Source organism: Sander lucioperca, chromosome 5, assembly GCF_008315115.2.
Source record: "Sander lucioperca isolate FBNREF2018 chromosome 5, SLUC_FBN_1.2, whole genome shotgun sequence".
Classification (NCBI taxonomy): domain Eukaryota; kingdom Metazoa; phylum Chordata; class Actinopteri; order Perciformes; family Percidae; genus Sander; species Sander lucioperca.
The window spans coordinates 9,941,461-10,085,639 of record NC_050177.1 but is presented as its reverse complement, the minus strand read 5'-3'; the positions used below and the strand labels follow the sequence as shown (position 1 = coordinate 10,085,639).

Below are 144,179 nucleotides of genomic sequence, written 5' to 3'. Positions count from 1 at the left end.
GCTACCTCCAACTGCTCCGCAATCACTTTAAACAAGTCACTCTGCGATGACATATGGCAGCCAGGCATGTCTGATGTCACACAATGCTGCTGTCGCCGTGACGATACTCCAGCTTGATAATTTACAGCTGGTGTATAAGAAGAGGTGGAGAGGCTACACACACACACTTTTCATTCAAAGTGTTTTATTGCTGTGATGAGGTGTCTCACCAAACAAGATTTATAGTAACCCAACCCCGCAGAAATATCTGCTTGGTGAAGGTTGTTGTTGTTATCGTTGTAACTGTTTTTAATAAGAAGTATGTTTACATGCACAGCAGTTTTGATTCATATGCTGGTTTTGATCATGTTCAAGATAAGACGTTTACAAGGAACCTGAGAAACCTTGTTATTCATATCTCTTGATCTTGGTTTGATGATATTTCAACATTCTGTCTTTTCTATACCGACTGAGTTACCTACGCAGTTTAGGATGAGCCCACTTTGGTTTCTGGGTGTTGGATATGGCTGCTGCATATACCGTTCCGCCAGATCACCAGTTAAATGGAAGATGAGGGCAACAACACAGATTACCTTTCATATTACTGATGTCTGGCTCCATTTCAGTGTGTAAATCATCACTACGGCTGCAACTAGCTATTGTTTTCATCATCAGTTGATCTGCCCATTACATTTTTCCAGAACTTGATTTCTATCGGAGTACCGCAGCTAGCATATCCAGGCTTTTCATGCCAGGATATGATTTTACATGCGCAAAACATAACCAGAATACTCCCAAAACCTGATCAAACCTGGAATGCTAGTGTGCTAATGTTAACCCAGTCTTTGGCTTATACAGCTGTTCATCAAATCACCTGGACATTTTTTTTGATTGTTACCTGGACCACACTGGCATTAATGCTCCTGCCTGGTTGGTGATGTATTGTTACAAATTCTGATAATGAGAAGACTGTAGGGCTTAACTCTGGCTGGTGTACCAGTGCTGATGAGAATGACTGGAGCACTCGTGTTTGGTGAGCCCCACCCTTCTTTATCAACTCTCTCTCCTCCTGCAGTCTGAGAGGAAGCATCTGCCTGCCCCTGTGCCTCCCCACTCCTCGCCACACATGCTCTCTCCCTCTCTCCACAGCCCACACTGCTATCGCTGCGGCTGCTAGCTATCCAGCTCGCTCCGATGTCAGAGCCTTTAATCTCTCTTGCATAAAGGCCATGCAAAGGGAATTTATGTTAGCCTGCCACGGGAAGAAAAGGAGAAGCGGAGAATCGTTTGAGCAGGTTGACAGATAAGGCTCTTGTGCTTTCTGTGTGGTGCTTTTTAAGCCATGTTAAGCTGCTTAATTAGACATAATCTACAGACCCCAGACTGAGGCGGAACTAAATGAAGTTAAAAGACTCAAATCCCATCCTACCATCACACTCTCCCCTACTCCACACCATCACTTGCGCCTGTCGGTCTCATCACTACGGTCTCCTCTCTGCTGCCTACCATCACGCTCTCTCCTCCTCGCAGCACACTCTGCCCTCTCTTCCTCCTTGCCATCCCACTCTTTCCTTTTAACGCCATTAGTGCCTTGCAACGCACCCAGGCGTCCTTTAAACATGTTATGACAATTTTGCTGTATGATTGTTCCTGTAGAGCAGTGAAATGTATGTTCCTGCTTAGCACCAGAACCAGTGAAACTGCATGTTGAACCTCAGAAATAGACGTTATTATACGGACATCAGTATTCGGTGCATGGGTATAATAAACATTTTGCAAAACATGCTGAACTGTACCCATAGTGTACTCTGTCTGCCTATAATCTTGGTGCTAATGAGCATTTAGGGGCATGTTGTCTGAGCAGAGAAAAGCCTTCAGAAAATCCTTTACTCAAAATTATACTTTTTGAGAAAGGTGAGATCTTTTAAATGACTGATTCAACATTTTGCCAATTGTGCAGATTTGCCGTCTTGCGAGAGTTAGATCCATACCAGTTATATATCTGTTCTTAAACTTCTTGCCTAACTCTCAGGGGAAAAAAGGGAATACGCAAAATGTCAAACTATTCCTTTAACGCCTGTGCTTTATATTCTGCACTCTGTTGGCTGGTTTCTCTTCATGTCACAGTTAGTTCTCTTTCGATGTAGCTTTACAGGTCAAGTTCCTCATGGCAACGAAAAGTAAAAAATGAAAGAAGTAGTTTATGGTTTATTAGAACTGTAGCTTGGGAGACTAAAACTCAGAAATATCATTTTGTTACATACATACATACATACATACATACATACATACATACATACATACATACATACAATAGCAGTGGGAAATAGTACATGTTAAAGACATTTTTGGAAAACACCTCTTGCCTTGTCCATTTGCCTTATGGATCCAGTGTTAGCTTGATAGAGAAGTCGACCTACACTTCTGTGATAAAGTTCCTCAACAGCAAGGCACAAAAAACAAAAACAAAATACAGTAATGAGGGCTTTTTCTGAGGTTAGGCACTAATTGCTTCTGTGTTAGAAATCAAAAGGTTGAAGCCAGACTGAGAACCCGGGGGGAAGTGGTGAATGTTACAACAAGTTACTTGGCAGAGTCTGCTGTCTTTTAGCACATTTCCATCTCTGCAGCAGTTCTGCTTCCACAGTCTTCCCTGTCCGTGTTCTTAAGCCTTCCCTCTTCCTCTTGCAGTAAGAAGAGGATGTGTTTCTCATGTCAGTAACACACTTCCCTTCCCTAATCCCACCATGGGACAAATCTGTGCCCTGGCCATGTGTATGAATAATTTTATCTTGTAGGTGGATGAGTGATTCCAACGTTTTGCTAGCTTATAGTGCACTTTGTTCATACACCAGCCCTTGATGTGGCCCCCCTGTTGTTGCTGTGGCATGTTTAAACACCTGTCCTATCTCTGCATCTTGCAGGACCGGCTTCTTTGTTGTGTTTTGAGTTTGCTGAACAGCAGTTATTTTCCTTCGCGGAGGAGCTGGCTGGCACGCTAGCTTGTAAACGCTCATCCTCTATCCAGGAGGAGATTGCAGCTGACCATTGTTGGGTTTCATCAGCATCATGAATGCGCTGCCTCACTGGGGATGGCCTGTCGGAGAATTTTCTTCTTCCCATTATCCTTCTGCCTCTCCCTCATGCCCTCCTTTAGCCCTCCTTCTCAACTCATCGTTACCTTGGTGGTTACGGCCTTTTGTACTGTCAAACTCATTCTCTTCACGCGTGTATGTCCATGAGGCAAATGTAAACACAGACCAAACCTTTGGAATCAAAATTACCTTTAGCGCTCATCAGCTGCCAAAACTAGGTAACATTGTCTTGTGCACATTTATTCTCTTCAACCTTTCTCTGCCAATGCTGCCCAGTATCATGCCGGTGTTGAGTGGATGTGAGGGCTGCTGCATTCTGGTCTTGCTTGATTAGCCAGTGTGTGATGCTGTGGGCAGCTTTGTTTTGTTGCTGAATGGGCTGTTCCACTGAGAGCGCAGGGGACGACGAGGAGCAGTGAAGGAAGGAGGGGATGGAGTGGAAAAGGAAAAGCAGGAGGATGCTGGAAAAAGAAAAGATAAAAGCTAAAGGAGAACGATATAAAAGTAGAGGCGGGGAGTAGATAAATGAGACGAGAGAAAAGGCTGGAGCAGAAATGGTAAGAGGACGGCCGTGCAGAGGCAAAAAGAAAGGACCTCTCCTCCTGTGGAGACGGAAGATAACTGTGTGTTTAGAAATGCTGAGGTGGACAGAAGCCATATCTTCCACCAACACAGCACCTGCTACTCAGCCTGCCCCCTCCCATTAATTGACCGACTTTCATGTGTGTGCGTGCGTGCGTGCGTGCGTGTGTGAGTGTGTGCGCGCTATTATTCATACAGTTAGTGTACCATTTTTGTTTCAGCCTACAAGATAGCAGCCTGAGATTTTGTGCTTGAAAACTTGAGTTAATACTCAGATAAGACAAATCCCTGAATCCCTGGACTGCACCACTTTAATACATGCATGCATTAATGGCTTTTCTTGTAAAATATGGAAGGCTGTCTGTGCAGTAGTTTCGCTATGTGTCTGCACGTGCATACAGTTTCAGAATTGTTTGCCAAATACAGCTTTTCTGTCAACCTCTAGGAGCAGGAGCAAAGTTCTTTTAGAAAATCTTTTAGCCCGATTTTAGAAAGATTTCAAACTGATTGCGATTTTTCTGACCGATTATTGCGATTTTCATAGCTGTTTTAACTAATAATTAATGTTCCTTCATTGACAGGACAAGCTGCTTCACAACTTTGAATTCTTTTAAGGTGAATTCACATTTAAAGATTTCCAAAAGGTTTTAATTTCTGTCATTTATACTCGACAACTACCTGCGAGCTACATATCTAAATTGACGTGAGGCATTTACTAATATCTTATGTAGAAAAAGACGTAGCTAGGACGCTACTCTCAGTAGGTAGGAGCATGTTGGCCTTCTGTGTTCTCCTGGGCCAGGAGACTGATATTGTTTAAATGGAAAGACCCTATTTCACCAACATATAGTCATTGGATCAGGGCAGTCATGTTCCATCTTAAACTAGCTAAGATTAGATGTACTGTCAGAGCTTCTACTTGGAAATCTCACACTATTTAGCAGCCTTTTTTAACATTGTTGAGGATATGGAAGCTGACAATTTCTCTATCATTTCAATTTATTTGTGTTACTTATTTTCCTTTTAATCGATGTCTGACTATATATAATGGATATATGTGTATGTCTGGTATGCGGAGAGGGGTAAAGTTGTTGTTCTTTTCTTTTTCTGGTGGACTTGTTTGGACCTGTGATATAATGTGAAAAGCAAGAAGCAAGAAAAAAGACAGAGAAGAATGTGCTACTCTGTTGGTCTTCTGAATAGTAAAACAAAGATTGCCCCTCTTTTTTTATTTTTTTATTTATTTATTTAATTTTTTTTATTATACAGAGTGGTCTTTCTTCTTCGACAAAACAATTCATGGCCAAGCGCAAATAGTACAGTACATTCTGTTGTTTTGACAACTCATTCAATTAACAATAATGGGCTACAGCGGAATAATTTGCTGGTGACAGTTGTCTTTGTAGCCTGTGAAATAGCTGGCTTAAACTTTTACTTGCTTGTTAGGACGCTGTTAATTATGTAAGTTAGAATTAAAATTGTGGCTCTTGCTACATGAAAATCTTTCAATTTTTGATTTTGATATAAAATCAATTAATCATTCAGCCCTACCATATTGTCTCTATATGTCCAGGGTGCGATTTGTGAAAAAAGCAGAGGGGGGATGTTTTTTGATCATACAAGACAAAACATGCAAGAGTTGAATCCACAATACCATGGATAGTGCCACTTGATCAGGCATTCCAAAACCCTTACTTATGAACTTTAATATTTAATGGTATAATCTCAAAATAGCACAATGTGGTGTCAACATAAAACACAGTGCCTTCAAGCCCGAGAGCAGTGTTCACTTCGCAGCAAAAACAAAATACTTTCACGCAGAAAACGTTCGTTTCTTCTTCAGGAGTGTTTTAATCCAAGATTATTTTTTATTACATGGTGACAGTGGATAGACAGGAAAGGGGGAGAGAGATGGGGGATGAGACGCAGCAAAGAGCAGCAGGTCAGATTCGAACCCGCGCCGCTGCAAAGGACTCAGCCTACATGGGGCGCACGCTCTTTCTGGGTGAGCTAGAGGCCGCCCCCAAACCACGATCTTTTTCCTAAACTTATTGTTTTGGTGCCTAAACTTAACTGTCATCGCCGCATGACTCACTATTTCGGGCTAAAAAACTCCATGGCCCCTGAAAGGAGCGTCATCTGGCGTTGCCTGTAGCCGACTCACAGTCACCTGATGGCGGCTAAACAACTGCCGCTGGTAGCTGGCGTCTCGGAGCTCTGTAGCGGCTAAATACAACCAGCAACTGCTGCTCGGATTTTATCGTTCTATCGCACTATAGCCCATATAGGTATATAATATATGGTCTATTGGTAGCATTGATCACTTTGAGGGGGGGATACATTTTGTCCCTACTGGGGATAAAAATAATTCAGCAGAGGCAGGGATAGATAGACCAGAAAGGGGGAAATCCCACGCATCCCCCACCTGCAAATCGCACTCTGTATATGTCCATAGATGAAAGGGAACAGGCGTCAGGCCAGCTCATACAAATACTTGTATCCATGAGCCCAGAATACTCTTCAGCACCCTCAGTACTGCTTTAAACACAAATCCTCACCTGCTCTCCTCACCTAGGCCATCCTATCCCCTGTCTGCTGCCCGCCCGATGACCAGTGTTTATTCGGGTGTAGGCAGATGGAGGATGATGATGAGAGAGCCCAGAAAATGTGGGTTATTTTTTCATCTAAGTGTGAAAAAGAATGACTTTTGTGCTGTCCAAACCTTTCTCCCAGAGATGGTTTTTTTTGTGTGAGTGTGTGTGTGTAATTCTGTATGCCTGTGCCAGCGTGTGTGTTATGTTTTCTGGAAGCAGATTGCGTTGTAGATGGAATAAAACCCACTGTGAGTGTTGACAGTATTGGCTTGTTAGCACTGATGGTGGTGGATTAATGCTAAGTAGTAGTACTGTGGGCTAGACTGGGAAGGCAAATCTGCCGTGATTTCTTGTACCGGATGTGCCTGAATTCTGCAAATCTCTTTTGATAAATTCAAGGCTGTATACTAAAATGAAAATATGACAACGATAAGCCCCATTGAGCTCCTTCTTTACCATCTCTGAGCCTTACTTACTCTTTCAGTGCCTTTCTCTTCTCACTTTCTCGTATTCCTCTGTCCTATAAGTGATTCCTCTTTTCTGCCTCCTCTATTTTTCCTTGTCCTAGAAACCCTCTTGCTTCCCTTATTGGTATCTCTATATGTTTCCAATCCTCCCTTTTTAACAAATGGTCTGTTTAAAAGACGATTGGAAGAACACACACATGCACACATTCATTCACACACAAGCGAAAGACTGAAATAAAGAAGCCCCTTATCTCTCCTACCAGAGACACTTTGTTCATGTGCTCACATGCAAATGAATAATATATGTGGATACAGGCGCGTACACACACTCGCACATAACACAAGTAACCAACCGATTGGTTGTGTGTGTGTGTGTGTGTGTGTGTGTGTGTGTGTGTGTGTTCTGCTGACTGCTGTCACTGTGGAGGGATGTAGAGTCTCCACGGGCATGGTGATGAATGGGAGTGTTGTCACCAGTCAGGTCCAGCTGCCTTTGTGCTGTCTTTATGTTGCCTGTTCTCCTATTATACCACAAACCCTGCATGTGTGGCGTGTCCGAGCGTAGGACATTTGAGTGATGTGTATAAGCCATGTGTTGAGTTCCTCATCTTTGTCTGAAACATGTCATGCACCTGTGTGGATGTCACACGAGACACATCCCCTGCATCAGATGAAATAGCTTCACTTGCATGGATAATTATGTGTGTGTGTGTGTCTCTCTCTCTCTCTCTTTGGCTTGCAGTCGGAAAGAGAGGGTGTCTCCTGTGCCAGCGTGTAGATATGTCAGTGTGTGAGCAGTGGGCTCCGAGAAAATGCTGTCAAAGCAGAAGCAGAATAATTTGCCTACGGACACATTCATGATACTGTGACGTGTGCGCATAAATTTGCCTTCCAGTAGACTTGGCTGTATGGTTTACAGATAAGAGTGTAATACCAGAAAACCCATACTGAGTGTGGAGGTCTATTTTTTCCTTCTGTTCTATACATGGATATTTGGTCCCACTGGTATTTCTTTTAGAAGACACGCAGAGTATGCACACTACACACACCACTTTACACACTTGTATGAGAAAAGCTGTAAAGAATTTTTGCTGTCCTCTGTGCTTTATGCAGATAAATCAGGTTGTGATTTGTGTTCAGTGGGCGTGGAAGCAGGTCGGTCTGGGATGCAATAAAAAAATGTCGAGCCTTGAGGGAGTACTGTGGCCCTATTTTGACCAAATACTTAAGTATGGTGGCAGATGTGACTACTTGATAACTTCCATAGAGCATGTACTATACCCAATTTTACACATATTTACTTTAACATTATACGAATGGTTTTCTCTCAAATTGTGCTCCAGGAATATTTTGTAAAGGCTAACTGTGAATTTTAATCCTTAACTATGCAATATGGAATGTATGAGCTTAAAATAAACATATCATGTTTTGTAACATTATGGATTCCGAAAACTAAAAAATAAATAAAAGAACAGTTGGACACAATTACCATGGCTAACCAACGAACACTCAGAGGGACAAACATGGAATGATATGCTTTGGTTGTTGGTTGGGTTTGACTGATCCCAAAATCTTTGCTTTATTGGCCACAGTTTGGACAGTCAAATCTGGGATTGCACCATCTTGGCTTATGTTTACTCTGTCTCAGCAGTAAAGTGATGTGGTCAGAGCTGTTCCATTCTGCATCTGAGGAAATAAATACAGTTGTCTGTAACACCACTGACAACATTTTATATGGAAGATTACCCATATGTGGACAGCTCCAAAGGAAACTGGTAATGTGCTCTGGTTTCTAGGAGAGCCAATAGAGATGCATCACTTGTGGTGTCTCAGGGCGATACTGGGAATGTTTCAAATGATGCTGTGTAGAGTTGAAGTCCAGTTTATTGAAACTCCTTATCGATGTAGACTCATGCCCTATAGAGGTATTTTTTTACAGAGTTTGCCAGCCACTTTCTCCAAAGCAGGCACTTTCTGGCGAGCAGACCTTGAAAATGTAGTTTTGTGAAACCAAGGATGCAGAGCCTCTAATCTGTGGCAGGTTAAGTGCTATGACGCAGACTTTTCTGCTCTTTGGTCATGTGACACATGATGTAGCCTATATAAAGTCATCTGTGCCACAGCCTACATACTAAACTGTCTCTGGAAATCAGGTGGGCCTTAATTGTGTATCATTATATAATTTTTTCACCTTTGTCTTAACCACCACTGTGGCAAAGATGCTAAAAGCCTGTTGAACAACACTGAAGAGGCACTGCACCACTGCATTCCTACAATACCAAATCCAAAGATTTTGTGTGCTCCCCGTGCTCCGGGTTCTTCAACATGCTGTTAATGTCCTTGGATTTGAATATGCTGGTGTCCTTGTGTAGCAGGCGGAGGATAGCTTGTTACATTTGCATGTCTTACACGATTTCATTTGAATGAAGCGTGTGTAAATGCTCCATATCTACTGTATATGACACATTATTACAGTACAGGATACCTGTCGTTTTCCTCATTACCATGTTAATTTCCAAGGATGATGCTGCGAGAAGGTGAGAGAGAAGAGTAACACCAAACTAACTGATTTAGCAACACAGGTGATAACAAAATTACAGCAAGGCTTTATGTTATTGTTGGACACACACACACACACACACACACACACACACACACACACACTCACCTCCATGTGCTTATTCAGGGATCTAAATGGGAATCTGACTGGAGGTAAACATGTCATTGTGTAGACCAGCCCAGCAAACAGACAGCCTGACAGGCCAGTTAATGGGGAGATGAAGGGATAGGGTTTAATAGGCAGCGCAGAAAGAATAGTAGATTTATTTAAACAGGGCAATATTTACAAGTCTGGACAATGTCAGATTGTGTTTAAATTGGCCTCGCCATTCCTCGCCGTGTCATTTATCTTTAAATTCTTCTTATTTAATTCTGCTCATTCATTACCATACTCCCCTGATTGTGCCAAGACTTTGATTTAGCGTCTATCATATGTTGTTTCTACTGAAGCAAGAGCCTCACTTGAAAACCTAAACATCAGAGTGGATTGTGGGATGGGAGCCAGGAGCAGTCTGCTGCTACTGCCACTGAAGGATTTTAAAGGTTATTGTATCCTATGAGCTGATAATTAAATCAATTTTGTTTCTAACTAGAAAAGTTGGTTAAATGAATATTTTCTCTGTAATAAAGTTGTGAATAGCTGTAATAGCAGGTTTCAGTGTGTGACTCAGCTTGCCACTTTCCCTTTCTTTCACTTCCAAGGGCCTTTTTTAAAGCTTTCTCTTCCTCTCAACCCTTTTATACCGCCATGGCAGCAAGTCTCCAGAGTGCAATAGGAACAAGGCTTTATCTGGCTTAATTCGTTTATTCCTTTCTATCTAGTCTTTCTTTTCCCTATCTCCTCCTCCCAGTAGATTTTATCATGTTAGGATGTTTGGTTGTGCCCCCCTACTATGTAAGTTGGCTTTATGAATGAGCCCATTCGAAGTCATTTGGTCACTGTGCCTGTTGAGGCTTTGCACACGTCACTCACACACACACTTCCTTTTATCTCTTGATATATATACAAAAAAACTTGTTGACTGGCTCGCACTTCCTCCCCCTCCACCCTTCTGCTCAAATCCCCATGGAGACAGGAGAGAGAGAATAAGAAGCAAAGTGAGCCGGAGAGATTGTGAGAGAGAGAGAGATAAAGACAAAAGAAAGAACCTTAAGTCCCCTGATGTGTTCTGAGTGGACGCTGGCGAAATAATCCCTCTTTACTTTCACACGACAATCACAGTAATGACCTTAGTCTGCGCTCATCAACAGACAGACCTGCATCTTCAGGGGGACAGGTGGGGTGTGTAGGACTGTGTGAGTGGCCCCCTCCATTGTCTGAGATCTAGGATTAGAAAGGCTTAAAGATGGTACGCCTAGCTGGGTGTGCGCATTCGTGTGTCTTTGTGAGGATCACGTTATCTATGATGACGTCAGCACTTAAAGAGACTGGTATTGTATCTGAAACACTCTTAAGCGCAGGGGCTGCAGTAATATTGGCCCTGTGCTGTGAATTGGAAGTTTTGGAGACCGAAACATCTTTTTTTTTTTTTATTTCTGCAAGTCATGATAGTCTCACAGGGCCATAACAGCTCTTTAACCCTCTGAGGTCTAAGCCATTTTTTCCCATATTTGGTTTGCCTGGTCTCCTCGTGAATTAATGCTTGTATAACCTTAACCCTGTTATGCACAATCAAGTTGATGTGATTGCACGAGCCAGCTGTCAGTCAAAGTGCCCTTTTCAAAGATGGCAGCCGGCTAACACGAAAACATCGTTTTTTGGTACAAAAAGATGACTAAACACAGTAAATAGCTGTTCAATCGTGGCTTTATCGCTCTGGAATTATTGTGCAAAGTATCAGAAAAGTCCCCGTCTTCCCAGCCCGATTTCTAAGCTTTTGGAAGGGCTACGAAGACACAGAAGACCTCTTTAGAAAGGGCTAGCGTTCTGCTAACAAGCTAAACCTACGGTGAGACGATCAGTCCAAAGCTCGCGAAGCAAACGGAACATACACAAGTTGATTTTTGGATTCATAATTAGGATTTATTTATGTTACAAAGACACTGTAATTCCATGATGGATTAAAAAAGCTTCTGGATGGGCTACAATTGTCAGAGGACCTCGTTAAAACGGCACATTTCTATGCTTCTAAACAAACAAAAGTAAGTTTCTACACTGTATTGATCTGGAGATATTAAATAAGACATATAAAGTACGTGTTTCTCCTGTCACAGGCGACAGCACCAACCTTTTAAACAGGTTTTTTGTCCATATTTTTTGTTGAAAAAGACTTTACTTTAACCCCCATATTTAGCTTTTATGAGCAATATATAGATACGTAATAAATAGTTTAGAGCAGATATTATTTGTAATTGTTCAGCAGATATCAATTAATTTTCTCCCATGATGCATCTATTTCTTTTGTATAAACAGTAAATGAATGATTCACAGTATAATATACCTGTCATCATATTTAAGGTAAATCATTTATGTTTATACACCACATATTTGATAATGTGTTTTTTATGTTACCAGAATATGTAAGTTTAGTTTAATGCTTGTATCTATGTTTTTTAGAGAAAGGGTAGTAGAGGCAGGGATTATTGTTTTGCCTTGCTCTGTCCTCTGTTGTCAGAGAGAATTTGGAAACATATCAGCAAATCTGATTGGCCAGTGCACTCATACGAGAACCCTGGGATATGAGGTAGTGAGGAGCAACAGTGCCAATCAGAGTGAAGAGATGGGATGGATGGAAAGGAAGGGAATAGTGCAAAGGAGACTTGGCATTAACGCTTAGGTGTGTGTGTGTGTGTGTGTTTTCATGGAGTGGGAGGTAGGGGGGTTAACACTTGGATTAGGGCCAAGAGAACTGCTTTAAAATCCAACCTGGCTCTTTCCTGTTTCAGCAGTGAGAATTCTCACCCGCTGCCTTTTCCTGAGACATTTTCTTTCTCCAGGCCTGCAGAGGGAACAGGGTCAGACTCGGCACGGCATAGAAACTAGTTTCAAGATGAATAAATAATATAGTACATATGTAACTTTTAGAAAGGAGGAGGAGGTCAACAGAGGTCATGATCGATTTTCTTTTTCTATATGGCTGCATCTGTGCTTATGGTCTGCCATTACATTGATCATATTTTAACAATTTGTACAGCATTGCAGAGTGTAGCTTCAGACTTCTCTAGTCTGCAGCCTCTCGTGGCTGGTGGCTTCCAGCTGCCCTCTCTAGCACAGGAAGAAATAACTGTCCACTTAAGGCTGGACTGACTGAACATAAAGCATTTAACTGTTCAGCTAGTTTTATCTTAGGCCTTTATAGAATTACTGTGGCATAACTATATTGTTCAGAATCATTGATATATGTTGCACATATGAGATATATGCAATATTCAATGAATAGTAAATAGTAAAATACCCTTATTTGCTTTCTTGCTGAGACTTCGATGAAAAGATCGATATCGCTCTAATATCGGTGTGACAATTATGGAGCTGGAGCCTGGGGGTGATTAGCTTATACAAGTTCCCAAAAATGCTTACTGGTGCCTATAAAGTTAGTGATTAACATGTTGCTTCCTCTTTATTTTAATCTGTACACAAACCAAAATGTAAAAATCACAAGTTGTTTCCCCTGACTTCCAGTCTGATATTAAAACTGATCTTTTGGCTTACTATAGTGCAAAACTGTGGAAAAAAAGCATTTTTTTTTATTGTTGTATATCAATTGTCCTGTCAGTTCTATTTCCCATAACTCCAAAAGTACAAGCATTATTTTATAATGAGAGAACAAGTGTATTCACAGTACTCAAGTTACTACAGAATAACCATGCATGTAAAAGAAGAAAGCAAGACGGAGATTAAAAAAGTAGCTTTATGGTTGTACATGCACAAGGACACAATTACAAAATACCCTGCACCCTGCAAAGTATTTATCTTACTGTGGTAAAAGCTTGACTCTTACCCTGCAAGGCTGCATTCCTCTGACTGTGATGTACAGTAGATAGGACCAACACGGCAGTGGACATCACTAAGTGAGCCTCGGCAGGCAGAGCTTGGCCTTGGGCCCTAATACTGCTGCAGCTGCAGGCAGATCAGTACAGAGCAGCAAAGTTTTGAGCTGTAATGGTGCATCAGTGTCTGTCTGGAGACTGATTTAAAATGGATGACCAAGCACAACCCCTGTAACCACTGGACAAGCTGCCACAGAGCCTGTCAGCTTCCTCCACTCAGGCTGCAGAAGGAGCTCAGGGGTGACACTCCCACATGTGCACTGCTTTAATAGTGTTAAAGGTGACGTGTTTACATATTCATACTCTGTTCGAACTTACAAGCTATATTAGACCATAGGAGATATACTGTATTTAAGCCTTCTCGCCACTTTTCAATCTCATTTCCTTCATCTGTGCACCTGAATACGGTTCATTTCACACTACAGAAGAGACATAGAAGAGGCTTTTTTAGTTGGGGGTTATTACAGCATGGGAATGGTTTATTTGTTTAGCTTTCTATTGCCCCTGCATGAATTGCACTTTGGTGGTGCTTGCGGGAGGGCAGAAAGAGAGAGTAAAGCTCTTGGAAAAAAATGAAAGCTATATAGGAAGAAGGGGAAGGGAGGGGAGAAAGGTTCGGGGGGGGGGGGGGGTCAGTACAGCCATCTGTACTGCAGCCATCTGTCTTTGTGCCAACAGTTGGTTACTGTGGCAACCAGTAAAAAGTCATTATCTTTAATTTACACTGTGGCAGGTTCAGGTGTTTTCAATTGTATCATTAGCTTTTTTCTCTCTGCAGTGACTCACCCATCTTTGGCAGCGGTCCTCCACTTCATTCTGGGGCTTTTCATTCTTTTCCCCCCGTGTCATCCTTTTCTTTTAGCGTGCTGTGTACCTTTTCTTTGAGCTGCCTCACTGGCTGATTTAGTGTGTGTGTGTGTCAAGCAATTGTCTCCCTTTGTAAGGTTATCCTGTTCCTAGGATGCAGTATGATGCCACTGTACTTCTAGATGGCGAGGTGTGATGACGGATAACAGAGCAAAAAGAGATGAGAGAGCAATGTTAAGGGGAAAATGACAGGAGCATAAAAACTGAATGGCAGCGGTGTGGGGGAGGTGGAGGGCAAAGAGGTAGAGAAAGTGGTTGTCTCTCCTTAACAGCGGCTTATTTCTTTCATGTTGAGGCTTGTCGGGCGGCAGCAGCAAGAATTGCAGATGAGCAACCTTAAAGTAGCCTTGTCTGTGTACCATTAGCAAACCGCAAGTGCTAAGCACTTACCAGAAGCTGCTTGTGTTAACCTCCTCCTCTCCTCCCCCAGACTCTCTCTTTCTCCCCTTCTTACCTCACTTCGCTGAAAACTCTTCTCGTTCTCTCTTAATATTTTTCAGTGCCTCATTTACAATTTCAGACACTCTCCTCGCACTTTTTGTTCTTTTGGTTGGCTCATTTCATCTGTTGTTCCTAGCGTCGGGCCACCCAAGTTCTTGAAAGGTTGCATTTGATGGAAAATAATCTATTTCTCTTCGCGCCACTCAAAATGAAAAAGCCAATTTTGCTCTGGTCTCTACAAAATAATACAAGCCTTCAAAAAACACTTGTAGTTTTCAAATCCATTTTAATATAATGAGCCATTTCTCGCTGCCATCACTAGCTCGATCGATCAGTTTGTGGGTACAAATAGCATTCAATTTAAAGAAAAAAGAATTACACAAACAAAGCCAGTATTGAGATTTTCTGTCTCCAACTATTGTCTGAATCTGTGCCTTTTAACTATCGGAGAGCCTGTCAAAAGCACTTGGCATTGCAGTGTCCAGGCGTACCTTTTTATTACTGCTGGCTGCTTTATTAGCCTTCCACATGGCAGGGAAGGATTGAGGGGATTGACTGGAGATGCGAGTGAAAGTGGCACCTATTGACTAGATTGTCTTCTTGTGCTACTTGCACGGTGCGATGACGCTAAAAGGATACTCCTGCTCAGGCCAGCCCATTAGCACCTAGGCTCCACGCATGAGAACATGACAAGAACAGACCACAAACAGTGCAGCATTCACAGCCTCGCAGTGATTTACCATAGCTGCTGGAATAAGGCATTTTCACAGCCAACACTGTTTCTGAGCTTACACTCTCCAGCATTCTGTAGAAATTGGTTTATATTTATCTTCCATTTCCCTCTCGGCCCATCCATGTCCCCTTCATTCCTGTCATTTTCAGATTTAATTGGTCTCAAGATTCAGCAGCGCCTGAACTTTTTTTCTTGACTTAGAAGAGACAGAAAATAATTAGTTTATTTAAACTTTTGCTTTTTAAGCAGAGAGCGGCCGAGTTGGGGTGTGTGTGTGTGTGTGTGTGTGTGTGTGTATGAGATGAGAACGTGCCCTGTCTACGCCGGAGCATATGGTGTAGGTTGGGTCTGGGTATTTCTGTGTGTATGTGGTGGCCATCTGTCACCTAGTAACAGTTTGGGTGATCTCTGGTAGATCTCCCTGTTGGGATCATAACACCTGATTATATACAAAGCCTTGGGGTTACAAGCCCAGATGGAAAGACTTAAGCAACATTATCCTTATATCCTGAGTGCTGCTCAGAAGTCAAATTGTTGTGTTGCTTTAACTTTCAGAGTTATAAATATTCGAATGTAAAAGTCTTTCTGAATCTGCTGTATTTATGAATCTCGGCTGAGGAGTTTCAGCAGATGGTGCGGTTTATTAATACAGGGTTCGTACGGGTGCTTGAAATCCTTGAAAATGCTTGAATTTTGATGTTGTGTTTTCAAGGTTTGAAAAGTGCTTACATTTTGGATAAAATGCTTAAAAATGCTTGAAATTGTAACTGTATTTCTTTCACGACAAATACCTATCTGACTGAATAGTTCGGTTATTAAATGGAGAAATAAAATGTTGGAGAGCTTAAAATGAAACCTGCTCGCATGTGTGACTGCAATCTGGCAGTCTGTTTCCATATGCGACTCCGCCCCCTGTACAGGGCCTAGCCCCTGACCAATCGGCTATCCTAACCTTAACCACTCGAGGTAAAATGCCTAACCTCAACCAATCAAGCTGCTTCGTAGGGCGGGTCTTGGCGTGGCCATAGTGGGATTCGTAATATCGCCGGCAGGTTGTCGTTTCAATGAACGTTGGCTGGAAGATGAAACCTACAAATTATGGATTAAACGGGGACAAACCCTACGAGTTGCCTCTTGTAAAGTCTGCAAAAAAGACGTGCAGCTTTTCACAATGGGCGAGTCTGCTCTCTCGAGTCACATGAAGGGTAAGAAATAGACTTTTTCAAGCCAACTGAAGTAGCCTACCGTACACGTAACTGCTAGCTAGGAATTCACAGGCTAAGTGACTGAGAGTACTTGGTGTCATAATGTAATGTTAGTGTAACCGAGGGTTTCTTATACTGTCTAGACTCAGGTTTGGCTGTAAAATAAAGACATGGGCTTCCAATGTTGGAACCAAGACGGCCCTGCACGTCTCACTTTATTCAACCCCGACACAGTCAAATGTCAGGAAATACAACACTTTATCCACTTCTGTTTTCCCATCACAATAAAAGCTCAATGTTTACTGTAACTTCCTCTTAAGCCTCCTACTCAGTGCTACTCTCCATAGCTGTCTTATGGCGTTTTTCCATTACATGGTACCTGCTCGACTCGCCTCGACTCTACTCGCCTCGACTCGACACACTGTGCGTCCGTTTTCCATTGCAGATTTTAGTACCGCCTCAGCGTGGCTGGTCGTTATGCCGTATCGATGCACACACCAGCGCACAAGTATAAACATCAGGCCACTTGAGTTTGTTTTACAGTTCTGTGGAGGCTCCACGCAGAGCTTTCGCTGTAGCCTGTGTAGCCGATGTAAAAGTGGCCTGATGTTTATACTTGTGCGCTGGTGTGTGCGTCGAGCCGGCCATGTGTGTGTGTAGTTAGGCTACGGCGAAAGCTCTGCCGGAGCCTCCGCAGAACTGTAAACAAGCGGCGCCGCAGTAAACTACTGTGACCTAACGACACACACACACAGAACGTCGAAGGTGTGTGTTGCCAGAAGACACATTTTAGTTTCAAATGAAGCTGGAGGCAGCAAAAAAAAAACAGCTGGCTAAACTGTTTAAAAATAGCGGGTTTGTTCAGGACACCCCCGTCTGTCGCTTTCACGTCACCTTTTCGGCTCGCCTCAGCTCGCTTGGAACCTCGACTGAGGAGGTACTAAAAAAAGTACCTGTTAGCAGGTACCAGGTACTTTTTTTCGTAATGGAAAACCAAAAAAGGCGAGTAGAGTCGAGGCGAGTCGAGCTGGTACCATGTAATGGAAAAGCGCCATTAGTGTATGTTATGTTATGAACCATGAAGAGATTAAACATTTTAAAGGCGATTAATTCAGGGTTAGTGAAGTGAACCTGTCGAGTGATTTTGTTTGGGGTAATTGTTTTTACATTGACTCAGGCAGGTTAGATAGCAAGCAAAGTCTACTTAGACAGTGATACATTTTGAAAAATAAAACTTGTGTTTTGCTTAAATATCTGATCCTTCTGCTATTATGAAACACAATTTGGCTGTTTATAGCATTATCTCTTTTAATGTGATAAAAACACTAAATAATAATTTTGACTATGTATTGGTATGTAATTTACGGTGGTGTAAGGTGCTGGAAAAAAACTTTAAAATGGACCTTGAAAAGTGCTTGAATTTGACCTTGGAAAAGGTGTACGAACCCTGTTAATGGCTCTCTAATTGATTTATAACTATGTGAGCCTAAGTTACAGTTATGGCTAATTGTGCTTGATCATATTTCTATTTATTTTGGGAGTTGTTTGCAGAGTTAAAAGGCCAAATAGAGGATTTTCCTAGCTACTGGGGTTCCACCTAGGGTTGCACGATATTGACAAAATGTGATATTGATTATGAATATTGCGATATCAGTATTAATTTCAATATTTTTAAACATGATGTAAAATTACAAAGGTTATGGGAAAACGCATCAAAATAGATTCATAACAAATTAAAGTGTTCTTACAACACAAGGTTTATTTCAACTGACTGTCATATTGGAGTGGTACAACATGAATAGATAAATAACGACCATATCTACAGAACAGGACATGTTTTACTGGTTGTACAGTATAAAATAAATAAAGAGAACAGGACACAACTTGTCTTCTGCTTCTCTGATTCGTTTTGTTGTCTCTCTATTTCTTCACTGACGCTGTCACTCTCTCGAAATATGCACACACGTGGTGCGCTACATAGGGTTTGTCACGTAGTGGACCCGTGCGCTGACGTGTACTAACATGTGCAAGTGGCACGGTAACTGGCCAATGAAACATGATCATTATAGCGTTTCAAGCGGGCTCTAAATCGAACACAAGTAAGCCACACAGCCAACGGACGGGACGCAGCGCTCCACAAAATAAACAAAATATTGCAATAACGATATTGAGTCGATATATCTTGCACCCCTAGCTTTAATGTTGCGCAACATGATATTGCGATAACGATATTGAGTCGATATATCTTCCACCCCTAGTACCACCACATCTAAATTATTGCAAATGAAATATGGTAGTGTATATTTAGGCAACTGGTTTTTGAAGTCATATCCCAGCAGCAGCCATTTTGCACTAGCCATTCTCCCCTATCCTTCCACTACCCGTATACAGTAAAGCAGGATGCAGGGGATGCAGAAAACACAGGTGAACTCAGCCCATAAGCTGCACGATGGAAACTTTCTGTCATAGTAAGACAAAACAGTGGAAGCTGTGTGGCTGCAATCAAGTACTTGTTTCAATCAAGACTATGCCATGAGCTTAGTATGGCCATCACAATCCTATCAGCAGTAGCTAAAGTGATAAAACGTAATCTCTGGTGGCAGCAGCATCGCTCTGCGAGCGTGCACAGCTTTCCCATCTTGGTCACCATCTGGGAAACACACCCAGCCCATCTATTAGACAGCGACTCTAGCAAAGGATGAGCGCTCCACTATAAATGGGTTAATAATGACAATTAAATTGAAGGTAATGCCGGCAGTGGATCTGTCGCTTACAAATTAGTGTTTTATGTAGATGGCTTTCTCTGCCTGGGTGTGGAATTGTGGTTTTGAATAAGTGCGAGTCACTGAATCGAGTTATTGAAAATTTAAGAAATGTGAAATTGTGTTTCATCAAGACATTCTCTTTCTACATGAAGCCTCTCCACCCAGAGGTCAGAGTGCAGATTTATCTAAGGTAGTCAGTCAGGAAATAAAGATAGGAAAGTTTCTGTTCAGCAACTTTTCAGCTGTACTATCCCTTCAGCAGTATGAAAGCACAACTCCTTTTTCTGGTTTACAGGCTCTTTTATAGAGGAAATCTATTATGCACGGTCTGATTTTATATGTTAACAGAGAGGATGTGCTGGAAGCAATTTTCAGTTTACACTAATGCACCAAGACATGAACACATTAACACAAACTAAATGTAAAAGTTCTGTTTTGTTTGAAAAACCTGCATAGGTATGAAAATATTCATCAATTAATAACCAGCCCTCGGTATTGAAAGATGAAGGGCAACCCCAGTTCTGAAAGGAGACAAACGTACACCATTGCTGTCAAACCAATTACCCTAGCAGTCAGAATTGGAGGCTCATTCAGGTGGAAGATTAGCAGCTGGGTTTGAAGCCCCTCCGCCAAATCCCCCTCCTCTAAGAAGAGAGCAAAATGCTGTCACATTTAACTGTGTGTGTGTGTGTGTGTGTGTGTGTGTGTGTGTGTGTTATGTAGTATGCAAGCATCCCCCCTCTACTGTTGGGTGTATTGGACATATTTGTGTACGGTCTATATCTGTCTGCGTTGTAGCTGTTTGTTTGTGCTGTTGCATCGAGTTTGGCTGGAAGGACAGAGCAGCTGTATTGGATGTCTGAATGTGTGTATACAGTTGTGCTGATGCTGACAAGCCTTCTAGCAGGGGAGCAGGGATCAGATGCATGCTAATATCGCCAGCAGACAGTCTGCTCGTCTGACAGGGGCTGGGCTGCGAGGTTAGGTACCACTGCAGGAGAAGACAGAGCTGAGAGAGAGACGGAGCACAGCAGAGACATGCAAAGATGGAGGAAGTCAGGAAATATAGGGAGAATTAGACAAGGGCCAGGGGGCATTGAAAGAAATGAGGAGGCAGTTCATGCCTGGCAGAGGGAATTAAGTGGGAGGGAGAGCATAGGCCCACAGATGAGCTTTTGTGCCAAAGGAAAACACAGTCTTGTCTGTCTTTCTGACCGTGCATGTTAAGCAACACTTGTTGTTTATGTTGTATAGCCTGTTGAACAGGGAATTTCTGGAGCAAATGTTTCCATGTACCAAAGTGCATGCAAGTGCACAACTTTCAGTGTTTGGTCCCCCAAATGCCAGGCGCCTACGCTGCATTTTTATTATGGATTATTCGGTCTGTTATACAAAGTGATTATCAAAAAAGTTCCCCAAGATGACATCTTTAAATTGCTTGTTTTTTTCTGACCAACAGTTCAAAAAATAATTACATTTACAATATATAAAACCGAGGACAAGCAGCAAAGCCCCCGTTGGAGAAGCAGAGATGTTCAGCACTTTTGCTTGATAAATGAATTAAACAGCAGACCAGTTAATCTACTGTCGATCAACAAAACATCTAATCGACGTCTGCATCATAGAGAAATTAATTATTACCTCATGTGAACTTGAACAAGATCATTTTAAAATAAAGCTAATAAAGCTTGGTGAGTGAAATAACCTTCACCTCCTGGTCACTGCCAAGGTGCTCTTGAGCAAGGCACCGAACCCCCAACTGCTCGGGGCGCCTTTCCATGGGCAGCCCCCTCACTCTGACATCTCTCCATTAGTGCATGTATAGGTACTGAGCATGTGTGTGTAATTCAGGCCTGTGTGTAATAATAACAACAGAGTGAAAACATTGTAATTTCCCTTGCAGGATTAATAAAGTATAAATTATTATTATTATCAAATATAACTTCACAGCAAACTTGCGTAAAGGTCATAGAAGCAAAGTGGTGGCTGCAGAAACACTGTGGCCTCTCACTTTCACTCGCTTGCTGTCAGCTTGGAGAGAAATGACCTTATCATTAAAGAAGGTATGGCACTGCGAGTGCAATGTTGCACGTGTTTGTGTTTTTGTATGAGCCATTTATATGGTGGTAGTGGTAGTTCAAATTTATATCTGTCATTTTCCATGTTTCCAGCACATTATATTTAGCTGTGCTATCAGAGAGGCCTTCTGGCGCAGTTGAAGAGGTTGAACCACAGTGACACACTCCTTCTCTGCCCTTACCGCTCTTTCTTTCCGCTTTCCAAATGGGCTGTCCATTCTTCCAAGATCCTTTCTTTATCTGACTTAAACCTTGCTCTTTCCTCTGTCTCCGCTCCTTGAACTGTTCAGTTTTAGTCTTGAATTTCAGATTAGGCTGTGAATATGGTCTTCTCTGACCTCTTCCATATTCCCGATATGCTGCATTCTCAATCGTTGTTTGTTGTGAGTGTTTGTTCTTTGGCCCTCTTGACCTTTTTTTCTGCATCCTTCCTCCCTCTGTCTGTCCTCCTCTCTCCACAGCGAGTCCGTCAGCAACCAGCCCTCTGTCTCTGCAGTGCCAGGCAGAGGGAGGAAATGGAAATGAGCTTATAGCCTGGCTACATGGCAGTTGCACTTTAGGTTACTGAAAACTATAATACATAACATAGGTCATAGCAGACATGTGTGGGATAAAGAACATAACCTGTATCTACATTTGAGCAGTATTAGAAGATATGGAATAGCTAATAATTTACTTAAAGTGCTCATATTATGCTCATTTTCAGGTTCATAATTGTATTTAGAGGTTATATCAGAATAGGTTTACATGGTTTAATTTTCAAAAAACACCATATTTTTGTTATACTGCACATTGCTGCAGCTCCTCTTTTCACCCTGTGTGTTGAGCTCTCTGTTTTAGCTACCGAGTGAGGCATCACACTTCTGTTCCATCTTTGTTGGGAGTTGCACATGCTCAGTAGCTAGGTAAGCACTGCTAGCCAGTCAGAAGCACAGGATGAGGGCATGCCGTGCTAGCAGCTAGGCGAGCATTATAACGCATATATTATAATAGCGCTTGTCACGCAAGTAAAGGCTGGACTACAATAGAGCTGTTTGGAGCAGTTTGTGAACAGTGTTTTCTGTTGGAGATGGTAAGTCCCTTTGGGAGGGACTTTGGGCTTTTTCACTTTGTAAACCTATAATGTGCACAAAAAAGATATATAACACAATACAGGAAAGAGAAAAAGCCAAAAAGCATAATATGAGCACTTTAATGAACATATGTGTGTCAGTGTGATAAGAGCAGCCGCAGCGGGGTTTGTTATCTTGGACTTTTTTGTGTGGTTATATCACCATGCCATCGGATCATGCTAATGCACAGACCGCGCCACTTGTGATCCTGCAAATGGAAAGATGCAAATAGCCGTAGCTAATCCAGCGTGTCCATAATCCCAGTCACAACTGATCACTTCTCCTGGATCAGGACCTGGATATGTGATGGCTGTTTGGGGACTGCGCTAATATTTCTGTGTTTGTGTGCAGATAATGCATTTTGTATAACATAACACATGACACTCAGGCCATGCTGAGCTTTTGTGGTTAGTCTTAGTATTTTCTTCTTATAGGAGTAATTCATTACTGTTGGATTCGTTCATGTGTTTTGGTTGGTGTTGGTTGGCCACATGTGAAATGCATTAGCAATGGAGCGATTGCGATATATATGTTTTCTGTTGGTGCGTGCACACATGCAGTTGATGGAAACTGTGAGGATATTTGTATTTCTGTTAGGTGAGTGATAGATGGATGTGCCGCATTTGTGGACGGGACAAATGACTTTTGTTTGGGTGTATAAACTGACTGCACCACAGAGCACTTCAAGTTAAGTGTGTTAAATTTAGTGTGTGTAGGCAGATTTTTACCTCTTTTCTTTTGGAGTAATTGTATATGCCTGTTTGTGCATCAGTGGTTATAAGCTATATATTTGCATTACATTTTGGACCGTCTTCATCAGCATTGACATCATATTTATCATCCCAGTTTTTTCCCCCTGTACATTCATCTGCGTGTTTATACCCTTATCTCCTGAGGGAGCACAGCCTTGGCTTCTCTTGTCCCCCAAAATCCCAAAGGCCAATCCCCTGCCCACAACTCTAGTTTTGTACTAATGGACAACAAGTCTCCAGAGAGTGGGATAAAAGGGGAGAAAGAGTGTGGGATAGAGTGTTGGAGACAGGGAAGAGTTGGAAAAAACATCTTAACAGATGGAGATGGGAAATCTATATGATGAGGATAATGTTTATGGTGAGTGCACGAGAGACAGAAAAATAACAAGGGAGAGTAGAGCGGAAGTACAACTGGTTGCAGACTTACATCATGCAGGAGGAGTGAAATAGAGATTTTGGACAGGAGCAAAGGTAGGGCCAGCCAGCCCTGTGTCTTAGAGAATAAGGGAGAGAGAGAGAGAGTGTTTCCCTGCTGCCTCTGTGTCATCATCATCACCATCGCACTGCTTCATGACTATTTCATGACCTTTGTTTCCGTCAACTCCCAGCCTTCCTGAGTGTATAATACTTTATAACCAGAGGGTTTGCTCAGAAACCTTGCAAGCGGGCTTCCGCGTTTATCCCCGTTTAGCAATTTTCAGTAAGGACCGCATGGCATTTAGTAAGATTATCTGATAGTTTCATCATTGTGTGTGAGGAAATAACTTCATCACTGGATATCTCTAAGCAACCCAACATAAATTAAATTGGATTTATATCAGCCCCTCATTTTGTATTAAATTAGATTAATGAATCCCTGCAGTGTTCCACTTCCACACAACATTTATAGGTTCCCTCACAACTACTTTTCTTGATTTTCCTCTTACTCTGTTTGAGATCCAGCTTACACGAATGGTTATCTCATTCAGTCCATGCTCACTCTCCATGTAGGCTAACATGTCAAAGCGATTGTTTGATACATCAAAACAGGTCTGATTGATAATTACTCCCTGGCTGACTCTTCTTCTTTGCTCTGTAATGAAAGGAATGCAGCCACCCCGTGAAGGCTACATGGTCTCTCTTTATGGACAGTGAACACAGCCTCTTCCCTGCTGCCCTTTGTAGCACGTGTTATGATGAACTTCACGCCCTACCACCCTAGCATTAGCTTCAGGCTGCACTCCAATACTCTACAGATGCATCCTATCTTCCTTGGCTTCTCTTGTCCTTGAGACAGTCAGTGACCTAGAAAGGACTGGTTCAGTCAAGGCAGGATTTGCTGTCTTTAGTGTTTTGACTGTTATAGATAGATTGGTAAATGCTTGTTCGAGAAAGGAAGGAGAAAAGGAACATGGAAATTGAGATGTGGTATTTGGGTATGTCCTGCTTGTGATTAGGCAGGGGAGGGGGTGGTGACGCGACGGGTCAGACCCTGACCCTTAACTCATCCAGGCCTCATCATGCCCTGCCCCTCTTCCCTGAGGGGATTCCAATGTGCAGCTCACATGACCCAGGCCACTGACCTCTCTCCCCTTCCCCTCATACCCATTCTTCTCTAAACCCCCATCCTTTCCATGTGCACTAACTTCCTACCCTCTGTCTCCTCCCCCCCAACACCTTCCACTCCTTCCTGCATCTCTTCCACTCCTCCTACTCTCTCTCCCTCTCCTTTTCTGCTTACCTTCAAGTTTCAGGGTCAGAGGCAGATGCAATGCAGGCCCTAACCTATCTCTGCCTTAGCCCTTAACAGCCCTGGGCCTCGAGACAGTGGTATGTGGCCCGACATGCGCACCAGACACCAAGCCTCAGGGTGAACTGGGAGACTGGCTGCCTGAGTGCTCTACAACTGGACTGCTGCACTAAGGCTAGTTTAGCTCAGGCAGTGGTGTCTTTATAGGTCTGCGGAAACGGGAAATGCATTTCCTAAATGACTAGATCTACTGTGTATGAAATTCTGAACAGTAGACAGGCTGTTGAAACAAGCTGAATTGTGCAGTTGTAATATATATTATACATTACATATATATTCTATGTTTCTGTCACTTTGGGTTTGGCACAGCAGTCAGTCTCATGAGGCATTTTATTTTCTTCCATTATCCATTATGCTGTGTTTTAAACCAATGCATCCTCACATCAGTTAAAACTGAATTCTGAGTTGTCTGTTTGCTGTTTGCACTGACGTGTCAATTGGACACACCAGGAAAAAAATGAAAAGATAACTGCATTGTTTCTCTTTTGTTTGCCAATCCTTTCGTGGTTTGTCTCACACACCTAACCTGCATTCTACCGCAGTGAATATGTTAGTTAACTGTCATAAAATGTGTATGAACTTGTAGATTCACATACACTGCACACACATACGAACATTCAAAGATAGGTGGGGTCAGTGAAGCAGATGTTAGCAATGCATCTGTGAGAGTGTTGAGCCTGGCTAGCCTCCAGGTCCATAGGGACTTTAGGAGTGCTTGACTTAATTTAATCCAGACACTCTCACAACTGGTCACAAACATGACCTATTTCACACATGACACGCTCATCACCAGGGTGTTATATAGGATAAGAAAGGTGTGTGTGTGTGTGTGTGTGTGTGTGTGTGTGTGTGTACTTTTATGTGTGAGCTCATATAGGTCATTTGTGCTAATGTGGGTCTGCACCAGGGCCTCCATACTTATCTGTATGTAACATCCTCTGTCAGCTCAGCAGGCAGCGATTTTGAGCATGTCACAACAGTTCAGTCGGTGCAAAGATGCAATTCACAGCAACTTTTGCAATAGCAGAGCCCACAAACCTACCTAAAATCCTTTTTGGTTGATCTCCAAAAGAAAATGTATACAATTTAGAATACAGTTAATGACATCTGCATAATATAATTGTTATAGCACTAAAGTAAAATGATAGAAATTAGTGAGAATTGTTATAAATTGAGGCTCAACGACTCACTATATGGATTTCACATCACATTTGTATGCCTGTAAACCTGGTCAATGTGTAGCACAAAAGGGATCATGTAGATGCATGTTCTGTTTTGCTAGTGGACCATACCCAGGGGCAGCAGGTCATCTTTTTTTGTGGCTGATTGTAGTTGAGGCTGTCTGCTCTGTAATGTGAACATGACTAGGTCAGGACACCGGTGCACTTTTAACCTGCTGACTCCAGCTCTGTAGATGGCACACCTGTAGTTATTCTCATCTAGTCAAGGCTGTATTTACTGCACTGTTTTCCAACTGGATGTGTTCAGTGATCACAGACTTGTGGGTGCACACAATAGAAATCATTATAAGCTTGTGCGCACACACAAATACAGACAAGAAAACACACACATATGCAGTAAACATACTTATAAGAGAGTCTGGAGAGAAAAGACTGTATTAACCATAATTCCCAGGTCATGTACCTATTCAAAATGTATCAACCAGCAAGTCTGGCTTAGCACAACACACACCACACCTTATTAATAAAGAGACTGGTTCTATCTCTAAGGGTGCCTTGATCCATTTTTCATGATGTTTCTTCTACAAATATCAAAACACAAGACATTCTTTTTGATACTGATTCCTTTTTCTGCTGGCACCTGGTTATATACCTGGTGCAGCACTGGGGAGGACCTGTCTCTGTAATGTTAATTCACAGCCTGATTGGGATTTGCTTTTGTGAAACTCTGTGTTTCAAGGCTTTTCCATAACCATAGCTTTGAACTTTGATTAGTGGCACTCAGCTTTCAAGTAAAACTCAGAAATGTACAGTATACGCAGTAGTTGATACGCTGCAGGTGTGAGGTTGCTTTTTGTCTATAGTGTGTTCCACTGTAGTTAGTTTCTAACTCCTCCTACCATTTCCTTTTCATTGTCTCCCCCTCTGGTGTAGCAGCGTTGGGCTTTGAAGTTCATCTTCGCGCATCCACAGTTCTGTGTTGTCTGACAAACTCAATTCAGCAGCAATGAAGGCTTTGTCTGCTTTTGTGCTCTCTGTCAAACGAGCTATTCATGATTAATAGTGGTTTTAATGTCTGTTTTACTACATTAATGCCTCAGTTATGACATGGAGGGGGTGGTCTTGTACAGCAAGTCTGTGTGCTGGCTGTCTTGGAAGATTTTTGTTCCTTACAAATTGTGCTGTCAAAGACGGCCATTCCATGAAGAGCATCTCTCTCGCTCTCTCTCTCTCTCTCTCTCTCTCTCTCTCTCTCTCTCTCTTATTATTTTTTAGATCTACTGATGGAATAAATTGGCCAGTCAACTTAGCTTCTATGTATTTTTCTGTGCTATTTATTGATAGCATGGCACCAATTTGTTGTATCTACTGTAGGTAAATATGTAGAGACATTAGTGATGGTACATCAGCCAACTCTGATCTGTTTGCAGAGTGTGGTATAGTTAGTAACGTAGGAAAACATGTTTTTGATGACGACGAGTCAGCCAACAGGCAGTGCAGCCTTTTAAAATGCAGATGGCTTTCCCTAGTTGGCCAATTAGTAACTTTAGCTCTGGAACACTTATCTGCTTTCATCTTCTTGTGTGTGTCTTTCATTTGGGGTGCAGGGAGCTTAGTGTGCCTGTTTTCACAAGTATGTGCTGGTGTGTGTGTGTGTGTGTGTGTGTGTGTGTGTGTGTGTGTTTTAGTGCATGTGTCTGTTTTCTGCGATAGTGAAAACCCCACATAACTTTATTCTACTGCTGTTGGCAGTGAGACGGGCAACCATACTGTTAGATGTCGGGTATTAAGCCAAAACACATACCGAGTCAAACATAGGAATGAAATGTGGAAGGCACCACTTTTAGCAGTGCAGTCCTGGCAGTATAAAAATTAAATGGGTAAAAAAGTTGCCTTGTACGCAGCTACAGCAGGGTTAAGTAATGCGCAGCATTCCAGCAGCCTTGCCACTGACCTCAATCTTTTCAGGAAACATTCAGTGCAGTATTGGATCACAGATTAAACATTCTTAACAGCACATAGGCACGCAGTAGACATTAAGATGAGAGACACAATAGCTCCCTAATAATAAAGCTTGTCATGGAAATGTTTTTTTTTTCTGTATTTCTCTAGATTAATCATATCTCCCCATTGTCTCTCTCTCTCCCTCTCTCTATCATGCAGGACCAAACCGCAGCTCAGTGAGCTCCTCTTGCATGGAAACCCTCCTTCCCTGGCAGCCTTTTTCTCTCCCTAGAGCTAGCGGCCAGCATGGCAGGATGAACCTCTGCCAGCGATAATGATGGCCAAAAAGCAAGATGTCCGGGCACCCACCTACAACCTGGTCGTGGTTGGCCTGTCCGGCACAGAGAAGGAGAAAGGCCAATGTGGTGTGGGCAAGTCTTGCCTGTGTAACCGCTTTGTCCGGCCAAGTGCAGATGACTTCCACCTAGACCATACCTCCGTTCTCAGTACCAGTGACTTTGGAGGCCGTGTTGTGAACAATGACCACTTCCTGTTCTGGGGAGAGGCTGGGCGGACGATGGAGGAAGGGCCAGAATGCCGTATGAATGTGGTGGAGCAGACAGAGTTCATTGATGATCAGACGTTCCAGCCACACCGAAGCACAGCGCTCCAGCCTTACATCAAGAGGGCAGCTTCTGCCAAGCTGGCTTCGGCTGAGAAGCTAATGTACTTTTGCACAGATCAGCTGGGACTGGAGCAGGACTTTGAGCAGAAACAGATGCCAGAAGGCAAGATTATGGTGGATGGCTTCTTACTCTGTGTGGATGTTAGCAGGGGGATGAACCGTAGCTTTGAGGACCAGATGAAGTTTGTTACCAATCTGTACAACCAGCTTGCCAAAACAAAGAAACCTGTGGTACTGGTTCTCACCAAATGTGATGAAGGAGTTGAGCGCTATATTAAAGACTCACACACCTTTGCCCTAGCCAAGAAGAACCTACAGGTGGTAGAAACATCAGCACGCTCTAATGTCAATGTTGACTTAGCCTTTCTTACACTGGTTCAGCTAATAGACAAGGGTAGGGGAAAGCCCAAAATCATCCCTTACTTTGAGGCACTGAAACAGCAGAGTCAACAGATTGCCTTAGCCAAAGACCGCTATGAGTGGCTGGTCAACCGAATTGTGAAGAACCACAATGAGACATGGCCCATTGTCAGTCGACGCATGCAGTCTGCCCCTGAGTACAAGGACTATGTTTTCCTTGAAGGGACAGCTAAGGCCAAGAAGCTCTTCCAGCAGCATGTGCATAGACTTAAACAAGACCATATAGAGAAACGTAGGAAGGCCTATCTAAGTACACTACCACAGGCACTGTCTGTAGTGTTACCACAGTTGGATGAGATAGACCACCTGAGCTGGTCTGGAGTTCAGAAAGTCCTGGAGACAAAGAGAGATTTTTCCCAATGGTTTGTAGTGCTAGATGACACCCCTTGGGAGACCACACCACACATTGATAACATGGAGGATGACCGAATCCCCCAGGACCTCCTGGAGACCCCAGCAGCTGAAGCTATCTATGAGACCCACCTGGAGCACCTAAGGAATGAGCGCAAACGGGCTGAGATGAGATGGGAGTTCAAGGAGAAGCTAAGTGTCTCTCCTTTCATCACACCCGGGAAACCCTGGGAGGAGGCTAGAAGCTTCATCATGAATGAAGACTTCTACCAGTGGCTGGACGAGGCTGAATATCTGGATATCTACAACAAACACCAGAAGGAAATCATTGACAGAGCCAAAGAGGACTTTCAGGAACTGCTTCTTGAATACTCTGAACTCTTTTATGAGCTGGAAGTGGATGCAAAGCCAAGTAAAGAGAAAATGGGAGCGATTCAGGAGGTGTTGGGTGACGAGCAAAGGTTTAAAGCCCTGCAGAAGCTGCAGGCAGAAAGGGATGCTCTGGTATTAAAACATATCCACTTTGTCTACCACCCCACAAAGGACACCTGTCCCAACAGCCCCCACTGTGTTGACAGTAAGATAGAGCAGATTCTGGCCTCCAGATTCCCTACCCGCTACCCAGCATCAGATAGTTCAAGACTAGATTTGGGGAGGGCTGAACGGATTAATCTTGTCATCCTAGGAAAAGATGGGCTAGCCAGAGAGATGGCAAATGAGATAAGGGCCTTGTGCACCAGTGATGACAGGTACGTGTTGGATGGCAAGATGTATGAGTTAGCCCTTCGTCCCATAGAGGGCAACGTACGTCTGCCAGTCAATTCATTCCACACACCAACCTTTACACCACATGGTTGCCTGTGCTTGTACAACTCAAAGGAATCCCTCTCTTACGTTGTCGAGAGTTTAGAAAAGCTTAGGGAGTCAACTATAAGCAGAAGGGAAAGGGAAAACAGCTTAGCCCAACTCCCACTGTCCCTCCTTCTGGTCACCAAGCGAGGGGTGGGGTCAATTGGGGATATTGGGGGGGAGACAGCTCAGACTCTTATCCAACAAGGGCAGCAGGTAGCTGGAAAGCTGCAGTGTGCCTACCTAGACCCTGCCTCTCCAGGCATGGGCTACGGTCGCAATGTCAATGAGAGGCAGATCAACCAGATGCTGAAGGGCCTCTTAGAATCACGGAGAAGCATAGGAAGCAGCTCCCCTCCATTACCCCCTCCAGCCTCTGCCTTCAGAGACTCTCAGTCCCAGCCAATGCTAGAGGCAGACCTGAGGATAGTCATGTGCCTGATGTGTGGAGACACATACGACATAGACCAGCTCCTTGCTCCCTTCCTGTTGCCCCAGCATTGTCGTCCTGCTGCCAGTCTCAGCAGTGGCACCTCCGTTTTGCTGGATCTTAGTATAGGAGGTCAGAGGCAATATATTGAGCTGTCACTGCTCTCCTTTCATTCCTCATTCTCACTCCGCAAGACCAAGCTGGTCCACGGCTACATTGCAGTTTACTCTGCTCGCCGCAAGGCCTCTATGGAGACATTATGTGCTTTCCTGTGTGAGGTCCAAGACATCATCCCAGTCCAGTTGCTAGCAGTAGGGGAGAGTCAGATGGAGCTGTCAGACTCAGAGTCAGCTAAGGAGCAGGTCAGCCAGGGAGAGGAACTGGCCCGTGAAATAGAGGCCAGGTTTAACACAGTGATATGTGGACATGGTGGGGTAGTAGGGGGGCTTCATAAGATAGACCTTTTCCAATCCTTCCTCAAAGAGGCGGTAGAGAAGCGCACTATTGTTGAGGCCACACACATGTATGATAATGTGGCTGAGGCATGTACCAATGAGAGCATCAGCCCTCGCTGTGGCTCTCCTAGTCCAGTTAACATTCTTATGGATTCAGAGGACGATATTGACCCATCACCACCTTACCCTACCCTGAGGGAGGATGTCAGTCTGAGTTCCCAACTGGGAAGCTTCAAGCTGCAAGATCCGGATTCAAGTGATACCTTCTCTGTCATTTCTGATCTCAGCACCTTTGAGAGCAAGCTGAACAACAAGGTTCCACCACAAGTAAAGCCGAAGCCTGTACGTAAGGTTAACCTCGGCCCCTACATGGACCAGCAGGGTGGCACCAACCGCCGCTCTTTGCCCCAAGCTGTCACCTGGGCTCCAGGTAGCGATGGTGGCTATGACCCCTCAGACTACGCAGAGCCCATGGATGCTGTGAGCAAACCTCGACCTACAGAAGAGGAGAATATTTACTCTGTCCCTCATGACAGCACACAGGGCAAGATCATCACCATTCGCAACGCCAACAAAGGTCACTCCAATGGAAGTGCCGGGGGGAATGGGTCCGACAGCGAGGCTGATAGCAGCTCATTGGAGCGCAGGAGAAAGTTGTCTGCCATTGGGGTAAAGCCTAAGCTTTACAGAGACAGATCCAAACGACTTGGCAAGTTCAGCAGTTTTAGGACGAGCTTCTCTATAGGCAGTGATGATGAGATGGGGGGTCCACCCAAGGCTAGCCAGGATGAGGTAGGAGCCCAAAAGGACAACTCCATCGAGGAGATTGAGGACCCCAAAAGGAGAAATATTCTTAAGAGCCTGCGCAGAACTGCAAAGGTGAGTGTCTGTGCATCCATCTGTTTTAGTTGGATATCAGTGATGTACAAGTCACAACTCTGTTACTAAAAAAAAGTATTAATTCTTAAATTAAGAACATTTCATTTTCTAAGTTGATTTAACTATTCCCAGCAGTTAGCAGTTAACAAGTGTTATTCAAAAATGTTGCATGTTTATTTTGGATCATTGCCCGAGTAAATCACTTAGTCATTTTGAAATATTGAGTTTTCTCAACTAAAGCTTAAAATAACCTCCTAACTAAAAAATTACCATGCCCTTGAAAGTATTTTGGCAAGAAAAGTGTCAATTGTTTAAATAGTGAGCAAAAATGTAGAGCAAAACACTTACTGTCAATTGTAACTAATGACTGACTCAGAATGTTTTGCACTTATACCACTTTGTCTGCAGTATATATACACACATGTATTTGTTTATGGACAGAATGGATATAATGTCCATAATCCTCAGTACAATTAGTTGGCTGAGATTCAACGAATTCAGTATAATCTCTCTACTCTCTGCAGCTTGGCTGAAAACGTGCCAAACTGTAGGAGTTCCTCTGAAAGCATGTCTGGTATATTTTACCCTGACCCGTCTGTGAGAGCTCTCTAAACTAGCCAGATAATCGGAGGAAAAAGAGAGAACCTCCAATAGCTAAACTTCTATACCAGAAGGCAGTAACTCTTAATGAATAGGGACAGAGCCACAGTTTACACTGTGCTATTTTATGTGTTTGTGCTCATGTATATGTCTGCTTGGTTGCATCAGCTTTCCCATTATATAGCTGTCATAATGATGTTTGACATTTATTTCAGCACTATTTTGAAAGCATTAACATCAAAGCAATTCTTGCTGTAGCTGTACATGAAAAGAAAACTAATGGTATATCTCAGCAAATTAGCTGTAAACACCCCTGCTGTTCAGGAAACAATAGTACCAACATGCAAAACAATGTGAGAGAATCTCAGCACAGGAGTCTTTCACTGCTTAATTATAACATACAAAACCTGATTGTGCAGTCACCTTGCTTTCGGCCTCGCTAGTAGTACAACTACACATTGTTTACAACTTAGTTGTCAAAGGGTGCAGTGCGTTTGCCGTTAGTGATCTAGTGATTGACATCGGCGTCATCTAGTTAAGACAGTGTTGTTTACTGTTCAACTGTTGTGGTACTGCAGTGAAGTATGTGCCAAGGCTGGTCAGTTTGTTCCTAAGACTCAGAAGTATTCCCTGTCAGCTTGGCTTTCTTTGCAACCTTCCTTTCATTTTCTCATATTCACAGTGAATGTCTTCTCTTCACTTTCAGCTTATCACATTCCTGTCACACTCTTTCTCTCTCTCCCCCCCATTACGTTCTCCTCATATCTCTCCATCCTCGGCATCTGTCGACCCCTCTCCTGTTTGTTTCTGTGCTTGTCTCTCGACACGTGTTGTGACGATAGTTTTGACCTTACTTTGTTAGGCTTATCACCCTGGTATGCTGTTCATCTGCACACATGGCGTTGTACAGAAGTGTCAGCTGACTAGAAGTTACAGCTGTGTATTTTGTGCGTCTGTGATAATTACCATGGCTGTCAGTAGGGTGGAACAGGAGGGGGATGATTCATGTTTTCACACACTCAGCTGTGATGTCCAAGTAAGTACCTTTGTGAAGGCTCACAGAGCTCCTAAAAACCAGGTCCTTTCATTAGTGCACTAACTCGCTTAGCACGTAGTGTATGCCATTTGTCCTTCTGCAAATGTGTGCAAGGCCCCATGTTAGCAAGTATACACATTCCTGTAGCTCTGACTTATACCTGACCCTATGCTCTGACCCTGTCCATTGAGAGGGGCAAATGGGATCAATAAAGTATCACATGACATGACACATTTTTACCCTTGTTTCAAAACAAATCCACAAGAAAATTTAGATCAGTGTCCTCATCATTACTTTAATTAGTGCCTCTGATTTGTGCCCTACAGCATATCTGGGATCTGGATATCCGCATTCAAGGCCATTATGACTTAATTGTGATTTTAACAAAGTGATCAAGTTCCATCACCTGTTTTCTAAGCAGCTGTCTCAAAGATAAGAGTCAATTTTCAATCTGCTGCAGCAGCCGTCATTTCAGGGTGTGACGTGTTGTAGTCACAGGGTGTGACGTGTTGTAGCAGGTACTAAGGGTTGGTATAGAACCAGCTGTTCCTGTTAGTGGCTTGTCAGGGTTAACAAAGAGTCAGATTGTCAGTTGGTTTTAGGAGGAAGGTTTGGGTTTATGCAGTGTGAATGCTTTCCTGGTCAGAGCCTTAGGGTACTGTCCACCACTCTGAGTCATGATGTGTAGGAACAAATAATTGAAACTAGACTCTGAGCTGGTTTTTAAAACCCCCTTCACCTCAGGCAATGACCAACTGTGTCTGTCCCACTCACCCTCCCTCAGCGAGAGGCCGGAAACATTTCCTCTCTCTCTCTCTCTCTCTCTCTCTCTCTCTCTCTCTCTCTCTCTCTCTCTCTCTCTCTCTCTCTCTCTCTCTCTCTCTCTCTCTCTCTCTCTCTCTCTCTCTCCCTCCCCTGCAGCTTTTTTCAAACCTCCTCAGCCAGCAAAAGGAATGCTACAAATTCCTCAGTCACCTAGTTCCAGTCTAGTGTCCTCAATCAAAGAAAACGAGAAAACACAACCACAGAAAGAAAATGAAATGGAGCCGGAGAGAAATAAGAGTTATAATAGAACTGGTATTTTTATTTGTTTTTGTACTGTGGCTTTGTGTTTCAGCATCCTACAGCGCCTGTGTATGTAAACGCTCACCATGGTGTCTGTATGTTATTATTAAGGATATGTTTTGTTTGTCTTTTGTGGTAGAGGTCTGTTGTGTCTTCTCAGCGCTGGCAACATATCCTGTCTCAGTCAGCAACTAAAAGGAGTGGCCAGAAGGCAAAACTGCAGGGGGAGAAGACAGTGAGAGAGAAAAGTGGATGGAAGAGCGAGAGAGAGAGAGAGTGGGGGGGAGGGGGGGTATAGAGACAGTCTGCTAAACTGAGATAGGGCACAGATATACAACACAGTCAGTGTGATAGGACACAAATAAATTATGAGTTGCTACTTGGAGCTAAAAACCAAGCTGGCAGTGGTTTATGACAGAACAGCTCTACAACCACAGATGCTTTTGTCTTGTAGTGTTACACCTATTATTACTACTACCCCTTTAATTCACTTAAAGCCTCGTGTAGGGGTTTTGTGCATGTGTGAATACTAACTTTGCATGTATATGCGCACATGTTCAGCTAAATGCCACAAGTATAAGAATGTCTGTACATTGAGAAAGGAAGCGTCACAGAGGGATCGGGCTGGGCAGCAGGGGAGTTAGCTGGGAGTGATAAGTAAAGGGGTCCCTGTTAAGAAATCGGCTTATGTGGGGCTCTTAATAGAAAGATGACTGGGCAACAGTTACTGATGTGCTGGGAAAGTCTGCAGTTATTTAACCTAGATGTGTTTCAACACAGAGCCTTGCTCAGGGGCCTTGCTGAATGAAGTGCACACTCTTAGTTAGCGTTATCGACATTGACATTTTGTTATCCCGACACCTAAGCACACAGTTGACAGGGAAAGTAGCAACAGTGCCCTTTTCCTTACAGTTTCTCATAGAAAAACACCCTAGGTAGAAAATCCTAGATGATACTGGATCTTTGAGGCCAATACCGATATCAACACTTGAGAAGAATATAGCAATATATTAACGTTATGTTCTTTTTTTTTTTTTTTGACCATATCAGTAAATGTAACGGCATCTTTTGGACGTTAAACATCATTTTAAGTTAAAATAAAACTTAATTAAAAAAACCAAACAGAACTTAATTCAATTTAAGTTGACAAAAATCCAAGATGAAATATACATAGGAATGCCGCCAATAAAACAGATATTACTTTAGTTTACTTTTCCATTTCTTGTATGTATCTCCTCACATACTCACTGATAATGAATCATCTGTAATAACCACATATCGGTCAATAATAGCGGCCTGCAGAGGTGTCGGTCAGGCTTTTTTAGGTGGTAACAGATTAACAACAGAATAAATTCACTAAATGTTCAAACAACAGGCAGAAAGAAGACGTCCAGGTGAGCCTGTGTTGATCTGCTCAGTCCTAATTAGTGTTTCCCTGCTTGTTTCCTTGTGTGTGTGCGTGTGCGTGTATATGCGCTATCGAAAATGTTTGGAGTGCAGTGAGGCCAGTATCAGGAGCAGAGGGCACGCCGGGATCCTTCTCTCTAATGAGCACTCCTCTGCTCCTTTCCTGGGTCTGTCTGTCAGGCCTGCACTGCTCCCACAGTCTGTATGCCCAGCCAACCTTGCATGCCTGCCTCACCACCTAGCCTGCCAGGGCAGAGCCTCAGGGGGCTGACAGACTTACTAGAGATCCAGGCCTCAGGGGCCTTTAAAACATTCCCACTGAACACCATTAAAGCGCAGTACAATTGCTGCTGATGCCTCAGCCATACGGAGGCATACAGAGAATGTTGCAGGATTGCATTAGTAGTCTCTTAACAGGGAAATAACAGGAGTTAGAAAGTAATTAAACAGTGAATAAGAGAGTTTGATTATCTGAGAGCTGCAGTGCAGTAGACCGAGAAGGAGAAACGCAGAATGCCAAAAGAAGGAGGGCAAGGATGAAGAGACCAGAGTTACGAAGGAACTGATGTATATCAGATATATATTTATGCAGAAAACAGGGTTCAAGTAAGGAATGTTTGATTGCGTATCAGTTTAAGGTTTGAAGGAATGTGCAGTGTTTGTGTTTGTCTTTTTGCTCAAGTAGATACTAATATACAAACACAGTCATTTTAAAATAAGGTCATGGTCTTTTACATTTAAATCAAGTCATTTCAAGAACAATGCATCTTGGCTTGGTGCTATTTTGGACATGTGTGCCTATGTCAGCAGTGCTCAAATAATGTTACATTTTGTGTCTGAGTGCTCCTACCAATCTGTTCTTTCCTCATGATTTTTTCCCCCAGAAACCACGACCCAAACCCAGGCACTCCATCTCAAAACCCATTGAGAGCAACTACTTTGGTATACCACTAGCCACCGTGGTCACTCCTGAGAGGCCGATTCCAGTCTTCATTGAGAAGTGCATCCGTTTCATTGAAACAACAGGTAGGAATCTTTTTTACTCACTTACGTAATAAGGAGTACAGATGCTGTATGGCATCCAGAACAGAACAGGCTTTCATTTAAGTGTTAACTGACTCTGCATATGCTATACCTGTCTCCTTTGAGCTCTCTTTTTCCCTATATTTTGTCCTTATCTTAATGCTCCTCCCTGGTGGGATTGGTCCTCCTTAAATCACACGCAGCCTTTGTGTCTATGTGCACGTGCGTCCGTGCTTTCTTTTGTGTCTCCCTTACTCTTTGTTCACATTTGATAAATGGTAGTGCTTTGCTGAGCTGTAGGCTTTATAAGCAGGTACCTCCAGGGATGTGAACCAGGTCGGGGTGTTAACTTACTTTTTTGATAACCTAAATAGTTTCATAATCTCAAAAAACGTAAAGCAAAACAGGCTGTGTTGAAATCCACGGGTAAAGCCAGTTCCTTATTTGTATGCATATTACATAAATATCGTTTGTGTGGCAAGTCCCAAACTGGTCGAAGCATCAAACAAATCATGCTGGCTTCTGTTTCCAGTGGTTACAGTCACAGTATTTTGTGCTATCTTTAAAATGAGTCATCATCAGAGCCTCATTCAGATCATTGTGATAATGAGAAAAGCCAAGGGGGGTTTTAAGCAACAAATAAGTTTGTGATGGAGTATAATGTTAGAATGGCTCTATGTATTTTAATACTCTCATCTGCTAACCTTGAACTCGGTGTGGATTAGAGGCTGTTGCCACCAATCATCCACACACACCCATACCTCCTCTCCTCTCCTCCCTGGGAGTACTGGGAGCACAGATGTGATTGGATAGCCTTTCTTAACCATGCTACCCTGTTGCCCAGATGCCAAACCCCCTGCCAGGCTATTCTGGTGCCCCACTGTCCCAGGACTGCCAGCTTGCCTCTCAGTCTGCCACCAGCTGTTACACTAAACCAGAGGCGACTTAGATCAGGGTCAATAGTATATATAGATATTTGTACACATCTGACTGTTCTTGGCTGGGCCGTAAACAAGATTTTAGATACTAAATTCATGAGTCAGTCTCTCACCCCTTTACCGCCAAACACTTTTAAAATTGTATTTAGTTAGCTGTTTAATTGTATTTTCTAAGTTTTATGTAAATGGCAGCATCCCCCCTGAAACCAACTCCACACAACTGACTAATATCTACCAAATAGAGCTGTCTCGGAGAAGAGTGTATATTTTCCCTATACCCAATATCGGATTACATACTGTATTAACATTTTTACATAAAGGTCTACATTTAGTTTTAAAGCTCTCTCTCTCTACATGCTGCCAGGAATACAATTGTGCTGTATTAATACTGAATTCTTTATTATTTTATTGATTTGAACTGGTTCCAGGAATCTGCCTAACAAAATGTTTTAAACTGTGAAAAACCAGACGGGTCTAACGTCACTGGTAGTTACTGTCCTGATACTTGGATTTTAATGTTTGTCTTATAGGAACCTTCATTATTTATATATATATATATATATATATATATATGAGTGAGAGAGAGAGAGAGAGAGAGAGAGAGAGAGAGAGAGAGAGAGAGAGAGAGAGAGAGAGAGAGAGAGAGAGAGAGAAAAGTAATGTTTATTAAAAATGTTCACATGCATTGCTTAAAATTGTCTTTTCATTCCATAAAGTGAGTTGCATGTGAGTTTGACAAAACATTGCTGTTGTTTACTGACATGCCATTGCATTCCACTGTAATCTCTGTCCTGATTAAAGACTGTATCTGTGGATTACTGCAGCCTCAGAAAACATCCACCGCCTTCCTCTGTGTAGGAGTATAGGGGCAAAGCTCTAGATAACAAGGCATCACGTTAGATTTCACCTCCCCCTGTTCAGGTGGTAACTGGAGCAGTCATAGCTCTTAGTTCTGGATGAAGGAGGAAAAAACGGGTTGTATGTGTTTATACATGAGGATGTTTTCCACCTTTTACCCTCACTCACTCCTTTAGTATTTCAGCCTAATCCTCTTCTCCCGTGCCCTTGTTTCTCTACTGCTTTCTCCCAATCCAGTCATCCTTCTCCCTCTGTCTCCACTAGTACCTTCACTTGTCAGACTACATTTCTTTCATCTTCTTCCTGACCCATATTTCTATTTCTCCCTCTGTTTTATTGTCACCTCTCTCAATTCACTGCATTTGTTCCCCTCATGCTATCCCCTCCATCTCCCCCTTCCCGTGTGTGTGTGTGTGTGTGTGTGTGTGTGTGTGTGTGTCGTTTGCCAGAAGATTGCCAGGTAATGTTCTGCCCCATAGCTCCCTCTGTCCGATCAATATCACAAGGTGGGAAATTGGAAGAATGTTTGGGCTCAGCTCTTTTCTGTGTGTGTTTAGCTTGCGCCTGTGTTATTTATGTGTGTATGCATGTGTAAGAAGTGTTGACCTCACACATCTCACAGTCAGTAGCAATAGGAGTGTGCGCACAGAAATGCTTAGTTTACATACTAACACATGCGGTACAAAATGGCACACCCACACAGGGAATGACTGCGGCTTGCAAGGGGAAATGAGTTACAATGTGCTATTTCGTTTTTGATTGTAGTTGCTGTAAGTCAGACTTTACTTATACCGTATCTGTGTCTGCAATCTGTGGGTATAATTGCACTCACAGGAAATTACCATTCAACGCTGACACTATGTTTATCACTACAGTATGAGCTGATAATGAGTGATGTTGTGAGGCTGACCCTGGACCTGCAGCTTTGACCTACATCCTTCCCTTCTCCCTCTTCCTCAAACAAAAATACTCACAAACCAAACCTGCCTTTATTATTATCTGTTTAAATGTAATTGATAACTCTCACAGTCTTGTGTTCATATACTGAATCATGACCTTGCTCTATGCCATGAAAATATATATATTTTTTACCCTCAGACAAAGTCAAATTGTTATACTAGTCAGAAAAAAATTGAATTTATGGACTCAAAAACAAAATGTTCTTATTTTTTAAATAGAGGCATATTTTGGCAATACACATGAGGCACTAAAGAAAGACTTTTCTGTTTTTATATTTCTATTCAAAAGTCTTTTTTTTTCATTTCTTTGTTGCTTCTCTTAATTGTGCTTCCCAGCTCACTCTCTTTGTCCCTGAGAATAATAGCAGTAAATGTGTTATTTTGTGTTATTTTCATGCATTCTGAGCTTGTAGAAAAGCAGCTGTAGGTGGCCTCTAGCTCACCCAGTAAGAGCGTTCGCCCCATGTTGGCTTAGTCCTGCAGCAGCGTGGGTTCGAATCCGACCTGCTGCCCTTTGCTGCATTTCATCCCCCATCTCTCTCCCCCTTTCATGTCTATCCACTGCCACTTGTAATAAAGGGAAAAAGCCCCCCAAAAAATAATCTTAAAAAAGAAAAGAAAAGCAGCTGTATAAAATCAATCCGTTGTGACTGCTGTTGTCTCTCCTGAGCTCTGGCTTTATCTCGGCGTGGTATCCGCAGAATGTTCTGCCGGGATGATGATGAATGTGTGTTAGTGTGTGCGGGCATATCTGCTGGCTGTAGGAGCCTCCATAGCGACGTAAAGGGCAGATACCCAGCCACCGCCTGTTTTCATGGCGAACTATGAAATCAGCCACTGGGGTCTGGGCTGATGTGGGATCAGCTGGAGTGTTGGACAGTATCATGCTGCAGGAGCACAGCCGCTAACTGCAGGTGCATTTATCGCTATATGAGTGTGATTGCAGGTACACAGATGTGTTTTTGCCTACTTCAGTGCTGTTGGAAGCTGTGAAGTCATCATAGATAGTTGTATTTTTAGGTTTCTACTGCTGATATAGACTCAAGAAGCTGATAAAAGTAACAATTTGATGTGTTAATATGCACTGCAGTATGGATTGATAATAGCTTAAAAGAATAGAAAGTTATTAGTTAAAGTTACCTTTTCTAACACAACTGAAGACATTTTTAGAGGATGTCGAAAAAACATTTGTATGCCACAGGAAGTGCTCATATTTACGTTGACCCCAGGAAGCGCTGGTGCTTTGTTTGACCCCAGAGGAAGAGGATGCTGTTGTCTGTTTTGGAGAGCTCACCTTTCATCATTTCTATCATTGTAGAACTCTTCTACAGTATTTGCCTTTTTATCCACTCAACCAACCACCATCCATGTGTTTTGTTGTTTTAAACACATTCTCCACCCCTCTATATATCCTTATCTTAATCCCTTTATTTGTTCTCATTCTGTCTTTCATCAGTCCTGACACTCACTCATATGCGTCCTCACACTCCCCCCCCCACTATCTTTCTCATACTAGTTTGGCCCTATCTCTCTCTCTCTCTCTCTCTCCCCGCCACTGCTACACTACTCCCCTCTCCCTATCTCTCCTCCCATCCCTGTTTTCCTAGTGTCTGGCTAGGAAAGCTTTTGTGGATAATTGATTGGAAGGAGGAGGAGATCGATGCTGTATGCCTTGACAGAGCTCTCCCATTTCCTCCCTGCTTCTCTCTATCTCGCCCTCTTCTTCTGCCACTCCCTATCTCCTTCACTCCCTCTGGATTGCTCTTTGTCTCCCTAAATCTCCACCAAAGTGTTCAGACAAAGAAGAGAGAATTTCAAGGGTGGGAGGTGGAACCTTGTCTTATATAAACTGGAAAAAAATATAAATAAAGGAAAATGAACCTCCACTCAGACCAGTTATCCACGTGCCTTTCGCTGTCCTGCTTTGACACTGTTGCTTGTGTTTTCCATGTCTGAGTATGTGGATGTGTTGCGAAAATACAAGACTAAAGGTTATATTTACTAAGCCTACTGCAAATTGCATCACTGCTATTCAATTCAGGGAGTATTTAGTAAGACTAATAAATTATATGTGATATGATATGCTAAATAAGAACGATACTTGTGATAGGCGTGCTTTGTACAAGTGTTTTCTGCTGCTGAATATTTTGAAACTGCCATTATGCTCCCCCCCACCCCCTTAAAATGAAAATTATAGAGCATGTGAGGAAATATTAGCTTGGTTAGTCATTGGTTGTCAGCTCAACAAAAGAATCAGTGATTGAATTAAAAAGGTCTCCCCGAGTTAGGACAAATCAATGTGAGAGATTTTTGTTGTTTATTAAAACTGTCAACTATATTAGATTTTAAGATTATAATGGAATGGATTATTGCTGTAAACGGATAATAAAGGCCTCCTTAATAAGTATTTAATTAGCTTCAATCATATTAAACTTGACTGCACCTGCTGTGAGTCATCCAAATCCTGGAATATATATATATATATATATATATATATATATATATTAGGGGTGTGCAAAGCAGCCGGTATTTGTATCTGTATTTGTTGAGGGGGGGGAAAGTATTTGTATTTGTATTCGAGTAAAATTCAAAATAGGCGTAAAAATCCAGTTTTTTTGCGTTACACTTCTAATTTACGTTATAGTGTAAGTATTCTTTATGTTGACGTTACTCTGTCAACAGCCTATTGTCTAAATGACCAAGCTAACAGAGCTAGCTACGTAAACAGAGCGAACATGAGAGCATCCGACTGCAGACGTCAATAATGCAGCGTAATGGAATAATCCTCCGATCAAACTGTGCTTCCCGAAAGTTATAAACTGCCTCCGGAACCCAGTTAAGGTACAAAAAATCTATTTAACAAAAATAGTGATGCAGTTAAGTGTTTTTTCGCTCAGCCGAGCCCTCTCTGTTGCTGTGTGGAGCAGCCTGTGTCAGTCACCTCTTTTACTCTTTTCCCCTCCCCCGACTCCTGGACGTCACTCACTCACTCACTCATCCGGGCATGCACTGTGGTCTCATGAGGAAACGCAGCTTTTTGATATACATTTTTTCTTGTTCCCGAATACAAATATATACAAAAGTATTTGTTCGAAATAAGTATTTGTAAAAACCACGTTATTTGTGCCTTTCCGAATACCGTATTCGGGTTCAGCTCCACCCCTAATATATATATATATATATATATATATATATAAATCTGTCAAATCTTTTAAACTGACCTTTGCTGATCTGAAATGAAGACAGATTTACGCGTTCGTCCAATCAGCTGCCGGTTTTCATTTTTGGGCGACAATACAGATTAGCGCCGCGTCCTGTTATGGAGACGTATTACGTCTCGCCGCTTTGGTGTGTTCCGAGGCACTTTTTTGACCAATTTGGGGAGACTGTAAGCCCAACTGCCTTTTCTGCCGACGTTTGGCCGTCGGCTCTGTGTGTCTGGGCCTTGAGACAAGAACAGTACAATGTGTTGCAGGCACACACAATAAGAAATAAAATAAGAAAAAGACCAAATCAGGTCTTTCCCTTCTGATGTGCTCTATGAAAGGGCCCCAAATCCTCTTAAACTTGCTAAACTAAGCATGGAAGTTGGAGAAAGAAAACCTAATTTCCTCAAGGTGTAAACAAGAAACCATATAATTTAGCCACTTTTTGAAAAATGCATATTTAAGCAGAATCCTCTTCTGATTATTCTGGAAAAATACATATTTAAAGTGATGAATGGAGAGCTCTTGTTAAGTCACCTTTTTATATGCATTTTTTAATTTGCTGCAGTGTTCACTATTGCTGTCTCTAAAGTGTTTATGTTCTCTGAACTATTAGACAGACCAAAGTTGTCTATAACTCTCTCAATGTGCTGGTAGGCCCTCTTTATGTGTGTGCTCAAAAACAGTGCCACAGATTTTACACCTTATTTTTCTGGGTGTTAAATATCAGACAGTCTCTTTTCTTTCATGAGTCTTTGCTCCTATTTTGTACCTCTAAATAGAAATCCTTAAAGTAAATATTACAAGAGCTCAAACATGCAAATTTGAGCCTTTCTACTTTTTTCTCCATTTTCTGCCACAAAACCTCAGTGCGGCCCTTTAGTAAATTATGGAACGCAATTTGACTGTTTACAAAGAAAGACCGCACATACTGAGTAATTATCCTCCAACGAATGACATCTGCAGTTCCTCAAGTCATTTTAAAGTGTGTAGCTACTAAGAGAGCCTCAGCTTGTCACAGTGCACCAGTGGGCTCTTAGCAGGCCTGCCGGAGTGCTTTATGGGTTTAATAAATAGTGCTAATAGTGTGTTTAGATGGAAGGGGACATACTGTAGGGAGAGGCCATTAGAGCAGCCTGCAGTAGCTCTACTTTTTCAGGACTTCAGTGTGCATCTATACGCCACATAGTGATGTATCAGAGAGTTCTTGGTGGTAATTAACTAGCGACTATAAATACTTGATACTGAGCTAATAACATTTCTCTCTCTCTCTCTCTCTCTCTCTCTCTCTCTCTCTCTCTCTCTCTCTCTCTCTCTCCCTCTCTCCCTCCCTCCCTCCACTAGGGTTAAACACAGAGGGCATCTACAGGGTCAGCGGGAACAAGGCAGAGATGGAGAGCATGCAGCGGCAATTTGACCAAGGTATGTTACTTTCTGCTTACAGTACTCACGCCTACAAGTGTACAGATGCTCGCTCTTGCTTCAGCGGTATACTTACAAGGGTGCAAAGAAAAGGCCACAAAATGTATGTGTGTGTGTGTCTCTGCTTCTATCTATAACAAGCCCGGATCCCCTTAATTAACCAGGGAGCATTAATTCTACAGAGGGAATTGGCCTTCGCTCCCTTTTAGACTGTAGAGCTGCCTCCTCGATATTCAACCTGCTCCTGCGTGCATGTGCATGTTCACACGTGTGCATGTACAAGTGCTCTCAATGTGTGTCTCCATGCGTGTGTGTCTATCTGCTGTGGGTAGTTAATTACCTCCAGATTGGTTTGGTTAATGAAGCATGTCGCTGCCAAGATAGATAGCAGAGCAAGATGGCCTGTGTGTACGCGTGCGTCCACGCCTGGTTAAGGTTATATCCAACTCGGGTAATCAGAGTTAAAGCCCCACGTTGAGTCATTCTGAGCGCCTCCAGCCAATGGGACAAGACATTTACAGGTAAAACATAATACAGTGTAGGTGTCTCATAGCCATACTGAAGATGGCACTTCATCAGGCCCCTGAAGGTTCAGAAAACTCATTACAGGAGAAAGCAGCATCAGAAGCACGGCACTTAGGAAACTCAAAATGGGAGCTCTCCTCAGACTTTTCAGGAAACTTAAAAACCAAATCTGTATTACTTTTTTCTTGCCTCTCTTCTTTCTACACATTCTACCTTTTGTAAAGTAAAAGGTTATCAGAAAATGGCTTTTTTTTAATTAAGTCTCTTGCTCACACACACTCTAGTGCTCTAGTGGAGTTGCTGTCTTGTCTGTCTGGTGCTTTTATCAAAAGGATCCTATGGCATCACCAAAGGTGCTATTTTTTATTTATTCATATTGATTAAATTATGAATTGAACAAAACTGTTTGTGCAGACTTGTCTACAATGTCTGTGCACAATCCAGAACAACCACAAACAGTGAATTATAAGTGGGCAATATGGATAAATCCCTCTAACTAAGTGTAAGTTTACACTGTAATATCTGATTGTGATTTAGTACATTTTCTGGAAAATTAATAACCAGACAGGACAGTTAGTTTTTGATTCAGAAAATATAATACTAGACTTTAATAACCGACTAAATTACATTGATGCAAAACTCATATACAAGTCTATTGTTTCCATGAAACACTCCTGATCATTTATTTGTCAAGCCACCATGCTGTCTGGTTGAATATGTGCAGTTTTAGTTCAGTTATATGACAGACTGATCATAAAAAATAATTTCTTTGTGGTGCTTATCATTGTACTCAAAGATACTTTACAACAGAATAAAGCACCGAAAATATGAAATGAAAAGTAAGGCAGGAATTTTGAGACATTTCTTAACTTTTTGTTAACCTTTATTTATGTTGGTACAATTGTGATGGCATTGTTCCAGACAGCTACCCTTAAAGTGCTCATATTATGCTTTTTGGCTTTTTCCCTTTCCTTTGTGTTATATATCTTTTTGTGCACATTATAGGTTTACAAAGTGAAAAAGCCCAAAGTCCACCCCAAAGGGACTTACCATCTCCAACAGAAAACACTGTTCACAAACTGCTCCAAACAGCTCTATTGTAGTCCAGCCTTTACATTCGTGACGAGCGTGCGTCACTTTGTAACACACGTTATAATGCTCGCCTAGCTGCTAGCATGGCATGCCGGTGTCACTGCCCGATGTGAGTCGAGTGCAGATAGTGATAGTGAGTATAATATGAGCACTTTAAGTTAAATTTTGAAATGGACCTGTAATATAAAATACACCCCTGATATAAACCGTATAGCAAATGACAAATATATATTGTTTCACATTATATATATTATAGCCCAGTCTGTGGTTAGGTCAACATTTCCAAAGCAGCCACCTCTCTTATTTAATGTATGCATGTAAGATTGTGATGTATATAACTGATATGTGTGTTTTGTACTTCAAATCTTTCCATTTCAATTATTTTTCCAGACCACAACCTGGACCTAGTAGAGAAAGACTTCACCATGAACACAGTAGCTGGAGCCATGAAGGCCTTCTTCTCTGAGCTACCTGAGCCTCTGGTGCCCTACAGCATGCAGGGAGATCTGGTGGAGGCCTTCAGTAAGTCCTGGGGCTCTGGTGAGAGGGGACATGGGGCACAGGGATGTGGGGGCGAGTTCTGCACAAAACCCTGAGAAGTATTGGATTTTGCCTTGAAATCCGTTTCCCTTCTTTGTAAATTTTCTTTAACCTAACAAGCACAACTCTTGCAATCCAAATCCATTCATGGGGAGAATTGGATTTGCCACTCAGGGGAGAGTCGGAATGTGGAAAGGAGGAAAAAAAAAGGGATGGAGGAGAGAATATTTAAGGCTTTGGGAAGGGGGAAGGAAGATGATTGCACATGATGGAGGGATGCAAAAGCACTATGGATAATGGGGTCTGGATGAAGTCATGAGAAAACAGTCATATGTTAAATAAACGAGGATGCTCCTGTTCTCTCCACAGCCTCTCTTCTTCTCTTTGTGTCCTGTAATCTGTTGAAATGGAGATTTAAGGCATAGCTTAGTCTTGCATCGCGCCAGAAAGATTTACCCTTGGGCCGCAAGGCTGCTGTCACTCACAAAGCTGTCTGTGTCTTTGTGTGTGTGTGTGTGTGTGTGTTTAACGGCCCCGGCGAGACTCTTCAGCCGTGACAGAGACCTGATAAAGCTCCTGCAGTCTGCGCCACAATAGAGGAATAGAAGAGAGAGTGAAAACTGAAGTTTAGTGACAAGAAAGCCTTCAATCGGTTGAAAATTGCAAATTGTGCTTGACATTTTCAGAATCTGAGCTTTCTTACTATCAGACTTAGAGATGGAGAAAATGTGAGATACAGAAAAGGCTGGGCGTGTGGATTTGAGTGCATATTGTCATGGTGACGTTACTTTAAATAAGCTGTAGGAAGTTATGTTTTGATTACCGATGATGAATGTACGGCAGGAGGAACTAAGGCTGTGTTAAGTCATTACGCCTCAAATGTGTTTTTGATCCACACTGACCTCATCGTGGGAATACAAACTCACATTTTGTGATTGTAAATCATGTTTGTGATGTGGACGAGAACATCTGCTGTTCCCACTGCTGCTCTCTGCCTCACTCACATGCACACAGGATGGACTGTGTTAACTGGTGACGTCAGCTTTTCTGACTCACTCCTCGCTGCCATCAGGCTTAACACACCCAGTGTTATGTGTGTGTTTGTGTGTCAGTTGCTGTAATCTGTAGGACATTGTAATGGGTGTATTTTTCTCCTCTGGAATGTGTGTGGTCTTTGTCTGATGATTTATTTATTTCTTTGAGAAATGTAGTTTGGAGTCCTTTTGAAGTGTGTGTGTGTGTGTGTGTGTGTGTGTGTGCGTGTGTGCACGTGTGTGTGTGAGAGAGATTTGGGATGTGTGAAACTCATACTGTTGTAGGATGAAATCACTGTGTCATGCACAGGTTTTTTGAGAGCTGAATCCAATTGCTTTCACTATGCTCTTCAAACTCTCCTTTTCTCCATTGTACTCCTCCTCTCCCCGGACCCATCTCTGCTCATCTTAACTCTCACGCCTCTGACACCTTTTCCACAGATTCCCTTAATTCTTTATTTATTTTCAGACACTTTCCTCTAACCTCTCTCATCTCTCTCTGCCACCATTCAGAGATCAACGATAGGGAGCAGCGCTTCCAGACGATGAAGGACATTCTGCGCCGCTTCCCCAGGGAGAATTACGAGGTCTTCAAATATGTCATCAGCCACTTGAACAAGTGAGTGAGTGAGTGAGCGACGGGGTCAGAGTCTGACTCTGACAGCCGTGCTGACGACCCCGCCGGTCACCCAGTCAAGTGACCTAGCAGTGACATCACCGAAACTATCCCAACTGACAGAATAGAGGTTGCTTTACTCAGGTTGAGTCATGATCTGTGTTAATGCAGTGGTTATTTCATCTCGGTTTGTATGTGGATTACTATTGTGCTCCAAAAATGGCAGGAAAACTTTGTAGTTTAAATCCAAACTATAGTATAGATCAGTGGTTCCCAACCTGTGGGTCAGGAGTCACAAGATGATTAAAGGAATAAGAGGGGGGGGGGGGGGGGGCACAATACAGGTCTGTTACACAAAATTATGCTTATGATTCTACAGTTTTTGTTTTTATTTTGTCAAATAAAACATAATTTTACTTTCTTCAAATGAATCTTTCTAAGGATGACTCACTCTTTGATTGAACTGCTCAAAATGTGCATCTACACTACAGCCATAACCTTTAATGATGGGTTACTTCATCTAAAATTCATTTAAACTTTCAATTAATTACATATTTTGGTTTATGACTAAATACTTGAAAAAAATAGCATTCCCATCAGACTCAGCTGTACTTCTCTAGACATAATTTAAAGAAAAAAAGGCTTTTGTGTACTTAGCAATGCATGGAATACGCCGCAGAATGTAAATGCTTTTAAATCCAAAATGAAAGAAATAGAGGCAGACTCTTTAAGATGTCAGTGTTTTCAATAATGTTTCCTGGTTACAAAAATGGCTATTTTAAATTGATGTAATGTGAAATGCTTTGCTTTATTTTAGTTCTATTAACTTTGTCCACTGGTGTTTCTTGTCTGTAACTATGTGTTTTTTATATGCTGCTGCCTGTCTTGGCCAGGTCACCCTTGGAAAAGAGATTCTTAATCTCAATGGGTTTCTCCTGGTTAAATAAAGGTTATAATAATAGTGAAAAAAAACTTTCTGTTTAGTGCTAATTAGCAAATGTTAGCACGCTAACACGCTAAACTAAGATAAACATGGCAAACATTATACCTAAACATCCGCATGCTAACATTGCGAGCATGTTCAATGTGAGTTTTTGTACACAGTATACACACATATATTACACACATACATTACATTATACATACATTTTAGAAAAAAAGAGACCCTGCTGTTTTTTTATTCTATATTAGGAGCAAACCTTTTTCAATCATTTGGGGATATGTGATGAGGAGATTTGAGAGGACACCATAAGGTTTTGATCAGCACCAGATCATTTGAAGCATCCCTTTTATGAAAATTTCAGGTCAAAATGAGGTGGTGATTTGTGGCCTATTAATTTAACTTTTTGGTTTCTTTGTGTTGCGCAGGGTGAGCCAGAACAACAAGTTGAACCTCATGACCAGTGAGAATCTGTCCATCTGTTTCTGGCCCACACTGATGAGACCAGACTTCACCACCATGGACGCCCTGACTGCCACCCGTACCTACCAGACAATCATCGAGAGCTTCATCCACCAGTGCGCATACTTCTTCTACAATCAGCCGCTGGCTGACGGCCTCCCCGGCTCCCCCACCTCTACGCTCTCCGGAGGAGGAGGAACCTCGGCCTACTCCTGCATGGCCGGAGGCTACTCATCTTCGCCGACTCCGTCCCCGACTCCCTACGTCCTCCCAGCCATCCCTCCTGTCATTCCTCACTACGGCCCTCCTATCCACCACCACCACCACCTTCACCACCATCAACATCAGTCCCCACCCCACTCCCCACCTGCTACTCCCCAGTCTCCGATCCCAGCCCTGCTGCCGCCCTCCCTGCACCCCCATCACCCCCCTACGGAACAACACACGCTGTGAACCAGGGATCAAGGGAAAGAGGGGAGAGGAAAAAAAAAACCCAGAAGAAGACGGATAACGAGAATCAGAGAGATTTAAGGGTTTAGAATAAGATATTTTGAAGTTTGGGAAGGAATTGAAGAAGAAAAATTGAAACAAGAACAGGAGGTATGAAGAGAAGTTGGGAGGGATACAGTAGAGTGAGATGCAGTATGTACAGGGAGAAACCTACATGTTTGGGAGAAGAAGGGGGTGTTTGAGCCTCTGTTGCTTTTAGAAACATGGACACACACAAGGCAGAAAAGGGGAACACTGAAGAGCCTCTGAACTGGCAGTATGACATTTTCCCTCCTTGCCACTTTATCCCTTTGTCTCTCAGTGTCACTTCATCTAGACCTGCCCTCCTTGCCTTATAGAGAACCTACACACAAGCACACTAATGAGTGAGATGGAGCCAGTAACTGTTAAAGGGACTCAGAAGTCAAGTTGAAAGGGGAATCTGAACTCTGTTATGTTACGATTGCTTCACCACACACACACACACACACACACATACACGCACTTGACACAAACCGCCAGTGGCCAGTGTGCCTCCGACAACCATTCTCCTCAATTCCTTAGCCTCTAACTGTGCTGGGTATTTTGGTGGACGCCGCACGTTTTTGCAATCCGACCCACCTACTGTACCTACCTGGGAGGATGGGGACAAAGTGGAGAACAGAGAGAGTCCTGAACACGTTTTTTTTTTATTTTGCCATTGTACAGAGGACTTGAGCAAGAAACACGTGTTACTACTCACCCGACAGGATGTTCTGTCCTCCACAACACACACACACACACACACATTCCTATCTATCAACCCCTCACACAGCCACACGCACGCATGCAGACAAATTTAGTTTCAGTTGAGGCAGTATGCCAAACACAGAAGAAAAAAAAACTCAACTGACCGGATCTGCTAGGCAGAAAATTTGAGCAAAGGATTATGGTAACTTTCACACCCTTTGCATTCTGGGAAAGTTCCTCCCAGTCTCCTGTTCTCTCTCTCGCTCTCGCTCTCGCTCTCGCTCTCGCTCTCTCTCTCTCTCTCTCTCTCTCTCTCTCTCTCTCTCTCTCTCTCTCTCGCTCTCTCTCTCTCAATTTTCAATTTCTCTCTCGGTTTGAACTGTAATCTCATGCCCTGTCTTTGTAAACACATGAAGAAAACAGCTTAAAAAGTGGATATATTAATTGGTCTTGATTCTACATTCACATTCCCACTGTCCCAACACTTTTTTTTTTTTTTAATTCTGTCCCTCATTTAACAAAATCTTGGGAAACAAAGAAAAAACCACGGGGCCTATCACTCAATGAGTGGCCTTGTGTGTGTATCTGTCTGTGTGCGCATGTATCCATGCCTTTTTGTTTTACCTGAATTTCCCTGTATTAGGCAGAAAGTGGGAATAATTCCAGTCTTGGACCTTCACCTGTCATGTTGCTTCTCTCACGCTGTGGTGGTTTTACGAGCAAGTTGGTGCTGCAGTTTCCACAGTAAGGACCTTGTTCAAAAAGCACTTTTCTGAGCACTTTGAAGGCACATTTTAAATTGGAGCTGCCATGACATGACAGCCACCGTTCACTTTATTGTCAGCCCACCCTACTCTCTCTCTGGGAGCACACCACTGACATCTAGAGGAAGAAATGGGTATTGCAGCCATAACCTCACTTCCACTACTGCATGGGCGTAGCACCATTTTCCTACTGTGGTTATTGTAGCATCAGATTCTCTTCTAGGTGCAATTGTTTAAATTTATTATCACTGTATGTCAGCTTTAATTAACTTTAGAGCTTGTGGAGTGTAAGACTGTAAATAAAAGAACAGCAGTTTTAAATCTGGTACAAATCAATTGAGAATATATACCGTAGATTGAGGCTCTGTTGCCATATGTGGTTACATTGCAGTTGATGAGACATGCAGTAAATAAAATTGCCTCTGTCTTTAGTCGTTAGTTTCCAGTTCACCAAAGCACTCAGTCCTTTGTAAAGGAGTGCATGCCACTTCCCAGACGCCATATTTGAGTGGAAGGAAATGAAGATTTAGGAGATTGAGGCACAATGTAGCATTACGGGCCAGAGAGTAAGAGCTGGAAGCGAGGCTCAAGCTTTGACAGGTGGGAGGGACAGCTTTTTATTGTTTGGGAATAATTAGTAACCACTGCTCCAGGCCTCGGCACTGTCCTCTAAGGACACAGCGTTATGCCTCTGGAAAGAAGACTCAAACAGGCTCTCTGTGGACTCAGAATACAATTTGCAAGAGTATAACCACTACAGCAGTATCCCCCCGCTGTCACTGTTATGCCACCACATCCCCTAGTCATTCCTAGTCCCAAGAGGGACAGTTGGGTCTGGGAGAGACAGCAGACCGAACAGACAGTCCATTCATCCGTCTGCATGACTGGAACGGAGCATCACAGAATTCCTCGGCCCAGCCTGCTGTTACCGTAGAAACCAGCGAGATGGGGCTCGAGGAGAATCGCTGAGCCCTGATCGAAGCTGCTTTTGAAATGTGTCTGTGCGTGTGCGCACGCATATGTGTTTCTGTAAGCTCGAGAAAGTGTGTGTGCATGTGAACTTATGCGTTTTAATGTTAAGCAGATGCTCACCAAGGTCACTTATTCGGTTTGACACTGAATTGCATCTCTGCATGTCTCTCCAGATTGTCCTCTCTGCCCGAAAGGAAGAAAAAATACCTTTTAACCAATCACTGAACTCTTAAAGAAGCTTTTATAAGTCTACACTACCTATTTACCGTGTGTGTGTGTGTGTGTGTGTGTGTGTGTGTGTGATTAGAGAATATAGGAATTAAGAGTGTGTGTGTTTGGGTGGGTGGGTTTGAGCTAACATGCTAGCAAGCTGTGCTTGGCAGATGGCCAGACACCAGCGTGATCCAAATAAACGTGAAGGAGAGGAATGTAGTTCTCCTTGCGGTCATTACCCTGCTGTGTAACCCTGTTAGCTCGTCCAGATTACACACACTGATCCTCAGAGAAAGTGTGAGAGAGATGGGGGAGAGATTGGGCAGAGTGAGAGGGAGGGAAGACAGACAGCAAACGGGTGAATGGGATCATTATTTGGGAGATGGAGGGAGGAAGGAGGGGTACCACTGGTACTTGTGTGTGAACGCCGGCCAGTGGCGTTCCCTGTGTATATCAATGTGTTAATACTGAACTGACTGTGAGGCAGCCAAAGACTGTGGAAAAAAAAAAAGGGTTGAGGGAGAGAGGGGAAGCAAAGTGACAGTTTAGAAGAACAATTGAATTAAAAATGTGACTGTGGTTCAGCGATATGTGGCTGCATTGCTTTTATTTTTCTTTTTTTTTCTTTTTTGTTGCAACAATGGTGACAGATGTCTGTTAAGTTAAAATGAGAAACAAGCAAAACTATATTCAAATGGGTGTTTATTAGTATGTTAGGTCTAACACTTTGCCCTTTAGTCAGTGGTGATAGAAAAAAAGTTTCTTTTTATGTTTTATTTTAATAATTAAAAACACACAAAGCATTTTTTTTTTTAACAATTTCTCTGTGATCGATTGAGAGACCAGCCCAGTATAGTGCATGATTTCTTCCCAACCAAGGAAGAGGGCTCCACCACTCTCACTATTTAAGAGATGATAAAAAAAAAATATTAAGAAATAATGGGGGAGGAAGAAAAAAAAATGAAGTACTGTAAAGTGAAAAGATTACATCATACAAAAAAAACTGTCATTATTTGCTGAGTATGGTAATTTGTCTCAATGGGAATGGTGTATACAGCAAGGCCTTATGTGATCTGTATCATAGTTAATAAATCAAATCTTGTAAAACTTCAGCTTCTTGTCTCTTTGTTACACGTGAGTGGTGGATGAGGTAGGAAGGAAGATGACGAAATCCTCCAAGTTTGAGTCCTGAGACAGAATGCAGTTAGTGAAATTAATTCTTAATCAACTTCTGTATTTAAATTAACCTCGACTAGCTCTAGAAAAGCTAGTAAGTGGACCTTGAGTTGCGTTTTTATTTCAAACTATACTGTTTACAACATCAAGAAATAACTTGTAAATTGCTTTTCAACATAAGAACTTGAATCCCTTTTTCTGTGAGGCAAATTTTATAAACTAAGTGTGCATTCAGAGCAGGTAAAACAGTCTATTCATTTAAAGATGAGAGGGAATTCTGATCAAATGAAAATAAAATGTGTAGCATAAGTGTGTTTATTCTTCATTCATACCCTGTTAATCATCTTGCAACCTTTCATATTTATCATGCGACCCCTATTATGGTTACTTTAGAACGACACAACGTGATAACTGAAAAAGTTGGATAGTAAGAGATTTGGTGTTGAAAGTGGCTGAAAAGTAGAATTACAAAGCAGTTTAAGCAGTAAAGATGTTATTGCGAAAATAAAGTTGAAATATTACATACATGTTATTCAACGGATTTTGATTTCGCAAACCCATTTTGTTAGGCAATTTGTGAGAAAGGTCTGTCAAAGCAGCCATGACAAACTAACATAGAAATCTGTCCCTGCATGTGCATCAGCAAACGTGTAGCTGCCACAGACGGGGCTTTCATCGTATATTCACCTAAACTCCTTGCTAAGTCACCTGTTAAGATACATGACATTAATTTTGCAGACGTTTTTTGTCTAAAGTGGAAGCAATCTAGGGCTGTGTACATGTGCACGGGAGGAAACTGGGATCCTTACACACCTCACGATACCAACAGAGATACAGCCGCCCTAGATGCAGTTTTTGGGTGGAGTAAAACACAGAAACTCTGATCTATTATTATAAAGGCAGGCCCTACTCACACACATTTACTAATACACTCCAGAGGGTAAATTTCCATAATCTTTTTTTCTGTTGTCTTAATCTATCAGTTTGTGTAACACTGTTATTGAAGTAGGCTATACAGTATTAAATAGAAATAGAAGTATAATTTACAGTGGAAGACGTGTACATTAATTTCTAAATGTTCTAAAAAGTTCAGTTTCACACAGCATGCGATAATCTTTGTACCACAGTTTGTTGCTCTGTTTTCTTTGCACACTGTTGAAGGGCCACTAAAGCCACATGGAGGGGGACCAGACGAGGTCACAGCGGCCCATGGGACCCTTCCGGTTTTTGTGAGAGCGGCCTGAGAAGGGCTCCGCCTGTGCCAATTCCAGGGTGATGTAAGGACTCGGGTCCCTGTGAGGGCGATGCGAAGGCCTCACTGCCATTTCACGGTGCCCTCATCTGACCTTTTCATTGAGTCAAACCAAAGGAAATCCATGTCCATGACCTTTGTGGTGCATCTCGCCATTCTGGCACAGGAAGAAAAAAAAAAAAAAAGAGAGCGCGGCTGATTGGGAATGAAAAGGGCAGGCCCGTGTGCACACAGGACACACGACCCTTGAACTCTAACCTTTAAGAAGTGTCATAAGGGAGAGAGTGGTGTGGGATTTGATTGGAAGTCAAATATGGGGATCGTCAACATTGCTTAACTGGCCAACGTTTGGATGAAACCACTCAGGGTTGTCAGGAATGCCAGGAGTAGTCACTAATGTGAGGGGAAATTGCAAAGTGAGACGAGTTAATGCCGCTATTAGAGCTTCATTGTGCTACTAAATCGCAATGATCTAATTGATCTAAATTATTTAACAAAATGTCCTTGTGCGTACACATACACGCCACTAGGAGGCTGACTTGTCCCATACACTAGGCCTACCCATCAACCATCGCTGTGCTGTATCCGGGTAAAGGCAAACGCAGAGCATGGACCTAATTGATTGGGTCAAGGTTTGGATGTCAACAGTGAGACGACGCTTTAATCCCGCGCTCACAGTGAGATGAATGCGTGAGACGAGCATGCCAGACTTTTCTCATTGATGTCGAGCTCCGCTTCCCCTCTCACAGTTTGAAAGTGGAGGAGGAAATAGGTTTGACTAAACTCCAGAGATTGTGTGAGAGGAGGAGGAAAAGGAGGAGGAGGAGGAGGAGGAGGAGGAGGGGGGCGGAGGAGGCAAAGTAAGCCGCGGAATAAAGACAAAGAACTTAATTTGAAGTCATTGTAGCTCCGTATTAGAGGCGTGATGAGATTCTTTAGTGCGAGGCATGACCAAAAAAAATAAAGTTCTGAGGTAGACAGAGAGGAGGAGGAAGGGGACATGTATGGGAAAAAAGAGACTGGTCTTATGATGAGTCGAGGCACGTATCTCCGTTCAACCGTGTCTTTCTGGGCTTCGAGCTCGCAGCTGCGGCGGCGGGTATTGAATTCAGATGCGGCCTGTCTCCCCGCTCCGGCCGCTACAGGTGGAAATGCTGTTATCAATACGGACTGTCCGAGCCTGACTGCGGGCCGATCCGTCTCATTGATGATTTTAGGTGCCCCTGCCCTCCCCTCTCCTCCCGGAGGAGCCCATTGATTAATGTCTGGGTCACAGTGGTATTTCCATATTGATGGCTCGATTGATGACGGCGCTCCAGGAACAAGCCGTATTGACCACCTGGAAAGTGATACGTTTCAAACTGTTTGGCGTACGCCTATGTAGTTATGCGTAATAATGGCGCATAATGACTGTAAGATAGGCTACATGTGGCGGAGATCTGGATGAAAAATGACGTGCATAGGCTAGCTCTGTAGCCTAGCCTATATCCTGTGAAAAAAAACAACACATCGATATTCCTACAATAACAACCTGTTAAAGGAGTAAAGTAAGGGTGATCTGGACATGGGGCAATATAGCCTACCTATATTATTTCCTCCCGTCATATGAGTGAGCTTTGCTGAGCCCTACTGTAGCTGAGAAACCACACAATTATTATTATATTTTATTTTGTTCCCTCTTTTATTTTATTTTTCTCTATTAGGAATGTAAATAGTTGACATCATATATTTCACAAAAGGCAGAAGACAGACCAAAAATAAATAATGACATGAAGAAAAAGTAATTTATAAAAAGTTATATATATATATATACATATATATATATATATATATATATATATATATATATATATATATATATATATGTATATATGTATATATCACCTAATAACTGGTTATTATGATGTATGGTAGCTACACTTTCACTTTTCTTAATTTCTATTAACATGTTCCAGATACTGCACGTGAAACCACAATCAAAATTGCATGCCCTCATTGGTGTGACATCAAGTAGGTGGGCGGACCAAGCATCAAACCGGAAGTTGACCATGCAACCACCATTCCTGTCCATTCCTGCAACCATACCTGCAACGCATGAGGTGAGGAAAATGGCATAAGCTTTAGCTAGTTTTCATCATAAGGTCATAAAATTGGTATAGCTAATATATTGCACCAACTTTTGATGGAAACATGAATATGATGTACTACTCTAACAAAATCAGTAAATACTGTATATCATGTCACTATTTTGGAATTGTTTTTTTTTGGGACTGCATGATTTTGGGGGATTGGGACAGTGCTAAAATACTTTACTAAGAAGACAATTATTAACCTTGCAAAAGAAACCTATTGTGCATGCTCTAGATTAGTGCTTCCCAACCTCTTAAGTGTGTGCAGACCCCTACTCAACCACAAAAATGTTCATGGACTAGCTGGATTTTGCTAGCTGTTAAAAAACACCAAGTTTACCCTAATACACTAACCAAGCCAACATTTAGTTTAACCTTGACCTCATAAGCCATCCCTAACTAATCCTTAATGCTGATTGCAGAGTAGAATGGTGGATGGGAAGAGATGTGCAGAAAGACAGCAAAAGGGAGAGCACAGGGAAAGAAAAAACAAACGCAAGGAAAATACAACACAGTGGAGTGAGGACAGGAATTAAGGGAGGGAGGAGGTTGTGACAGTGAGGAAAGGCACAAAAAGGTTTGCCACGCCTCCTTGGAATATGATATAATCTTTCGTCCTCAAATGGTTAGGTAACATCTTCAGTATTAGAGAAATGTATCATGTCTTGGGCAATTTTTTTTTTTAATTTATGGAAAGAAAACTTACACAATTCAATTACTGTCCCAATCTCACTACCATCACTACTAATGTAGATATTATTACTATTAATAACTTCGTAAAAATAAAGTGTGACATTGTCTTTTATAGCATTTTTACCATTCCTTATCATAAGATAAGATCAAACATGATTTATTGATCTCCAGGAGTCAATTAAGTATTACAGACAACAAACAATCCAGTGATGTACAAATAACTAATAAATCAAAGTTAGAAAGCTATAGCCCAGGGGTGGCCAACCAGTTAGGTATAAAGAGCCACAAAAAAAAATGCACCATAGCAAAAAGCCACACAAACATGCACGTCCACACTACAACAGCAACAGTGTCTTCCAGATCTAATGACATGATACATAGCAGTTTTCATAGTTTATTTTCTCACTTAGATTGACTCAGTGGGAAACCTGACAGTCTTTGTTATCCACAATCCTTTTCAGGTCTTGCTAGAACTCTGTTGTGGCCACTCGAATCAACTCTTTCACTCATTTGTCACTAAAGGGTCTTTCAAACAATCGGATTCAGCAGTGAAAGGGTTAACGAGGAAGGTGATCTGTGGCCGCTGTTTTTCCTCAGGTTGCAGAATCTGTCCTCAAAACTCTGCTGCATTATTTTCCATTTTAAAATAATTGGCAAATGTATTGGCAGTATTGGCAGATGCATTCAAATGTGTTTTTTTGTTTACTTATCTGAAATACTGTATGTTTTAGAAAAGTTAAAAACAATCAACCAATGACACAGCCCCCAGCCACACAGTAAGAGCCTCACAGGAGCAGGCAAAGAGCCACATACGGCTCAAGAGCCACAGGTTCGCCACCCCTGCTATAGCCTATAGGCAGTGTGCATGAATGTAATCTATAATGTTTCTTCTTCACGTAAATGTAAATTCATGTCAACTCCTTTCTCCTTAAGGTCAGTTTTTCCAAACCTGAGACAGGAGCCCTTAATGGGTCACAAGATCATTCTGAGGGGTCACAAGATAATCAACAAGAGAGGAAAGAAATAAACACAACACACACAATTATGCTTATTATTTATACCTATTATTATTTATAATAGGTGTTTAAAGGTGCTTTAGTTGAGGTAACAACTTTGGGATTCCTTGATTAGGGACATTTTGTTAAGATACTTTGAAAATATTATAGCAAAGATGACCACAAGAGCAGGCAGAATCCCACAAAACAACATGATGAAGGATATAGATAGATAGATAGATAGATACTTTATTGATCCCCAAGGGGAAATTCAAGGTCCCAGTAGCTTAAAGACATCACACACAACATACACATACATCATAAACAGGATGATAAATAATAAATCCACAATAATAATATGGACAATAAAAGAAAATATACTAAATAAAAAGTAAGGTGCTCTATGAGAGTGTATGTCATGGTGGTAGTGCAAGACATAGTAATATAACAGTATTACTATATTATTTTTATATATTATTAACTATAGCAGTGCAAGGATAAAGTTTTAAAAAAGACAGCATTAAATATGGGCATTATAAGGGATTAAAGTAGACAGTAGGATAGGCACAAATCAACAGTCAGTATCAATATTAGAGGTTTGAAGTTTGAGTAATAGGGTTACATCCATTGTTCAAGTAATTTATTAAGTTAGACCTTAGTCCAGGCTGGGGGAAAGAGGGAGGGAGGGGTTGTGCATATGATTTTAAGTAACTAAACTAACTTATTCAAAACTCAACTACAATTATCATGTCATATTAGGTTGCATGTCAATCAGCAGCATTTGTCAGCTACAAAACAAGACTGTACAAAACAGGCCTGGCAATCACTACTTTGGTAAATGAGTTTTCAAAGCAACATGAGACAGCTAACAGAGTTTCAAATTATCTGTGCCCAACTTGCAGGTACATCGTTAAGGAAAATGCTAAATTATTTAGCAGGGACCAGTCTCGGAAATCAATCAGTCTTATAACGATATGATGGACATACACTATTGTACAGGGGTTTAGCAAGTTCTGCTAATTGGCATGCAATCTAATTTGATCTTTGTAGCCATGCTTGTAATGGTGATTTACTTATATTAACGTTATTTTGTGAGGTGTTTACATGGTTTTATCAGCCCCTTACTGCTATGTGATCATATTGCTGTCATATTGCCACGCTATTTTTTTTTTAAAGTGGCTAGTTTTTCTTCATCAGGTCAAGTGCACACACTGCATAATGCAGACCAAGTCCCACAGAGAGCCCAGAGTTGTGAACCCAATTTTGCAGACACCCTCATTTAAAGAACAGGGAGACAACAACATCATTCTGTGGGACTTGTTCTGCTTGTTGTGGAGATTGCTTTGGAGACAGAGGGCATTGTGTGGAGATGATAGTTAGAGAAAAATAAACAAAGCGTTGAGCAGAAACGATCCCACTTTTCGCTTTTAGGGTCAGTGGTCGATATGGGTGCTCGGCCTCCAGGTCCCTGTGACATGGATCGGGTGCCCGAATGTATATCTGCTCATTACATCTCCTGAAGTGGAAAAAATGCAAATAATAAATGTATGAGCAACGTGCTTGTTTTTTGCTTGATTAATTATGCCGTTTAATTCCAGATCCACCACGCCGCTCCACCGTATAATTTCCCAGTGGTCTTGGCTGTTTCTTCTCTCACTTGCGCTCTCTCCTTTTTTTTCCTCATTGCAAAATGAATCATGGATCCAACCGTCTGTACCCGGGGGAGAGCGGCGAGCTGGCGAACGGGCTGACCAATCATGAGCATCAGAGGCAGACACACAGACAGAGGGAGCCTTTTGTTGTGTGCTGCACTCATCAAGTTAGAAGACAACTACCGATTTGGCCTCAAGAAAATTAAAAGATGGAGAGTAAGGAGGCAAAATAACCAACTGTGTTTATCAGTCTGTTTTCTCTCTCTTGTTACATTAAATCTCCTCTTTGCTTTGCAGCTTATCCAATCGGACTGGCCAGTGTGGGTGGCAGAGTCTCAGCGCCATTCATGATGTCAACTGGGACCACGGCCGCTCCTCTATTCCCAGCCTGGCCAGCCCTCTGTCAGCCTCCTGACAGTTCCAGGTTAGCCTCTCTCTCCTCTCTCCCCTGGCCCTCGTCTTCTCTCTCCTCCAGCTTTCCTCTCCAGCTCTCCCAGGGGCCCCACTGAGAATACTGCTCAGATCCAGGCCTCTGAGCCCCAAAGCCGGCCCTAATCCTCTGCATCGATCGCCCTGAGAATTTCCTCCCTAGCACAGCAGGCCCTACTCCCTGGCACTCGCACTCCTCGACCCTGAACAGCCAGCACTTCTCAGTTAGAGAGATAGAGATAATAGGGTCAGGCATATTACCTGTGTCTTCTCAACAGATGGGTCTTTTTGATGTGATGTGTGTTATTGGGAGGTGATAGCAGGCTGCACGTCGTAGCTCCTGAGAGTGCCGATGTTGTTGCCTCTCCAAATTAGACTTAGCTGTGATCGGCTCGATGAACATCTCTCAATGTTTCAAACTGATCTGAGAGTCTTTTTCTAACCCAAGTTGCAGTCAGAAAACTGGCCTAGAACTCTCTTCCATAATATTCCTCTGCTACGGTGGTTCCCAACCAGAAGTACTTATTTCTCATGGGGTACTTCTGCAGTTGCCGTGGGGTAATTGAACTTAAACTAGCAAGTGAGCAGAGAAGTCTAAAGAGTTAACTAAAGGATAAATGGTTGAAACAGTTAGCTAAAAGTAACGGATAAATGGTTAAAATACTGTAGTTAGCTGAAAAATGTAACGGATAGATGGTTCAAATAGTTAGCTAAAAGTAATGTATAAACAATTAAAACTTTTGTCTTTTTACACTCCAGAATGTATTAGGAGGCAAACTTGTCCAAAGTGGGGTAATCATTATCATAGTTTACAACTGCATGCAAAATTAATGTTACAATATCCACTTTTATATAGGCAATAGTTTTAATTTACATATTTTTATAGCGACACATTTTTTAAACATCAGTTTAAAATCAGTTTGGACTGGTGTTGTCATGAAGGGGTACTACAGCTCTTCTGATGGGGCTGTGGGGTTAACACCTGAAAAAAAAGAAGGTTGGGAACCAATGCTCTTCTGTGTAGAACACTCCATAAGTTTGAAATATACAGTTCGTTGTTAAAAACTCTGAGAACTCTAAAACGCAGATCTCCTGGCATAAGGATAGGCCGTATTTCCATCCACCATGCTGATGAAGATGGAGTAATGGAAGTTGGCGAATGCTATACAACTCTGAAGATGAGAAAGCATCATTACTAGAGTCCTCTTGGGAACGCTCCCAACCAACAGTCTATCCCACGTAACATACTTGTTCATAATTTATTTACGCGCCAAGCTTTCCCTGGACTCCGCTGTGTGTTTTACTGCATGTGTGGAGGTATTTCAGATGTATTTTCTTCTACCTCAGTCTGCTCGTGAACAAGACCAGCAAGGCTATGTATCCAGTACAATAGTGGGTGAAACATTTGCTGTGTGGTCAACCCAATCATGAACAAGAAGGGCAGGGGGGGGCGACCAGTTAGAGCATCTCTGTCAATACTGGCATTTAAGAGCCAATACAGATGGTAATGTAACATACTCTGTTTAAACAGGGCTCTGAGCCACATTTGTTAATCAGCCCCGAGATAGTTTTGGCAAAATTGGTTTCCAGTCCTTTTTGGGTACAACTTACAAAATTGGTTGACTTTTGTCTGCAACACACGCACACGCACACGCACACACACACACACACACACACACACACACACACACTCCCAGCCCTCTATACTTCAGTGCATCGCTCTCTCCTCTCATACCTCTCCTTCCCTGCCCTTTCCTGACGCCTGCTTCCTTTCTTCCCTCACTCTCTCTTCCCGTTCTACCCTTGCTCGGCCTGCTCTCCTCTTGTCTGCTCCCTCCCTCCTTCTCTCCTCTCTCCCCCCTTTCTCTTTATTAATTTATTGGGTTGTTATTCTCCTTGCCTGGCTCTGCTAATGAAGGCAGGATGCAGATGAGGGCGAAGGTCGTCTCCGTAGCGATCGACCCCATCGCCCCGCAGTATGGCACTCTGACTGGCACAGGTCAGTGGCAGCTGTCAATCAACACACATGCACATGCACGCATGCACTCACACACACACTATCACTCAAATAAATGCATACACAAAGATATGAGCTATTACAATTAACAGTTCTTAATTAGCCATACAAATTTGGATGCTTTGGAGCACAAACTTGGACAGTCCCTTATAGTGGTTTTGATTTATAACCCCTTGTAATGTAGTAGGCAATAACATCCAACCCCTAATCATAGTTTTTACACGTCTGTGAAATTGTGAGCAGCTACACCAGATTGTTCCCTCTCAGAGGTTTGCATTTTTTTTTATCGTTTTTCGAGGCCTGAGGATCTAAAACTGTCCAGAATTTAACCAGAAGTCTAAAAAGTAGAAGTCTGAAAAATTTAATTTTGGGTAGCTTATTAGGTAAACCTAGCTGTTCTCTATTTAGTCTTATAAGTAGGGTGGACAGTGAGACAGTGTGCTACAAAACACATGGGATGAACAGTGTATGTAACTTTATACAATTCAAAAACAACACCACAAACTAAAGCCTCCAAAATGATCATAAAGTTGACACAATCAACACATCTGTAAAACAATATAACCTTCATTGAAGTAGAATTCATTGCAGAGCTGTTGTATTAGACTGAATTTGTTTTAACTAATAAATTGACTGAAAGTATTATGTAATGTTCTGTCAGTTGGTCGTTCCACATCTTTGATCCAGACTGATATATCTCAACAACTATTGAATGGCTTGCTATGAAATTTTCTACAGAAAATCATGGTGCCCAAAGTATGAATATTAAAGCAACACTAAAGAAAGACTAAAGAAGAAAGAAGTCCCCCTACAGGTTGGATGTGGAATTGTCCATTAGCGCTGTCGTAATGTCTCATTATGTCTCATTCGAACTACAGATCCGCTACCTGATCTGGCAAACTTGCATAGTGCGGTTATAGCCAATAGAGGGCCGCAAAGCAAATGCAGAAATGCCGTTCACCCTGTTACAAGTTGATGAACCACTGAAACGATTTTGGAAACATTATTTTAAGGTACATTATTTTGGTGCAAGTTTGCCAGATCGGGTAGCAGATCTGTAGTTCGAATGAGACATAAGAATAATGGCAATGTTAACAGAAATGGACAATAACGCTTCCAACCTGTAGGGGGACCGAAGCAGAAAAGTTCTTTAGTGTTGCTTTAAAGGCTTTGGTGATCCCCTGAATTTTTCCTCTAGCGCCACCATGAGGTTGACATTTGTGGTTTTGAGGAATATGCCTTAACTTCTACAGTATTGGATGGATTGCCATTATATTTGGTGTTGACATTCAGGTTCTTTTCTGGAGGAATTGTTATCTTTTTATCTAGTACAATCATCAGGTCAATATTTCAATTTGTACAATAATTTGGTTTAAATCAAAATAGCTGCAAAACTAATGACATTTCCATTAGCAAATGTTGCATTGTTGCATACTTGTCATTGTGAGCATGTTAGCATGTTGTTTCTTCTTTTTCTATCTTGTTAATCATATTTGGACCCTTAAGGGGGTCCTGACCCCCAAGATGCAAACCACCATATAGTAATGTTTCCAAAAGGCATAACTCCAACACCTACACACACGAATACACAGCCAGTCTTTCATGTAACACATATTAGCGTGTTAGCGTGTCCACAGGTTGAAATGTTGAAGTGTCTAACCCCTGCCCTGTCGTTCATTGGCCTCGACATGGTGAAGACCTCTGAATTGCTTCTCCCTGCGTCCCGTTTACCAGTTCTTGTAGCATTTACAACCTCTGCTCTTCATCACAGCATGTCAAGAGATTGTGTGTGTGTGTGTGTGTGTGTGTGTGTGTGTGTGTGTGTGAGTGCGTGCGTGCGTGCGTGCGTGCCTGCGTGAGTGTGTGTGTGTGTGTGTGTGTGTGTGTGTGTAAATGTTTGTAAATGCACTCTGCATTCAGACATTCTGTATGCATGTCAATTTTGTTCGTGGTTATTATTGTGTGGTATTTGTGTGCTCAGCCATGTTCTTGAGTGTGTTCACCTGTATCTGGGCGCCTGAATGTGCATGAGACACACACACACACACACACACACACACACACACACACATACACACATATATATCTCTATTAGCAGTATAGTAGTGTTAACAGTGTTATGCCATGCGTGAACCTCCACACCTTTCCCTCATATCTATGCAAAGCTGGGGTCCTGTCAATCAGTCACCTTGGTGACATAGAGCCCCACCTCCCCAATTAGAGCTGACAGGGCAGGATTAGGAGGGGGGCGGGCCCCCGCCGACCTGCCTACGTGTCAATCACGCGCCGGGCATCCACACGCCTGTTTACTGTCAGATCCCATCTCCGTCTGTCAGACTGCACGGCAACCGTCGCCCAGGGAGGAGAGGAGGAGGGTGGGGGGAGGCGGAGAGGGGGGAGGAGGAGATCTGATCAGAATTAACTATGCTTCTCCCCACAGACCGGCCGTGCTTTTAATTCATGAAAGGGATGAGAGAAAAGTGGGAAGAGAGGGAGTGATAGAGGGAGGAGAGCATTTAAAACCCAGAGCAGGGCTTTCTTTAGAAGTTTTCAGAGTGATGTTTCTTCTCTCCCTGACAATCACTTTTCTTCTCCCGCTGACTCTCTCTCTCACTAGATTTCTTTCGAAGGTGTGATTCATGCCGCCTAAAGCTGCTACAATTCATCAACAGTCTTCCTCTCTTTCTCTCTGAAGTTGTTATTTGACCCTGGTTTTTTAAAGTCGCACAAATATGTATTAGTGTTTTTTTTAGTTAGAGAGTTAAGGTCAATTTATTTAGTTCTGCACATGCTCATGCAAATTTGTGTCTCTGTTTCAGTACGTGTCTGGGGATGAGGGTCCTGCCTACACACCTACAGTATGTGAATGCATAATGTTGTTATGCTCCTCAGACTATGTGCTTTAAAGCAGTGTCATTTGTGCAGAGTGTACACTGTGTGTGTGTGTGTGTGTGTGTGTGTGTGCGCGTGTGTGCGCGTGTGTATTCGTGGCTCCGTGGTCCCTGGTGTGTGTGCATTTCTTCTTTTTTAGGGTCTCTGGTGGTGGCCTCACTTTGACCCCGGTGCCCTCACTCTAATCCTTTAGCAAATGAGGGCTGTGTGTGGGGGTGTTTGGGGGTCTGCGCCAAGCCACAGTTTTAGTATTTTCGAGGACCAGAGTGAAGGTCCTCTGGTTATGAGGGATGAAGAAGAGGGAAACAATTGATTGTGCTGGAAGAAAAGATAAGGATTTGTCAACATTGTGTTGGCCACCAGTGGTCATATGGGATTGTCTCATTACCTCCACCAAAGAGCGTATGTTTTTTGTCCCATCATATTTGTTTGTTTTTAATTAGCAGGATCAAAACGTACTAGATGTATTACCATCGGTAGAAAGTATAGTCCAAAAAGCTTTTATGGTTTTTGGTGTAGATAGCTTCACTATGCCATTTATAAGCCACTTAAGCTGTTCTCAGATTCCTTGGTTGGCCTAGCGTATTTTTTGCCTCAACAGAACACTCTTAATTTCATCCAATCTTCAATCCATAGTACGAAATACATAATGTATTTGGAAGATGCTTAAAAAAAGTTATTTATTCATTTTTTTTGATGTCATGTTTACTGTGGTGCCAGACATGGCCGAGGTTATCTTAAAGGAGAATTCCGGCCAATCTTTGCATTAATCGTGATCTTCAAGATAAACTTCAAGACGTGACATGACATGTCCTCTGGAGGACATATCCACACCACCTCCGCTCCATGGATTGTTATTGGGATGATTATCACAGAAGCCTGTCTGAATACACTCACCGGAGGGCAGCTAGCAGCTAACGGCTAACGGCTATCAGCTAGCAGGGCAAGCTAGCTACCGGCAGGATCGTTTTAAAAATAGCTATTTTGAGGCTAGCATAAAAGTGCCCCTAGCACTCCCATTCAAAAGGCCATTTGACCGAAAAACGAAAATACGGTAAATCTTAAAAGTGGTGATTCCGTCCTAAATATGCTTTTAAATGAAAGTTTGACTCAGGTACATTCACAAAAAGACCCTAGGTTGCATTTTGGCGAGAGTTACGCTTTAAGTTGATATGACAAACTTGTTAGCAAACATTCACTCATTGACACATATCCAGCAGTTACAGAGCAACATTAATTTTGAGTTGCGTTTCTGATCACCTGGTAAATGTAAGTCCTGAAGAGCTGCAGATTATGGTGATAATATTCTGGAGGTTCATCACTACGAGTGACCTCTTTCACAATGTTTTCACATCGTCATTTGGAACATTGTCATCAAAATATCGATAATAGCCGCTTTAAGGAAAACACATATCAGAATGTCTTATTTTGTTACAACAGACAAAACATTTTCTGTTAATTAAAAATTAATATTAAGAGCATTTTGTGCAGCCTTGGGCGGAGGTATGAGCTCCCTGAGTTTTTAGTTATCTCTATTTCTTGCTTCCACATTGTCTCTTGAATATATATTTTTGCATTTTGTCTGCATGATTGTGAAGGTGAATTAATAAATGTCAGTTTATTTTGGATACAGGTTGTCAGCCATCATGCAACATGCTGCTGACAGCAGCATGTTGTACCATGTCATTTCTGCTGATAGCTGTATGTTCTCAGTATTTATTGGTACCCGGCATATGTGGGTTGAACATGTTAGTGTGTGTTTGCATTAGAGATGCGTTGCAGGGTTGAGTCTGAGACGCAGCTCAGGTGTCTGTTGAACGACCTCGCTGCAGGGAACAGGCTATCAGGCTTAGAGGGAGGCTATCATGTTAATTACTTTACACACACCCTGCCAGCCAAGCGTGCAACCTAACTGCTGAGCACACACACACACACACACACACACATACATGCACCTTGGCACAAACACTGTTAAGCTCATGCACGTACACACAAGCTCAGCCATCTTTCTTTCATTTTCGTCGTTTTTCTGTTTGAAGGCCTTGGACATCAATTCCCTTTTGCTTTCAAGAAAGATTGTTTTATATTCTAATCAATTCAAGTCCATCCTGTGAAATTAATTGACATTCATTCGATGATTTTAAATTCCTCCGAGGCTGTTCTTTTGTTTCAGGCTGTCAGCGAGCTGCAAGTGAGATCCGGCTAAATGTTTTGTCATCTCACACTCCAGGGTAAGCCTGCTCCAAAGCGTGAGCCTGAGGTCAGCTTAACCTCCGCACAATCTCGTCTCTCACCGTCTTTAGTGCTCGTGATGCAGGGGGAATGATACAGATTCATGATCAGAAACTCGGGTGAAGCTCATTCTTCAGTAGCAGCCTTCATATGTCTCCTCAGGGTTTTTTTTTTTTTCCGAATCATGTCCGTTGTTTTGAATGGCGTGTCCAGCGCTCTCAGGCCAGGGAAGCAGAGGAGTGGTATTGGCTGGGGGGTTGATGCGTTTAGTTAAATGATTCTGGCACGCAGAGGGATTGCTTTGGGACGTTGTCATCCATCATCATTTTAGAATGACTCAAAGCAGCCCCCTGCTTTTGGGGTTATGGTCTGGGATCCATGATTGATGTGAAGTGGATGTGTGTGTTTGAGGGAGGAGTCAAAAAGAGACTGTGTATTTGTGTGCTAAAAATAATTAAAGATAGGCTACTAGTTAATGTTCATCTGGAGAAGTGTGTTTAGTTTTCCATCTGCTCTTTTTTATGTCTTGTTAAGAGGACGTTAATAGAAGCTCCTCTGATTAAAGTTACTTTAAATCAGATAATAATAATGATCAATGTAACATTTTGTGGATCCTACCATGTGGCAAAATGTCTATAGCTATTTATCTTTGAAGGAGCTCTGATTTCTCGCACATCTCTTCCCCATTTTGTACGTGAGTGCCTGTTCATGTGCCTGGATGCACCCCCGTGTGTGCATTATTGTATTTCTTTAAGCTGAAGCACTTTGTCTGTATTTGCCTTTCTCCCTCTTCCTTTTCCCGGGTTCAAGTCTCACCTAAGTTAATTCTTCAATTAGTGTGATCCCGATATTCAGGAGAGATCATGGAGGGAGCCCTGCAAATCGATGTCCAATTAGCAAAGGCTCCCTAGCCCGGAGAAGAGGGGGACGCCCGTTGTGGTCATCTTTAGAGAACAGGAGGTTAAGGTGGGGTCTGGAGTTGAAGGTAGAGGTTTAGAGGACAAGAGATTATATTAAAAAAAAAAGTAGGAAAGGAGAGGAAGCATTAAAGAGGGATGAAAAGTGGGTGAGAAGAAAGCATTCGAGATCTCTAAGTGGGTGGAGGTGAGGAGGGACCATCGGGGTCTGAGGAGGTGGGGGTGTAGATGTTAGATGCTCAGTCAAGCTGTGTGAGGACAGTGTAATTAATCCATTGAAGATGTCTGATTGCAGATGACTTTGGGAATACCAGAGTGGTGGCTGGGTCTCGGGGAAAGGGGGGAGGGCAGGAACAAGATGGATGCAGGGATGCGAGGAGTGGAAAAGCGGAAGGGCAAACAGAGGGAGAGAGTGAGATTAATTGAGACAAGGGAGATACAGTACCTTTTTAAATGAGAAGGATGAGTTTCAGTGACAATGTAAGAAAAGGAAAGAAGGGGGGGAAAAGAAAGAATTGATCATGTCAGGGTTAGGTCGAACCATCACTCACAGCACTGTAGGGATGAAGACCTCCACCAGATGTATGTAAAGAAAGAATCACAAGGCTTGCTAACTCATCCCTGAGTTTCTCACTGCTAAAACACTCTCTCACGAGACAAATGAGTCTCTATGCTGTTCTAATGCTAATATGCTTTTAAGGCACTATTAGCCGGCAGAGTTTCGCTTTTATTTAATGGACTATTCATTTGTTTGAATGCATTTGCTCTCGGTGGATACTCTACAGAGTTGGCTTGGCTTTAGCTCAGCTCCTGAACGGCACATGATTTACTTACCCACAGCTATTTGGAGGCTAAGCCTTTATAATCTAATTGAATTTGATAAAGCAGAGTAATCATCAGAGTATTATGGCGAGTACTCATCATACTGATATGGTAATGTGGTCGTGATTAAATGTTTTCATTAAGGGTTGTCTGAATGTGTTTTAAGCTGCATTCACTTTGTTGCGGTACGCAGTTGATGGCGGAGCAAATGTTCATTGTTTTCAGCAAGAGAATGACAGTAAACCATGCTGGATATTCACAAGGCGCTACCTTTCACACATGCAGGTTGAAAACGCTGACAAAAGTTGAATTCTCTAAGTGTTTGACTTCTTTCATGGCAGAGAACACAGACTGGATCTTGACAAGTCGAAAAAAGCCCTTTTTCCTCTCTTGACAATTCAAGTCAAATGGGTGCACGCACATGTACAAAGAGTGCAGTCTGTAAGTAGTATGACAGTGACATATTTTTGTTTTGGCTCTGTACTGGCTTTATTTTTTATTTGTTTATATTTTCATTTTTATGTTGCGTCTGTCTCTGTTCTATGCCTATCGCTTTAACTATTATTGTAAAGCACCTTGTGACGTCAAGAATTTCAATCTGATTCAAGCTGCTTGAAACTTTAATTTTAGTGTTTGCATTCATATCAGATGAGTAGTGTAGCAACTGTAGCCCTTTTTATACATAGTTGCTAAAGATGTTGGTACATATTAAAATACAGTACATCTTACTAAAATGGAAACTGTCTGTCCTTCGATTCTTTCGACACCTATGTAGTGTTATTGAGAGGGGACCCTCAACTGTTGTCTGCTCTCTGTCGATCACTACAGTACATTCAAGAACAGATGAAGACAGAGAAACTGGAGATGTTCAACATGACATCATGACTTCACGTAAACATGCACGCCGACTTTCTTAAGCCAAGTGGCGTGTTATCTGTACTAATTTTGAGCTATCCGCGTGTATGTCTACGCTGTATGCAGCGGACGTAAACATACACGCCACTTGGCGTGTTATCGCATAAACATACACGCCACTTTCTAAAGCCAAGTGGCGTGTTATCTGTACGCATTTTGAGCACTGTATACAGCGGACGGGTTGTGTTTAGGAAAAGAAGAACTGGTTGAGTTTAGTAAAAGAAGAAAGCTACGGTTGGGTTTAGGATAAGGTGACCAGATTTCTGAGACAAAATCCAGGGACATTTTCAGCTCAGAAGCGTAAATACCTCCAAAACAGGTAATGTTTTTATCTTTGTAAAACTTAAAACGGGGACACTGCCTCAGGTGCGTCACTAGACCTAGAGCTGCACTGGGGCACAAGCCCCCCTAGGGGGGGTCCATTGGCATGCTCCCCTGTAAGAACATTTTGTCTATTTTAACGTTTAAATGCATCAATCTGGTGCACTTTGAAAAGAAATTCAGAGGTTAGACTTGATTATTCTTATCTATGGATGGAAATATTTGTGCTATGGCCTGAGCTATTTTGCTCTTCAGAATTTTAACCATGCACACACAGGTGGAATAGTTTTTTCTTCATTTCTTCATTTTTGCATTAATGTCGCTAGGAAGCATACCAGTAGAAATATACAGTATATTCATATTTGTAAGTGGGATATATATAAGTAAGTGGGATTGTCTGGAATCTGGCAATATCAGACATGGAAATCACTCACCTTTCGGCGAAATTCGCCGTTTTGAAACCAAAATAGGTGACCTACGTGAATCGTGTAGATTCGATGAGAAAATGTTTAAGGTGGGGGGGGGGTTAAGTACTCGGGCCTGGTGCCCGATTTCTGGCATATGACTATTTTAGAAAAATAAATAAATTAAAAAGTTCACATGGGATTTGTTTTGATGCGCTGGATTTAACCAATCATTGAACTTCCACCTACCAATGAAACGAGGTCTAGCCAATCAGATGCAAAGTAGGGCGGGTCTTTGCCGAAATGTGAGAGTGTGGTGCCGGTGTGGTCTCCGTGGTAACGCGGCTAATAGCACGTAGATACAGGCAGCTTTAGTTGAGAAAGTAGTTAAAAGAAATGGTGCTGAGCATGGATAGAGGACAAGAGGAAACGGGTGGAGACGGGAAGCTGTTTAGCACTTGGTGCCTCAAATTGAGGGAGCTGGGTGCTTGCTTCTGCAGCGCATGTTCAAGGAAGACACTGTACGGCAGCAGCGGTAATAAAGTGCTGCTAGTCACAAAGCTTTGGTCCGTGCACTCTGTCATACGAGTAGGTTCCCAGCAACGACGACTACCGCTACCACTGCGACTGTTCCTTTACTGACCGACCGTGATACAAACAATACGTGTGTGCACATTCATAGAGGAACACGATTTGTCATTAACGATGGCCACTGTGTAAAAGCGATCTGAAGCCCAAACTGCCCTGACGCTGTCTGTTTGGAATTAGCATGGCAGGTATTTACGTCCCAGAGTTTAGACGTCTAGCTATATGAAAACATAAACAATGCAACGTTTTTAATAAATGTAAATAAAGCAGCTAATATCAACATGGACAAAATCATGAATGTACTAATTCTCTTTTTTGATGATGACCTGGCCAAAGTAGTAAAGTTTAGTTTTCACAATGATTCATTGTAGGATTATGATATTATTGCAATATGTAAACGTGTACTCTTTATTTAACATATTTAATATTTAGTTTTTAAAAATTATGACTTTTATTATTGTGTAATGTCAGAAGGACTTTAACTGTTTTGCCAGTCAAATTAACTTTAATGAGTGCATACTGAAATATTACACTGTTGGTTGGCAAAAAATGCATCTCAAAATGCATCAGATTGATGCTTTAAAATATGGAATATTTAAAATTTTCTTCCGGGGGAGCATGCCCCCGGACCTCCCTAGAGGGGTAATATCCTTCTCACCTTTTTCACCCCTGACCCGTTTTCATGCCTGCAATATAATAACCATTATGGTGGGATACACTGGCTAAGCAATTTACAAAAATGTCTGTGCTGACATAAATAGTTTACATGAGAATACATTATAATTTGTGCCCAAAGTTGGAGAGCATGTAGAAATTTTGTTGCAATTTCAAAACCGGATTACCCGTGAACAGCTTGTTGTACTGATGCATGTGTTGAGTGAAGAGTTTGTGAGATATTTCACAGAGAGTAATGGATGTAAAGAGATTTATGCAGAATGCAAATATAACATTTCATGTAAGTTCAATGTTCATTTTCTCGCAAACCATTTGTCACAGGAAGGGGGTTAACACTTATGCATGCACTATATCCGTGTCACATTCTTATTAGGGGCTGAGCCCCCCTAAAGGTCTGATCCTAGAATCGCCTCTGCTGCTACTTCATACTTGTACTCCACTTCACCTCAGAGGAAAATGCTGTAATGTTTACTGCACTACATTTATCTGACAGCTTTTGCTTTATTGCTTCACGCTGGGCTTGTTTCTGCAACAGCTCATTGAGTATCAGATACAATTAAAACTATTGAGGAAATATTTTCCTTTGACATAGGTCCAGTATTAAACGAGATCGCTGCAGTCAGCAACAGCGAAACAAGCTACAATGTACAGTAAGTTAATAGGACAATTGTCCAGCTTGTATTCACATTCATAAACGTGCTCGTTTTGCCGCTGACAGGCTCAGATTAATATTCTAAGTGTCTGACAACATTATGGAAAGGATTTCTAAGGAGGTCGACCTTTCTGTTAAAGAGTAAGATCCTTTTTTTAAACATAAAAAGTCTGCGAAATTGCGTTCACTAAACCCACCAAAGTATGTACTACCATGTAAATAAACAGTAATTTTAGCATCGTAACATATGGGCATTCTAGAACATCTCTGAGCTCTGAGCAGCGTTTGCTCTGGCTGAGCCTGCGTGTGTAGGGTGCACGACTATACGTTTGGTCAATGTTTTCTTTCTTTCTTTCATTCCAATTTCGGTCAGTTACAGTGAAAACTGGGGACAGCTCCAGCCGGGGACAGGTCACCGAAACTAGAAACCGGGGACGTCTGGTCACCCTAGTTTAGGAAATGTGTCACGCGGTTGAGGTTTAGGAAAAGAAGAACCGGTTTGGTTTAGTAAAAGAAGAACCGGTTGGGTTTAGTAAAAGAAGAAAGCGACGGTTGAGTTTAGGAAACGTGACACGCGGGACATGAAGGAAACGTGACACGTGGGACAGGACACCCGGTCTCCTGGGTGAAAGCCGTGTGTTTGACCCATCCACCACCCCGGCCAACCTCCCTACGTGGATTTCCGCCCTTTCATACTACTCGCCATGGCGTCAATTCACACGCAATCGCAAGGTAATGGAGGCCAAACGGCGTTGATAAACACGCTAAAAAGCGAGTATGCGTCACGCCAAAAAATGGTATACGAATTGGCATGTCATACATACGCCATTTCATGAGATCAGTCTGAGATGTTACATTGTAGCTAACTCAAATAATTCAAGCATCAGTAATGTAACTTTTAGAAGGAACGCTTTTCTTCCCGGGAATAGCCTGTCCCAAATAGCTAGCTGTTAGAAAATTATGTTTATACTCTAGCATTGCTAGGGGACGCAACTATGTCATGGCAGGTCTATTGCTCAGGACCCGAGGAAGTGCAGCATCAAGTGTGAAGTTGTTTGGATGAGCCCTTCTCGAGAAAGTTGCAAGCAGCAATACCGTAGGCCAAGCAATCGGCCTGTTTTCAACCGGTTATAAATAAAATCATCATATTAATATTTGTGTCCAAGTCTCTGCAGTCAATAACAACTTATAGACCTCAGCATCCACTTGATATCATCCCTAGTGATGCTCTACCAGATCTGTACTGTAACCAGCTTCCATTTAGCCTCATTTTCACCCATCAGTCCAGTTCAGTTCAGTTGTTACAAATTAGAATGGCTATTTTTGCATTTCCAAAAGTTGTGAATGGCACCAATAGAGCCGCTCCATTCCATCCTGTTTTTTCGGTACCCCTCTGTCGAGGTACATAGCACACTGATCCCATACTAAAAGACGGAGTTAGAAACACTGCAGTCCGCGATTGGTGCAGACATTCCTCTGCATCGTCGGTGAAGAGGAAATACAGCAAGAGCTAAATGGAACAGTGAGGAATGAAAAGGTTTTTCAGCTCGTCTCTCAGCACATGGCTGTCCACTGCTCTTCCCATCCGATAACAACCCTGCATACATTTAAGAGTACCCTCCGCCATGGAAACGCAAAACAGATTTAGTGTTTAGGTTTGTGTCCTTACAGGTTACCTATGGTTCTAAAGGTACTATACCAAAAGTCTTTGATGGGAAAGCGTCTTTTGTGTTTGTTTCAGGGGGTTCTGCAGGTGACTAGCTCGGCCAGTCAATACTATTCCACTGTTTGCCCCACAAACTCCTCGTTTGCCTTGTCTGTATATTTATATTCATTGTCCGGTGTATAAAAACGATAACGATTCTTAGACTATTCACCTAATATGAATGTAAACAACCTTCAAATGTAAAAGCTGAAGGTCAGCACTTGAACCTCACTTCAAATCCAATTCGGACTACAGATCCTAAACATTGTAATCACTCTCCTGCTACTTATGGACCACACAGTACATTTGACCACTTGCTGGCATCTTCTAATTAAAATAAGGTTGTATATGAACATCTTTTTTTCTTCAGACCGTTGTACAGTCTGAGAGAAGGAAATGAGATTTCATGTTTTGGTTTGGCTTCACTCTTCCATTTTCCTTCATGTATTCATTTACAGAAGGAATTACATTTAATAATTCATGCAAAAATGCAACCTTTAATGCATTCAATGAATAATTGAAAAAGAACATGATGCTATGTAATGGATTGCTTTTGATGTATCTGCATGGATGGAATGGTCAAGGCCTGTGTTTATTAAAATCACCATGGCAACAAAGAGGGCATTTTGCACTTAGCTGACATCCTGCAATGCTGACCGTCATTAAATTTAATTTTGAATTCAGATTAACCCACACAATTTGTCTATATTACATTTAGCATTTTAATCGAATTATCTAATGAGGTGATTGTATAGGAAAATTAATTGTGAAACAATGTCTGTGCAAACGTCTTTCAGGAGGGTTTGATAGCAGCAAAGTAACAATCGTGCACAAAATGCTTGTTTGTGCATGTGTGAATCAGTATTTACTGTATGTACTGCATATCTGCCATTATTGATGGATAAATCTGTTAAGTTACTTAAGAAAAACGTATAAGTGCACACACATACCTGCCAACATCATGATACACTACATAGCTTCATGATTCACGTCTGGCTCGAGCCGGTTTTCTCAGTAGTGAACAGTATAATTTCTAGGGGAGACTATGAGGGACACATGAGGCCTTGAATGAAAATAATGGGAAGAGAAACAGTGGCAAAATAGACAATTAGTAGAGAGAAAGGTGAACAGAAAGATGACTGAGATAGAGTGATAGGTAGATACAGGAAGACTGCAGAGAAAATTGTTCAGTGTAGAAAAACAGTGACAGGCAGTGGCAGAGTGGAGGAAGAAATGTAACAGACAGACTCGGGGAGAGCGAGCGAGGGAGAGAGAGACAGGCAGAGACAGACAGAGCGAGAGATAGACAGTGACAGAGGGAGAGATAGACGAGCCGTGTGAGGATGCAGAGAGTGTCCCCCTCTCTCGGCTGCTGCCAGAGGCAAACAGACAGCCTCTCTGCTGGTGGAATGCTAATGCAACAAGCTGCTCCTCTCTTGTCTTCCCTCCCTTCTTCACCTTTCTTCTTCTTTAACTCTCCTCTGTGCAGAAAGTTTAGAGACTATAGACACAAGCATTGACTTTTATAATTGAGACCCCCGTGCTTTTATATTATGTGATCCGTCTGCGCATGTTGGTTCTGCAGATCAGGCGCAGTGAGTGTCTTCTCACTAGATAATGACTTTAATGGGATATTAGGTGTGTGTGTGTGTGTGTGTGTGTGTGTGTGTGTGTGTGTGTGTTGAGGGGAATCTTAGATGAGTTATTATTTGACCTCCTGCACCCAGCCCACAAGTCTTATACCGACATCATGTTTGTCTGCAGCTCAGTAGCCATGGCTACTGCGGTGTCAGTGGGGGGGTCGCCATGTCAGGGGCCAATAGAAGGTCAGTCAGTCGCCCTCTCTCTGTCTGTGTCACAGTTGGCTGGCCTCTGACCCCCCCCAGCCCAAAAGAGAGACACAAAGCAGTTGTTCAGGGACGACAAATGTGTCCTGGCTTTATTGTCCAGGCAGGTTGTTAACTTCCATCATTTAAGACATTCACATCACATCACACCGAGAAACACCCGCAAGAAAAGGCAGCGGTTATTTTTCCTCTTGAACTCACATTTTCCTGCTGTGGCGACAGTCATCAGTTCTCAACTTCAGGCAGGACATAACCTTGAGTGGAGCAAGCCGACTGAGCCTGTCTCCCACCCCCCACCCAGTATGTATGTCTGTCTATCTGTCTGTCTGTCTGACTGTCTACATGGAGATGGCAGCTTCTGAGAAATGGCGGCACACTCTGAAGTGTGATCCATTTAGATAGTGGCAAGGTTCTCTTCCTGCGCACATGCACGCACGCTTACGCTAAACACACACCATGCAACAAACAAACACGGTTGCGCTCGCTAACACACAAACCTGTGCGCACGCGGACACAAAGAAACAGATCTCTCTTCTCTCTACACACACACACACACACACACACACACACACACACGGCAGTCTCTTGACATACACTTGCTTGGTTGACAAGTCATCTCAGATAAGCTTGAGTGACAGGTAGGGAGTGTTGACTACTAGTGTGTGTAGAACACTCTGGTAGATATCGCCACCTTATGATTATTGTATTATACAGCATTTACTTAATCAGATTTGTATAATTCACTTCTAAAATAACAGGTATCCGTTTCTAACAAATGTTGGGCAGATATTTATTTTCCATTTTGATCTTTATGTCGAGTTCATCTTGTATTGAGTATTTTCTTTGTCTTTTTTTAAGAGGCTGCCTCCCTCTGTTCCATTTCGGTTGTTAATTTCCCTGCCACATTTTTCTATCTCTGTTCAAAGATATTGCACTGCCTTCGTCATCTAGAGAGAATCTTGTCACTTTTTTTGTCAGCAGATGTATGTTCAAGCTATATTTTGAGGATTCAGGCATTGCTTACACTCCCTCCCTCCACTCCCTATATATCCCCAGGCCTCCCCGTGCGCCATTCCTCTATTTTCTTATCTACTTTCTTTTCCTACTTGCTCCTCTATGTCATTGCCAAATCTCTCCTGTCTGTTCCTCTCTGTCTTCTCCTCTCCCTCCCTCCTACCTCTCTCTGTTTCTTTTACACACCCTGTTCTCTCTCTATCAGTCTCTCTATTCTGTGACTGCTCTGGCTGGTCCCCCTGTGGCACACCGTGTCGTGTCCCTAATTTATTTATAATTAGTGCTCTTTGTCGGGATGCGCGGGGAATGTTAAAGTACACGCCACCGCGCTCTGGGCACAAATGGGCTGGTGTTCCTCCATCCTCTCTGCCCGCCCCAACTGCCCAACCGACACGGCCACTGGGATGGACAGACCTCACATCCCAAACCCAGACGCAGACTCTTAAAATTATAACAACTCCATAAAGAAGAAGGCTGTGCACAGCAAGGAACCTGCCTCTTGTCAAGTCTATAACTGAGTCCTCAAACACTTATTTTTAAGTTAGTGCAATCATTCAGTAATACATTTCTAGAAGTGAGTGTCTGTGAGTTTTCTGCACTAGAATCAAGAAAAATGCAACTTTATGGAAAATACTTGAAACAAAGTGTAAAAACAATTCTTCAGTCTTGCAGATGTTTTCACTCTTTAAAGCAAATAAGGCTTTAAGACAAAAATGATTTACTAATAAATAGAGTTTACACCCTGGCTGACACCTGCTGAGATACAGATACACATTGTCAGTGCACTCACCTGTGCAACGCCTGAATGCAAAACAGAATAACAAGATGGGACAACATGTAATCTGAAAGTGTAATTTATTAAACATCCTGTTGAATTTTAATGGCCATCACTTGTAAAGTTGAGTTGTTTTGGGGGTTTGAGCTGCTGAAAAAAAATATTTTTTTATCACACCACATTAATGTCAACGCTGTCTTTACACATAACGTACATGAGCAGGAATGACGGCGCTGACAGGACTCGCTGAGTGTGTGTGTGATCAGCCAGGAAGAGCTTTTGTCCTTGGGCTGAGAGGGCACCTGGCTCCTCTTCCCGTCCTTGTGATCTCTCTGTTCCCTCTCTCTCGTGCCGCTCTATCCCTTCTCTATCTGTCTCTTCCTCTCTTCTCTCAGCTCCAATCCCTTCATCCCCCCATCTCGCGCTCTCCCTCTCCTCTGCCCAAGGCGATGCCGTCCTGCAGGCTTTGATCAGGGGGCCAGGGAGGAGAGAGGAAGTGGGTCAGAAAGTTGTGCTGGAGACTGCAGGAGAACAAGGCTGGAATATCGAGTAGGTGAGGCTCGGAGAGGGAGAGATGGGGTAATCTAGTGAGAAAGTGATAGAGTGAGAGAGGGTGAGATAGTGGGGGGAAAGAAGAGGGAGAGAGTAGGTAAAGAGGAAGAGAGCGGGGGTGAAATGGGGCAACCGTGGGAGGGGCTGCCTGAACTAAAAGAATAGAAGGAGATAAAAAGAAAATGAAGAGCGCAACAGGAGGAGATAGAGGAGAAGGACGTGGGAAAGGAGAGGTGTCTTCATTTACTGAGAGGAAAAAAAAGACAACACATTTGTCTTGAACGTGATGCTCAGCATTTAAACAGCAGGTTAGAGGATAAGGCCCTGTTTTAACTAATCTACACAGTGCAGGACAGATAGTTCAGCTCAGTGTGTTTGTGTTCGCATCGGCCTTTTGTGTGTGTGTTTGTGTGCGTGTGTGTGTGTGCGTGTGTGCAGTATAGCGCTTGACTGTGGCTCTTTGTTTTTTTTTTTTAAGATCATTAAGATGCATGGTTTATTAATATTCAGATCAAACCATTAATATTCGCACAGTGTTTCTGCTCTCCTTGTGTCGTCAGCTCACCTGGGACTGGGGAGGGCAGAGGGGGAAAGAATGGAGGAGTGGTGAGAGATATGGGAGCGGGGGGGGGGAAAGATGGAGTGATTTAGATGGACTTCTGGAGATGAGGGGAGCAGAAGGTACAGTGGAGGTGGTGGAGATCCTGTAAGGGGTCGGGTGTATTGTGATGGGCAATCTGGCCGTCCGTGGCTGCGGGGCGGGGGGTGGAAGGTTGGGAGTGTTTCGAGGGTCCACCACTGGGACTGTGAGGTGAGAGGGGTGAGGGATTTTAGGGGGAAGCAGAGGGGGTTTGGTTTTGGAGTAATTGGGCCAATGGGAGGCTAACCATAAACAGACACACACACACACACACACACACACATTTAACAATACAAAAGCACATGTGTTCATATGCACTTTTAAGTATGTAGCACATGTACAGATTTATATGCACACATATATGTTTTAATGTGTGTAAATGAACAACAGATGTGCACACATACACCTTCCTTATATTTCTATCCACATGCAAATGTTAATGTACACAAACACTAATTGCACACACACACACACACACACACACACACACACAAAACCTTCATATAGTCTCATTTTGGACTGAAACTGATTGTTTTCATTTTCGGTTAATTTGCCAATTACTTTCCCAAAAATCATTGAACGAATTGGTCTGAAAAATGTTTTGTCTGGCCAATAGTCCCAAACCTAAAAAGATAATTAATTTATAGCAATATGTAATGATGCTGCAACCTGTAACTGTAGTTTTACTTTAGTTTGATAAATGACCTTTACTGCTAGGGATGCACCGAATCCAGGATTCGGGTTCGGATTCAGCTGAATATTGGGCTTTTTGACGGGGTTTGGTTTCTGCCGAACCGAACCCTACACCCGCACTACGCGTGCTATGCTGGTTGACGTAATGGTGCCGCTGTTGATTACGGGAAGGTGTTTACGTAGGTGGACCGTTCAATGCAGTAGGCTGTGAGAAAGTGATAATGGAACTCGTGAGCAGAAAAAGTGTTGTTGAGCAGTACTTTCAGTCAAAAGAAGGCCATTCAAGTCCAGCTACGTGTTCAGTTTTCAATGCCGATTTGTCTCGTGGTGGCAAGGACCCTAAACAATACACAACATCACCGCTGTTAAAACATTTGTGTATGAAACATCCAAAAGAAGAGTTGTGCATGAAGGAATCTACAGACAGCAGCCAAAATGCAGCAACTTCAGGTACGGCAAAGGAAGGACAGTCACAGCTAAAAACTTGTGTTAACCAGACAGTGCCTCTCCCGGGCTGTCAGCTGTTCTCTCAGCAAGTCTCCCTACAGTGGGAGCGGAGCGACCGAACGGCCGGCTGCTGCTCGTTAGCTAGCGTTTCACCCACCCAACATGCCTTCATCATACACTGGTTAGCGAAAATTTGCTTTCCTACGATGTGATAAGAGCGTGTGAAGTCAACATTAAGTTGTTACATTTAACTATTTTAGAGGCTGTGGACGTTGTTTACTTCATTAATGTGTTTACTGTGTTAATGGACTGAGGATGGGAGTAGGATTTGGTATTCGGTTTCGGATTCAGCAGAATCTTAACCAGTGGATTCGGTATTCGGCCGAACCCCAAAAATCTGGATTTGGTGCATCCCTATTTACGGCAATTAATCGATTATCAAAATTGTATATATCTTCAGTCTGTCTAATAAATTATCGACTCCTTGTTTCAGCTCCACTCACATTCATATGAATACATACATGAATACATGCACTTTTTTGCTTCCTGTATGCCTACATGTACACACACACACACACACACACACACACACAAGCACTCCAGTCCGCTACAGATACACTCAGGCATGCACGATAGCGGACAGCAAATTAAAGTGGTAATTACTTTTAAGCCCAGAAAGGTGAAGGATTGTATGGCAGGGAGCAATGGGTCACTGTTGAATAAAGAATAGCAGAGCAGGCAGACAGTATGAAAGGCAGATATGCATCTCAATGAAATATGGAGGAGCATTCTCAACAAAAGGCAAAATGGCTCCTTAATGGCCACATGCCCTCAAAGAATTATTGTCTGATAGATTTGGAATATTATCTACTCTATGGCACTTATCTTTAAACACCCTTTTATACTGATCATCTGTGTGTGCTGCTGAGGGTAAGGTGAAGAAAACATTGTGTTTTCATAGTCTTAAATACTACACTGACAGCCATGGAAGAAAGTATTTCATGTCTTGACAAACTGATGTCAGAAAAAAACTAATTATTTTGAATGTTGCATGTTGACTGCATCATATCAATACCATCAATAGTCATCATTATTTCAGATTTGTATCAAGGTTACGCTTCCTTCTGATTTAAGGGTATATCAGTAGTTTATCCTGGCTTTTACGTCCTGGTACAGGTCAAGCTAAAACAATACTGGATCCTACCCATAATGCAACCTGATGGTGTCTTTTTAGTCTAACAAGTGCTTGATGTGTAAAATTGGTGGATTTTCCCTTTAAGTTACCTCTGTAAAAATATACCAATTACTAATTGACTATCAAGAACAAATCATCTCTTAAGTATTTAAGTGTTAGAATAATATTGGGAAAAAGTGGCCAACTTAAACTTGATGCGATGAGAACATAGTCATAATTTTCTTCAGCGTTCACTACTGTATGTTGAATGTTGCCCAAAGAATCATTATTGTCCAAAAAGGGAAGACTACCTATCTATTTGTGATATGTTGACAGCGTTTTCTTCTTTGTTTGGTCTGTACATTCAGTTTACTGTATGTTAAAATGAAATATCAATATGTATATGTCTGATGTAGCCTGGTCTATTTTGGGAAGTATTTTAGCAGAGCAACTTCATTTCCATTCACTGCACAAACAGTGTGTTTTAGGTGTAAGAGTCTGCCAGTTTTCACTGTGTTTACTTAACACAGAAACAGAAAGCAGTAGTTCAGAAGACACATACTGTAGTAAATCTGATCAAATGAACATTAAACTGTCAAATGTTGTTCTCTCTGCCATTTAGGATTACTGACCTCAGTTAAAGTACTCATATTATGCTCATTTTCAGGTTCATAGTTGTATTTAGAGGTTGTACAAGAATAGGTTTATGTGGTTTAATTTTCAGAAAACACTATATTTGTGTTGTACTGCACGTTGCTGCAGCTCCTCTTTTCACCCTGTGTGTTGAGCTCTCTGTTTTAGCTACAGAGTGAGACATCTCACTTCTGTACCATCTTTGTTGGGAGTCGCACATGCGCAGTAAGTACTGCTAGCTTGTCAGTTGCAGAGTATGAGGGAGTGCCATGCTAGCAGCTAGGCGAGCATTATAACGTGTGTTACAAAGTGACGCACGTTCATCACGGAAGTAAAGGCTGGACTACAATAGAGCTGTTTGGAGCAGTTTGTGAACAGTGTTTTCTGTTGGAGATGGTAAGTCCCTTTGGGGTGGACTTTGGGCTTTTTCACTTTGTAAACCTATAATGTGCACAAAAAAGATATATAACACAATACAGGAAAGGGAAAAAGCCAAAAAGAATAATATGAGCACTTTAAAGTGTACCTTAAAGGTCCCATGACATGCTGCTTTTTGGATGCTTTTATATAGACCTTAGCGGTCCCCTAATACTGTATCTGAAGTCTCTTTCCCGAAATTCAGCCTTGGTGCAGAATTACAGCCACTAGAGTCAGTCCCACAATGAGCTTTCCTTAGTATGTGCCATTTCTGTGTCTGTAGCTTTAAATGCTATTGAGGAGGAAAGAGGGGGGGCAAGGTGGAGGGTGGGGGTGTGGCCTTGACCAACTGCCACTTTGCTCATTTGAAAGCCATGATGTCTCTTTCTCATGGGCGGGCCAAATTCTCTGGGCGGGCAAAGCAGAGAAAGGGGAGGTAACCTTCCTCCTTATGACGTCATAAGGAGAAGATTCCAGAACGGCCCATCTGAGCTTTCATTTTCTCAAAGGCAGAGCAGGATACCCAGGGCTCGGTTTACACCTATCACCATTTCAAGCCACTGGGGGACCATAGGCAGGCTGGGGGAACGCACATTAATGTTAAAAAACCTGTGCCATGGGACCTTTAAAGCATTCAGTTTTTTGTGCTTGAGTAAATGCTCGTCACCTATGAACACTGAAAACGACATCTCATGGTCTTACGATCTTGCCAGCTCGGGCGCCACTGTATAACTTAAGTTTTTTTTTGTTAAACAGCTGCTTCCAATATTAAAAATTAACATTTTCATTTTCCATTCATTCTTTAAAGCTCAGTTTAATTCATTGTCCAGAATTTTGAGCTGCGCAATAGTATACAATATACAGAAGATTAAATTAGCTTTACCTGATCCAGCAACAATTAATAATAATTTGAAAAGGGCTATTCTGCAGAATCAGTAGTTACTTTTAAGTATATTTTTCTGGTATGACTTATATGCTTTTACTTAAAAATTATTTTCAGTGGTGGAATGTGACGAAGTACAAATACTTCGTTACTGTACTTAAGTACATTTTTCACGTATCTGTACTTTACTTAAGTACAATCAGTAGTGCATACTTTTGACTTTTACTTCGTTACATTTTGCAGCAATTATCTATACTTTCTACTCCACTACATTTCTACAACGTTCCGTTACATTTTCGTTACATTTTCTGATCAGTTTTTCCCCCCTGCCAAAACGTCTTCTTGACCGTCACACGTTTACAGTCCGCAGGGAAGCCTTCAGTAGCGGCCGTCCAGCTCCCGGTGCTGCTCGCGATACTACGAATCCCACTATGGCCACGCCAACACCCGCCCTTCAATAGCATTTATTGGCCAGGCGCGTACACTGCTCCCGGTACTACCGCTGTTCCTGTTACTGCTGCTCCCGATACTCTGCTTGTCATATATGAAGCATCCGTTCACATAGGGTTAATATACAACCCATATATATTTATCTTAAAAACACTCCCGGTCCTCCTCAGCTGTGAAGCTACGTACTTGTTGTTCAAGCCCGTGTGTTCTTGCTAAATAAATGTGTGCAGCATTCACTGTCCCGTGGAAAATAATGCAAAGTTGAGTTTCATGCAGATCACCCTGATAGATAACCAGAATTGTAAGTCAGAATGTAAACTGGGCCACAGATGGTAAGCACAGTTACTTTAACCTAAAACTAACTTAATTAAAATGCCACAGCCCATACTGTTTTTTTTTAATTATTAGAATATAGACATTAAGAGAATAAATCGTTATGCAAGTACTTTTACTTTTAATACCTAAAGTACATTTAAAATCAGGTACTTTTTACTTTTACTTAAGTAGGGTTGTTATTGTTGTACTTCTACTTTTACTAAAGTAAATATATCTCTGGTTATTTGTACTTGTACTACTTATTCAGTACTTCCTCCACCATTGATGATTTTACATGGAGGACTTGTAATGGTGTATTTTCCATGTGGTATTGCCAATTTATTGAAGTTAAGGATCTGAGTATTTCTTCCAGTACTGTTCTTTTTGAACTGTGTTTCTGAAAAAGGCGGTGTTCTGTCACTACATTGAACTGACCACAGCCGATAGCATGTGTAGACAGGCGGAGAAACAAGGCCAGACAAGGGTGTGACTGTCTCACCGACTGCAACAAACGTCACACGCTATTCCACATGCGTGTGCAGACACACACCCACACACAAACACACACACTGACTAAGGATTTTTACTCTTACTTACCCACTCGATTCAATTTCATTTCTCATCCATCAGGCTGGGTTAATGCTCCAGCCTGAGGTTGTAGTTTTTGTTACTTCCAGGATCACCTTGATTTGTGAAGGGAACACCTGTAATACTGCTCCGCGAGGCAAGCCTCCAGTACTAAACTAAGCCTGTGAGGGCTCAAACACACGCTGACACACACACACACACACACACACAGAGTCAGATATTCCCTGCAAGTCTCCTTCAAGGACGCCTGGGGAAGACTTGGAGGACAAAATCACACACTCCCTCTCCCAGTGTCTCAGACGCGCTGCACTTCTAATGCAGACAGAAAGCCTCCTCCAAAGAGACTAGGCACACACAAACTTAAACTCTCCTGCGCAGACACACATAAACACACAAATACCCTGAAAGGCCCTTCCACTATCCGTGTGAGAAAAGCAGGACAATTTTCTGTCTGTGCTGTTTCTCTTATTGCCGCTCTCTCCTGCTCTCAGCTGTTTGTGTGTGTGTGTGTGTGTGTGTGTGTGTGTGTGTGTGTGAAGGGGGCTCACTGGAACTCTTTGACAACCTTATTCACTCCCGTCTTCTCCCCCGCCCCGGCTGCACCATAGCCGACATGCCCAACAATGAGGCGGGAGGATGGGAGTCGCACAAAAAACACTGAATGCGTCTTCATTTGCCTGAACTTTTCACACGTCTTTTTCCTTTTGTTGCTAGCCGCCCGTTCACTACAGTGCAAAGAGCCCGCTCAGCCTGTTTCCGCTGGCAAGACGGCCCACCAAAGCAGCACTTTACCCCTCCTCTGTCACCCCTCTCCCCTCCTTCCCACAATGTTAAGCCCATTTTTTGCTTGACCTAATCTGAAATGGTACTTAAGTGAATTTATGTCTACCTCAGTGCATTAACTTTAGCTATTTCCTCCTTTATGTTGCTGTTTTTTGTAGTGGGTGCAGCGACTGGAGGGAACTAGAGGGAGGGAGAGATTTGAAACTCAGACCACGGAGTAGACAGCCTATCAGTATTCAGTAGAGAAAGTGAGTGATGAAGGCAGAGAGAGAGAGGGAGAGAGGGGGAGAGAGAAAGAGAGGGAGGAGGAGGGGGCGATGTATCAATATTCTGAGTAGTGTTTGAGGGCAAGGGGAACGAACAGAGGAGAGGGGGAAGGGGGAAGGAGGGAGGGAGATTGGTGGGAGAGAGAGTACTTGAGTGAGTCTCTGAGTGTGATTATTTGTTCACGTATGCACTTGTGTGTGTGTGTGTGTGTGTGTGGGTCTGAACACGTTGACTATAGGTTGTACATACAGTACATACAGTCAGTGGAGGAATGTAACTAAATACATTTACCAAAGCACTGTACTCTAGTACAATTTGGAGGTAGTTGTACTTTACTTGAGTATCTAAATTCTTTATCGACTATTTTAGAGTGGGAAGACATTTATTAGCAGAGCTTATGTTAAATATGTTTTATACCATTCATTTGAAACTACTACCTCATCACTATGAGAGGCAAACATTTTTTTAATTCTCAAGTAGCAACCAGAAAACGTTGCCTCCGACAGACTCATCTCATTATCAAACGTTTTCCCCAAGATGTTGTCCAAAGTTTTGCCTTGTATGATTAAAGAGGACCAATCAGGCTTCATTAAAGGTCGCGGCTCATGTGTTAATATCAGAAGATTACTATATGTTTCAGATATATTAGCAGCAAGCAGTCAGAGTTTTTTTGGTAGCTTTTCTCTGTAGATGCGTGCGTGTGTATGTACGTGCATGGGTGCGTGCGTGTGTATGTACGTGCGTGGGTGCGTGCGTGTGTATGTACGTGCGTGGGTGCGTGCGTGCGACACACAACAACCCACTCGTAGAATAAAAGCTCCATTGCACTACTAGTAGTCAAAAACTTCACACGGGACCTTTAAGGTGCTTTTGGGACAGGGGACACTTTAACCTTGGAACAATTTGGTTAAAACGGTAAATGTATTTAATATTTAATAAAGTGTTCAAAGGTCCTTTATGTCAGTAGCGGCCACAACAGTGGCGATGGTTATGAATCCAGACGGTCCAGAACAATAAGGTTCATCTGAGTGGCATCAGACAAGGGTGCCCACTGTCTCCACTGCTGTTTGCACCTGCAGTCAAGCTGAAGATATAATTTTACCTTTTTTGCCTCAGAAACAAAGGCAGAAATAGTGTGACATTGATTATAGATTATATAATCTCTTATAGAGATTACGGATGGATGGATCAACAGGTCGGTTGGTTGGTTGGTTAATTGTACTTGTACGTCCAAATTCTTATTGGTCGGACAATCGCTGGTGTTACCCTAACCCGTTCTTTCTTAACCTTTCTAAATAGCTGCCTAAATCTAACCAAACCTTAACAGTATTGGTGGCATTGTTGGTTAATTTGATGGGGGAACTGTAATTTCAATGTTTTCATGGATGAATGAATTGAACCTTGAACAGATCAGAAAACAGTTGATATGAGTTATGACTGGAACAGTTTTGTAGTGGTGGCTGACAAACGGTATCAGTCTTCCCAAAGGCGTCAGACATGGGTCGTCTTGGACGACAAAGACAAATGTTTTCATTTCATTTGGGGGAGTTGTTGGATAGAAAAATATGTTACCCACAAGTTTAAACATTTACTTTTATGGTTACAACACGTTGCTTTGGGAAAGGGTAGGTTAAGGTAAGTCTCCAGGAATTAATGTAAGTCAACTTGATGTCAACTTGATGTCCTCCTACGTGTGTGTGTGTGTGTGTGTGTGTGTGTGTGTGTGTGTGTGTGTGTGTGTGTGTGTGTGTGTGTGTGTGTGTGTGTGTGTTTGCTTGCACGGGACAGGAGTCACAGTTTCCAATACATGTGGATGTGATGGAATCTCCCACTTGTTTCAGTCATCCCTCCTCTCTCTCTCTCTCTCTCTCTCTCTCTCTCTCTCTCTCTCTCGTTTACTCTGGCTGCTAATCAGCATTTGAAAGGCAGCTTTGACAGTGAGAAAGAAAGTGAGGGGGGCACAGGGAGGTGGGGGTAAACGAAAGCATGAGACACAGCGAGTTAGGAGCGGGAGCCAGAGAGACTGAGGCGAGGGGCTGTACAAGCATGCCTTTTATATTTACTAGTGACTGAGAGAGAGAGAGAGAGAGAGAGAGAGAGAGAGCAGCTGAAGGCAGAGACAACTGGTGTGCACGGCTTTCCCAAGAGGAAATGAAAAGAAAGAAGCTCAGCGAGGAGAGTGAATGAGGGAGAGAGGAAGGGTGGGAGGGAGCATGCCGGTTGGAGAGAGAGAGAGAGAGAGAGAGAGAGAGAGAGAGAGAGCGAGAGAGAGAGAGACGTAGTGAGGGAGTGAGAGCGAGGAAGAGATTCTCACACTGGCTGTGTCCTAATCCGAGTCCATCTCCAAGAAGCAGCGGAGCAGAGTGTTGGTGAAGTGAGTCTGAGAGCCAAGGAGAGCTACATCAGCTAGCTCCATTCACACACACACACACACACAAACACACTCTCTCTCTCTCTCTCTGCCTCTCTTTCTTGCCCTCTCTCTCTCTTTCACACACACACACACACTCTTTTGCAACGGGAGTCCACGATGTGTCCGGCTGCACTGCCACGGCTTTTGTGAAAGTGAGGGGATTGACGCTGCCCCCGTCCCAGCCCCCTTGGCTCACACACACAGTGTTTGTTTGCTGTGTTTAAGCTCGAGGTGGTGTGGTGGGGGGGGGCACCACCAGGGCAGAGCAGGGGCTCCGGAGAGGAGGAGGAGAAGAAGAAGAAGAGGAGGAAGAAGAAGAGGAGGAGGAAGACAAAGTGGATCAGATCAACAGCAGCAGACTGGAAACGCTTGAAATGCCTGTCAGGTGAGTAGATAATGGATCTAACAACTTGCGGTCAACACACACACACACACGCACATGCATGAGCGTACACACACGTTCTCACTCTCTTGCTTGATTTTCTCACACACGCTGGACACACACACGCGCGCTCAGTTATAAAGTTGTCACCTTTTGTCACATTTTTGCTTTTAATTTAAAATGATGTGTCAGTCTATTCACATCGTTTGAAAATTTTGATAAAGATGAAATCATGTGAAAAAAAGTTTTATTGTAACTAATTTGTTAAATTTGCACCCAACATAGTTTTTCGGTTTCTCCGAGATAAAATATCAGGATGTATGCGGCGATGTTAACTTTTTTTCTGAGTGTAATTAAACATAACAGCAATATTACACATCTGTTGGCGCATTAGCAATTAGTAGAAAGTGATTTTTTTCTTAAATTACAAAATGAAGAATGAGGAGTTTTGTTTTAAAATGGACCTTTCCTCTACTTACTGTTGTCTCTTTTTACTGTACATTTGATTAGAGATAATTATTTTGATATAAAAGCATACATTTGCAATCTATTATGAATGAATATTGATATTTAATTTAATCACATCATTAGATTAAATATTTACTCTTCCTTGAAAGCATCAAGCAACACTTTGACTGCAAATCTTTGCTTCTCAGATAAGCCAAATAATTAGGTTTATTTTCTGTGCTGAAAGACACAACACACAAGCCCATCACTTTCTGATAAATTGTGTGTGTGCATGTGTGTGTGTTTGCATGTGTGGTGGAGGTTGAGATATCTCGGCAGAGAGTGAGCGTCTGCGTGTCCGTCTCCACCTGCAGAGGCAGAATTGGTCACAGTTTACTGGCTTAGTAACATTCGCTGCCTTCGGGGTGTTTGCAGCAGGTGGTCCAAATTGGCAGAATGACTGTGACAAACGCACAGTGTTCGCTGCTGCTCTAAAGTAAATAACATCGAACCATCACATAGTGCTTTCAGGTTCGTTTTTTTTTTTTCTCTCTTTTTTTCATAATTTGCCGTTATTGTGGTAGGAGGCTCGTCACTTGAAGTAAAAGTCTGAATAGTTGAAGTCATTTCACATAGGAAAAACGTGTGTGAAAGCATGAGTGTGTGCAAATGTATTTGTATGATTTCCTGCAAGATTCCCTGTTCGCGTGTGCACATCTGTGTCTGTCAATGTGTGGACTTTTACCCCCTGAATGTTTCTCCAAATTCTGTGCTATAAATTCTGCTATGTTTCGTCCCTCACCAGCTGCATCATTTGCAGATGCACCTGCTGAGATAGCAGGTGCTTCAGATAAATTCAAACCAAATAACTACCTGCAGTACAGAGTCACTCTTTCAGGTGTCTGTTTTTTTATTACCACATGTAAAAAGGGTTACTGTCCCACAGTTGTTTTAGTAACTTACTAAAAAAACAAAAAACAAACAAGCAATTAAGAAAAAAGTTAGAACAATTTTTTTTCTAACTTTTTAAAATTTCTGCTTTACTGTCGTCATTGCTTCAATAAAGATTGGATACAGCAGCAACGTACATATGTTGCAACACTGACACGAAAACAGAAATGAAAACAGGGTCAGACCGTGTCATCACCATCTGTGGTACAGTTTATACCCTGGCCCACTGAGCCACTAAGCCTCTCCCTCCGGTGCAGGATGCTTTGGTCGTGACCCACGTTTAGGCCTTTTTTTATTAGACCCAGAAGCGGGTTTCTTCTCTGGCTTTGGGGTTTAAGGAGCTGCGGTTCATGCCAGCTGACGACTGTGTGACAGACCCTGACTCGGGTTACTTTGTGAACGTGAGAATGTTGGCAACAAAGTGTCCCGTCTGAAGACTAAAACAAAGTTGAAAAGAATTCACAGTAATAAACGGTAGGTGTCAAAGAACAACTACCTTTTATCACTGTGAATTCATGGCATTCATTCAAAAAAAGTGGCGGGCAGCCACTTCTATTTCGCTGCTCATCAAAGATGAGCGTTGTATTTTTCAGATTATGCTGTGAGGGTAACATTTTCTTATATTTTCTATATTCATTTTGCATGAATAATTATCACATAAGTAGCAAAATTAATATCAGTAATCTACAAACGCTCTATGTTGATAGACAGAAGCAGGGAGTCACTTTTGGTGACTTATTGACAAGTTCTCAGGTAGACGGACACCTCACCTCTCCCTCTCTTCTTTCTCTTTCTATTCCTCTCTTGATATTTTTGTCTCTCTCTGTTGGTCTCTTACACACACACACACACACACACACTAAGGTGGTCAGTGTCTAGTGTGTTGACAGACAGCCGCTCACACACGTCTTGCTCTTGTCGTGCGTGCGTGTGTGTGTCTGTGTGAGGAGCGTTGACAGACAGTGTGTGAGTCTGTGACAGAGGGTGTCAGCGCAGTGTCAGGGAGATGTGTTTAGTGTCACACTCTGCTGACCTGATCTCCGGTTGGACTGTCCACTCCGGCCCTGCTGTGGCTCCTTACATAACCCCCGCTGTCATTCACATGCCGGCCTGAAGGGATCCACCAGGCTGCACACACACACACACACACACACACACACAGTTACTAAGTAACATGTGCACAATGTATAGGCATCCACACTCAGTCACTTTTCCTCTAAATCAAACGTCAGATCAGGTGCAAATCTTCCTAATCTCTTTCATGTCTATCTTGTTCTCTAATTTATGCCATGATGTTACATAAATTATATATATATATATATATATATATATAATGTATCTGGAAATATTCAAACAAAGCATTAAGTTCCGAGCAGTGTGTGGGAATGTAGTATGAGGCCAGTGGGTATCTTGGTTTCCCCAGTGTGCTGCAAGACACCTACTCAACTTGTGCAACTCTTTTCAAGAGTTTGACTCTGCTCTGAACTCTGACATTTGCACCATGCTAATTGATGTGTCTGTATTAGCATGTGTACATCTCTCTGTGCTAGTGTGCAGAATGAGAGTGTGCTTTTAAGTCCTGCTATGTGCGTGCATGTGTGTGTGTGTGTGTGTGTGTGTGTGTGTGTTGCAGAGAGTGAGTGACCCTGTGTGCTTTGGCCTGTGGTTATTTGGAGGTCAGTGCTGATGTGGTCTCTGCTTGCAGGACTGGATTTACCATCCTCTGCCTTATAGAGACCTGCATTCACTTAGCCAACCCTTCCACAGTCAGAGGGAGAAGTTTCTACCTTTTTTGTACCTTTTTCTGTGCATTCACCAATATTTTTGGGTGCACTGTACATGAATATTATCAGTATTCTCTTGGGTGGCAGTAGCTCAGTCTGTAGGGAGTTGGGTTGGGAACCGGAGGGTTGCTGGTTCAAGTCCCAATACGGACCAAAGTATGGTGGTGGACTGGTAGCTGGAGAGGTGTCAGTTCACCTCCTGGGCACTGACAAGGTGCTCTTGAGCAAGGCACAGAAGAACCCCCTCACTCTGACATCTCTCGAATAGTGCATGTATAGGTACTGAGCATGTGTGTGTAATTCAGGCCTGTGTATAATATAAAAACAGAGTGAAAACATTGTAATTTCCCTTGTGGGTTTGATAAAGTATAAATTATTATTATTAAATTATTATTATTACATGTGGCTACATCAGCATTCCTTTTGTGAAAGTGCTCAAAATAAGAAGTGTTTAGTCAGCTTTAGCACGGCCTTACATGGAGTTCGGAGTATTTAACCTCAGAATAGATTGCAGCTATTATTTTGACCCAGGATTTTCTCTTTCAAGCAGATATCATAAGGGTCAGGGATGAACTTCACGATGGACTGAACAGTTTTACTTTATGCATTACTTTTGTCTTGCTATTTAGATTCTCAAAGTTATCTACTGGAGGTGTTTTGTACTTTATTTGTATTTAGACAGTTTAGCTGCTCTCGTGAACCATTTACATTTTTAGCTCTTCATATTGAAGTTGAAATGTTATCCCTATCATGCTATCACTTTTACTGTTGATCCTAAGAGGGGAAACTAACCCCAGAATGTTCTTCTGCTACAGCATTTAAGATAAGATAAAAAATTGTACAATCATATAAATTGCATATTAATTTCACATACATGTCTATTTTATTTGGATCATTTTGTAGATCCAGTCGATCCAGAAGCGACAAATAAGACCGTGTTTCTTCTTTAAGTTCTAAAGAAGCCACATTGTCAGCATCCTTCTTCAAGTTATTATACTCGTCGTGCTGATTAAATCTTTGTCATTACTTTTAATACTGAGCGAGAAATGACATTGTGTATTTGAGAAAAATCACTGGAGAGCAATCTTTAGGGAATAGGTAGTTTTTCTGGTAAATATATGGGATATACTTTCAACTTCATATTTATTACAGCGCAGGTGATAACTGGAGCCTTTCTTTTGTGTATACTCAGGCCGAGGTAGATGGTAATTATGTCAGGCATGGATTGGATTCTGCGTAGCTCCACGCCCGTGAGGAGTGGACATCAAAGCAACGCTCACCAAAGCACTCTGTAATAAAAGAGGAGGAGAAAGATATCGATTACCAAGGGTGAACATTAGCAAATCTCTTTCTCTCTCTTTTTTCATCTATGTCTTCATCCGTCCATCATCTCTCTCTCTCTCTCTCTCTCTCTCTCTCTCTCTCTCTCTCTCTCTCTCTCTCTTACCATCTGATTTGCCTCCCTCCGCCTCAATTTATGCTCTCTCCCTCCCCCATCCGCCCTCCATCCACCCCTCTCCCCCTCTCTAATCATTTATTTATCGCTGATCTCTTTATTCTTTATTCTTCCAGTTTAGGGACGGTCCGCACTGTCACTGTACGATGCTGGTTCACTCACACAGGCTGTTATCATCATTCCTTTACACCCTTTTCCGAACCCTCCTCTTCCTCCTCATCAGCACAGCGATACCTGGGGGCGGGCGGGGTCACTCTGGTCCAATCTAACGCTGTATTGATTCCATTAGATAATTAATGACCCAGGCAAGGGCCAGGGAGGAGCAAAGAGGGGGTTAGGAGAGATGGGGGGGTGGTGATGATGGGGGTGTTGGGGGGGGGGGGCGCCACGGCCCTTGAGAGTTGGAGAGAACCTTGGGTTGGGAATGATCCAGAGTGGTCAAGGTCAACCGCAGCCGGCGCTCCCATACGGAAGCAGAATGCCGAGTGAGTCAGAATATGGAATACTGATAGAAGGAGAGTGGGGGGGGGGGGGATCTTCATGTCCAGCGGCTGTCGATTGATCAGCGGCTGAAAAATTGTACATTAAAAAGTCTTTTGACTTCCAAATCCTGAGGTCCAACCAGGGCCGTAATGCATGATAAGTAGTTTTCAGCCCTCCAACCAGAATACCAAACTTCATCTCCCTGGACGCCCCAGACACTCATTTACAACTACTCAACAACATGAAAGGCAAGATAGAAAACTAGCTACATCAAATATTCTGTTCATGTTATTTCCAACCATGTTTTCTACATCTTCCATGATATTGAACGTTCTCTGTTTGATGAAATGTTATTCACAGGAATATCTTACATCGCCGTTGTATGTGTGCTCCACTTTTACTTTTAGTGAGAGATAAGTAAAGACAGGTGGGGGTTGGAAGAAGAGAAGAGAGCTGTTGTCAGTAAGATTTGTATTTGAGTAAACACTGAAAAATGACGATGATGATGTCAGGTGGAAACTAATGCCAGCTTTTGTAGTATTTTTGGGTGCGTTTCTTTGGCCATTATTCAATTAAGAGGTGACAGGAAACAAGTGGACTTAGAGGGGCCGGAGGACCCGTTTCTCAAATACAATTTGATTAGCGAGCACTGCTGAAAGGCACATCGCAAATGGTGACAGCGTCATATTTCATACATGGCTGTCACTTACAAATTGCAGATGAATAAGCCCTACAAGGCTCTTGCATGCTCATGTATGGATCGCAGAGTATGGAGTTTGTTTTGATTAGTGAAACGTGTCAAAAAAGTAATATGAGAGAAAATCTAAAATTGCAGCTTGCATGTGCAAATTTGGTGAAAGAGACCCCAGAGACGTTACACTCATAAGGAAACATATCCAATGTATTTTTCTTCACTTTGCTGACTCAAAGGGGAAAAAAGATACACAAATGTTTTTCCTAAAGTCAAGTTTTTTTAGTTAGATTAGTAAGCCTTCAGAATTTGGAACTGGAACTAGTCTCCCCTTCCCTGTGTTGTAAACTGTACATTGCATAGCCTTGGTCCTGCTCGTTACCTTTGCATTGTCGCACCGTGCACGTCGTCTCCAGTGGGCTGTGAGAGCTCCTCTGCCTCCACTTTTACAGTCTTGGCCAGTCTCTGTATTGGGCCCCAGGGGTTGGGGAGATGAGGCATAAAACAGCCATGTCTCTACCTAGGGGAGCTGGTGGCATGGCAGTGTGGCTATTGTCTGCCTGCGTGCTGTGTGACTTAAATGTGTTCATTTGCCTGATGCCCCTGACTCCCTACGGGGAGGGGCGGCTCTGGGAGAGGAGGGGAACTCTAACGAACCTCTGACAGCTGGAGGCCCTAATTAAACGTCCCTGCTGAAAATAAACAGAACGGGAGCCAAGCTAGCTGCCAGAGAGAAACGCACGGGCAAACAGCGGCTGTGAACGCTCGCCGCAGTGCCCTCCGCTCTGTTGCTGTTGAGACCGTGCCAAGAGAGCAGGGCTCTATAGGGTAGGGGTCTCCAACACACACATATATACACCACGCTTATGAATATGTAGCACTGCAGCAACACATTGCGAAAACCTGCGGTCACACTTGATACAGGTTGATCTCTACAGCTGTGGGCGCAGTATATTTTTACTCTCAGTGCTCTCAGAAGTCACACTTTCCTTTTCTATATATTTCCCACTGTGCCATTACAGAATACGTCGACTCAGCTCTATTGAGTGGATTGTTTCACACTCTGTCTCGATGACACTTCTGACATTCAGCCTGTTGTGCTGCTAGCTAGCCGGAGCATTAGCAGTCAAAGTGGCGGGGTCCATTTGGGTGAGTGCATTAATGGGCCGCCCAACCTGCGACAAGGTTATGAGGTTGATTGAATAATTACTGTGGAGGCCCCTGTCCATTACGCCCCTGTGTCTGCCCAGATAGAGGGAGACGTAGAGAGAGATGGAGAGATAGTTTGAGACAGAAAGATGGAGGTAGAGATTAGATAAGCACAGATAGGGTCAATTAAGAGATAAACATTCAGGTATAGGATGGAAAAAGGTTGCATGTGTGTTTGTGAGGCAGTGGAAATTTGAGAGAAAATTGTTTCCTGCCTGTGTCGCCTTTTGATCTCTCCGTCCTACTGTACGCGGCCTAATTTGGCATGTAGTGCATTTATCCAGGTGAGATAGAGAAGGTGACAAAGGTGAAGTTGTTAGACAGAGGTGTGCTGCCCTCTCCTCGACCCTTTCTTCTCCTTACCAGACTGTCTGAAAAGAGGACTGTCAATGTTGCAGGCTGGAAGCTCGAGAGAAAGAAATATAGGTTTCCTATAGTTGAATGAAGCCTTAGCCTTAAACATAAGCCTTGGACAAAATATTCTGTCATGTAAAGGCCCTGGGAAGAGGTTAAAGCTAGGGCTGGAATATTAACCAGATTGATCAAGTCTCTTACTTATGGCAATCAATTTTGAAGTAAATCCCATATTATACAACTTTAAAGAGCCACAACAACCACTGATATCTAACCACACATTTCACCATTCAATCAGCCAGAAGTTCATTCCAGAAGTCCAGAAACTTTAATTAGTCATACTGTAATTAATTATGCACTGATGTATTTTTGCAAAAAAAAAGTTGTATTTATCTATGACAGTTTATTGTGATACAGATTTGACTTTATATATCGCTCAGCCCAAATTATTTCCTAGTGTAGCACAGATACAAGTTCTTGCTACTTTTTAGCCGGCATTGGTATCGGGATGTAAATGGCGCTTGGTCAGTCCTCCACTTTGCTCTATTGCCATGAAATGTGTAGACGATGTACAGATATCCATCAGATATCCTGATTTTTCCTGTACAGCCTCACAGAGCTGCTGGGATAGCTGTAGACTCTGTCTTGTTTAGTGAGCGTTGAGCTTTGAGTACACTTTCTAAGCAAAATGAATGCATTCTGATCAAACATTGCATTGTGGAAGGAGATCTTGGGAGGTAGATAGTCACATACCCTCCTCTTCAGTTTCCATTAAGGCCAATCTTTCTATCACTGACCTCGGACCATTATAGCAATAGAAAGTTTACATTTTTGCTTTACTATCTCCGCCTCAAACTACCAAAGGTAAGTGAATAACCCAATCTCCCCTTTCAACAACTTTTCTCTGTGTTGAATCCCTCATCGACTCTGCTGCCTTTGAAACAGTTCCAAGAAGTTTTCATGCATACATTATGTTGGCTGTTTCAGCCCAGATTTGTGAAATGATATCTGCCAAACCTGCCTAGCTTCTGCTGACCTCTCTTAGCCAAGGTCAGCATAGCCATGCTCAAACTCGAGACATAATCCATTTTCTACTGCCCCAGCAAAGCTCTACTGACTTGATTGTGCTGACCCAGCCGGGCCAAAGACAGAGAGAGTTAAAGAGTGAGAGGCAGTAAGAGAGAGAGAGAGGGCATCTCAGGCCCAAGGGCATGACACCGCGGTGCTCGGGGCCACACTAGCCCTTTAAATGTCAACACAGCACAGAGGAGAGGAAGGGGAGAGAAACGGGTGAGGAGCGGCGCTCTGTTTGAGGACAGTGAGGAATATTGGCAACTTCCAGGACAGGAGGGTAGTGCTGGAGACAGGCAAAAGGCAGAAAAAGATGTGGAGGAGTGGGCAGTGGACAGCCTGTGCTGCGTCTTTGGAGATGTTTGCTTTAAACTTCAGTCGCAGACAAGTTTGAATAATCTCTCAGGGGAGACATTTGGAGATCTGTGATTTTCAGCTTAATGGTGACATCAAAGGAGTCTCAGTGTTTTGGCTTATGTCTATTACCTTGGTAACAATCTCTGACCTTTATGTGGGGAAGTACATACAGTACCTAATTGCTCTCTCTGTCTCAACCTCATCACCTTCTTTCTTTCTTTCTTTCTCTCTCTCTGTCTCTCTGATAGATGAAGTAAGAAATCATAAGATGGGTTTTCATCCAGGCATTTTAATGCAAATTGTATTCTTTCAAATTATAGTAAAAGGGCTCAATGGAAACTGCAAATGGAGATAAAATGTCATCATTTGTCTTTATTTGAAAAAAGGCTGCATGCTCGCTCCTAGCTTTAAAAGCATTTCGTTGCAAAATACAATATGCAATATATTGTAATGGAAACACAATTGCTAAATAAACAATTAAAGGGTCCCTAAAAATTGTTATATGTTTGACATCCCAAAAATACCATATGTGCTGTCACCTGTAAACGTTTAAGTAGTTCATGACTATTTTATGGCTATTATTGGTGAATGATTCAATGACTCTTTTCCTCTTTTTCTTTCTCCTCTGCTGTCTCTCGTGGATCTCCAGGTCTGAGTCCGTCACATCCTCAACCAATCAGAGCCTTCGTTAACAGCAGCGTCGGCACGTGATTGGGAGAAGGATGGCAACCATGCCGTTTGTCAGTGAGGGGAAGTGTGTGAGTGTGGAGTGGGATTTCCTACAAGGACTACTGGCCAAGCCTCCCACCCTTCCCTGGTGAGACACGACACACACACACACACACACACACACACACACACACACACACACACACACACACAGAGGCTGATACTGCATAAGCCTGCATGCATGCCCATGAATTAATCTTTGGAAGGTGAAATTCATGCATTAACACCCTTGCACACGGTGACAGCCTGACGAAGAATTTCCTATCAATGAAACACAATCTGGAAGACATAAGTCTGATCTCCTCAATGCTACATATAACCCGTATTGTTGCTCACCTGCCAATCCTGTCAGAGCTGTGAATCCCCTCCCCTTAGTGGGAGATTAAATACATTTGGCTGGAATTATTAATGGGCAGTCATTTACAGGCGGATATAAAAACTAAGCAGAATCAATGTGTGTGTATTGATTGTTCTCCGTGGCTGGGGTCGAGACAGTATAATAATGAGATGTTACAGAGGGCTGGCAGCATGAGTCCACAACACAAACACACACACATAGAGAAACACACACTGTTTTCACTTATTAGGAAATAGCAGGGAGAAATACAACAGCTGTGTCAGCTGATTACGATATAAACATATGTACACACACTATGTCCAGCCTTCTCTTTGTTCTGTTCTTTCTTTCGCTCACACATGCATGGACACACACACACACACACACACACACACACACACACACACACACACACACACACACACACACACACTACTGGTGGTCTTTCTTAGGATGAGAATCAACAACACAGACACGAGGGAGAAAGGCTGGTTCTTCTTTAGCTTACATTCTCACTCTCTCTCTCTCACACACACACACACACACACACACACACACACACACACACACACACACACACACACACACACACTTTATTCCAGCGCAGCACCAACACAAATTGTGAAGTGGCTGTGACAACATAATTCCACCACTCAGGCCCCATTGAGGAGAGTCAATACCCAATCAGAGAGGCAGGCTACCTGAGCCCCGGCCCCCCTCTGTCACTCTGCCCCTCCCTCTCCTATTGATCCCTCAATCACGGCTTCAGCTCACTAGCTCGGGACCAGATGAGAGAGAGGGAGAGAGGGTGAGAGTGAGGGGTTGGAGGGAGGAAGGGAGGGCAGCAAGAGATTGTGTGTGTGTTTGTGTGTGGTTCGTTTGCGTGTGTGTGTGTGTGTGTGTGTGTGTGTGTGTGTGTGTGTGTGTTCACATATGGATTGTGGAGCAAATGGCATTATTAAGACCCTGCTCTGCCAGAGAGAAGAAGGGAGTTTGTCTGTAATTACCAGGCCAATCTGCAAGAGATGGGTCAGAAGGGAGATTGTTTCACTTGAATTGCAGGAGCCATTACCATTATATGTACTTTATTTATGAAATGGGTTTTCTGGATTGATACTCAGGTCTTTTTATACAGAGCATGAAACAATCAACAGGTGGTCAGTAAATGGCCATTATGTGAAACCCCTTACCAATTTCTCCCACAACAACAGTGCCGATCCATACAATGTTCTCTGTCCTCCTCTTCTATTCTCTCATCCCTGCATTCATCTATTTCTTCCATTAATACACCTTCCCCTTGTTCACCTCTCAGTCTCCAGAACCTACGTAAAGAGAAGTCTCGCAATGCGGCTCGTTCACGGCGGGGGAAGGAGAATTTCGAGTTCTTTGAGCTGGCCAAGATGCTGCCTCTGCCGGGGGCCATCACCAGCCAGCTGGACAAGGCCTCAGTCATCCGGCTGACCATCAGCTACCTGCACATGCGAGCCTTTGCCAGCCAGGGAGACCCGCCCTGGAGCCCTCTGATGGAGGGAGACAGCAACTGCAGCAAAGGTGAGCAAAAGGGTAACACAACTGTAAAGAAATACTGCCAAGCAAACTAAATTGCATCAATCCATGCCACGACCAGGATAATTTATATCTAATCTTTCCACTGACTTTGTATGCAATTGAGCCACCACTAAAATTTGATTTGCGTACTACCTTTTCTGAACACCCAGTTGGTAGGAAATGGGGTCCTACTGTAGCTACTATTGAGGACACTGAAGTCATGTCCTTGGTACTTCCTCTGATAATCTGAGGTTTTAGTTAATTGTAATTTCTAATATTACTTTATTTATTTATTATTAATAAAAAGTATCAATTAAATTTGTTTTTAAATTAATTAAAACCTGGAGAAGTAAACAGTCTGCATTCCAGTATATTTTGAGACTAATTATACTTAAACTTGATACATTTTGGCCACCAGATCTTCATTCCTGGCATCCTGGAGAGGGCTGGAAAGATAATGGTGGGCCTTCATGTTGTGTAATTAAAATTCAGTGAATAATTGCATAAAAATATAAAAATCTAAATAATAAAAAATAATGACTGCCTTTTATTGTCTGGTCAAACTTTACTTTGGGTAGGGGAGACTTCCAGACTAAAATAGTTTTTATAATCTGATAAATACTTAAACTTTTCATGAACTTTGACAATGGCAGCGTGCCTGTATTCAGAGGTAAATGAAACATGGTTGTGACGGATCATTTCTCAGCTCAGTATTCACGCAGTTCAGTCTATAAGAAAATTATACAGCAGAGATAAATATGCTGATGTTTGTTGCCAATGGACAAAAACCGCTGAAATCCATGCATCCATCTCACATCTCTGTTTCAATCAAAAGCAATCCTCAGCAGTCTGATCTGCCCACTTACTCCCGCCCACAAAGACACCCCACACCACAAAAATCCAGTATTCCAGTCTTTTAGCGATCATAATTACATGTGCTGTGTAATGGCACACAAACACGTGTCCAATCACAAGCCTGTAAACATACATGCTTGTGTAATCTGTATTATACATGTATAATAATACAAGACTTTCCATGGGCTAGTGTGAGTTGAAATGTATGTGTTATGTGTGAGTGTGTGTTTGTGTGTGTGTGTGTGTGTGTGTGTGTGTGTGTGTGTGTGTGTGAGATAGAGGATACACGAAGAGGGAGGAAACTATTGGTGCAATTTGTAATTACAGAAATTAAGTATATAACGAGGACAGTGTAATTATACAGCCTGTCTAATTGCTACTATTACTGAGGGGAAACGATGCAGCTACAGTGTAATTAGAGGTGTGTGTGTGTGTGTGTGTGTGTGTGTGTGTGTGTCTGTGTGTGTGTCTGTGTGTGTGTCTGTGTGTGTGTGTGTGTGTGTGTGTGTGTGTGTGTGTGGTCATGACTGTTCTTGTCTAATTTGGGGAAATCTGAGCAAAAAGCATGTTAACAGCATGTTTATGTGTGACTGTGAGTGGCTTGCTTTACCACAATATATACCACACATTCCTGATAAGATATGATGGTTTTAATAGTATAATAAGTTGGGCATGAGTGGTTGAGTGTCAATAGAGGTACCTGAGTTTTGGTACTGATACTAAAACAATACCTTTCTCAAAATCTTTTTTTTTTTTTTTTTTTTTTTTTTTTAAATATAACAAAGCGCTTGTGTTAAAAACTGGGGGTGTGGAGTTTAAAAGACAGGGATTCTGTAATGGAAATGGCTGCATTATAGGAAATGTAGTGTTTTCAGAAATTGGACCATTCCAGGGGCTAAAAGTCAGAATATCTCGGCCTCTAAATGGAATTTAGCTGCTATTCATTTTGTTATTTACACCTGTGCTTTTCTACTGACATGACATGTCAAAATATCTTAAATGAAAAAGTTGCATTGGCGTCCATTGTCACATGCACTGTATCACTTTCTGTACATTGATAAGGTAAAGTACATAGGTTTTGTTTGGTATACTAATTGCAAAAACATTACAGGACACTATGACAATAAGTATATACTGTACACAATTAATAGGTAGCATGGACCTGAGACAAAGCATAATCTCATTAAGCTCCTGGTACCAATGTTTGACACTTGACAGTTTTCAATATTCAGTACTACATACACTTCAGTTGGTTCTTAGAAACTATTAAGGTTCAATACCCAGCCAAGTATCTGAACATTTAAAGGAGGTTTGGTAATGTTGAAAAGCTAGCAAAATTTGAATGTAGCATCTCCTCGGGGCTCATTCACTAGTAAGCAAACACCTAATATTATCATACCGAATGATTAAAACAAACATAACTACTGTTAGCAATGTGGTGACGACGCGCACTGAGCTCAAACTCGTACACGGGAGGGGTAGAGTACGCGCAATGGGGCTAGGCATTTCATTGGTTCTTTCCAAGGTGACCGCGAGGCAGTGATTGGTGGGCGTTTTTACAGGATTACAGCAGCTATAGATGACAGATCTTTTTCCCTCCTTTTCAGAGCCCATAAGTTATTTATTGCTGTCAGGGTGTAAAGATTATTTCAAGCAATTTATAAAAAAGTGTATATTGAAAATAGTTACCAACCCTGCTTTCAATAGCAATACCTCACTGTAAACCAAAAGTATTCCACTCATATTGTATAATGCATTCATCGTGAGCCCTAATCTATTGCCACAGTATCAGAAAATATACGTTATTATGGGTGAACCCATTGCGATCCATTGATTTTTAATCAGCTATGCAGCGCTGCACCATCTGAATGTCTGAGTAATATCCTTGCACTATCACGCTTACTCCCAGCCGTAGCCTTGACTTAGCTCTGCACGTAGTGAATTGTTTTGCCTCGGTATTCCAGGCTTTCCTTTGGCCTTGCTAGAAAATACCTGTTTAGAAAAGTAGGTGTGCAGGTAGCCGTGCTGCCCTGTGCATGAACTGGAAGTGTGGTAGAAAGACAAATGCAGGGTATGCTGCTTGCACAAAAATGAGAAGCACTTCTCGTACAGATGTGAACCATAACTATAAATATATAGAATCCTGCAGCAGCTACTCGAAGGTCATAGAAGATTGTGAGGCACTTGAAAAACACAATGAATTGCGTGTCAGCTACAGGCGGTATTACAGTCTGAGTTATCCGGAACATTTCTTCCTCTAGGTCGGGATCTGATACCTTGCGTATTTTATTAAATGTTTGGAAATTTTTACAAGCAGGTCACACAGTCTCAGCGGGGCCAAGGCTGAAAATGCAATGCTAATTTGGACATCAGTTTGAACAAGTCTACCCACAATGCATTGGCAGGGTTTTAAGTGTGATGCATGACTTTAATTCCGTTAGTGGAATGTGGTCAGAGATCCAGCTGAAAGGGAGAGGAGGACAGAGAGGAGGGGAAGGGACAAATGTAGAAGGAATAAAGAGAAAAAGAGGAGAGGAAGGAGAGGAGTGTGAAGGGAGAAGGGGTGGGGGGTGGTGGCTTGCATTCCTCCACTCTCCCTCTTGTCCGAGGGTTTTTGGACGGGCGAGGGCCAGCGGAGAGGGAAGGAAGGTGGAGGGGTGGAGGAGAGGAGAGGATGGAGGGAAGGGGAGGGGCTGGTGTGGCTTTTGTCTGCTTCCCACGTTTCAAAGCCAGTCTTGAAAAATGAATAGACAGAGGAAAATCAATTGCATGACCTTCACAGAGAGAGAGATTGAGAGAGCGGGAGAGGGGGGAAAGGAGGAGAGAGAAAGATTATGGAAGGAGGGAGCAAACGAAAAGGAAAGGCTGAAGGGAGGAAAAGTAAAATGACCCATGATAGTCATTTCCATTCAGTGTGTGTGTTTCACTGTTTGTGTGTGTGTGTGTGTGTGTGTGTGTGTGTGTGTGTGTGTGTGTGTGTGTGTGTGTGTGTGTGTGCCTCTCAACCCTTTTATTAGAAATCATTTATTTTTCAAAACCGCTCTATATTGAGTACATTTTGCTTTGGGGGCCAGTTTGTTTTTCTATTTACCTGCCTTTTTAAATGTCCTGTTAAAGGATTATTCCAGTTTATTTTAACCAGAGTCATATTTTCTATTGGTTGTGATAAGATTGAATATTACCACACTAATTGCTGAGATTTGGTTACAGCAGCAACGCTGATGACGGGGCAAGAAGGGCAAGAAACATAAGTGAACGGAGGATGAGACTTCATTATTTGGTGGTAAACCCAAAAATAAGCAGTAATATCCCATAATTGGACAGGAAAGCAGTGTGCACACAAGCATGGATGGATTACTGAACGGGCCTGCCGGGCACAGGCCCAGGGGCACCCCTAGGCTTCACCTGCAAAATGTCACTTAAAGAGACGCATACTGACCACGAAGAGATGCAAAATTACCACAAAGAGACAAAGAACAATCGCACAGAGACACAAAAAGACCCCAAAGAGACACAAAACGGCTACAACAACAACAAAAAAAGAGGCAAAAGAATCACAAAGTCCCATTGTCTCTTAATCCATGCACACAGCTACGCTAACTACTGTTAAGTGTGATGGATGTTAACGTTGTAAGTTTTGGTAATAACTTGAACGTTTGCCTTTGTTTTCTTTTTCAAGTAAGTTGGACGTTTGTCTTAAATGTTTAAAGGTGCCGTAGGTAGGATTGTGAGGATCCAGGTCTTAGCCAAAAAATTTGAACATCGACAACTTCTCAGTCCCTCCCCCCTTTCTGCTAAAACCCAAAACGGTCACCTAAGCCCCTCCCCCCACAAGGGAGAATGAATGTGTCTGCATGAACAGTTAGACACCCTCCCTGGCCCTGATTGGTGGATCTGAACAGGGAGTTGTGGATCTTTGAAAATCACACTACAGGCTGTAGGTGGTGCCAGAGGAGCCAGATTTTTTTTTAATTACCTGCTTCATGTAGTTCTACTCAAACATAGGGTCAGTTTCAGAAATATTACAGAAAGTTAGTTTTAAAAGGCTTACCTACTGCACCTTTAAAGTGTGTTTACCTGTTGTTACACCCTGGGTCACTGTAGGGTGTGGTCAGAAATGTGCTCTATTGCTTCTGTGACCACACCCAACAGTGATGTCACTGTGTAGTGTGTACTGCCACAGTCCTGTCTCTCCACAAATCTGTGGCAACTCAACCTTTAGCAGGTGCAATATGGCCGCTGGAGAACTTCTCCGTCTTTTACAAGGTACAGTACAATGACAACTCACTGCCAGCAACAGGGCCAGCAAGTGTTTTACTGTCTCTGTTAGTGAGGTCAAACACACCTCTCTCCTCCCCAGCGTTGGTGACATTGACTTTCATTCCGCCTCCACTCACTCCCTCTCTCTCTCGTCTCCTTTCTTTCATTGCCTCATGTCTCCCTCGCATCCCCTCTGTCTCCCCCACCTTTTCGCGTTCTCCCTGCATCTGCCTCCCCTCTAATTCACGGCGTTTAAAGCAGCCGGGGCTTTTAAGGGAAGTTAATTGCACTCAAATTATGTTCGACCGCAAAAGGAGTGAGGGAGAGACAGAGGAGAGATGGAGAGATAGAGAGAAGGAGGGAGGGATTGATGTCAGAGTGAGAAGATAATTGCGTCAGAGAGGGATGCTGCGATTAGGGTCACTCTTTCTCTCTCTGTCTGTCGAACAGCCGAAACGTCACATTCGGGTGGTAGTAAACAACTTGGCAGGTGATCAGGCTCTTGTTTTGAAAGGGTGAAACTACGGCAGCGGAGCCAAACTTGAGAGACAAAGACGGATAAGAAGACAGAGAGAGGAAGCTAGATGGAAAGAGAGGGGTTCACTGCGTCTGTTATCCGTTTGGTTCCCATGGTTACATCCTAACCTGGTTTAAAAGGTTGACACTGTGGGGGTGGAAAGGAAGATGTGCGTGAATATGGTTATGTGCATGGAGGTAGGGGGATGTTTAGGTGTGTGTGGCCATCACTCGTGGACTTAACTGGGACTAAATTATATATTAGACAGAGGTATAATGAAAATCATTCAAATGAAATTTCTATCTTTTCTTCTTGTGGAGCGCTGGGGAGACCCTGAGAATTGACCTGTGAGTCAGACTATAATTAACGTGTCCAATCGCGCCCCGTCCTCTTCTGTCTCCTATTCCCACAATGAAATTAAACCTCGCAGCAGAGTCCTGGGAAGCTAATGAAATGGGAGTGTGACAGAAAGAAGCGATCAAAGAGCTCAGGTGCACACATGGGTCTGTTTCCAGGTCTGTACACGAGCATGTACGTATTACATGCATGTACACAGAAGCAAAAGTAAAAAAGGTGAATGTATATTCACATAAACCATTTTAAAGGATTATTCCAGTTTATTAGAGTATTATTTTCTTGTTTTTGTCCACTATTTCTATGATAACATTGTAGTCGGCAAAGTAATTACTGAGAATTGGGAACATGACAACAATGCTACAACAAAGTCAGACAGGGCAGGCAATAAGTCATCAGACACTAGGGCTGGCCGATAGGGAGAAAATCAGATATCACGATATTCTTGACCAAATGCCTCGATATCGATATTGCGGTGATATTCTAGGGTTTACAATTGGTGCTTTAACAAAATATCTTCACACTTAGATTTTAGATAAATAATCATCAGTAATGTGGACATAATGTCTAAGTGGGGAAAAGGCAAATAATAGAACAGCTAGAACAGTCTGGTAAGCTCAGAAAAGTACATCACTTTACTGTAATGCAGCCTTTAAAACCAGGAAAAGTCAACACTTATGTCATATCACGATATTACAATATCCAAAATCTAAGACGATATCTAGTCTCATATCGATATTGATATAATATTGATATATTGCCCAGCACTGTCGGACACTCAGACAGGTTGTAAACAACAACAGTTTAGCCTAAATACCTGACCACTATTTGGAGGTAAAATCGAAAGTCAGTGCACATGAAAGGTTGGTGATGATCCCTTATTGCCCAGTAGTCACCGGTACAAAGTTCTGGAACACTTTTTCTCAGTACTGTCACTTTCTATTGAATGTAGGTACTCATAGTGTATTTGCTGTAGGTTTTAGGCAAAATAGGTCTGATTAATGTGTAAACAAGTCGCAAAAGGAAAAAATGTATAACTGTGTGAGGTAAAACATGTTGTGTAGTTCAGTCTGAAAGCTGCTGAAAAGGAACTCAGATTTCCACCAGTGCCTCCAAAAACCTGACAGGTTTATGTAAGTGGTCTTTTCAGAGCCCAGAGGGTGTCATGACTAACTATTACGTTACATGATTCAATTAAGTAATAACCCATATCACATTTTTTACTCTTAAATTCAAGGTACCTTGTGGAGATTTTGACCACAAGGCAGCAAAGAAGAAAACCACAAGCTAGCAAACAGGGATGTAAATAATGCACTTCATTCATTAAAATTGGCTTTGCACATTTATTACGAGGAAGGGCATGAATTTAACACAGATACACCTAACGCATTTTGGTTCCAATTCATGCACTGCTTGTTGCACAAGAAAACTGTTTGCACTTACAACTACGATAAGGATGGTAGGTCAAATTTAAACTAGGAGGTAAAGTGTGATGGGACAGTTTGGGTAATAATTTTATCATTTGTCTTTGTTTTCTCTTTCAAATAAGTTTGGCTATTTTGGGTGTTTGTTTAGAAGCTGTATGATTGTGTTTCTTGTCCCATCTGACTACGTTTTAGTGATAACGCAGCATTCGTAGATCTCAGTGATGAACTCTGTGATTGCAGTGACAGTTTTACCCAGGGAATGATAGACAAAACTATACAAACTTAAGAATGCACAGTTTTATTATTATTTATGTAATTATTTTTGGGCTTTTCCGCCTTTATTTGATAGGTGAGAAAGGGGAGAGAGAGAGGGAGAAGACATGCAGGAAATTGTCACAGGTCGGATTCGAATCCTGGACCTCTGCGTTGAGACATAATCCTCTCAGTATATGTGCGCCTGCTCTACCCTCTGAATCAACCCGGCCACAACTTATTGGCAGTTTTAACAACAAAAAAAACACGTTGTTTACTGTAGATAATCTGGCTATACTGTTGGTTTGTTAACACCTGTCTGATTTTAAGGAATGAGGGTAAAACTACCAAATAAGATCCAAGTTGTAAAATCCGAAATGTTCCTTTAAATGATTTTGAACGATGATTTATTTTCAACCACTAAATGAGTTGAATTAGACAAGATATTATAGTAGTAATAATATTTAAGGAACAAACGGAACCATGCATGGCCCTCACTCTCTTACACACACACACACACATACACACACAGAAGTAGGGGTTCACAGCACCACTACAGAAAGATCTTTGTTCTCAGAGTGAGATACGAACACCGCTGTGAGACTCTCTCTCTTCACATCACGTTTGTGCACACACACACACACACACACACACACACACACACACACACACCAGGTCCAGTGTTGTGGTTTCCTGGCTGCCCTATTGTACTCTGGCAGTCTTTAATAAATGGTCCTCTGTGTATTTGTGTGTGTGAGTGTGTAGACTCATCCGTCAGCCCTCCCGGCCTCATGTCACATCCAGCGTTTCCTTCGCCCCGCTGACACTACTCAGCACTACTGATTGCCCGCCATCACCTTCACTCCTCTAGGGATCTGTGACATGTAACTCAAGGCATGCACACACACTCGCAATGCATTTCTTTTCAATTGTGAGGCTTGTGAGGCATGCACGAACTAACATCACACTGTGTGTGTATATCCTTTTTGATTCTCATATGGTCATGATGGGGGTTGCTTCCTTTAGACTCCCCCAGCGCTGCAGCTCCATCGCAGCCCCACAAGGGAACCTGATAGTCAGGCAGAGAGTGAGATGGGCTCCCCATCCCCCTCCAGGCATGGACTGGCTAGGCTGAAGGGTCCCAGCACCAGACCCCCTTTCATAGCCCTGAATGGACTTGCCTTATTTATATTCACACACTGTCACACAGGGGGACCCCAATCTCACAATGCCACTGTGGCTTTGTCCGACAACTCTGTATTTGTGTGTGTGTGTGTGTGTGTGTGTGTGTTTGTGTGTGTGTGTGTGTGTTGTTTAATCGGAGGGCATGTTACCACTGTGTATACTGTGCATGAGAATTCATTGCTGTGTGTATTCCTAAAGTGTGTATGTGTCTATAGCTCTAATGGAATGCCTCCCTCCTCTATTCACTGAACACACATCACAAGCAGGCAGCTGTGTGTGTGTGTGTGTGTGTGTGTGTGTGTGTGTGTGTGTGTGTGTGTGTTTCGACCCTCCCTCTGTGTTCAGTTGTAACCCAGAGCAGCGCTTTCATTTTCCTGTCATAACGTGTATTGATTTCCCTCAGCCTTGCAGCGACACACACAGATATCTGATGATCCCTAAAGTCGCACGCACACATTCATATGCTCTTGTACACACACATTTCACGTATACATGCATAGTTTGTCTCTGCCCGATAAGGAACATTGTGTTTTAAAGCAGCCCTGTTGGAGTGAGATTACTTCTCACGTATGGTCGCCACTTTTGGAATCACACACTCGCAGGTGCACACACACACACACACACACACACACACACACACCGTTACCTACTCTTTTTGACGTAAATCAGTAAATACGGCTGATTACTAAATTAATCTTCTACGTCACTGCAGCCCCTCGTGCCCTGGTTTGCTTGGGAGAAAGGGATCACTCTTGGCTTCCTTAGTGTTTTCTCATTTTCCCTGCCGTACCCTCTCTGCTCCTTTCATACCTATCTTCACCCCCCCTCCCCTACCTAACCACCTCCAACTCTATTTGTATTGTAATTGCCTTGGTAAACAGCACCACTTTGGCACTGAAGCAGCTCTGATAGCTTCTGTTTGGGATGCATTAAGAATGGCGATGCAGACACCATGAGTGTGTGTGTTTGCATGTCTGGCAACAATTGAGTGGTGTGCGTCACATAGCAACCCCTCCTTATGCTCAGTTTTTCAGACATGCAACCGTTTCGGTCGATTCTTCTGTTTGTAAGTTTTGCTTTTCATTTCAGTGCAGATTTAAAGACTTCACAGAGATGCAACATTATTACAAACCCCCACTGATGAACAAGTCATGTTTACGGATCATTTTGTATAATTAACAATATTTCATAGCTTTATTAACCCAATCTGAAAGTTTATAAATATCACCTTCCTGAGCCCAAAAAGTCTCTGTAAATGTCCACAGAATTAAAAATACACCATAAAGAAAAAATCTTGATACATTTTGTTTTACAGCACAGCAAAATTCTATTTAGATATTTTCAATTTAACTCCTAATGTCTTGTCTCTACAGTGAAGCACTCCACGTGGTTCGACAGATATGGTCTCAAATCTATACTTGCAAAATAAAAAGTGTATCTGAGGGGCAAGTGCGACAAATTAAAAATGTAAACAGTCCCATCACAATGGCACTTTCTTAACATCATTATCAATGCTTTTTGCACATGTAGTATGAAGTAAATGTGGATGTTAGTCAGTGTCTCATGTGTGTTTGTCTACTTTCTCTCTGCAGTAAGACGATCATCTCATTCTCTGGCCACTGACATGTTTGAGCAGCACCTAGGGGCGCACCTCCTGCAGGTAACGACCACAGCACCCACACCCACCTTCTTCTTCTTTAATGATTGATATCATGTAACTACATGTGTTTACATTCTGTATTTGAGATGTTCTAGTGGGTTTGTGAGATCTTCTCGTCGTCAATGTCCTATGAAAATCATGTCTCCAAAAAATGTCAAACTGCCCTGTTTTCAGCTTTGTGACCATTTCAGATAGTCCAGTGGGTTCTCAAATGGTTTATTTAGCTTGAGAAGTAGGAGAATTTGTTTTTCAGAATGGATCACAAGGTCAGTTTAATCCAGTATTTTCCTTGACAGACAAGCACATTTGTCTCAGTGTGTCCGTGCTTGTGTGCGATCGCAGTATCATACCTCAGTCTCTCAGACTTACATTTCCAAGCAATCTTCTATCGCATGCTCTCACATCAGCACACACTGACACCCACACATCTCATAGACCTCAGATGCTCGGACGATATCGCTGGCTGCTAAAGAATGCCTCCCTTTGCACTGACATATGAATGTAGCCTGAGGGGGATTCAGGGGCAGAAGGACTGCAGGGATGATAGAGACAAAGACTCGGAGGAGGTGTGAAGAAGGTAACACTGCAGGTTGTAGTTGAGATGAAGAGGATTCTGAGGGAGGAGGAGAGATGGTTGGAAGAGCAACCAGAGCAGAGAGGGCAAAAGAAAAACTTAAAGGATCCTAATGCCTGATGTCCTATGCAAATCTCTTTTTGAATTGTCTTGTTGTTGAGAGGTGCTATACAAATACATTTAGTAGGAAACAGGTAGGAGTGGGAACAGGTAGAGAGAGACAAAAAGCAAAGGGAATCTAGGGTGAGAATTTAGAAGTGAGAAGGTGGTGGTAAAACAAAGAAACGTTACATATGTCTGCTCTCCTCTGGCATTTTAAAGAGGAAAGGAGGCTTCGGGAACGACGATGATAGAAATCAAATTAACGCTCCAGAAAAACTGTATGATTCTTTCCTCCCAGCCGTCCTCGCGCCGTAATAGCCTGATAATTGCACTTTAGTTCTCCGACATTCAGGCGGCTGGTTTCTCCTCGCCGCAACACACGACACCCCACACCCCGGCCGCACATTTGCATACTGGATGTGTCAGTTGCATAAATTACCACTGCCACTTTAAGCACTGGGCCGCCAAAATAGCAATCATTCTTCTAGAGCAAAGTGGCCCTGGTCTGTGTGTGTGTATGTGTGTGTGAGGTTGAGGCTATGGCTGCTCACTCCTGGATGCTTGTTATGACGATTAATATTATTCTCTGAAGCAGTCCTCTCTAATGGCCTGGCTGTATACCTTTCACTTCTCATTAGAATCACTGCAGGCTGTAATGACTCTAGTTCTATCTGTGTCTGTACCAGTGTCTGGTCCTGTGTGTGTGTGTGTGTGTGTGTGTGTGTGTGTGTGTGTGTGTGTGTGTGTGTGTGTGTGTGTGTGTGTGGCCGGAGATCCAGGATGAAGTCTGGTTCTGAGTTTATTACAGTTGATTGAAACAGCTCTGATCTATAAGCTCAGTTTCACATGTCTTTTTGCTTTATTTGTTTATGTAGTGTGTGTGTGTGTGTGTGTGTGTGTGTGTGTGTGTGTGCGCGCACATGTGTCATTTTTGTCTCTGCTGCTTTTTGTGTGTTTAGTTATGCAGGCCTTGTTGACAGCTGTGTGTAGCTGCAGCTTGCATCTATGGGAGTTGTTTCATGTCTGTTCACATTCATGCGTCTGTGCGTCTGTGCGTCTGTGTGTGTGTGTGTGTGTGTGTGTGTGTGTGTGTGAGAGTATGATTGTGTGTGTGCCTGTGAATTGAGAGAAGAGGCCGAGGGTTGACGGGCTGTTTGTTCTCCAGCTCATTGTAATTTGTTCGATACACACTAATTGCTCTAATTTGTCTGTCTTGTTTCTGTTTGCCTTTATGTTTGTGTGTGTGTGTGTGTGTGTGTGTGTGTGTGTGTGTGTGTGTGTGTGTGTGCACAGTCTCTGGATGGCTTTGTGTTCGTGGTCAGTCAGGAGGGACGTTTTCTCTACATCTCAGAGACAGTTTCTATCTACCTGGGACTCTCACAGGTAAGATGACCTCATTACACACACACACACACACACACACACACAGAATAATCCTTTGTATACAAGCGCATTTGCACACGTGCCTATCTTCTGCTTATGCTTTTATACCCCCTCCCGTGTGTGTGTGTGTGTGTGTGTGTGTGTGTGTGTGTGTGTGTGTGTGTGTGTGTGAATATCTTTGACTGCACTCTTTACGCTCATCTCTGGAGTGCAACTCTCACGGGGGCAATGCTACTCTCTCTCTACCTCTCTCTACCGCCCTCTCTCCCTCGCCAGGTGCTCACCTCTGTTGATTGCCTGTGGCCTCTTGTACTGTGAATGTTAAGTCCTGCCATTTTGCCCAGATGCATAAATAATAACAGTAATTACTGGCCCAGCAATCAAAGTGTCGCCCCAGCGCGCTGGGCCTGTCTAGGGGAACAAATCGATAGGCATCTTAAAAGCCACATTGATTGTAGGGAGGGGGAAAAACACCAAGGGGGATGGGAAGATAGATAGAGACAGCCTGAGAGAGAAAGAGAGGGGGAGGAAAGGAGGAGAGGTGTGATAAGAGAGAGATGTTTCGAAGTAAGAAGAATCTGTACAGCATGAGAGAGAGAGAAAGTTAGTGCTACAATAACAGAAGTATCTGAGTGTTTTTTTCAATGTGGAAATGTGCAGTGATTGAGTGTCTGCCCTTGGCGACATTGAAGGATAAGTTTGGATTTTTTTCTGCTCTCTCTTAGTACCACACTCACATGCTATATGTACATTGAAAGAGTAATTGGTCACTGTTTTCATTTCCCCCTGTCTGTACTGGCTGCGAGACGGCCACCTCCGAACACGACCGCAGTGGACAAAATCCACAGTCCTCGCTCTGTTTAGAAATGCTTTGTAAAGTAGAGTCAAGTGAACATCTGATAAAGTTACTGTCATTTTAGTATGAAATGACTGTAATGTATGAATATAATATGGGCAGTGCTTCCTTGCCGAGTCATGGCAGAGGGATACTTCCTGCTGGCTGCATGTACAGTATTTTTGTTTCCTGGACACCACACAGACGTAATGTGACTACAAGGACCAAGTGAATACCCACTTGATTAGTCTAACTCGGACTGCTAAAGCCTTATATGTTTTTTAGCAGAACTTTAAAGTGCATTTTTGCATAAAGAATGCAGAACCTTTTGATTTGGTTTATAGTTCAGCGTTGAATTTCACCCATTGATGGCACCCTTGCAACACCAGATGGATGTATTGTTCAGGCCATATTGTTCTTTAATTGTATTCCCAACTGTAACTGTGTTACCTGTGTTTGCATGCTATGATATAGCGCAACAGAGGGAAGGTTTGCATTGTCTCATTACTGACTAAGAGACTACTGCAAGTACTACTACGTGAAATCACCCTTTTTACGTTCCTTTATTCACGATGATGCAAAGCAGAAATCGCTGCGAGCAAGCTTGCTTCGGAGATGTCCTTGTTCGACTGCCTTAAAGAGCAATGTTTTGCTGTCCTCTTCAGTTCAAAGTTTCAAACCTGTTTAATCTCTAAATACACCCGGCATCACTGATAATAATCTTACCATTTGCGTTCATCACTTTTCCAAATAAGTGTGGGGTTTGTTCAAACAGTAGCTTAGAGTGTGGTCAGAGATGTGCTCTGTTACATCTGAAACCGCACCCAACAGTGATGTCACGGTGTACAGACACACCCTGGAGTACATGTGTACATCACTACAGGAAGGTGAGAAGTTAAACCCAGGAGGTCAGCAAAAACAAGATTTTCACAGGGTGTTCAGTTACTCTATAATATCGTATTCACGGTCTCCACCAGTATAGGAAACATGTTGGAGAAAACCTGCCATGGAGTTTCTTGGGACTTCACTTTGCAAAAAAAAAAATACATAAGAAAGATAGAATGGAAGAAGAAGTAACAAAATGGAAGATACAGAGAGACAGTTAGAAACATAGCGAACCAGACAGACAATTACGAGAAAGAAAGAAAACGAAGGAGTGGAATAGGGGTGAGAATGAGAGGCATTGGTAAAGAGGAGAGAGAGAGAGAGAGAGTCTCAGTGTGTAAATAGAGTTTAAATGTGCAGTAGGAATGAAATTCGCCTTGGGATTGCCTAGGTAAACAAGACAGCCGAGGCTTTGGTGGAGATGCTAATAAAACAGAGCTGTTCTTATCAGCTGAGCAGATGGCCTAACCCATCACATCTACTCAAACAGGGCCTGAGCCATCAGCATTCTAATGAAATTATTTATGATCAAAGATTACGTTCAAAACCTTGAACATACAACGCCACGTTTACCTTCCTGAAAAGATGAAAGCAGGCGGGGATCGAAGGGGTTTATGATGAGAAAGAGAGACATCCAGAAAGGGCAGATGGAGTTTGGTGTTGAGGAGATGGGTTAGGGAGTATATAGTGTGTTTATGGACATATATAACGAGAAAGAAAGGGATACAAAAAGAGAGAAAGGAAAGGTTGGAGGGAGGGAGAGGACAAAAACACTTGGAGGCAGACACAGGGGAGAGAGGAAGGACAGACAAACAAACGATGTTCTGAGTGAAAAAGTGTAACTGGTGGTTTGTTTTAGAGGGCATGTCGCCCCTGTGGACCGCCCCTGCCCTGCCGTCTCCTGTCCCCCCTCCGTCTGACCCCTCTGCCCTGGCTTACACCCTGGGCTTCTCCCCCGACAGGGGGGTTGCTTAGCCGGCTTAGCCCAGGTCAGGCACCTTGACCAAGGGCACAGCCTGCCGCCCACTCCCCTGGTGCCGGCAGGTATCATTTTTCTTCTCCCCGGGTCTCCAGGCCAGACTCACAGGGATGAACCTGGGAATGCCACGAAGCAGATGAGGAGAGAGAGGGGGTGAGAAGTAAGTAGAGGAGAAAAGAAAAGAATTGATGGAGTAGAGGAAGAGGAGACAAAGGTTGGCTAAGATGAAGAATTGGAGGGAGGAGAGATGGAAAGGACGGAGATGTAGGAGAAGGGGCTGGGAGGAGAAAGGAAAGGAATAAATGGGGTAAAGAGAAGGGAGGAAGGATGGTGGATTAAGGGAGGAGAGAATTGATCTGGGAATGGTTAGTATGCAGCCCCCCGCTCCCCCTCCCCCTCCCCCCTCTCCCCCTCCCTCCCTTTCTCCTCTCCCATCAGTCAGTGAGGGCGAGGGCTGAGAGTGTGTTGTGGACCACTGCCCGGATGCCTCATACATATTAAAGCCCCCTGCTATTATTTATATCATGTCTCTCCTTCCCCTGCTTGCTGCCCTCCTCCTCCCCACATCATCCCCAACGCACTGCCATACATACATGCAAGTACACACACACACACACACACACACACACACACACACACACAGATTCATGCAGGTGCACTGACAGACACCTACTCACACAAACAATGACACACAATGACACGTGGAGACACAAAAACAGACTGGTCTAGTCACATTCACAGAAAAACAGGCGCGCCGTGTGCTCGCATACGCACAAACACACACACACTCAGAGAGATTTGAATGATCTCAGTCTCTCCTCACGTCTTTCCTTCGCGCCACATTCCATACCTGTTTTTATGTCTGAGCCTGACTCATCCTCTCAATCGCTCCGTCTCCTTCTCATCTTCTAGTTTCTGTCTGATCTTTTTTCAATCCCTCCCTTTTGCCTGTGATGGAGTGATATTACTCGGATAGGTCTTAAGCCGGGTAAAGCCCTTAAGGACCTGTTTGCCTCTCTGCCTTGTTTTCCAATACCACAGGGCCAGGGGATTGTGTCTCTTTCAGATGGCTGGTCCAGTGTTCTGAGCAGAGGTAAATTTAGTCCTTGTTTAAAAAACGACAAGAATTCCCTTTGCAGAGGAATCGCTATTCATACAACACAGACACCTTGACCACTGATAGATAGATAGACAGACAGACAGACAGACAGACAGATAGAATCAGTAATACCTAAAGCACCATTTACCTAAAGCATCCACAGTTTTACAAATCAGACCCATTCCATTTACTTGTCAAATGCCCAGCCTCTTAATGCCTAGAAACTCTTAGTTTTTAAACATTAATGAATGAGTCAGTTTTGATGTCAGAGTCAAAAGGAATGCGGCAGAAAAACCCAGCACCTAGTAATTACACTGCTGATGTTATATCTGCATAATGAAGAGAAGAGGGATACAAAAAAAAACAGTTATCCTGTAGATTCAGGGTGTTGTGAAGTATTCCACGCATCCCCTTTAATACACAGGATATTTATTTAAGGGCCCTAAACATTACGGACCATTACATTTAAAAGATGTTTTATGAAATGAAAAATAATTTGCAGATATACGTTTTATTAAGAGAGAGTTACAGCTCTGACTTTGTCCTCCTTTTTCATACAATCACTCAATTTGATTGATGGTGCTATCTATGGTTAAACACTGTAAGACCAGCTTCATACGACTTAAAGCAGCTATAATACATATTTTTATAATAACATTGTGTCAAACGAGTGTGGAAAGGGTCGCTCGTAGTGATTAACCTGCAGAGAATCATCACCTGAATCTGCAGCTCCCCTCGACTTTACGGAGTGTTCTAGTGAGTTTCAGCTCATTGTTTTGCTGTCCACCCGCAACTTTACTGTTTTGGTTCGCCCTCACCGCTCTCATAAGGTCATGCTTAGCACCAAACAGCAGACAGACACAGTTAGTCACTAACTGGTGAACAAAGTGGAGCATTTAGAAGCTAGAGAGACCAAATAGATAGACCAAAAACAGAACTAAAAGGGGAGTAAATATTATACTAAGATTCAGCAATTGGCCAGAAACACAACTTCAAATGAATGATAATGTTGCTCCGTAACTGCTAGATGTTTGAATAAGCAACTGTTAAGGTGATGATATGTCAATGTTGTGTTCATATGCAGGTCACAGTGAAACAGAAGTTTCAAAATAGTAGTTACAAAATAAATTTAAATCAGCGCCCCAGAGTTCAAGATAAGCCATCAAAATTATTTTTACAGGAAGAGAAAAGAGAGATTTTAATATAAAAACACTTCAAACTGAAATGATTTTAATGTATATTTAGCATGTAACAAGAGATGAACAATGAACACAGGGAAATAGGAATAGAAATTCACTGGGTCTTTAAACTGGTAAAGACATATGCCCTCTGTGTTCAGTATTTTAATTGATGAGGCCTTCATATCAGGGCGTCCAGTGGCATAGATGCATACATTATGCAGGGAACTTTTTTTTTTGTGCACTTCTCTTTCTCTGTGTTTCTTGTTTTTATCTCTACTGTTTCTTTAAAAGAAAGGAGAAAAAATAATCTTATTTGCATTTTGGCCTAAATAGATATCTAAATAGGTTCATATGTCAGTAGGTAGCCATCTTCACATATCTTTAGGTAAGTCTGATAGTAGCACATCTTTTCATTATGTAGGGAAATTGCTCCACATGGTGCCTATCAAATCTAGTATTTAATTATATGTTGGTTGCAAATACAGGACATCCCTCAAGAGATTAAGCTCTACATGTCGGGCTAAGAACCTCTAACCCTTTGCTTATCCTGCCTCACTCGGTGGGGTTTCCTCCATCTTTGCCCCACTCCATTCACTCATCTTCCACCTCATTCCTCCGCTCCCGCCTTCCCTGTTCCCGCTCCTTCCTCTCCCCCGGCTGTGATGTCCTTGAGGGCCTGCTGAAGCTCCCATAAAGCCTGCAGTAAATGGCTCTAATCCGGTAATAAATGGCTGTGTCCTACAGACAAGGGTGTGAGGCTGCTGCAGCCACGGCTTTATCAGATGGAATGGTATTGGCACACACATACACAGACACACACGTACATTCACATATGTAATAGAAGCTACATTAATGTGTGTAAGCATGCATAGGCTTTCTCCCCCCTTTCTGTTTTTCACACTCACGCATACACACACACACACACACACACACATACACGCGCACACAGACACACGCACACACACTCATTCATTTATACAGCTTCAGATGGAATCACACCTGCTCCGATTGTGCTGCTTTTATGGATGCCATGCAAGAGCAGCGCCATTATTACCTTTAAATGATTAGAGATGCGACTATGATGCATTATGATGATAGGATCATATAGAGCTGTATGAGCTGTTGCGTTGCTCTTTATGCCTGCCGGGATAGACTGTAACTGAATGAAGGAGCAGGGAGGGACACAGGGAATAAGAAGAATAGTAATGTAACCTTTAGAGATACTTGGAGTTCACCTGTTTTTAATCAGCAAATACAATTGATTTTTATCTCCCCTGGTTTTATTTGTGTAATACTGTAGTCACTTGGTCCTCTGAGACTGAACGTGTGTGTGTGTGTGTGTGTGTGTGTGTGTGTGTGTGTGTGTGTGTGTGTGTGTGTGTGTGAGAATGTCTTACAACCTCCACGCTTCTTGTTGAGTTGTAACCCAGAGTAGTGCTTTCATTTTCCTGCCATAATGTGTATTGCTTTTTCGTGTGTGTGTGGGTGCTCATGTGCAGTCATTTGTGCTGTAAGCCTCAGTTTTTGATCAGCATATGTGTTTCTCTTCAGGTGGAGCTGACCGGCAGCAGTGTGTTTGACTACATCCACCCGGCGGACCACGTCGAGATGGCTGAGCGGCTGGGAATCAGGCCGCATCTGAGGGCCGAGGCCGGCTGCCACACGGGCCCCGAGAGCGCTTCCAGTTCTGCATCCACCTCCTCCCTGGCTGGTACCCCTGAACCCGGTACTATTAATACTGTCAATTTATAGAGAGAAAACTTGAAAATTGAATTCATGACAGATTCGGTAGGATGGATATTTGTTTTATATTTTTACCTCTTCTTCTCTCATCCTCAACAGCTCCGTCTAGTCCTCATTCTCCTGCTGATGAGCCTCCCGACCGCGGCTACTTCATCCGCATGAAGTCCACGCTCACCAAAAGAGGCCTGCACGTCAAGTCGTCTGGATACAAGGTACAACTTTTCTGAGGAAATAATACCTCATAATTTAAAAACATACTTTGTATTATGCTTACTTTCCTATTACCCTGCTTGTTCTTGGGATGGTAAAATAACAAGGAGAGCCTTGTCATTTTGTTTTGCACGGCCATTGTTTCATAGCAGTGTCAAGTTGGTCGTTTTCAGTGTGTTTTATGGCTTTGACCTTATATCACACTGGTCCCCTGCATACAACAGTCAGTTTACTGCATTCGCTGCTGTAAAACTGTGCTGCTGCATTCTTTAGCTTGGAATCTGACTTTGTATTGTGTTTATGTTAAATATATATATTTATGAACAGTGTTGGGAGTAACGCGTTACAAAAGTAACGCAATTACAGTAATGTATTCCTTTTTGCTGTAACGCAGTAATATAACGCATTACTAATTAAATTTAGGTAATATTATACTCGTTACAATCTCAGTAACGCGAGTTACAATGCATTTTAACGCAACATTTAGTGGTGCATTGGTTTTTTTAAGAATTCACCAACACCGCGACACATTTCTTCACAGGAAAAAAAAAAAGCTGTATTAGTTTCCTGTCACTGTATTCGATGGTTGAGATGACTGCAGAGACAAATACATTTGCGAGATGGATATTATTTTCAGGAGTTATTACGCTGCGTTGAAGTGAGCTGTCCTGTTTCTGTTCCCGTGGTCAGAGCCAGAACCAGAGACGGTACGGACAGCATGTATGTCCCAACAGGTGACGGTACGTCAGCGGCTGACAGATATAAACATGTCGGGAATTAATGTTGAGGTTTGCTACACGTAAATATCATTGCATTTTATCAGCCGTAGAGAGTAACTATGCCTGTAGTGGAATGGCTTCGAATGACGACCAAAAGCGCTTGTCTTTTACTGTGACCATTTACTGTTCAATATGTTGCAGTTTTACAAACAAGAAAGTGAACAACTTCAGCCTGACAGACATGTTGCTTCTCAGTAAGCTAGCAAGAGTAGGCTACACAACAGACAACTTCCGTGTAGCCTACTTCAAAATAAAAGCACTTCCTGTGACGGTTCGCAGTAAAACTAAATTACTGTTAAATAAGGTTGTGTAGGCTACCTTTTCACTAATCAGCTGTAAATCAAGTACTGTAAATAATGATAATAGTGAGTTTTAATCACACTATAATTGAACATTTCCTTTAGAGTGTTTTAACCTAAACAACATGAATTTCTTATTCAAGTGCTATAAACAAACATTTTACAACAATGCCGTACTTTTAATTGAGTATTTTCATTTTCTCCTACTTGCCTATTATATGTTTTACTTATCTATTTTTTTTATAGATTTAGTTACTTTGCATATTTATATTAATTATACAAAATATGAATAATCTATGATGTATTAAAGTGGATAAAGAGGAGACTTTATTGATCCGGTGGTGAAATTCACAAGCTAGCTGCCAAATCAAACATCCCCTGTTATTTTGGTGAAAGTAACTCAAAAGTAATCCAAAAGTAGTGCAACGCATTACAATTCAGAGACAGTAATATTGTAATATAACTAATTACTCTCAAATGACAGTAACTAGTAATCTATAATGTATTACATTTTGGAAGTAACTTGCCCAACACTGTTTATGAATGTTATGTTCCCTTTGTTGTTGCTGTTATTTTCTACATCCTGAGTTGTGTAAGTGTCTTGCAATGCAAAGAATGAGCTTCTGTGAAAGAAATACATAACTGATGTCTTCTCTTTGTCAGGTAATCCATGTGACGGGACGAATCCGCTGCCGCCCTGCACTCGTGCCGGGCTCTACGCGCTCAGTGCGTCGACCGATTGGTTTAGTCGCACTGGCACACACCCTTCCGCCCTCCACGCTTAATGAAGTCCGCATGGAGAGCCAAATGTTTGTCTTCCGTGTGAACATGGACCTACAGGTCACATATTGTGAGAACAGGTAAGAATTTTGTCTGTGTTTTGAAATGTAGCGGTATGGACATTGAATACATACAAAAAAGTATATTTTGTCTTTACAGGATCTCAGAGTATATGGATCTGACCCCAGCAGAGGTGGTGGGACACACCTGTTACCACTTCATCCATGTAGAAGACCTGGAAAATATCCGGCAGAGCCATGAGGACTGTGAGTCACATCCATATGCATATGTAGTACATGGAATTCATCCCCCCCCCTTATTCTACACAGTGTCTGAACTTCAGAAAGAGCCTGTTGAAATTTCATTCTGTCCTGTTGCGATAGGCGCCCTCTGCTGCCATCATCATGAACTGCCAGCGCAATAACGGTCTTCTCTGTCCTCTCCCGTGTTCTGTTATCTTTCCATCTTCCGCCCGTCTCCTCTTAGTGCTGAGGAAAGGTCAGGTGGTGACTGGTTACTACCGTTGGCTCCAGAGGAGAGGAGGCTACCTGTGGATCCAGTCCAGTGCCACCGTCTCCATCAACCACAAAGCTCCACATGAACGCAACGTCATCTGGGTCAACTACATCCTGAGGTCAGTACAACCACAGCCTGTGCTCCAAGACTGCTGATATGAACCGAGTTTATGTATGAAGGCACCATACTGTGTACAGATATTATTTGAAGGGATAGGTGATGAAATGCAAAGGGATTATTGGAAGAGTTTCACCCGCTCCAAAATATGAACTGAAGATCTCTAAATAGTGAAATCAAAGCAAAGCCCATTAGCAGTTATTTTACATTTTTGTATTGAAAATAACAAACAATTATTATAAATTATAAGATGACAAAAAAATGTAGGTATTTTGAGTCATTTTGTTTTATAGATTTTAGATGTATTTATTTTTTTGCTGCCCTAACAGATCAGATCACAGAAGAGATCTAGTGAATGAATTTATTTAATTGATGTTTGTCCAGTTAAAATGAAGCAGGTTCTTATCACGTTAGTGAGATAATTCAATTTTACAGTTTTACAAGCTTAATGTTATGATAGATTTTTGTAAGTTTTTTATAAAAAAAAATTGTAGAGTTTAAAATGTTTTATAAAAAAAATAATAAAAAGTAAAAGTTATCACTCTTGCAGAGTCTGTAATGCTGCTCAGCCGTCTGTAAACAGCAATGCAGCATTACTTACTCACTATTTAATGTTACATTACTTTAAATTGGATTTCAGAAGGCTTTTATTAAGGAACATTCAAGACTCTGCACCTTTGTTTCACATTATCCTTTAAATGTCGTATCACTTTTGTTTAAGGCTTTATTTATTTACTCCACAGACAAAACAACTGCAGTAACCTCAACAAAATATGCTTTCCCCTCATTTCCCTCTAGTATACACACACACACACACACACACACACACACACACACACATACACACACACATATTCACCCAGACACTGATGCAAATACATGAACACATAGTACACACACAAACACAGTACATAGCACAACGGCAGAGCAGTCAGACAAAAACAAGAGGAGTAGGCTGAATTTCAATGCTAATTGGACTGAAGCTATATAATTACAACAAATGGATGTCAGAATTTTGGGGCTGAATGGTGTTTTAGTTAATTAGTGCTGTAATTACAAGAGCTCATTAACTTCTCCAACAGCCTCCTCCTTGTCTGAGCTTAACTGTGTATGTAGGCTGTAAGGTGGGCTGCTGAGTGGGGCTGTGTGTGTGTGTGTGTGTGTGTGTGTGTGTGTGTGTGTGTGTGTGTGTGTGTCTTGAAGTGCGGGGTCTGCCTATCTGTCTGTTTGCGCGTGTCGGTGCTTGTGTATGTGTGATAAGGGCTGTTGTTGGAGAACTGGGTGGATGTGTTGGGTAGAGGTTAGAAAGGTTTGAGGCAGTTTGGCTATTGGAGGTTGTTATTAGGCTGATTATATGTTGTTTCCATCTCTAAGTATTCACTCAAATCAGCTCGGCACTAGAGTTTTTTTTTTTTTTATAAAGCTGTAAATGGCCTTTAAGTGGTACATGATCATTTGTGTATACGTCCACGTTTTTTTCCCCTCCATCTCTCCTTTTTCATCCATCTGTCATCCATGCAGTCGAACAGAGATGCCTGACACTCCCCTGGATATACTGCAGCTACCAGAGAATGTGAGAGCAGAGCGACTTCGAGTTAGCTCGTCCCCCACCGACAGCTCCCCGCAGGCCCGAGGTAGGATGCAACACACACATTAGTAACTTCCCATAATGCCCGCTGACACACAGACACACCTGCCTGTGCTTCTTTTTATCATAAAAATCTCCCTTCCTCCTCAGGCACGCAGCCATTGAAGAGCTCAGTGGGGAAGAGTGACCTCGACACTAAAGGCAGAGAGAAATTCACCACCGCTGCCATCCAATCAGAAGACAGGAGGAAGCGCCTGCTGAGGTCCGACCCCGAGGGTGCTCCTCCCGAAACCCGTCGCAGACTGGAGGAGCTCCGCCACACAGAGGAGAGTGTATCAGCCTCCTCTGACCTGGCAAGCGAAAGCGAGGGGGAGGAGGAGGAAGAGACAGAGTGGGACCAGGGGGGAGACAGTGACAGACTGAAACAGGAAGACACTGGAGGAGGTAAACAGAGTAGGGGAGGAGAGACCCCCACTAGAGGGGAGAGGGGGAGCAGGGTGCACAACGGCCGGGCTGTGATCCAGCAACTGAAGAGTGTAGTGACCCCGTCTCCCCTGGCTGGCAGCCCCAGCATCAAGACTGAACACGAAGCCCTGACCACCGGGGGGCGCTGGGGGTCACACACACAAACCTCCACCTCCCACACACACACCACACAGCCCCAACCCTCACATGCACACACACCCTCCAGCAGCCTCAACGGCGACAGCCCCACCACCCCAATCCCCGACTCTTCTTCCAGCAGTGAGGCCCCCCCAAAAGGGTTGTTCACTCCCCCGTCCCCAGCTCTGTCCCCCGCCATGTCCGTGTCCTCCCCACTGCCCCGTGAGGACAGGATTGTGTCGGGGGTGGTCAGTCGGAGCAGTGGCGGTGCAGGTAGCACTCCTGACTTTGAGCTGCTGCAGAGACTGGCTGCAGGCGGCGCAGCGGGGCGGGTCCTCTTCCACCCCCTTGCCCTCGGCCCGCAGGGCCCTCAGAGCCTCTACGCTCCCAGCACTATTCGCTACGCTCCACCTGAGCTGCCCCCCTCCCACCACCACGGCTTAGAACACAGCGATGGCCTGCAGCTACGCTCGGACCACCACAAGGGACCCCCGCCAGCCTTCTTCCCCCACCTACAGCGGTTGGCTGGCTTACCACCCTTCAGTGGTTTCTCCCCGTCTGACAGCCCTTTCTCCTCCGGCCTGCCCTTCTGTATGAATGGACTGAGGGGGGCTGCAGGCTCCGAGGAGGACTGAGACTCAGACAGGAGGAGGTGAGAGGAGAAGATAAAAATGAAGAATGGAGCAGAGAGACAGACCAGAAAGAGACATTGTAAAGGGCAGGAGAGACAGAAGTGGCAGGACATTAAGCCTCTGAGGATATTACTAATTGGACAATGAGTTGAATAACTGCGATTTAAAATATGTGACAAGTCGCTGCCATAGGGAATTATTGTGTCTGCCCATTGTGGACAAGTGACAGTGACTCTCAGAGAAAACAGGACATGGAAACTTTTGACTGGTTGTCCCTCAAGACTTTTCGTCTCAACAATTATGAACTCTGCTCTGTGTCTTCCTCTAGATGACTGTGTTGATTTCTGTCTCTTCCACTCAGAGAAGCCATATTGTATATAGAGACAAAACCATAAAGACCCTCAGCTCAAATCCTCCTCACTGTCACTCCAATTAACCCAATTAACCCTAAAGCCAGTAGAAAGAGATGGACACTTGTCCGTAGGAATGAAAGCGACTTTGGAATATACATTTTTATTATTGCAGTATTATACAAATCATCTCTTACACTGAGATCCAGGTGAGAATTTGATTATAGGGTTCAAAATAGACAGAGAAAGCCCTCTGGTGTTTTTGTATTGAGATTTAAAATGATAATGATAAAAAGAAATCCAAGTATTCATGAGTCAGCCATACTTAAAGCACACTGTTGGGACAAAAGTATGAATAATGTAGTCCCAGACATTCCATTATATATAAGGGAAGAAAATGCAATGCAGACAGGATGTTATTTCTGTTGTTTGGTTATCAGAAGATTGTTTGTTTAACTGAGTATTAATTATAGTATATTCTGTATGATGCTGCGGTTGTGTTTGTGTATGAAAGCCATATTCTTGTTGTTTTTTTTTTTTATTGATGATTTTTTTTGTCACCAGATAAAACGGGGGGGGGGGAGGATGGTGTGAAAGTTGTGTCTAGACAAACAAACGTTTTATTGGAGGTACAATATCATCCAAACACCTTTTTTTTATTATTCTCTAAAAAAAAAAAAGATCTTTCTGAAAATGTTTTTAGGAGGGGAAATGGTGCTGGACACAAGTGTTTGTCATCATTTAAACCTCTGTGTTTTTTTCTGAGCACTTACTGAAATTTGTTCTAGTGTGAACTCAAAGCACTTCATCACTTAGCACTCACTCACACAGTGTAGTAGAGGGGATGAATAGTCATTCAAAAAGGCAGATAAATAAACAGACCATGAGAGGTCAATAAAAAAATAACCTTAGAGTTATGCTGATTTTGGTTTCAGTTCATCTCAGTTCATTGGAATTACTCTTAGGACTGAAAAAAACAAAACATACAAAATGCTATATACAAAAAAAAGAAATAACAGTTTTTTAATCAGTGCTTAAACTGAAATGAGTCACAAACAAGTTGGCAGTTGTCTAAAAGATGCCCAGACAATTGAGAATGTTCATTCCAAAATGTGACCCTTTTTGACAAAATGTTGGTATCAATACAGCCATAACACTGACATTGATATAAATACTCAGAAATAAACATCAGATACTTCTCTAGCACTTTGGAATAAAGTCCTTCAAACTGATCAAAATACACAGATTTGTAAAATCTGTTGAAAGCCAAGTCTTCAAAATGATCCACAAAGCCAGACACCGTATGTACAATGTTATTGTTTCTCTTCCAAAATTGAGATTATGGTGGACTGTCTGATCTGAGGGCTCAGTTTATGTGGAAATCTCTAAAGTTCTGATGTCTGACAGAAAAAAAAGAAGAAAAAACATTTTTTAATTGTTCAGATCCGACGTGCACTACACACCCATACCGTAGCTGGCACATGCAAATATGTGTGAGCGCACATATTCTCGGGTGTTTAATGGTATAACGTGTGTATGATTGCGTGCGTGTGCGTTTGCTTGTTCAAGTGTGTCTGTTTTTGTATTAAATAGCTAACCCCTTGCCCATCACTGTGAATCTAACGTTATCCCCCCATCTTTGTGAATACTCCACCCACTCATCAAATAAAATGAACAAATGTAAAAAGAAAAACAGTGATACAGATGACCATAACAATAAAATATTCCAGTAGAGGAGCACAACTCAAGGCTTTGTTGTTTGTTTCTTGCTTCTGTATAACACATAAACTCAAAAATTAAGATATATTTGAAATGGCATGATCCAATTTATTTTTTACACAGTAAATTAAGGTGTCATATGTGATTCAAATAGATAATTTGGGGAACATTTTAAGGTAAAAAAAAAGTTTGTTCTACACTACATTTGCATGCAGTAGATTGATTTGTCTTAAAATTAGTTACTTACATCTTCACAAACCATCAATATTTCAGGCATATAGCAGACATTTATGTACAGCCTTTCACTATACGTGTGAGACTAACATCAATTCAAACAACGCACAGCCAAAATAACAAATACAAATCGGCGGTAGAATAAATATAATAGATGTACTGTGTCACTGCAGGTCGTTATCTGCCATCAACAAAGCAGGTGGGCGATCTTGCAACACGCAATAAAACATACAATAAAACACAATGGTATTGATCCTTAATAAAAAATAAAGTAAAATGTGGAGCAGGTGAGAGTGACCCTGGCATGAAGCAGGGCATCATTCGAGGGTCTTGGATTTAACAAAGATCTAAATTAGTCTGAAGTGAACACAAAAGCACAGCGAGTACATGGAGAGCGTCTCACTTATGAGAGACTATATGCGGACATGCATCACCGTGTGTGTGTGTGTGTGTGTGTGTGTGTGTGTGTGAGTGTACACTGGTGGTTTGCTTGTGTGTCTGTGCGTGTGTGTGTGTGTGTATATCTCCATGAATTTGCGAGTGTGTGTGCGTGTTGTCTGAAGCAGCCCCAGGGAGGGGCTCTGACATTGAAGACGGGTTAAATCCTGTTTTACATTCAAGTGGCAGGCCCTAGTTCATTAGAGTGAGGATCATTCCTCCTCAAGACCAAAGGAAGCGCATACTAAACAAGAGCAGTTGTTGGGGAGAAAATGCCATTGTACGTGCAAAACCGTATGTACTGTATAAGTGTGTCAGTGTGTGTGTGTGCGCTGATGTGCTGGGAACGGAGCTGCACAATAACCTCTGGTTTCGTCTTAATATCTTCTTTTCTGTGGAGTACAGTTTTTATATAGCAAAGTAAAGGTGCTTATTGTACAGTGCAGTATTTGTGTCAATGTGTGTGTGTGTGTGTGTGTGTGTGTGTGTGTGTGCAAGTCATGGCAGCTCTCCTGACTGTTTTCTACTCAGCCTGTCATTGAGTCACCCATATGCCCTCTCTGTCACTAACTTTGATGGCTTATCTTACCCCCTGAATTGGAGTCGTGCTCCCGGGGGAAATACCTTAGCACATGTAAATGCATTTGAAAGAGTAAAAATATGGGTAGGAATAATAGAGTGAGGGATGGAGGGAGACACCCAGACAGCTTTCACCTGACATGGGCTTACTACACCTCCACAACTCTCTTTCCTCCATTTCTCCTCTGCTACCGCTACTATTTTTTTTTGTCAATGTATCCCAACAATCTCCTCTTTCTCCTCTCAGCCAGGAGAAGGCCAATCCATACTTAATGCAGTTCTCAAAGCAGACGCTTTGATCCATACGCGTGGCATTTAACACCTGAGAGCAGATGAGCAATCTGCTCTCAAAATAAGCAGAGGTTATGGCTCCTAGTTTCAGCGCTGGGAGTGTAGATGTGCAGCTGAGGTTTAGAGATGAATGAGGTTAGACTTGGACTTTGGAGCTGTGGCTGGCGTTGTGGTTTCAGTAGCTGCTCGGAGTCTGGGGTGGATGGTGTTTGTCAGTGAGGGCGCGTCTCCTGCCTCTGGGTGCCCTGCCCTTTAGACGCGCCAGGCCTCAGGAGCCTCCTGCATGCCAAACAGACCTGTGCAGTCAGATGCAGCCACGGAGGAGAGACGCTGAGAGGAGCGGAGGGAGGGGAGGAGAAGCGAACGTGAGGAGGAGTCCAGAGAGAAAGGACTCGAGGGCGAAAGGGTAGAAGAAGATCTGAGGGAGAGAGTAGAGGAGGGAGGAGAGGGGCCTTGAGGGGAGGCGGTAGGGGTGCTGGTCACACTGCAGCAGCCATCTAGACACACCCTGCATGTGAAACACAACTGCACTGAAACGCCCTGGTAATCAGCGAAGGAGAGGTGGGAGGAGAGGAGAGTGAGAGTGAAGGAGAAGAGAGGAAGGAAGAGAGGGTGACTCTGAGGTGAGTCTCAACAGCGGCACTGTGTCGATGGACGCGAGATATCACAGACCTTCGCCCTAACCCAGTCAGTGATAGTTATCGCAGACAAAGCCCCCCCATCACCAACACTCCCACACACACAAACACACACACACACACACACACAGCAACCACCACATGCTGCTCAGCTCAGTTCATATATTCATGCATGCTCGCTCATTATAAAAATGATGCATGTACAGCATGTGTGTGTAGACAGTTGTACATATTTTGACTCCTGCTGGACTCTGGCAGCACTTACACATTTAAATTTGTTTATTTTTAAAGATCGAGGAAAGAGATGTTTTTATATTTTTTCTCTGTTTTTGATGACAGTGTGTGTAGGTATTTAATTATGGAGTGTGTGTTCTCTGAATGAGTACTTTCAAATCTCCTAACTAATATTGAGGACACTGAGGTTGTGTCCTTTGTACTTTTTCAGGGAATTTACTGTCCTGAATGGTCTTTGGTATTTTTTGCCCCCAATGTCTCCTCCCAGGCAGCGCGGCAATGGTTATGTTTAGGGTTAAGGTTAGGGTTAGCTGTCTGGAAGGTGCCGTTGAAGGCAAAAAATACCACTGAGCGTTGAATGATAAAAAAGAGAGACCTTCTTTTGGTGTAGAAGGGTGTGTTGGTGGGACCATGCCAGATTAACTAGTTAGGAGGCTCCTATTGACCCCCACCTTTCTGCTCATTATGTACAGTGAATTCAGCATTCAGACCCCTCCACTTTTTTCACATTTTGTTAAGTTGCAGCCTTATGCCAAAATTGTTTCCGCCATGATGACAGAGAAAATAGAGTTTTTGCAAAAACTGAAATGTCACACTGGCATGCTGTAAGTATTCAGACCATTTGCTATGACAGTTAAAGTTTAGCTCAGGTGCCTCCCATTTCTCATTGAGACGGTTCTACACCTTTATTGGAGTCCACCTGTGGCAAATTCAATTGATTGGACATGATTAGGAAAGGCACACACACCTGTCTACATAAGGTCTCACAGCTGACAATGCATATCAGAGCGAAAACAAAGCCATGAGGTAGAAGGAACTGCCTGCAGAGTGCAGAGACAGGATTGTGTCGAGGCATAAAGGAAGGCCTCAAAACATTTCTGCTGTATGAGCACAGTGGCATCCATAATTCTGGAAAAGTTTAAAACAACCAGGACTCTTCTTAGAGCTGGCTGCCCAGTCAAACAGCACTCAGGGGCGAAGGGTCTTGGTAAGAGAGGTGACCAAGACCTTGATGGTCACTCTGGCTGAGCTCCGAAGATCCTATGTGAAGATGGGAGAAAACTTCCAGAAGGACAACCATCACTGCCAATCTTGGCTTTTTAACAGAAGACTCTCCTCAGTGAAAGACACATGAAAGCACCTAAAGGACTCTCAGACTGTGAGAAACTTAAGAAATTCTCATGTCTGATGAATCCAAGATTGAACTGTTTGGCCTCAATTCTAAGCATCATGTCTGGAGAGGAAACCCAGCACCGCTCATCACCTGCAAAATGCCATCCCAGCATGAAGCATGGTGGTGGCAGCATCATGGGGACCGGTCAGGGTTGAGGAAAAAATGAACCGAGCAAAGTACAAAGAGATCCTTAATGAAAAGCACTCAGGACCTCTGACTGGGCCAAAGGTTTGTCTTCCAAAAGCACAATGACCCTAAGCACACAGCCAAGACATTGCAGGAATGGCTTAGGGACAACTCTGTGAATGTCCTCAAGTGGTTCAGCAAGAGCCCGGACTGGAACCCAATCAAGCTTCTCTTGAGAGACCTGAAAATGGCGGTCCACTAACGGTCCTCATCCAACAGAGCTTGAGAGGATCTGCGGAGAAGACTGGCAGAAAATCCCCAAATCCAGGTGTGCAATTCCTGTCACATCATATGCAGGAAGACTCAAAGCTTTAATTGCTGCCAAAGGTGCTTCAACTAAGTATAGAGTTAAGGGTCTGAATACTTGTGATATTTTATTAGTAAATTAGAATCTAAAATGCTGTTTTTGTTTTGCATTTGTAGAGTATTGAGTGTAGATGAAGGTAAAAATTCTCCAAACTCCCCAGTGTACAATGCACACAATACACTATAAACGGCAGCTTCATTATATAAGAGATCAAGAAACCAACCAGCACGTCTATGCAGTAATACTACATGGCCCCAAAAATGTTTGTCTGTTTGTTAATTTCACTTACACATTTATTCAGGATCCCTCAGACTTATCTGGTGACCCCTAGGTTGGGAACCACTGGTCTATCTACTGTAAATGTAAAAGCAAATAAAGCACACACTGAAGTTTTGACTGTCAGCACAGATTTCTTCTCACTTTATTACTGTCTGTACACTCCGGTGCACTGAAAGTGGTGCACACAGAAACAATAGTGAACCCAATTTGCGCACTCAAACTCATCAACCTTTTTATATATATATATATATATATATATATATATATATATATATATATATATATATATATATATATATATAGTGATTACCAGGAGTGAAATCCACTCAAAATGTAAAATGGGTATGGTTACAATAAGTACTGTACATGTATATCAACAATACAGAGCCAAATGTATAACCAAAGAAAAGAATCTGTGCTTACAAAAAATGACATCACAGGGTGACTTAAACCTATTGTAAAATAAATTATCGTAAGCCCTCATTGATAAAAAAAAACACAAACCTGAAGCACGCACATAGTTTATGACCATTCTTTCTAGCATTTCACAACCAGCTTGTTTTATTTCAATATTTTAAGAAAACTTCAAGTCAATCAGTTTATTATGTTGAACAAGATAAGACAAATGGTCTAAAAATGATTGCAGACGGTGCAGTGATAACTAAACGTATATTAACAGATATGTTCTCAGTGTGTCTTTGCAGTGTTCCTGATAATAAGTCAATACAATTTTCACACAGTTTGAAAATGTAAGTGAAGCAGCTTTGAATATATCTAAGAAATCTTACAAAAAGGCTGATTTATTCACCAAAAGTGAATGCAGTCAAACTACCAAATATTCAGCATTTTCTGACCAGTTTTCCAAAAGGTCTAAAAGGTCTTCAGCAAAACCATAATTTTTTACATCAACATAACAATAAACAATAAGTCTGCGTCATGATAGACTCACAGCCTACACATGAACATGTAGGCTGCTTGCACGCGTGTGCACACACAAACACGCATACATACATACAAATAAGGGGAAGCCCTGAATCAAAGCCACACATACGTCCTTTCCATCCAAGATGTCTTACTAGATGTCTACTTGTTCGGCCCCTTGCCATCACTGTCCTCACTGTCGTGATGTCTGCTGTTGTGGGAGCCACGGTAACCCCGGTGTTCACGCCTCTCGCGGCACTCCCGGCACTCATCCTCATCCTCTCCCTCCTCCCCCTCATGGATGATCTCTACCTCCAGGCGGCCGATGTAGAGAGATACTGCACAGAGCCAGAAGAGGGCGACGCTGCACACCGTGGCGCTCTGGAGCAGCAGCGCTGGCACAGACAGCAGCATCATCCTCCGCAAGGTAAAAAGGCTGCCAATGTACGAGGCACTGCCAAAAGACACACACACACCTCCCAGGATAAAGAAGGCTGAGGAAAAACAGATTGACATGGTATTATTGTAGAGATCCAAATAATTTTATCACTGTAATTAAATCTTTTAACATAAAGTAGAATATGTCCTTGGCTAAAAAAATATTTTAAATGATATATATATATATAAACCCTTATTTCTACTGCTTTTGGTCATTAACTATTCATTTGCTGAATCAAAAAATAAAATCTATTGCAAGGTTCTCTTAGAAATTGATCTTTAGGGCAAACAATGTTTGATACAAATTCTGTAGTTAAATAAAACATTCTAGTTATTTCATGGACACTCATTCATTTTCAAGTCTTTTTCTTAAATCCACTAGTTTTAAAGAATTCAGCACTATAGCATCCCTTTGTTACTAAGCTTGAATCACAAGCTGCTACTGTTTGTTATTGCACTACCATAGAGCTTTGGCTACAAGTGTGCTGACTGGCAGCTCCGCTGTACATAAAACACAGTGTTGGGCCTGTACCATATCCTGCTTCTCGTCCCACTTCGCTCTGGACAAATGCGATGACTCCGATCCCAGTCGCTAGCAGACCGTTTCTGAACCACGAGAGGAACCCTGCAAAACAGTCAAAGCCAGGAATAAACAGCTGACACATTACAGCCCGACCAGAGATCTGTGCAGCAGAGCCAGAATCAGTTTACATGCAAACGATGATAGAATGACTGCCTTTGTTTTCATTACTGCCATGTTTTTCCATAACATTCTATTAAGTTGGACTATTGTAAGACTTGTAAAACAAAATGTGATACAATAAGCATACCTAGATAAGATGCTGTCCCTAATGGATGGGTGGGTGCACCTCTCACACCCATCTCCCTTTCTGAGCAAGACGTCAGGAGAACTATCAAGAATGTGAACACCAAGAAAGCAGCAGAACCTGACAGCATCAGTGGGTGGGTCCTCAAACTGTGTGCTGATCCAACTAGTGCCAGTGTTCACAATGATATTCAGCCTGTCACTGGCTCAGTTTGCCATACCCACATGCTTCAACAAGTCCACCATCATTCCTGTGCCCAAGAAAATAAGACCAGACTGCCTGAATGACTATTGCCCAGTAGCACTCACCTATGTAGGGATAAAATGCTTTGAAAGACTGGTCAAGGATTACAACTGCTCTTCACTACCCAGCACAGTGGACCAATTACAGTCTGCCTACCGTCTCAACCGATCAACGGTAGCTAGCACACATCCTCCACACCACCCTATCTCACCTGAAAAAGAAAGGAAGCTATGTGAGATTGCTGTTCATTGACTACAGTTCAGCACCTCAAGGACCTGGGATTAAACCCCTCACTTTGCATGTGGATCCTTGACTTTCTGACAGATCGACCACAGATGGTGAGGGTGGGCGGACACACCTCTTCCACCCTCATCCTTAACACCGGAGCACCCCAGGGCTCTGTTCTGAGTCCCCTGACATACTCCCTGTACAAACACACACAACTATATATATATATATATATATATATATATATATATATATATATATATATATATATATATATCCAACTGAAGTAATAGTATGTTCTTCCTCTTGCCTGTGCTGCCTGCTAGGGCTGCACGATATGAGGAAAATATGTGATAACATTATTAAATATCACGATAACGATATTACTTGCGATAAATAAACATATCAGTACTCTGCTACTTTAGGTATTCTGCTAAAATACAATAAATTGCTTGTTGAATTTCAAACAAATGAACGGAATTAATTTCCCAAATTCTTTTATTGAATTGAATATAAAAGGCACCACTAAAAAAAGAATGACAGTTACATTTTAATGTGCAGTTTTCTACTGATATTTCTGTCAACTAATACAAAAAATTGAAAAGACAATGTGTTTATTGCCCAGTTGACATGACGATTAAAAGAAAATGTATTGTGCAGCTCTGCTGCCTGCACATTCCTCTCTCCCTGCCGCCTCCCTCCTCAGAGCTAAAATAAAGTTCTAATTCCAATCTGAACCACAGTGTCACGACCCATCACTGTGACAGGCTGAAACCCTGTCAATCAAGAAATAGCTCAATCATTCCCTCCACTGGACGATACATTCTCATTTTTCACAAAACTTCCCCCCCTCTGACCTTTTTGTTATTGTCGTTATGTCATTGTATAATACAAGTCTAACTCAATGGGCCTTTTTCACGGAAGACATTTTTACCTTACACAGTATGAAAAGCACCAAGTGTAAATAATCAAATTAATGATAGCTGAATTCCATTTAGCTGCTTGGATTTCAGGGTCCTGGTAATTGTGCATGCTGGCTCACTGCCCCTCTCACTGGGACACCTAAATAGAATGGAGCTGTCGTTAATGTTATTAGTGACATCTGTTCTTAATGTCTGCTTTGAGAAAGATATATTGAAACCTACTTGAAACCTATAATACATTTTCCATCTCTAGCTGCACCCAAATAATAATAATGTCAACCAGTAATTTCCACCAGCGGTTAAAGGTGAAACATACCATCGCTGGATGGATGTGTCCAGAAAGGCAACATAATAATGTTTCATCCCGGGGCGGGGACGATTTGCTACTCGTGTATTACACCTGTAAGGCAACTGCTAAATGATAGGCCTATCAACGCTGATGTATGAGGTTGAGGGTTTAATCTAGACAAAAGTTACATTTCCAGCATGACTGTAGTCGGGTTACCTGTCTCGTGGGACTTTCTCAGCATCTGCCAAAAATAAAGAATACTATTAGCAACATCAACTTCTAATGTAATCAGTGTCGTAAGTTGACTTGTAAAATGTAGCTAGTCTATCTATTGTAGATTTACAGTAACTGTTTCTCAACAGGTAAGGAAACGAAAGCAAAAGCAGCTGTGACAATTCAGCCAGTTTAAAGCTCACTCCATGATCTGAATGAACACTTCCCTACCAAAGCGTCCGCCTTGTCGAGGTCTGTGAGCGGGTACTGCTGCTGCTCCGGCCCCCTGCTCTTCACCCACGGTCCCTTGTCTCCGAGCCGCAACCGGGACGAGCCGTGCAGCCTCCGCAGCGGGACTCCGGCGCAGGGAGGCCGAACCAGCTTCACGTTCCGGACAAAGTGGGACACGGCCGGCGGCAACTGCCTTCTCATGAACAAACTCAGGAAAGCCATAACATTACGAGTCCCAGCTAGCTAAAAGAATACTAGCTAAAAGCACAACACGACCCCCGCATGCCCTGTGAACTCTCACCGGTCAACGATAAACCCGGAAGAGTCTCCCGTAAAGCACGATGCCATGAAAAGGTAAGAGGAATTAATTCAGCGCCATCATGCGACTGACGGGGATTAAACACAGCGGAATTATAGACAAGGTCATTTGAGTTCATTTTAAACGACAGCTGGTTTTTATTTTTATTTTATTTTTTGTTTTGTACGTTTGTTTATATCGATATCCCTCCTTTAAATCATATAAAACAACATGCTCTTGCATATGTACGCCACACGAGGGCGTCAGAGTACAAGGTAATGATTTATGGTATGTTCAGATATATTTATTTTTATTTCACATTTCAAACAGGCCCACAATGCAGACAGGAAACAACCAAATAAAATAATTTCAACTTAAAAATATAATCAGAGAAAACCGAGGCAAAAAGAGGAATTGACAAGGCATTAAAATAAAAAGTAGAATACAATAAACATCTTAAACATAAAATAGAGCCCTTATAAATCTGATTTAATAAGTTTAGATTTTCTTGTCATAGTGTGGACCCTTTCAACAAAAAAGCAGGTACTAAAATATAAAATAAAAAATGTTTCTTAGGGACCTTTTGGACATATTTGAAAAATACAAAATAAATAAAAAATGTAGACTACCTGTATTTCAATTTGAAGGAACAAGCTGATACTGACTATAGTTTACAGATGTGACAGTGTCAGGGTGTGCCAAACATCTTCAGAGGACCTTAAAGGGGAAAATCAACAATTTGTGAGAGATAAAGAATATGTATTCTTTCTTTGCAAATCACATCAAATACAGAAGTGTGTGTGTGTGTGTGTGTGTGTGTGTGTGTGTGTGTGTGTGTGTGGCCTCTTCCTGAGGGTCTTTTGTCTTTTTTGGCCCGCTGGGACCCAGAGAGGCCGCGCCTGTCATACCTGATTGTTTAGTGTGAGGAGCGTACCGAGCTGCAGGGGGATCTCAGATGGGAGTTTTAATTGTGTGTGTGTGTGTGTTGACAGTGGGGTCTTTTACAAACAGCCAAATCTTTGATGTGATGCTCTCACGCTACTGTCCCCAACACAATGGGAGACTGATGTTTGTACACACACATGCGTTACACACACACATGCATGCGCTTACACAACAGATAAGTTATCCAGTATATTACATTACATGTATATGACAAATATGACATTTGCCATATGCAGCAGCAAAAGGAGACGTCACCTTCACCGATGCACACTCATATGCTTGTATTTATATCTTTATAATACTAAAGGTGCTTGTAAATAATATAGTCATTATACAAATTATTGCTATTTAAAATACAGTATATGTGCCATACATACCAGTATGTATTCAAATATATGAACAATAGGTGATGAAACAGTCATTATATTGTGTATATATTCAAGTAATGATGAAAATACAGTATTGGCATGACAATGCAAAATAAATGTATAGCCATTCCATATGTGCAAAATGTTTGTTATTTCAACATATATCAAATAATGTTCTACCATAAAGGTTGGTTTACTTATTCTCCAAATCCTGACACACGTGAGGTGAAACAAAAGATTACTGTAATACACACACACACACACACACACACACACACACACACACACACACACACACCAGGAAATATAGTTTGTCCTGGGAAGCTGTGTGTGTGTGTGTGTGTGTGTGTGTGTGTGTGTGTGTGCGCGCGCACATGTGGCATTTTTGTCTCTGCTGCTTTTTGTGTGTTTAGTTATGCAGGCCTTGGGAGTTGTTTCATGTCTGTTCACATTCGTGCGTGTGTGTTTGTGTGTGTGTGTGTGTGTGTGTGTGTGTGTGTGTGTGTGTGTGTGTGTGTGTGTTTGTGTGTGTGTGTGTGTTCAACCTGGGTCTTTTCAAACAGTGTGTTTATCTTAGACATAAGCGTGTTATCCTGTACACTCATGCACCCATGGGTCTGTATCTACATGCATCTAAAAATGTTCATTAGTTCAAAAAAATCAAAATATTCCAAATAACTATAACTTGATTTTGTTCAATGTGTTTAGACACAATTGTTCTGAATGTCTGAAACTAATGATGGATGGATAACTGTATTTCAGGGTCACCCCAGATGCTTAAATAAAACGTCAATTCCGCTATTTTAAGGAAGGCTAGCGTCACAGTTTATCCTCAAATTCCCCTGCTTTACCACTTCACTATCCCGTATCAATCTCTGTCCTCGCCACCATCACTTTCTTTCCCTTCTGCTCTCATTTCCTCAGTTTTTTTTTCAACAAATCCTCTTCCTCTTCATTTTGCATGCCTGGATGACTGGGCGTCATCATCATCATGCTTTTTATGTATTGTTTGTGTGACTTTTAATTGATTTGTATGTGCACAGTGATATACAGTAATTCTGGATTCAAACTACTTATCCCGAGCTTTTGTAATTCACATTCCCATCTCACCTTTAACAATCTCACCTTCTCATGTTTTGCAAATCTGCCTTTTTGAGATTAACTCCATTTTTGAGGCTATCCCATTACTGGCTTAAATCCCATCCTTTCTTTTTGCTTTCACACATTTTCCCCTCATCCCTGTATCTTTCCAACCTCATTTTACCCAAATTTCTCTCACTCTCTCTCTCTCTCTCTCTCTTCAATGGGGCTTTTTTGCATGAAAGTTTAAATAACAATGTTGCCAAAGCATCAACATACAATTCGTCCATATATTTGGACAAAACACAGTCAACAGTTATATAAACATTAACACAATATTAGGATGATTTATATTAATTGTATCAATCTATGTGTTTGGCAAATATGAATATAACATGAAACAAAATGAACATTTTACTAAAAAACTATGAAAATGAACACAATATTAGGATCGATTTATGTTATACAGATATATGTATATATATATATATATATATATATATATATATATATATATATATATATATATAAAAAAATTTTTACTTCTGTGTGTGTGTGTGTGTGTGGCGTGTAGCGTAGCGAGATCTCCTTCTCCAAAGAGAAGTTTTATCATGAAAGGACATTCAGCTCTAAATTTGTTGTTGTTGTTGAATGTTTTACATTGTTGGAGAAATTGCATCTCTGTCTCAACCTCACCTGTCAAACAGTGACCACAAGTTGTGTCTTCCTGTTGCAACTGCCAGTTAGTGATCACCAGACATGTATAAAGTAGCCTACTAGAGACCCAGACTTGAGTAAAAGTACAAGTCTATCAAAAATGTGACTTGAGTAGAAGTTGAAGTGCTCTTTAACCACCACACTTAAGTGGAAGTACTAAAGTATTCAACATTTTTTGTACTTATTGCAAGTAGTTTGTTTTAAAATTTACTACTCAAGTACTGAAAGTAAAACAACTTTTTTTTTTTTTTTTTTCGCCCAGCATATTTCCTTGGATTAGGATGGCACCAAGATCTTGGTTGCAGCTGTCGCCGTGGTCCTGCTGCATCCCCTCCTACACCCTGCTACGCTCCGTGGTGCCCTGCAGTGTCCTGCTGCGTCCTGCTGAACCTGCTGCGTCCAGCTATGCTCTGCTGTGCCACGCTACATCCTGTAACTCCCTGCAGTGCCCTGCTATGACATGAACTACTACGACTACCATTTGTAGTCACTGTTCCATTATCTTTATTGTGACTATTATTGCCACTGTTCATCACACCCCCAACCGGCACCGTCAGACACCGCCTACCAAGAGCCTGGGTCTGCCGAGGTTTCTTCCTAAAAGGGAGTTTTTCCTCGCCACTGTCGCACTAAATGCTTGCTCTTGAGGGAATTACTAGAATTGTTGGGGCTTTGTAAATTATAGTGTGGTCTAGACCTACTCTATCTGTAAAGTGTCTCGAGATAACTCTTATTATGATTTGATACTATAAATAAATTGAATTGAACTATTGTGTTATGTAGTTATTAAAGAAAGCAGTCAAAAGTTTGAATATCATATTGTTTATATTATTTCAAATGTTTAGCCTAAAGGACACTCACAATTCCTGTGAGTAGCAGCAGTACAAGGACAGGAATGTACAACATGGTAGCTAGTTAGCTAGCACTTACTGATAGCTCAAGCTGGTGTGCCATTTGTGTATTATATTGGTAACTTACCTTGATATGTTTCTTCAAATTCGATGGTGAATTTTTGAAGGCCATTATTTCGCAATCTTTCAGGAGGCAGAGTAGGCGCTTCGTTCTATATGAATTGTCTTTCACTCTGACAAATGAAAACATGGACTTTAAGTAGGGCAAGGGGTGGTCTCCTTCCTCACCCTCATTGCCATGATCACTCAAAGTTGAAGGTGTTGAAGGTGGTGTTTCTGGTTCTTCCATCTCGAAACAAACTAACAAAGCTCAAGTGTTCTCAATGCAGGCAGGCAACAGAGCAAAAGGCAGAACGGGAGCATGCACAGTCTTCTTATAAGACAGCTTGATCGCTCGCTAGATTCGCTCAATGATGAGCCAGCTTCATCAAACCTGGTGACAGAGCCATCTACCGCTCTGGCAGTGATAATGTGGGTTTGGAATGATTCGTAACATTTTTATAATTGTAATGAGTAACGATGGAGCACATAAAAAATGTATTGGAGTAAAAGTATTAAACTCATCGAAAATATGTACTGAAGTAAAAGTGGAAGTAGGAGAAAAAAATAATACTCCAGTAGAGTACATATACAGCCTTTTAGTACTTAAGTACAGTAGTGAAGTAGTTTGTTACTATACATCTCTGGTGATCACTGAGCCTGTACCTGGTTAGGATGGTTTTCTATCTCTGATAGTAGAGAGATCTGATAATTTATAATCTCTTTTTAGGGTTAGGTAACATTGTAATCTACTTTGGCTTTTAGTTTCTTCTTTCCAATGTTCCAGGGTTAGGGTATCTCTCTCTCTCTCCTTCTCTCTCTCTCTCTCTCTCTCTCTCTCTCTCTCCCCCTCTCTCCTTCACATCTCATTTTCCCCATTTCCTGATGCTGCTTACTATTTTTAAAGTGGTTATCTGACTGGCATAACCTTTGCCATTTACATTGTCATGCATCCAGCAACATCAGGCATTTATTTTTAATCTTGCCAGCACATGTTAAATGCATAAAATGCATAACCTGAATGTGCAGGCTTGTGCAGACACACAGTTTCACGTACATCTACACCAGAATTGCTGAATGTTGTTAATGGCCTTCTCTCAGTCTGAAAGCACAGCAAATGACAAAGTAAGCAAGGCCACTTACAGGCCTGGACTGTCTGTTAACTCTTCGTTATCCTCTCTGCTTGAATCCTGCGGTGTCAACAGAAAAGAGGAAAGAGAGATAGATAAATAGAGAGAGGAGGAGGAGGAGGAGATGTGTGTACGTGCAGAGCTGCACTAGTCTGTGTTAAGGGTTTCCAGCCAGCTGTGCTCGGAGCACTGACCTTGGCAAAGAGTACACTGTTTTTCAGTCTTTGGGACAAACGAGCATTGAATACAAGTGTCAACTGATCAGCAGACAAACGAATAACTGACATTATTTAAAGGAGAGACATTACAACTCAAGAAGTTAGTGAACTGCATGAATACATACCAACTTAAAACAAACTAAAAACCTGTTAAATACACAGGTATACCATTTTTATCTAATGTGATATATGTCATATCATAAATCCCATAATTTACCAACACTACAGGATACAGGATGGGAAGCTGTCTGGGTTATTTAATGTTGCAGGTGTGTGAATGTTGTTTTTTCCTTTAATTATGGTACAGCTTTTGTTTTGATCGCCTGGTATGTGGAAGCCCTGATTTATATTGAGGCCACTTGTTTTCTCTGATTATAACTCTTATGTCCATTACATTGTTAATGCATACATCACGGGCTAATGGTTTGCACATGTGTGTGCTTGTATCACCACCTATGTCTGCTGTAATCATGTTAAATGATATGCCAGGCTTTTATTATGTTGTGGGCTGTTCAAACACTACCTTGGGCAATGCAGAAACTTAGTGCATATTCTCCACTACAGTCAAAGCCAAACAATGAATCATCATTCATCTCTCACTGCTATGAAAACAATGGTGTCATGCTTACAGTAATATCATATTCTGTTTGCTTGGCAGTGGTGAAACTTGGAGGGATGTGTTATTTCTTGTCAACTCAATTGTGTAAGCTGTGTGACTTGAGAATAGAGTCATTCTGGAAAACGTTGGTGGTAAGAATTTCCTTTGTTTCCTTTAAGCACACTACCTTTTACTGATTTCTTTGCACTTAATTAGGGTTAATCTTCGGCCAACTGTGTTCTCCGCAGAGTCACACTAAACTTCCTGGTCACATTTAGATTTTCAAGTCAAGACCAATACAAATCTGAAAAATTAAAACATACAGTACATGCTGCACATCCTCGTTGGGCTGGTCTCAGATGTGCTCCATTAACAATAAAATGGCAATAAAATGAACTTTGATCTATACACTGGGTGTTTACAGCCTTCATTATGGTAATCTGTTGTAGTCATGTGGCAGATGTGCTGAGAAGATGAACAAAAACATGATCTACTGACCACAGATGAAACATTTTCCAAACAAGTTCTTTATTCCCTAAAGCCAAACGATGTGTCATTCTTCATGATGGTCCTAAAATGTGTTCCTATATTTCTTGCGCCCACCCACAAACCCAATAGAATTATTATACTGTGTGACAGCTTTGTGTCATGACTAATGAACTATTGTTAGTTTCCTGTGGAATTCCTTTACCAATTTAGAGTTTTCTTTCACTCAGTTAATTAAGATGAGACCATAAATCTAATCAGATTCACGTCATGAAGTATTGCACAAATACACAGTTCCTCAATGGTACAATAAAATCTAGAATTATATTTTGATCTCTGACTGTGTAACAGTATTTGCTCGGTTGAGTTCAACGACTCAACAAGCATGCAGTCGGACATGATCGATCCAAAGCATGATGGGTCTATTATAAAGCTCAACACATTGAATCCCATCTTCTCTTCAGCTTCACTACTCAATGTTATTATCCTCTTCCCCATGAAGAGTGCCAAATGGAATAGTCCCACATTTTTGGGAAATATATTTGCTTTCTTGCTGAGAGTTAGATGAGAAGATTGATACCACTCTC

General features: G+C 42.3%; 3 protein-coding genes across 7 annotated transcripts; 2 read left to right on the top strand and 1 right to left on the bottom strand.

The window, feature by feature from the left end:
* Nucleotides 1-28,349: 28,349 nt before the first annotated feature.
* Nucleotides 28,350-51,287, top strand: arhgap35a (Rho GTPase activating protein 35a). Its single transcript, XM_031296694.2, has 6 exons — nt 28,350-32,199; nt 37,192-37,333; nt 44,636-44,713; nt 46,721-46,852; nt 48,418-48,523; nt 49,889-51,287. The coding sequence occupies exons 1-6, from the start codon at nt 28,465-28,467 to the stop codon at nt 50,373-50,375; spliced, it is 4,680 nt and encodes a 1,559-aa protein (XP_031152554.1). The 5' UTR covers nt 28,350-28,464; the 3' UTR covers nt 50,376-51,287.
* A 10,000-nt stretch (nt 51,288-61,287) lies between these two features.
* Nucleotides 61,288-128,158, top strand: npas1 (neuronal PAS domain protein 1). Of its 4 annotated transcripts, none has more exons than XM_031296698.2 (13): nt 61,288-61,410; nt 89,672-89,831; nt 99,281-99,448; nt 101,010-101,248; nt 111,688-111,755; nt 113,725-113,814; nt 120,345-120,519; nt 120,636-120,748; nt 122,488-122,684; nt 122,764-122,870; nt 123,091-123,238; nt 124,759-124,871; nt 124,976-128,158. In XM_031296698.2, exons 3-13 carry the CDS (start codon nt 99,354-99,356, stop codon nt 126,061-126,063), a joined length of 2,433 nt encoding a protein of 810 aa, XP_031152558.1. In that variant the 5' UTR covers nt 61,288-61,410; nt 89,672-89,831; nt 99,281-99,353; the 3' UTR covers nt 126,064-128,158. The 4 variants fall into 4 exon arrangements, with proteins under 4 accessions (XP_031152558.1, XP_031152559.1, XP_035857097.1 ...); XM_036001204.1 differs by lacking the exon at nt 61,288-61,410 and adding an exon at nt 89,281-89,407; XM_031296699.2 differs by lacking the exon at nt 89,672-89,831.
* Nucleotides 128,159-132,976: 4,818 nt separating this feature from the next.
* tmem160 (transmembrane protein 160) lies at nt 132,977-137,161 on the bottom strand. 2 transcript variants are annotated; one of them, XM_031296709.1, is made up of 4 exons: nt 136,803-137,161; nt 136,575-136,599; nt 134,381-134,473; nt 132,977-133,904 (listed from the first exon to the last, which is right to left on the bottom strand). In XM_031296709.1, exons 1-4 carry the CDS (start codon nt 137,022-137,024, stop codon nt 133,573-133,575), a joined length of 672 nt encoding a protein of 223 aa, XP_031152569.1. In that variant the 5' UTR covers nt 137,025-137,161; the 3' UTR covers nt 132,977-133,572. The 2 variants fall into 2 exon arrangements, with proteins under 2 accessions (XP_031152569.1, XP_031152570.1); XM_031296710.2 differs by lacking the exons at nt 136,575-136,599; nt 136,803-137,161 and adding an exon at nt 134,679-135,342.
* Nucleotides 137,162-144,179: the final 7,018 nt, after the last annotated feature.

Bases quoted from the DNA above. Each gene is read 5' to 3' on its own strand.
- arhgap35a (XM_031296694.2), top strand. From the start codon at position 28,465: ATGATGGCCAAAAAGCAAGATGTCCGGGCACCCACCTACAACCTGGTC. The intron at 37,334-44,635 runs GTAGGAATCTTT...TCCCTCCACTAG, and splicing joins CCGTTTCATTGAAACAACAG to GGTTAAACACAGAGGGCATC. The intron at 48,524-49,888 runs GTGAGTGAGTGA...TGTGTTGCGCAG, and splicing joins GTCATCAGCCACTTGAACAA to GGTGAGCCAGAACAACAAGT.
- npas1 (XM_031296699.2), top strand. From the start codon at position 99,354: ATGGCAACCATGCCGTTTGTCAGTGAGGGGAAGTGTGTGAGTGTGGAG. The intron at 101,249-111,687 runs GTGAGCAAAAGG...TTCTCTCTGCAG, and splicing joins AGACAGCAACTGCAGCAAAG to TAAGACGATCATCTCATTCT. The intron at 123,239-124,758 runs GTCAGTACAACC...TCATCCATGCAG, and splicing joins TGGGTCAACTACATCCTGAG to TCGAACAGAGATGCCTGACA.
- tmem160 (XM_031296709.1), bottom strand. From the start codon at position 137,024: ATGGCTTTCCTGAGTTTGTTCATGAGAAGGCAGTTGCCGCCGGCCGTG. The intron at 136,600-136,802 runs GTAGGGAAGTGT...TATTTTTGGCAG, and splicing joins TCGACAAGGCGGACGCTTTG to ATGCTGAGAAAGTCCCACGA. The intron at 133,905-134,380 runs GTACAGGCCCAA...GTTTTTCCTCAG, and splicing joins GGGACGAGAAGCAGGATATG to CCTTCTTTATCCTGGGAGGT.